This window comes from Alligator mississippiensis, chromosome 4 (genome assembly GCF_030867095.1).
Source record: "Alligator mississippiensis isolate rAllMis1 chromosome 4, rAllMis1, whole genome shotgun sequence".
Lineage (NCBI taxonomy): Eukaryota > Metazoa > Chordata > Crocodylia > Alligatoridae > Alligator > Alligator mississippiensis.
The window spans coordinates 1,932,532-2,052,730 of NC_081827.1; the positions used below are offsets into that span (position 1 = coordinate 1,932,532).

Genomic DNA, 120,199 nt, shown 5'->3' on the forward strand with positions numbered 1-120,199 from the left:
GAACTGCAGGGAGGTGACAGCGTCTTTCACTGGCGGCGTGTCTCCATGCACCTGATGTCAGAGAGGCGATCACTATTTTGTCACGCTGGGGTGGCCTCACCTGTCCGGAGGGGCGCTGGGAGCAGGTGACAGCATCGGTGGACTTGCATTGCTCAGTCCCGTGGCGATGTGGTCTGCACGGATGCTGGGGCACAGAAGGCATCCGGGTCCATTGCCTCGGTGAGATGGCTAGTCAGGTGGCCTGTTCGAGGGTGAGGGGCTGTCTGCAAGGTCAGGACTGTGAGAGAGTCATCCTTCTCCATGCATGACATGTCGAAGGTGTCCGAGCCGGGGGCTGTAGGCGACGGCCAGAGGGATTCAGGTGTCCGTGTCCCAGGGTTGGTACTGGAGCAGGTCCGAGTCTGGCTCTGTTGATTCGAGTCGAGAGGCTACCCTTGGAGGACTGAATTGCAATGGCAGCAATCCCAGCTCCAGGCCCAGAAGCAGAGTCGTGGGGTGGAGACGACCCGTTCTCCTGGACCTCATCCTGCCAGACTCCCGGGGCTCAGCGGGGGTGGTGGTACAGCATTGCCCGTCCCTCTTCCCATTAGGTGTTTTGCCTCCGATGCCCCCGTTCAACATGGCCATCCCTCCTGCAACTCAGGGATTCACACGGTTCTTCCATCCCGTTTCCTGGTAGCCTGGACCTCTCTCGCTGCGCAGCTTTGTTCTCCTGGCACTAATGCAGCTGAAGAAGCCTTTGCTATTTGTCTTCACTTGCTATTTGACTTGTTTTACTAAGCTGTTGGTTTTTGCTATTTCTCTAAGGTCCAACGCTGCTTGGCTCGGGCAGTTTTCACCCTATCCCTCCACTTTCTGCCCTTCACAAAGCAGCTTCCTTTGCTGGCGACTTCCACGTAGGCTTCCCCAAAGCTCCTTCGGGACGTGGTCATTGCTCTGGGCTAGGTCTAAGTCCCGGCTCGTTCGCGGGCCTTTCACTCCAAGTGATGTCCAGCCTCCCCTGCGCCCGAGCCCCCGAGGTTCGAATGCCTTTGCTTTATCGGTGTTTGCCCTTGTTGGAATTGATAGGCTGCCTGGCAGGCCCCGTTTGTTTGTCCCTCTGCTTAAACGGTGTCAACACACGATTGCTCCGGCCAAGGTGCTGCTCCGTGACCCGGTTTTCTGAGAATAACCTCGCTGCTTACTCTGAAATCACCTCTCCCCTTGCAGGTTCAGTGCCTGCTCAGTGAAGAAATCGGTCAGCTCTGATATGCAGAAATAAGGGCGGCTGCCCCGGGGACTCTGGTGACGCACGTCTGCGGAGACAGTCCCCTTGCTGTCGCAGGGTCCCAGGGCCACAGCATCCCAAAGGACCCGTCCTTGTACCATCGGCAGTGGGTTGTTGGTTTCTGAATGAGTTAGTCTATAAGGTGCTACCCACCCTGCCTGCTCCGTTATCTTGTCCGCTGTTACTCTCCCTCTCTTGGGAGCAGATATGCTGAAGACCACGCAACCCTCCTCTTTGAGCATCTTCTGCAGCTCGGCACTGCTGCCTGTGTCCGGACCCCGACAGCTCTATCAATGCCACCCCCAACCTGCAGCGTAGCGTGGCTTATTTATATTGTCCTGGGGGGGTTTGCCTTCCTCTGCAACGGGGGCACGGCCTCTGCCTAGGGTCTCTGGAGCGTCTATTAACACCCTGGCGCCAGGTATCCGGGTTGCAGCTGTATTGCTCTAGAGGCAAAAGCAATCAGGACTCGTGGTAGAGGTGATCTCTTTTAGATCTCTGCAAAAAAAAAAAGGATTTTTGTTTGCAAAAATCGAGCTGGTCTAATAAAAGACATCCCTTCTGCCATGCGTCCTGATTCCTATTAACAACCTTGCAGCAGCAGGACGCTGGTGACCGCGGCCCCGCTGCTTTCCCAGGGGCAGGTTCGGGTGTGATGTGCTGCGTCAGGTAGTTTAGAGGATGGGTTTGTATCGGGTGGTTTGAACAAGGCTGATCCTGCCTCGGGACTAGGGGTGACCTGCAGGTCCCTGCCAGCCCCACGGCTCTGGGCTCCCACGCTGTGTGTCTGGCAGACAGCCGGGCACTGCTCCAAGCTTGGGGCTGGTCGCCCCGAGCTCCAGTTTTGGCTCCAAGTGACGCACGGCCTGCCCGAACACACCTGCCCGCCTCTCCCTGTAGCCGAGCCGGTTCCCTACCGGGGCCTGGGGGGTGAGGCTCTGTCGCAGGGTGCACGAGGCAGTGCCGTGATGCACTGGGATGGCAAATTATTCAGTTGTGACTGCATTAACGAGGGAGAGCCAACGAACTTGCCAGAAGAGGGCACTGAGACCTCGGGGAAAGCCGTGCGGCAGGGAGCAACCAGAGACGTGCAGGGCCATCCTCCTCTGAAATCATTGCGGGGAAAGGAGACCGAGGCCTGTGGTCTTGCCGTCGTGGCGCAGGGAATTGGGCACTCCTGCCCTCTGGTTTGGGGCAAAGCCCAGCTGAGCCATTGGCTCAGGGAAGCTCCTCGGGGGGCGGCGAAATGTAGCTGGGGACTATAGGCAGGGCACGGAGGGAGATGCACTCTCCCGCGGCAGGCAGCAAGCGCTCAGATGCGACTGTCAAGGAAGATGGGGCGGCCGTGTTGGCATCGGGTTGGGCAGGGGGTTGCAGAAAGTTTGGCACAGCCTCTTTGTAGGTGCCCAGGCAAGGCTGTTTGATTGCTCTGTTGCAAACCGCCCCCCCAGTGCCACCAGTCTGAGCAGGGGGGAAATCCCTTCCTGCCCCAGTGCTGCATTGGGTTGACCCTGAGCGCAGGGGCAAGACCCTCCAGCCAGGACCCTGCGGGGTTGGTGCCAGCAGCAGCATCGTATCAGCACAGAGGGTCAGGCAGGGTGGCACCTTGGAGACTAACTTGCTCGGAGATGCAGGAGCCCCACTGCTGCTGCAGCTCCAAACCCGCCGTCCGGACGGAAGTTGCATACCGTCCGGAGGGCTCTGCGGCCGTGCCGCTGCCACGGGGCTCAAAGCCACGCCAGCCCTGGCTGCATCGCTCTGTCTTTAAACGTGCATGCCTCGTCCTCCGAGCAAACGCGCAACCTGATGCAAAAGCAACACGGGGCTTGTGGGAAAAGCCGATGCGACCCCGCGAGCGTGTGTTATGGGTACCCCGGAGGAAACGAGCGGCTCCAGCCCCCAGCACCGGAGGCCTGACTCGAGCTCGGACTGTACCGGCGCATGGTTTTCTTTGCTCTGAGGGTCCCAAGTTCAGTTTTCGGTGTGCTGGTGAAGGGGGAGGTCACGGTCCGGCTGTTTGCAGGGAACAGCTAGATGAACGCAGTGCTTCAGCGATTGCCCCTACACAGACACGGGCGCCGAAACCCGTGCACGTGCAGGGGGCTGGACGAGGCACCCCTTGGGTCCCTTCTGTGAGCTTAATACCATACACAGCTGCTCAGGGGCGACCAGCCCGTGGCACAAGCAGCCTCTGCGTGCAGCAGCAGAAAGCAGAGCAGCAAATTGGGCAGGGGGTGCGGGGCAGGGAGCAGAAAGCAGAGCAGCAGTTGGGGCGCTCTGCCAGACCCCCAGGCACCCCGGCAGGGACTCGCCGGTGCGTACCCCAGCTGCTCTGTGCCAGGCCCGCCAAGGGGGCGATGACTCGGAGCCCTGGGTTGTTTTCTTCCAGCCAAATGTTTGCAAATGCTTTTCTCACCTGTCCACTCAGCTCTATCCTAGGACTTTATTGCCTCCCAGGCATTTCTGTAAGCAATGAGCACAAACACTGAAGGCAGATTAGATTAGCAAGAGCCCTCCCCGAGGGCCGGGGGAGCCAGCGGGGCACCGCAACGGTCAGGGCCGGGGAGATGCATGGCTCTCACTGCTAGCATGGGGGCTTTCCACCCAGAAATCACCCCTTCAGCCTGGCCTAATCCCCAAATACTCATCGGGACCAGGAACAAGGAGCTCTGCGCTGCTTTGTGCCAGCCCCGGGACCTGCCCCGCGACCACGGCTAAATTTAGTGACCGCCCAGCCGGGCTCCTGCCCCGTCCAGCCATGCGGTTTAGTTTGGTTTTCTTGTCTTCTCCCCCTGGAAACTCCCAGCTCTGGATCAGAGCGGGAGGCTGCTAATTAGGCCTTGCCTACTGATGAGCATCCATCTGGCACTGGACAGGTGTCCCAAGGGCGACAAAGCTACCAAGCCGGGAAGGCTGCGGTTTCCGTCTCCTCGTCCTGGCCCAGGTCTGGCACGCGCCAAGCGCGGGAGCGGTTCTGCTCTCTGCCTTGCACCGACATCTCCGTCCCGTGCACGGGAAAAGAAAGGCCGTGGTCATGACCTTGGCCCTTCCTGACGGGCAGCGGCTTGCGTCGAGTCACAAGCTGTCGAGGAAGAAGGAAGATTTGCTTCCTTGACTTTTACGATGTAAAAGTCCCTGGTGCGAACTGTGTTCCCCAGCCGGAAATGGCAGCCGTTCACGAGGCCGAGCGTGCCCCGGGGCCGAGCAGGGCTGGGCGCTCTGCACTGTGGAAACCCCAGCACAATTCCCGGCCCATTATCTAAATGAGCATCGCCTATCACGGTTTATGACCCTCGGCAGGAGCGCACGCAGCATGCAGACCGGCTCCGCTCCGGCCTCCGCAGCCAGCGCTGGCTGATAACGGCCCAGAGCCGCGGCCAGGAATGCAAGTTGTGAAATCCTGCAAACGCCCTGGCCCAGGACCGCCATTTCGGAAGCCAGATAATCAGGCTGGACGATGCACGGGGCCCCCAGGTAACTCCTAGCAGAGTCTGGCCCTGTGCTTTCCTACCGCAGCGTGGGCACCCGCTCCCCTCGGGTCGCCGTCGAAGGGCTGGGGGCAGCGGGCGACGTGCACCGATGCCCGACGGCGGTGGGACACCAGATGGGACCGACACGCATCCTAGGACCACCCGGATGCAGGATGCCCATCTGAGGATGGGAGAGCGCAAGTCCTTACCGAGCTGCAGGTCAGCTGGGTAAAGGTCCCCGCACGTGGCAGGGAGAAACCCTCCTGCAGACGTGCCTGGGAAACACTAACCAACGCTCCCGGGATTTTAGTTTAAAAAAAAAATTGTTCTGAAAACCCCGCTGAAAGCCACGGGTGGATCTAGACCTTTGCAAAACGGGGTGCAGACAGTGAGTGGCCTCATCCCATATACCGCAGCGTATGTTTTTCTCCAGTTAAAAATACACGGGCAGTTTTACAGATATGCCAAGGGCCTAGAGCTGGGCGATTCGGGGTAGGACGGAAGCAAAAATAAATACAGCTGCATGAGAATGAGTTAAAAGCAAACTGCCAGGCTGTGACAGAGGAGATTCGTGAGCAGGAGAAGCCAACAAGCTGGCACAACCGAGGCCAGCTGGACTGGTGGGACATCAAGATCATTGGAAAGGAGAGAGAGGTGTTAACGCCTGTGGAGTGAAGAGTTTAGCAGGAATCGGTTAGATGACAATGAGCCGCGAAGTCCAGGGGCTCCCTCAGATGTGGCTGCCACGACCAAGCCACTGGTGGTAAACTTTGGGTGAAGTTAGGAGGCTGGAGTGCAGGACTGGTGAGGAGAGGAGGAGGGAAATGGGCTGATTGAGTCTGCAGAAGAGAAGACCGAGGGGGATTGAATAGCAGCCTTCGCCTCCCTGCCGGGGGGCTGCAAAGAGGATGGAGCTGGGCTGATCTCAGTGGGGGCAGATGGCAGAAGGAGCAATGGGCTCAAGCTGCAGCAAGGGAGTTTAGGTTGGATATTAGGAAAAACTTTCTCACAAGGATGGTAGTGAAGCACTGGAACAGGCTCCCCAGAGCGGTGGTGCAGTCTCCATCCTTGGAGGTTTAAGACCTGGCTAGACAAAGTCTTGGCTGGGATGATGCAGTTGGGGCTGGTCCTGCTCTGAGCAGGGGTCAGACTAGACGTGCCCCCCTGAGCTCCCTTCAACCCTCGTTGTCTGTGAGTCTGTGCAGCAGGAATCCACGGGGGTACACGTGCCCCAGCGCACCCCCGCCCGGGCCCATCCCCCATCTCGAACCAGCCCAGCGGAGTTTCCCTTGTCTGTTAGCAAACGACAAGCTGCAAGTTTCCAACATCTCATTTCAGTAAAAAGAAGAACAGTTCTTGAAAATCCAGAGCGGGGCTTTTTAACCAGAACTGACCGCTCTGTCCTCAACTCGCTTCCCCTCCTCTTTTGTTTAAAAAAAAAAAAAAAAAAGCAACCTTTTGATCCAAAAGCTGACTTTCTGGCCTGGCTCCGACGCTGCCTTCCAGCAAAATTGAGTTAGGTCCAGAAAGCGTCTGCGAGCTCGAGCTGCTGCTGCCGATAACGGCGCGGGGGCCTGGGGATGTCCCAGCGCCTGGACGAGGGGGTTTCAGCGCTAGACCTCTGCATCGCAGCATCTTGGACTCGTGCCACCGCAGTTGTCTCTCTGCGCTCGCCCGCGTGCCGTGATCGAGGAGGACTGAACTAGTTTCTGCACGACTGGCTGGCTGGGAACTATTCTGCTGAAGGAGAAGCCGTCGGGGACCGAGAGATTTTCTTCTAGTTCTTTGGATGCTTTGCCCCTAGGCAAACAAATGCTGGGTGACTGGAAAGATATAAAAATACCGACGTGGACAGCGCGGTGGTAATGCCTGTCCCCCTTCCAGGCAGATCATGATATTGCTTCTGACTTTGCAAAACCCGGTGACTCTTAGCATGAAGGTTGCCTGACATGTCTCCTGACAAGCCCCTGTTCTCTGAACGCTGCCAAACCGGGAACCATCCGGGCCAAAATTTTCCATGCAAAGCATCTGCCTTCAGCTGAGATTTTCTGGAAAATTACAGCCAAGACAGTTCAGCTGCTCCTGCCCATGAGATCGGGGCAGGGAAGGGACGTGAGCTCCCCGGGAAAACAAGCCTCCGGCCGCGTGCGGAGGAGGCCAGGCCCCTCCGTGCTTTGAACCGTAAGGAGGGGGCACCAGACTCCGCAGGACATACCTGCCCCCTCTCCCTGTGCATATCTGCCCAAATTTGGTCAAGTTATAAGGCTCCGAAAACTCTCCCTCTTCACGCGCTCAGTAGAGACTTGTCAGGATGGGTTCATCAGCTCCCGCGGGCGACTTGGACCGCGCATCCCGGGTCCCCGCATCGTGTCCGAGCACCCTCCAGGTGCTTCCCCGTGTCTGAGTGCTTGGCTTCCCATCCCAGGTGTTCTGCTGGGGTCTCTCCTCTGATGACGTTTATAGTCTGAACCGTGGCTGAGATGATGGAGCTGGGGCTGGTCCTGCTTGGAGCAGGGGCTTGGACTGGACGTGACCCGAGCCCGCATTGTCTGCGATTTTCTGAGTGTTTCTGCCTCCAAAGCACCCCGTGCAATGGGGCTGTAGGGGTAATGGGAAGGCCTGGTCTGGAGCTACGGCTTGGAGGCCAGATCCTGGCTCTGCCGTCGGCTCCTCCGCGGCCTTGGGTCCGTCCCTTATTGTCACTGGGCCACAGGTCTCCGGCAGGGTGGAGCCGCTGCTCTCTCCTGCATGGTAGACTTTAAACTCCAGGCTCGTACTTGCCCTGCTCGGCCTCCTCCTGCCCCCGCGCCGGGGAAAGTGCCGGTCGGGGAGTCCGGGGAGCTCGTCCGGCACAGTCCGAGCAGCACGGGAGAGCTGGCTGCCCCTGCGCGGCCAGCTGCCCCCATGTCCGAGCAGTGGCTCGGCACCCCCAGCACCCCCGGGGCCTGGCTCGGGGTGGCTTCGTGGGTGTTGGCGAGGCTGGCGGGGAGGGATGGAGAGCGGCACAAGAGCCCTCCGCAGCTTTCATCTCCAAAGCCCTCAGCAAACATTAATCCCTGGAGACGACTTGGAAAACCCAGCGTGGAAAAAACGCCTGATTAATCAAAGCAGCCAGGAGATTCGGAGGAGGGAGACGGCAGCCAGAGGCCGATCCCCCCGCCCCCGTCCCATCTCATTTCCAAGAAGTTTGAAGCTTTGCAGAGAGCGCGGTGGTTTCTAGGCACTGCAAGCACGAGGCCTTTGATGTCGGGGCATCTTTGCTCTGGAGAGGGCGGACGGGCCCCCGTCTCCCCCGGCCTGGCCTCGACCTGCCAGCTTGTCTGCTGCCAGATTAAGAGTGGGATCTGGCGGCCGAAGGGTGGGGGGACGCCCGCGTGCGTCTGCGCAGGGCGCGCTGGGGGAGCAACAGAAGCACCTGGGGGGCCGCGAGGGCCCCGGCATCGGGGCTGCACAGACAAGACAGCTCGGCCCCGGTGGCTCCTTTCTCTTCCCCCCGGGTTGGGAAAGGACCTGCTGGGCGTAGGGTGGGATGCTTCCCCCACCTGCACCCAGCACTAGCATTTGGGCTGCTGTGGTCCTCGCTGGCCCTGTACAGCTCCGTGCACTCGTGCGGCTCCAGAGGGTGTGATGATTGTAGCTCCCCACCTCCCAGCTGTGCTTGCACCCCGCGAGGCGGGGGTGGGATACAGCCCCCTGCATGCACCAGCTGGATCCCGCCGTCACCCCTCCCTTGGTGCCATCCCCGTGTCTGCAGCTCCCTCTGCCCCGAGCCCCGAGCCCCGGGCCCCGGGCCCGAAGCGGGTCGGTGCAGGCGGGGAGCTGCCGACCGCTACGTGGAAACAGGCTCGTCCCGCGCTTACCTCGTTCTCCCCGCCGCGCCTGCGTCTCTTCCACCTGCCGCGTCTCGTCCTTGTCCCGGTGCCGAGCTGTTCATGCAGGATCGCCCTCCGCCTCCCGGGATGGGGCCGAGGCCAGAGGGGGTCCCGATACAGACAGCGAGAGCGAGCCGCCCCTCGGACAGCCGGGCTCAGACACGTGCCACCTTCCAGACGTGGGGCCAGATTCCCAGCTGGCGGCAACCGGCGGGCATCAAGTTACCCCAGCTGCAGCCCTGGCCCGTTTCCCCTCCCGACGTCTATCCAAGCCCCGACTTTGCCGTGCCTGATGCAAAAAAAGAGCACCTGCCAAGTTTGTCTGGCGCCCTCGGGATTATGCAGGTGGTGCCGTGGCCCCTTCCCGGGGCATCGGCAGCAAGCACACGGCCCGTGCAGGGTTCATGGAAATCCCAGAGCAGCGAGGCCGGGAGGTCCCGAGGCGGGATCAGCCCTGTCCAAGCCACCCCAGACAGACCCCTGAGCAACACGATGCAGTCACCCCTAACCCCGATACAACCCCGGGCATCGCCCCTCGCCCTTGCCCCTGCCCCAGGGAAAGCAGGGGGGCCGCGGCCACCAACCCCCTGCTGCCCCCAAAGCAAAACATGAACTTCCCCATGCTCGTCTGTGTGGGGCTGGCATTGGCGTGTGTGCACGTGGGATTTCGGCCGTGGGCACGGCGGTGGTTTGCTTGGCTGGAAGAGGGCAGCAGCGCGGGCAGCGTCACGCTCACCCCTGCCCTGGATTTATTTCCCCGGCTCCTTATCTTCTGCTCCTGGACGCACGTCTCCCTGCACTGCTGGCTGCTTCCCCGGGGAGGGGCTCAGGCTTATCCGGCGCTAATGACTGCTCCTGATGAAAAGGGAAGGCTGGGTTTTTCCAGGACTTTTCAACCTTGCTGGCCGGGGCTTGGCGCAGAGCTCCTTCCACAGGGTGTATTCGGGACCTCTTCTCCCCTCATCTGGGGGGTCAGGGGTGTTTCCAGCTGGCTTCGCCCCGACCCCTGGGTTAGGCCGTTGATCGCTGCGTCCGCGGATGGGCCGAGATGAGATCCAGCTGCAACGCGCCCCAGGGGACAAGCTGCCCCTCACCCCCTTTTGCGGGGTGGCTGCTGCCGCTTCCCTGCCCTGCTTTGCAACCCGGCCACGTCTGAGCTCCGCTCCGTCCATCCTGCCTGGCCGAGAAGGGACCAGCGGGCCTGGAATGGGCAGCCCCAGCTGGACCACCCTGTCCCAGCCCCCAGGGGAGAGACCCACCCGGTCTCACCCACCAGCCCCTTGCTGGGACCACGAGGCGCCTTGGCCCCGTCCCGGCAGAGCTGGCCCAGCCCTGCGCGGCGTTCCCACCCGCCGGACCAGCACAGCACTGTCACAAGCTCACGGTTAATTCAAGTGCAATTAAGAGAGATTGTAAACAGCTTGGCGTTCCCACCCCGAACCCCTCCCCTCCCACTAACCTCTGCCCTCCTCATGCCCTGGCCTTCCCCTGGGAGCCTGGACCACTCCACAGACCTCCGGGGAGGCATCAGAGACCTGCCAGGAAGGTCAAGGCTAAAACCCTCCAGGCTTCAGCACCCCCAAAAACACAGAGCCGGGGCACATGCCCCATTTCCCCCCCATTCCCCTGTGCACGGCTGCCCTGCAGAGATGGGCTAACCGGTCCTCACACCTTCCCACTAGCCTAGGGAGGCAGGCACCAGGAGCTCTGTGATGTGGGGAAACTGAGGCACGGAGAGGGCAGGTCAAAGGAAGCAGTGGGTGGTCTCTGCAAAGGGAGAGGAGGTAGGGGAGGAGCCCAGAGAGCAGGCCCAAAGGCTTTGGGAGCTGGTAACTGTGTTGGAAGGAGCCTGGAGGGTGGGGAGGGGTCTCCTGTATCTCTGGGGGGCTCTGCTCCCCCCGGCCCCGGTGGGGGAAGAGGCCGAGAGCTGTGCTGTTGTGTCCTGTTGCGCTACGTTTTGCAATGCTGATTGCACAAGGCAGCACAACACTTTGGGGTTGGAGGCATGGGAACTGTAATGGGCACGGGGGGTGGATTCCCCCGGAGCCACATGTCGGGGGCTGCATGTCCCCAGCGGCTCTCCGGGGCTGGGGTGGGTGCTGGCCCCTTAGCCCAAAGCTCAGGAGCAGCACCCCACGGCTCAGGGTGCAGCAGCTGGCAAGGAGGGGGGACGGTCCTGTGCCAAGTAAGCGGTGGAGCGAGCAGATCGGCCCAGAGCTGTTCCCGAGACATTCAACAATCAGAGACCGGGCAGGTTGCACCCGAGCTGGGGGCCGAGTGCTGCAGCCCTTCCCCACTCTTGGCGCTAGCATCGAGGACCCACCAGCCGCCTCTGCCCCCAGGAAAGTGGGAGCAGCTCACAGTGGATGCCCACCAGTCTCCGGTCTGCAAGCACGAAGCACCCCAGAAACCCGGCTCGGAGGGCCGCGGGCAGGCGCAAGCAGGGACAGGAGATCACCGGTGCAGGGGGGTCCCTGGCTCTCCAGGAGGGCACAGCCCTGCAGGGAGGAGCCGGTCTCCGGGCTCGCAGAGAAGCAGAGGCCAGTGGTTCAGGTGCTGGCTGCCACCCAGGCCGGGCAAGCTGCCATGCCCAGCGGGCACACGCGTCACGTGGGCCACACGGGCCACGAGCCAAGCATGAGTCATCCGTGCAACGCGCCGGTGCAGGAACCGGCTTGCAGGGCGTCGCGGCTCGGGCAGGCTCCTGGCACTCAGGGCTGTGCCAGGTTGGGCTCGGGCACGTCACCCCAGCTCCGGGGGTGCCTGGCAGGAGGGGGGCTCCCTGTGTGGGGGTGGGCCCTGCACCCCTTTGACTTCCTGCTCCACCCAGAGCTCGACACCCCTCGACTTTGCAGCTCACTGTCACCTAACCGATTCCTGCTAACCCCTTCACCCCACAGGCGTTAACGCCCCTCTCTCCTTTTCAATGGTCTTGATGTCCCACCAGTCCAGCTGGCCTCGGTCCTGCCAGCCTGCGGCTGCTCCTGGTGACAACGCTCCTGTGTCGCAGCCCGGCAGGTTGTGTTTCACTCATTCCAGTGAAGCGGTTACCTGTTTCTACTTCCATCTTACACCAAATCAAGCAGCCACAGGCCCCTGGCGTGTTAGTAAAGCTTCTAGTTTATTTTTAAACGGGAGAAAAACATGTGTTGTGCTATATGCACCAATGCCCCTCGCCCTCTGCAGCCCCCTTTTCAAAATCCTACATCTGCCCCTGTCGGCGAGCCGTCTGGCCAGCTCCAGATGCATTCAGCACAGCGCGTCGTGCCTCCCAGGCAGGGAATACGGCGAGGGTCCTGGTGCGACGTGCGTCTCCAGTCCATCCCCAGACGCTCCCAGGCAGCAGGATCTCTCCCAAGGACGGGTGCCACAGCAAGGCAGGGCTGGGCACAGGGCGGCCCCGAGGCAGCCGGAGCCAGTGGAGGTGGGCAGGGAGCAGCTCTGCAGGAGCCTGTGAATAGCGTTGAGTCCGAGCCGAGCCAGGATGGAGGGGGCCAGGGGCTGACGCAGCAGACCCGGCATCCTGTCCTGTCCTGTCCTGTGTCCCGGGGAAAGCCGAGGAGCGCCCAGCTCAGCTGGCAGCCCCTTCACCAGCGCGGTGTGGTTGTATCAAGCCGTGCGGGGGGCAAAGAGGGGGTCATGGGGCATTGGGCCCCGCTCCCGCCACGAATCCCGGCAGCGCCGTGCCAGGGCAGGGAAGCTGCTGACTCAGAGGCCGCAGCAGCCAGGGGCCAGCCCCATCCCGGCCGGCGCTATCTGCTCGGCTAAGCACTTGCACAAGCGCCGGCTGCTGCTGCTGCAGTCAGCAGGATGCAGCGCGGCCCTGGGCGCCCCTTGGACCCGGGGTCAGTGTCCTGCGGGCGGCAAGACCAGGCCCCCTCCCGCCTCCAGTTGCATGACGGACGCTCGCGTCCTGGCAAGGGGGTGGGATGGCCCCGCCGCTGCAGCCCCCAGCCGAAATGCAGCCACCGCAGGTGAGGGGCAGAGCAGGGGAGTCGTGACCTGGAGCTCAGGACAAGCCCAGGGACCACTCCCCTGTGCAGCCAGGCCCTTGGCTTTACCCCTCTCCCCCAGGGCTTGAGCCAGCCACGATCCGCCTTCCCCCCATCCCAACCTTCCTCCTCCTCCTCCTCCTCCTCCTCCTCCTCCTCATCTGCAGCCGCCCCTCCGGCAGCCTACGGGGCTCCTCTGCAGGGTCCCCCAGGCTGGGGACGTGCCCATGGGCCCAGAAGACACAGCAAGCAGAAACCGGGGCTCGTGTGTCTGGAAGCTCTTTAGTGAAGGATCCTACACAAGGGGTAGGAGACGCGATGGCGGCCCGGGGCAGTCCGCTGGTCTGAGGCGGCGCCGGGACAGCCTCACCCGTAGCTGTGCGGGCTGTTGGGGTTCATGGGGGATGAGTCCTGGCGCCCCGACTGGCCCATGAGCTGCCAGAGGCGGTGGCTGAGGTTCTGCACCTGGCAGGTGCCCAGCACGCAGCCCACACGCATGAGCTGGCCGTGGTGGAAGCGGGCGGCGTGACGCTTCCCGCGCCGCCCGCCAGTCCGGGACTCGTGGCCGAGCTGCGGGGCAATGGGGGGCAGCGCTGGGGGCTCCTTCCAGCCCCCTACACCCCTCGCCGCATCAGCCGGGGACAGCTCCAGCGTCGGCTCTTCCCGGTGCCGGGTACCCACGGGGACGAGGGGTCTCCGGTCGGGGGGTTCCCTGCAAAAGGAGAGAGCAGACATCAGGCTGGGCAAGAGAGGGGCTTGCTTGACCCCAATCCTAGTGAAAGGACCCCGATCCGGGTCTGACCAGCCACCCACGCCTTGGGCACTGCTGCGAGGAAGCTCGCAGCACCAGCCCCACCAGGACCTGATTCCATCCCACCCCCCCATGCGGCTGCTGAGAGCCGGGGTGTGGGAGCAGAGTGCAGGCAGGCAGGCAGGCCCCCCCCCGCCCTGGGCCTGGGAACGCCGGCGGCAGGGCCAGCACAATGGGGCTCGTTGTGGCCGCAGCGGTCCCCGAGGGAGGCTCCGCGAGGGCAGGGAACAGCCGGAGCCTTGGGCATCTCCCCCTCACCCCCCCAGCACGTCGGCGCAGCCTTTCTCAGGCAGGGAGAGACTCTGGCGCGGCTCCAGCCGGCCTCTCACTCCCTGCGGGGGCTGGGAGGAGGCAGCTTTGGGGGTGCCCCTCCGCGAAGCCCGGCCCAGCCCAGCTCTCTCAGCCCCACACGGGGCCGGGGGCATCGAGCAGCCGAGCAAGCGCCGGCACAGGCACGGCGTATCCCAGGAGGCTTTGGTGCAAGAGCCGGGACCGAGCATGGAACCGGGAGCCAGGAGCACCTTGCTAAGCTCTACAGGTATCCTGAGGAGCGGGGCTGCCCGAACCCCATGCCCAGCTGTGCAGAGAGGTGCTCCAGCCTCCCCCTAGCCCAGCCCTTGCCGGCACCATCCCCACGCAGGACACAGCCCCCGCCCGGGGAAAAAGCCTGTACGCCGTGGCCGGGCCAGCGCGCCCCTGGCCTGCACTTTCCCAGGGAAAGACGGGTCTGGGCTGCAGGGCCGGGAGGGAGAGACCCGGGTAGCCCAGGAAAGGGAATGGGATTATAGAAAGCAAGGGAGTTGTGGGCACTGCTGCGAGGAAGCTCACAGCGCTGGGGGCAGCGGCAGAGCACCACTGCGAGGAAGCTCACAGCACTGGAGGCAGCAGCAGGGCACCACTGCGAGGAAGCTCACTGCCCGGAGGCCCGGGCGGGTGAGGATCTGGCGCCCTGCCAGGACGGCGCCAGGGTGGAGAGGACCCGAGGAGCCGGCAGCAGAGGGCGGGAGGCCAAGGGCAGCCGCAGCAGCTACCTGCCTCGGCACACGTACATCCTCCGCGGCCCAGAGGGGAGGGAGGTGGCAGAGGCCCTGCCCCAGCTCCTGCCACGTCCTGCCCGGCTGGGGCACGTCGCCAGGGGCCAACACGGCTCCTTGGCTCTGCACCTGGAGGCTCCCCCCTGAGCATGCCTTGCTGGGACGGACCCCTGCTCCCAGAGCCCTCCTCTGCCACCCCCCAATGCCTCCAGCTCCCCACCTGCAAGCCACAACCCCATGCGCCACAGGGAGGCGGCACGTACTACAGGGGGGGCTTCCTCACCAGTGCCCAGCCCCCCAGGCACAACTGTACTGGGAGAGCCCACCCCACATAGCTAGGCCCCAAGGCCAATGCCAGAAGCCTGCAAATACCCCATGCCCTGCTCCCACCCCCCGGGGTTAACCAAGGGGGTTGCACCCAGCTGGCCCCGGCTTTGCAAGCAGGCATGGGCACGGGATCCCCCAGCACGGCCACGACCCTGCATGACCCCCCGGACACGGGAACCCTGTGGTCTCGGGGCTCTACTGACAGCCACCCTAACGCCCCACATCTGCAGGGCAGGGCCCAGCCGCGGCTCCGTGAACCCTCGTTACGCCCGGGCAGCGACCTGCCACCTCCTGCCCCCTCCGCGCTCCACTGCACGCACACTTGGGGTCACTGCTCTCGAGGCATCTCCCAGTGCACCAGTTTGGGGGGCGTTCACAGCTCCACCCTGCCCCACATGGCAGCCCTGCCTCCGCCGTGCCCATCTCCACCTCCCTCAGTGCCCAGGCTGGGTGCACACACCCATGTACTCATGCCTGTGCATCCTCTCCCCGCACCCATCCCCCACGCACCCCATAGTGCATCCACACTTGCACGCAACCTGCAAGAGCACACCCCCATGCATTCACACTTGCATGCACACGCGTGCCTGCCTATCCATATGTGCAGCTGGGCACCTGTCTCCCATCTATCTACACCTTCACACGCATGTGCGCAGGCACACGGATGGATGCCTGCGTGTACACCCCTCCGACAGGAATGGCAGCACACACCTGCCTACACGTGCATGTGAAAACACGCATCTCCGCCTGCACACACAGCAAAATGCGCAGCCGCCCACAGGGGCTAGCACATACGAGCCCGGTGCCCACGTGCCGGCTGGGCTCACGTATGCACCTCTACACGCCCGCTGAGTGCACGTACACACCTTGCCTCCGGCTGCAGCCCACCCCTGCCCTGTGCTGCCTTCAGCACCGGGTGCCTCCTGCCAGACTCAGGGCCCCGGGGCTGGGTGCTGCCTCCCTCCCTCTCCATCCAAGAGATGTTGGGGGGACGAGGGCACCCAGGAAACCCTGCTTCGCCGTGTCCCCCTGGGAGATGCTGCCCCATCCCAGGAGAGCGCGGCCAGCCTGGGGATGGGAAGGAATTCCCTCAGTCCTGCCTGGGGACAGACAGACGGACGTACGGATGAACGGACAGATAGATGGATGGACAGCTTGGCCCCAGCCAGCCCCCCACACTTGTCCCGGCCTCTCCCCGGCGCCTGGGAAGTGACAGCTGGCAGCACAGATGCTCCCTGGAGGGTCAAGACCTGGAGGTGAGGGAACACCATGCCCTGCCCACTGGCTTGGGGCCTGAAGAGCCCCTCTGCCGGGGTTCCCCGTCCCTCCCCTGCCCACGGCTCGTCCCCCGGGAGCCGTGACACCCGGGCCAGGGAGAAAGCCGGGCACTTGCCCGTGACTGAGCACGTCGCACGGAGCCCTGCAGCCCTGCGCGCTGGGACCCGGAGCCCCCCGACCCAGAACAGGATCCGACCCCGCATCCAGAGCCCGGCCACCAGCCCTCTTCCGAGAGCCCCGGGCATCCCAGCCTCTCCCTAGCTTCACGGCGGGGCTCTGCCGGACTCTGCCTGGCCACGGGGCTGCGGCTCCCCCGTCCCCGGAGACACCCAGCCGGCTCCTGCCCGGGCGCGAGCACACCCTTGCACGCGGGGCAGGGGCTCGCGCCTTGCTCCGGCGGCACTCACCTGCGGCGGGGCAGGGACAGCGGCAGGGGCAGCGGCAGCGCGGGCAGCAGCAGGCAGAGCAGCAGGCTGACGCGGGGCAGCGCGGGCGGCGGCGGGCACCGCATGGCTGCGCGGGATGGATGGACGGGCGGACGGACGGGCGGGCGGGCGGGCGCTCCGCGTTAAGTAGCGGCCGCGGGAGGAGCCCTGGGCCGGGCCGCGCCGCCGCTCCGCCCCGGGCACCTGCCGCCCGTCCGTGTGTCCGCCCCGCTGCACCGCGGCCCGGCGCCAGGCGAGGGCGGCTCCGCTCCGCTCCGCTCCGCTCGGCCCGCGGGCCGGACGGCCCCCCGGAGCGCGCAGGTCGAGGCTCGCCGCGGGGCAGACCCCCGGGACACGCGTCGGCCGCTTCGGGGGTCCCCGCGGGTCCTGGTCCGCGAGGCCCCCCGCTCCCATGCAGAGGGGCCAGGCCCCGCGTGCTCCGCATCACTCATATTCCTCCCCCCAAGGCTCCAGTCGCCCGCCTTGCCCCACGCGGGGGGATTTGCTGCGCACCTGCGGGGGGACCCCAGCGTTGTTGTCATCGCTCAGCTCCGAAGCAGCGCCGCGGGCTCGGTCCCCCGGCTCCGCGGTCACTCTCGTCCCCCCCGGCTGGGATTCCTGTGGGCTGCGGGAACCTCCCGGCACTTTGTGGCCGCATTATCCCAGGAAATGGGGCTGGGAAAACAGCTGCTATGAACCGGGGATGGGAGATGGCTGGAGAACGGGCCCGGAGTCATGATCTTGGCAGCACGGGCAGCAATGACCTGGGAGCGATCCCTGTCCCACGCTGTCGGGCAGGTGGGGAGCAGGGGCTGGGGATCCCATGTGACGGAGGGGTCTCCAGGAGCTCTTCCCCCTGCTCCAGGCTCTGCTCTAACCACTAAACCACCCTGTCCCCCTTCCAGGCCTCTGGGAGCACCTGCCCCCATCGCTGCCACCGGCACTCAGCCCTGTGATGCTGGTACATCCTGCTTTCCATGGGGCAAGAGGGTTTGGCGGCCTCCCTGGCTCCCCGGGCCCGGCGTCCCACAGGGCCACAGGGGTGGAAAGTTCCTGGGCAGTGTGCCGGGAACATGGTGGAAGTTTCCAGAGGCCGGGGAAACCTGGGGGCAAATTCTCCAGGCCGGAAAGTCTGCTGTCAGCACCCCCTCCGGCCGAGCCGGAAACGCTGAGCTGAGCCCCGAGTCACTCGCCGCGCGGTGGAAGCTCTGATTCCCCTGTTGAGTCGGCCGAGGTTTTCCAGCCAGCCTCACGTCCCTGGCATTGCTCACGGCCCCCTCCCACCTGCCCCTCGTCTCCCTCCTGACCCCCAGGACCGTCTCTCCCTGCCTCCGGCCTCTCTCTCCTGAAATATCTGATCCAGGCCAGCGCTCAGCTTGCTGGTCTCCACCCTGGGCTCATCTCACTGTTACAGCTGGAAAGGCTCCAGGGTCTTTGAAACCTTGGCTCGGAGACCACGGAGCCTAGGCCGTATCCCACGGGGCAACCCGGCCATAGCCCCTGAGTCTCCTGCCAGCACCCGCAGCCTCACCTTTCAGCAGGAAAGGACTCGAAGGTGCCAGCGCTCAGAGACCCCTCTTACTGCTCGGCTCTGCCCAGAGAGAGCATCCCTGGAAGAGGTAGGTGGCTGCAACCCGAGAGCAGGGGGCTCACCAGCCTCGCGGGACAGGGAAGAACGTGGTCCAGGGCCCGGGAGTGAAGCCCGACAAGCCCCAAGGTAAAACAGAGCAGCGATGCAGGATCCCAGTGTTACCTAGGGGGATTTTCCACCACCGGTAATTTTAACCCCTGGCCCAAACAGGGATGCTCAAGTGCCTCCAGACAGCTCCGCAGCCGGCGGGAGGGTTGCAGCCACTCCTCTCAGCCTTATAATCCATGATGTGAGATTCATTCCCTAACAACCCCGTGTGGCCCCGTGCCCCGTCTCCGACAGAAGCTCGAACCCGCGGCCTCAGAGCGGAGTGGTCCTGGCTGATGGATGTTTTCCCTTGCGCTGGGTGGGTGAGGGCACACCGGGCTGCTCCTGGATGCGGAGACTGCTCCATGCCACGTGCCGCTTCGCCACCCACCCAGGGCCCCTCTGCACCAAGGTCCAGCTCCTTTGTGAACCGGCCAGGTCTGTCTTTCCTCTCCCCCTTCCCTGGATTATTCCCAAGCCCCGAGAGGTTCTTGTCACTTGTCCCGAACCCCTCCAACCTTTGCAAAAGGAGGTGGCCAGACCTGGCAGCCACCCTACTGGGGTACTGCCCATCACGAGAGCACCAGCTTGATGGTCCGGCTTGATGGGGGCAGCTGAGCCTCCGGCGTGATGAAAGCTGGGATGCTGGGTGCCTTCGGAGGCCATGCCTGCTCACAAGGGGTCCCGCTGACCTGGGGCCAGGCAGGATTGTCCCTCCAGACCAGGCCAACCCTGACCATGGGGGCTTTGTGCCTCTACAGCAGGGGGCACGGGCCCCTCTGGGCTGAGCTGACCCCACCACACCCCACCCACGGCAGGGGGGAGGTACCGGTGCTGCCCTGAGGAGAGAGCAGGCACGACTGCAAGGAGCGTTGCTTTATGCAGGACATCACATCTCCCACTGCCGGTGTCCGCGCCATGATGCCGGCTCCTACACTGGGGGCTCCGCCGTGGAGCAGGGTCCTGGGGAGATGGTGTCACCTCTCTCCCCAGCCTGGTCTAGGTGGGACACAGGGTGCCGCCTGGCTCAGAGGTTTTGCCCCCACTTCTGCCCTTGCCAGCAATGCAGCTTTCCCTTGTCTCAGGAGTTTTTAACCCTCCCCCAGGGATGCTGGTGCTGCTGCAGCCCAGGCTGGGGCTGGGGCTGGGCTGTGCCGATGCTCCTGCTGCACCCACCCCGCAGGGTCCTGGCTGGAGGGTCTTGCCCCTGCGCTCAGGCTCAGCCCCACGCTGCACTGGGGCAGGAAGGGATTTCCCCCTTGCTCAGACTGGTTGCACTGGGGGGGGGTTGCCTTCCTCTGCAGTGGGGGCACAGCCTGGGCCTGGGCTCAGTGTAGTGTCCATGACCCCCTGGCAGCAGCAGGATGTTAGCGGCCGCGGCCCCCCTGTACCCCCGGGGTGGGGGCGGGGGCGATGCCTGGGGCTGTGTCAGTGACTCCGAGTTCGGACATGGGGCTGATCCTGCCTTGGGCTGGATGGGACCCCACAGCTCCCTGCCAGCCCCCCGGCTCCAGGGGTCTATGACTCTAGGACCCCTCTTCAGGATGCTCCTCGCCCCCGACGGCCGGCCTGTGCGGTCCAAGCTCTCCACGTTGCTCCCTGCCAAGGCTCCGCCTGCTCTTTCCACCCTGGCCCGAGGAGGGATGACTGCATCGCACGTCTCTCGCGTCCAGCTCCGCCAGGTTTTCCCCTTGGTCTGTGTCCTGGAACCGCACCCCTCCCCTCACGCCCCACACGTCCTCCCCACGGGCTCGGTCAGACCTCAGCTCCCACCTGCGGCTGAGTCACCCCAGGCAGGCAGGCAGGGTCACTACTGCCCAGGCACAAGGACGATTGCAGCAGCTTCTCCAAACCCGGTGTGAGCGCCGTCCAGGTTGTCCCAGTCCTGCTGGCCCCTGGGAGCTGCCAACTCGGACGCCAGACCTGTAGCTCTCGACCAGGTGCCGCAGCCCCCCTGGGGCCCTGTGGGACCCTCGTAAGGGTGTGGTGGGTGTGTGGGATGAGCACTGCCAAGTGTGCAAATGCCTGCATGTGATTCAGTAGGTAAACCCAGAAAGAGGACTCTGGGGTGCTATAAACTCCCTGCCTTGCTGTGGCCTCGCTGAACTCGGTGTCCCCGGGAATGGATCTAGTAGTTTTACATCATTAAGAAATGAGTGACCTCGGCGGGAGGGCGCGTTTGGATGGGGCCTGAAGTCTAACGAGGGGGGAGGGAGTCTAACAAGGCTGAGAGAGTGGCAGCATCCTCTGTGCTAGCTGCCCCCACTCCTTTCTGCTCCATGTGTCGGGGGGTTGAATCCTCCCCCCGAGGCGCTGGTGCTGGGTGCAGCCCATGCTGGGGATGGCCCCCCCACCCCGCCCTGCAACGTGGGGTTGCAGCGGCTTCTCCTCTGTGGATTAGCTGGATTTTTCCAAGCTGAGACTCGCGCTGCGATTTCCTGTTCACGTTCCTAATTCTTTGGTTCCCGGCCGGCGTCGGGGGACCTGCACAGCTCTTTGCTGACTCACGCTCGCAGCCAGGCCAGGCCTCCGGCTCCCGTTCTGGGAGCGCAAGAGGCGGCTGGAAGAGACGCTAGAGCGGTGATTCTCAACCAGGGGATGCTGCATTAGCCCTTTGAGGTGTGCAGACGCGATTCACGGGATGATCCCAGAGATTTCCAGCATCCAGTGTTGAAAGCATCCCTACTGCTTGAGGAGTTTTTTGTAACGTAAGATTTATTCTAGCATTTCAGCTAAGATACAAACCTACCTTGGTGCTTGTGGGAAGACCGAGGGTAACCCCTAGCAAGGAGAGCGGGGGTTTTGTATGTGTGAGAGACAGAGAAAGAGATAGGGAGGAGCAGTGCAAGGACCGCTCCAGCCGCCACCGCGCATCCCCCATCTGGACAGGTGCCTGCAGCTCCTCCTATACGAGGCCTTGTCCACGCTGTCGTTCTTAGCTCGGGTCCATCTGTGCCATCTGCAACCCCTGCCATGCTGCACAGGTGGGCACGGACAGGCAGGGATGATACTGGGCTGAGCTGTGAGGGGCGCAGGGGACTCTCTCGCGTCTGCACTTCTGTCTTGGGGTGAGTGGAAGATGAATCTCTCCCTTCTCCCGGCAAGGAGCAGCCCTGGCTGAGCTCCCACGTGTCACGACACTAGCCGCATGGCGCACTCGCTGCGGAAGAGCTGCATTGCAGCCCCCACCCCGCTACCTGGGGATAGCTGTTTGTCTGTCCACACCTTTGCACTGGGGTCAGTGTGGGCACACGAGGGGTCACAGCATGGAAAGAGTAGGTTTCAGTTTATAACAAACCCCAAGCCGCTCTTTTCCCCCCACGTGGCATTGAAGTGGGGGCTTGTGGCCACCAGCTGCGATGGGAGCTGAGAGGCCAGCCAGATCCATGCAGGGTCTGGGCGTGGGCTTGGAGGAAAGGGGCACGAGGAGCTCTGGAGCGAGGGGCACGGCGTCTGCATCAGACCGGCCTGGACATTAAAGGCTGCAAAGGAGAGAGGAGCAGGGAAAACCCTGCTCGGGCCCCGTCATCTCCTAACCACCCTCCGCTCTCTGCCCCGTGACACCGGAGACTGGGCACAACGGACCTGGGCCTGACCCGCTCCACAGCTCTGATGTTCTTATGTAAGGAAAGGGCCTGGGCATCCTCTGTGAATTTCCTTTATGCTGCCAGCTCTGTATGGATAACAACTCACCGCTGTTATCACCATCATCATCCCCCGGGACGTGCACAGCAGGGCTGGCAGAGCCCCACGGGCGTCACCTCCAGTCCAGCCCCCTGCTCCGGGCAGCATCACCCTCATCCAAACCCTGCCGGACACGTCCTGGTCTGATCCCACGCCCCAGCCCCGTGCACAGCAACAAGGCCCATTGCTCCACACATCAAAAGCCCCCAGTTCTGACCCCGGGAAAGCGGGGGGCTGCAGCCAACAACGTCCTGCTGCTGCCAGGGGGGTCATGGGCACTGCAGAGAGCCCCGGCCCAGGCCGTGCCCCCGCCGCAGAGGAAGGCAAAACCACCCAGTGCGACCAGTCTGAGCAGGGGGGAAATCCCCCCCTGCCCCCAGTGCAGTGTCAGGCTGAGCATGGGGGCATGTAGCCAGGACCCCAGCACACAACAAGAAGATGGTCCCCAACCTAAAGAGCTTCCAACCCCTGATGAGAGGTGACGGGCAGAGGCAGATGGACAGAGGAGCATGAGATGGATGGTAAGCAGCCAAGTGGAGCAACCCCCAGCCCGACCCCCTGCCCAGTCCCCTGCTCATGTCTCCATGCTCCTCGGGATGTTTGCAGACCCCTCCTTCCCCCACCATGTTGCATGACATAGGGGGGTCCATGCTAACCACAGGATCCTGGCGTGAGTCAGCCAGCCCGGGGGATGCTTTCCCAGGCAGCGCTTTACAGCCAGCTCAGATGATGGCCGGGGGCAGCTGGAAGGACCATGGAGTTTGCTCTTTGATCTCACAAAAATCCAGGGACCGGAGGGGCCAGGTGGCCGGCTCCCTGCTACCTGGTCAGCACAGCCCTGTTGTAAGGAGCCCTCGTCCACTGGGCTTCAGCAAGGATTGCAAAGCCCGGCAGGTGCCCACCCATCCAGGAGTACACCTTGCAGACCAAGCTCCAGGAGGCACTGGTGGAGGCAGCGATGGAGCTGCCCGAGCTAATTGCCCTGAGCCCTCTAGTCTCTGCCTCCCAGGAAGCTGCAGGGCGAGTCACTGCCGGGTTTCCCCTCCGGGCTGGAGGCTGAGGCTGCAAAGAGGCAGCCTCCATCCTGCTCCATTGCTGAATTGGGTGAGCAGGGCCAGGGGCCTTCCTCCTATGGGGGAACAGTAGGTTCAGCCCTGGGAGAGTCGTCGACCGGCAGTCCAGACAGCAGCTGCCATCCAGCTGCTGAAAGCACAGCTCCCGAAACCTCCAGCGCTCATCTTTCTCTGGGAGACGCTCTGGAGCCGACTCTGCCGCACGTCCTCGACACATAAAGCCGTGCATCTTCAGCACTCTCACATATTGCTCGTGTTGTTATTTCTTTATGCAAATGCACATTTGCCACATTTGAAACCTTGGCTTTCTGTGCTTCTCACTGGACAGGTGGTCACTGCCGTCTCTGTGCTGCTTTGCTAACTTTTCCGTTCACGTTCGTCTCCATTTCTGTTTGCGTGGATTCAGTTCTGGTGGGACTGGCTCGTCAAACCTTTCCAGGTCCCCACAGTGCCCTGAGGGTCAACACCATGGATGGCCCCTGGCTCCAGACCCTGACTTTGGACACCTTCCAGGTTTCTGCTTCTAGCCGAGGCCCTGACCAGTGGAACTGACCGCCCACATCCCGGAGACGGGCAGCTGGGGTCCTACTGCAAAGTCCTGCACTTCGGAGGGAGCAATCCCCTGCACCGGTGCAGGCTGGGGGTGACGGGCTGGGCAGCAGCTCTGCAGAAAAGGGCCTGTGGGTGACGGTGGACGAGAAGCTGAACAGGAGCCAGCAACGTGCCCTTGCTGCAGAGAAGGGTAATGGCATCCCGGGTGCATTGGTAAATAGCGATGCCAGCAGATTGAGGGCAGTGATCCTTCTCCTCTATTCAGCACTGGAGAGGCCACATCTGGAGTCCTGTGTCCAGCTGTGGGCCCCCCACTACAGAAATGATGTGAACACATTGGAGAGAGTCCAGTGGAGGGCAACAAAAATGGTTGCCGGGCTGGGGGACAGGACTGGTGAGAAGAGGATGAGGGAAATGGGCTGATTCAGTGTGCAGAAGAGAAGACCGAGGGGATTGAATAGCAGCCTTCACCTCCCTGCAGGGGGGCTGCAAAGAGGATGGAACTGGACTGGTCTCAGTGGGGGCAGATGGCAGAACAAGGAGCAATGGGCTCAGGTTGCAGCAAGGGAAGTGGAGGTTGGATATTAAGAAAACAATTCTCACAAGGAGGGTAGTAAAGCACTGGAACAGGCTCCCCAGAGAGGAGAGGGAATCTCCATCCTTGGAGGTGTTGAAGCCCCGGGTAGACAAAGCCTTGGCTGGGATGATGGAGTTGGGGCTGGTCCTGTTTGGAGCAGGGGTTGGACTAGATGTGACCTCCTGAGGTCCCTTCCACCCTCATTGTCTGAGAGTCTGCGATTCTGTGCTTCTACTCCCTCCACTTGATGTGACAATTGAGGGGTGCCTGTGCCCATGGAGATGGAAAAGCCTCTACTTCTCCACCCCCCTGGTACAGGGAGCCAGACCCAGCATCCATGCATGTGTCAGGGGGAGTTTAACTGCAGGCCAAGGGGGTGCAGGGGAGAGGAGCAACGCATGTGCAGCAGGCTGAGGGCAGGCGGGTTCTGCCTATGCGCTGTCAGGGAGGATGGTGCCTCCAGCATCACGGTGATGGGCTGCTCCCTGCCCATGCCTATGAGGAAGAGGGGGAGATTTTCCACCAAGACCTGCTGGGCTGCCTCAACTTGAGCCCTGCAACAGGGCAGGGTGCCATGGGGCAGGAGGTGTGGGGCTGGTCCAGGCTTTTCCAGTGCTCCCATGGCCTACAGATAAGATGCAGAGGAACTAGATGAAGCATTGATGCAGACAGAAGGACTAGAGGACCCCCAACATTTATTCAAACCTTTCACAACCTCCCAGAAAGCTGATTCCACCTGCCAAACACGGCACACGGAGCAGCAAAGGCAACAGGGTGCAGTTGTTGCTAGACGGCGACTCGAACTGTCCATGCCCCGGTGCAGCCCAGTGCCGGACATCTGCAGCTTGTTCTCCACCTCCCAGTCTGAGCACCCCTCCCTGTGCTGCATGCATGGGTGCAAGGTGCATGGGTAGCATGAAGGGGCATCTGCTTGCTCCAGCTCCGGGCTGTGCTAACAGGGTCCCCAGCCCCAGGGGTATCCGGGGGCTGTGCTGAAGGCGAGGGGAGAGCCTGTGGGCTTTGGCAATGGCACTGGGGGTCACCAGGGAATTGCAGCCCCATCCCAAGCCTGCCGTCCCGGTCGTGTCAGAGCAGCAGGTGCACGCTTTCCGTCTGCTCCTTCTCCTCTTTGTGGCTCTCACAAACATTGGTGCCCTGACTTCCTGGGCTTGAGGGACAGAGGAAACAGCCAAATTGGAGAGCTGGGCACCGAGAGATGCGCGGCCTGTGAATGCCACGGCAGGTGGGGAAGCCACCAAGTGAACAAGGGAGCCGACAGCAGGTACATGCTCAGCTCAGTGCAGGTGGGGCAAATAAAACCATTTGCATTTATATAGACCCAGAAGGACGAGATCAGTGTGCAGAAAGGGGTCATTTCCCACCACCCATGAGAGGGAAGAGAGACTGAACAATAGATGCTCAAGCCCACGAGCTTCAAGCAGCTTTGGAAAGAGCCCGAGATGTGGGATGAAAGGCAGGAAAGCAAAAGGTGAGTTCCTTGTAATGCAAATAGCATCCCTGGGAGAGACATATCGTGAGCCGGCAAGGAGTACAGGTGGGCACCGCAGGACAGAGGCCTTCACCCAGCTACCAAGGGGGAAGACGCAGAGTCCTCAGGTGGAGAAGGGGGCAGGAGAATCTGCGCCCCCACCCAGGTGCCTGAGCGCACTCCCATGCAAAGCTCCCTGATGGACAGGCTACAAAGCCTGCAGGGGTTAAGTAAAGTACGGTGGCAGTGAGCATAAAACCAGTTGTCCATGGGCAGCCCCGAGGAAGGTGCTGGCACTGTCCCTGTGCCATGACACGAGCATGACTCGAGACCGTGACTTACCGTTTGCAGGTGCTGATAACAAATTTATGTAAACCAACCCCAGGAAAGGAGTTGGTCCTGGTCCTGGCCATAAAAAGTTTTATGGCTTTATTATGGGAGGGCAGCATAAACAGTAAGTGACTGTAAACTGCTTTCCATCAGGGCTGGACAAACACCTCCTCCTGAGCATGCTGTCTTCCTGGATGATTTGATTTCAGTTGCAAAGGTGAGACAAGCAAACTGAAGCCAAACCTGGCAGAAATGGGGTAGTGGCGACCCCCTCGTTAGCGTGTTTGAGTGAAGTTCGTTAGAGCAAAGTCAAGAGCTATTTCTTGTACATATCAAGGTGATATAAAAAAACGCATCTATTTTCAGCTGAAATATGGACAGTGATTGCCAGAGCTATGCCTCGGGATGAGACCCTGCAGAAAGGGACTGAGGCTGTTTGCTCAGGGGGGCCAACAATCCCCATCACCTCTTCAAGGGGGGGCTCTCATTGCCAGGTGTGATCCTGTCTAAAGGCACCAGAATAGTGACAGATCCATGAAACAGAAAAAATATGTGGAAAAGACAAACGAGGGTCCCGTGGGGACTGATAATCTGAGAGGAGGGACAAAGACATTTTATACTGGCTGCAAATGAACAGCGATATGGAGGGAGCTTTCAGGGCAGGCTGCATCGATCAAAAGATACAGGCCAAGGTCAAGGACGAGGGAAGCTGTCCCTGGGAGCAAAGCAGGCATGGATTTATTGATGTTGGCTGAGAAAACCCGTGTTGTACCTGTCCTAGCCTATTATTCTCACTTCCTTCAGATGGAAGATACTACGGCTACGCAAGTGGCAGTGCCGATAAAATCTGCCTTGGCTAGACAGGAGATACGGTCCCTGGAGCAGGAATGTAATCGGACCCAGCGATCTTGCAGCAGGGCACAGTTTAGCACACAGGTGTTTTACTGTTTCCTGCACTCTGATGCACAATCTCATGTCCCTGGGACCCCGAGGCCACGAGCTGGTGGCAAACAGATGCTTTTGTATCTTTGAGACCCTTGAGGAAAAGTGGCAGAGTTGGGCTCTGACCCGCGCCTAGCTCCAGCAAGTTGCAGAACAGCACGGAGGGAGAGCGGCCGGTCGCCGGCTGACCGAGAAGCAGGACGCCTGGGTCCTGGCTAGCGGAGACTCGCAGGGACGTGCGCAGGTCTTGAGGGCTCGCCGGAGGAACAGGAGGCTGCGTGTGTCTGCGATGGGGAACGATGGCTACAAGCAGCGAAGGTGCCACAAGCGGTAAGTCGTAGAGTCGTAGATAATGAGGGCTGGAAGGGAGCTCAGGAGGTCACATCCAGTCCAACCCCCTGCTCTAAGCAGGACCAGCCCCAACTGCATCATCCCACACAGGGCTTTGTCAAGCTGGGTCTTCAAAACTGCCGAGGATGGAGACTGCACCACCTTTCCCGTGGCAGCGTGGTCTCAGGGGATCCCCACGGCACAGGGACCTGCTAGATGAACCACGCGCCGCTCGTTAGCTCCGAGGTATCAGAAAGCTTGTGCACTCATGTATATTAAGTGTTATGTCGGTGGTGCTATGACTGCTGAGTGCCATCGCTAGCTGAGGAAGGACCGAGTGGGGAACTGGCTGCGGAGGGGATGCTGAGGGGTCTAGGGAGCCAGGGTGGCTGTCACGAGCCAGATGAAGTAAGCACACGTGACGGTGGGCCCAGGCACGACTCCAGCCCCCACCAACACCATGCCTAGAGCTGCGACCAAGCCGTCATAGAGGATCCTAGAGCCGGGGGGCTGGCAGGGAGCTCCAGGAGTTGCATCTAATCCGAGCCCTGCCTGAGGCAGGATCAGCCCCATATAAATCCTCCCAGACAAACCCATCATCTAACCTCTTAGACAAACCACACACTCAGCCCTGACCCAATGCAAGACATTACACCTGAGCCTGCCACACAGAAAGCAAAGGGGACCAGGTCCTGCTTCTGTAAAAGGGCCTTAATATACCCTCAGAAGAGAGCCCAGGCCAAAGTCATGCCCCCACTGCAGAAAAAGGCAACCCCCCACCCAGTGCAACCAGGCTGAGCAGGGGGAAATCCCTTCCTGCCCCAGTGCAGCGTGGGGCTGAGCCTGAGCGCAGGGGGGCAAGACCCTCCCGCCAGGACCCCACAGGGTTGGTGCCAGCAGGATCCTGGGCTGCAGCAGCACCCAACGTGTCTGAGGGAGGCTTAAAACCCTCTGACATATGGAGCAGAAAGGGAGGTGGGGGACAGCAGAGGCAGGATGTCCCACGGCAGAGGCATGACCTGTTCCAGCCTCACCTCAAAGCCGCCCACAAAGGCAGAGAAAAGCCGTTGCAACGCCCAGCTGGTTGCAGCACACTCCCTTGGTGCAAGGGCGGGGAGGGCCTGGCTGCCTGGTCAGCACGGCCTGGATGTAGTGACCCTGCCGGCCCTGCCCAGATGAGCTCCCAGCTGCTCCTTAGAGCTGCACCCTCCCGGGACCAGGGCTCAGTCACACACGGTTACACACGGCCTGCGGCTGCCGAGAGCTCTGCTCGCTCCCATGGTGCCTTCTCCTGCAGGCACTTGCCTTGCACACGGCAGGTACGTGCCAGCCTGGCTGCTCCATGCCCGGACCCAGATCTGCCCATGGCGTGTGAAGCGTGGTGCTGCGTGCCCCGCTTGCCTGGGAGCTGCACCTCCCTGGCTATTCCCACACAGGGCAATGCAGCGCTGGTGGCCGGACCCAGAGGTGCCCTGGGACAGTTAATGAGGTTTTGCCCCTACTAATTACACATCCTGCTAAGCAGCTGTGGGGTGCGGTACCACTGCCCTACTTGCTCCCTCCCAGAGGTGGCTGCATGCCAGGGGCAGCTGCCAGTCGTGCTTTCAGGGCCAAGGAGATTTCAAGTTTGAAGAGGTGTTAAACCAGGTGGAAAGTGGGATTGATTTGCACCTTACAGACTAACCAAAGCAGACGGATATCTAGAGCAAGAGGTTTTGTGAGCTGAAGTTCACTCCATCAGTGGCTGTTTTCTGCCTGTGAAGCCCTTGGAGGGCTGCAGCGATGAGGCAGCAGGGGAGCGGGCGTGGGAAGGAAGGTAAAGGCTTCTTTGCTATCCGGACCACGCGGCATCGTGATCAGCAGCTTTGAGCCGAGCACTTAGCACCCCAGCTTGGAGGCACCTGCCTGCTTCAGCCTCATTCCCTTAGCAAAGGGCGCTTGGAAACCACAGCTGAAGGCGCCAGGCTATGGCAGCCGGGTCCATGCAACCGGCAGCCCCCTCACCTTCCCGGAGAGCAGCTTTCACCGGGGGGTCTGGACTTCAGAGCTGCTGTGACCCCAGACCTGTGACCGTGACCAGGCAGAGAGTCCCAGGCAGTGGGCGATGCCCTGAGCGTCACTCAGGGATTGCCTCTCCTCTTCCTCATACCAAAATGCAATGGCCTAACCAGTGCTGCAGGAACCCACGCCCGCCCAGTCCACCGCCCCAGCCCAGCCCTGCCTGAGCTCCCGGGGCAGCCCACTGCAAGGGCGTCCGACTGCCGCCGTGGCCTGGACCTGGCATGGCCTGTATGGGGGATAAACCCTGGCAGAAGACGTCTCTGGGGCTGCGCCCGGTGATCAGACCCTCGCCTCGCTGATGCTACGCTCTCGGGAGCAGGAGCTGCGGCAGCTGCTGCCTGCTCCAAGCGCCCGGTGCCCTCCTCCTCCCGCTCTCCCAGCGGTCAGGAGCCCGGGCTGCACGGGGCATGGGGCCACACTATCACAGCTCTGGGGTCGCAGAGATCCTGTCCTGAGCACCGCTGGCTTCTGCTGGGCATAGCCGCTGTGCTGCCCTGCTGCGGGGGGGCACCAGGTAGCACCCCCCAGCAAGCTCCCCAGCATGGAGGCACAGGGGCCATCGACAGCAGTGGAAATCACAACGGGAGGCTGGAATAGCGACTGCCGTAGAGCTTGGAGGTGCTGCCCAGGGCGCAGCGAGACCTAGCCCCAAGGCCGCCTGCCCAAGACCGCTCCCAGGGCAACGAGACACCCAGCAGGCAGCCTAGAGATGCCCGCCCCCGCCCCTGCCCCTGCCCCCGGGGTACAGGGGGCTGCGGCCGCCAACGTCCTGCCGCTGCCAGCGAGCGAGCCCCAGCTGCAGCCTGTGCCGCGGGCCGCGTCCCTGCCTCGCCTGGGCCGGCCGCTCCCTCCTGCCGGGCAGCGATCGCAGGCCCGCAGGAAACGCGGGGAAAGGCCTGAGGTTTTGGAGGATGAAGCACAGCCCTTTCCTTTTCCCTTGAGGTTTCCGCGGCAGAGGATTCCCGTCCCCTTGCCCTGCCCTGCCCCGGCGCGGCTGCGCCGCGCCCCAGAGACAGCTGCATTTCCCTGGGGAAGCCGGGCCTCGCAGTGCTGGCCCCCGCCGCTCCCCTGGGGTCTCTCCCCCGCCCCCACCCCCGTTTATTTGGGGCCAGGGGGCTGAGGCCACATTGGGCCAGGGCTATACGGACCTGGGGCTATATGGGACCAGGTCTATATGTGACCGGGGCTGTATGAGTCTGGGGCCATATGGGACTAGGGCTACATGGGCCTGGGGTCATATTAGGCCAGGGTTATATGGGCTGGGGGCTACATGGGGTCTAGGTGCTATACGGGGCTGGGCCTATATGAACCGGGGGCTAGGGGTTATATGGGGCCAGGTCTATATGAGGGTGGGGCCACAGCGACAGGGGCTATAGGGGGCCCGGTCTATACGGGGCTGGGGCTCTACTGACCAGGGTTAGACGGGCCTGGGGCCATGGGGGCGGGGCCATACAGGTCCCGCCGTATAAGGCCCGTGCCCGGCTTGGCCCCGCCCACCCCGGCGTCCTCGCGGCCCCGCCCCCTCCCCGGCGGCAGCCAATGGCGCGGGCGCCGCCGAAGCCCCGCCCCCTTCCGCCGTGCGGCGCAGGCGCAGTGCCACAGCCGGGAGGTCGGGCGGAGGCAAGATGGCGGCGGGCGGCGGCCGCGGGCGGGCGGCGGAGCGGGGCGGCGGGGCCTGAGCGGGCCGCCTCCCCCCCCCCGGCCCGGCCCGGCCCGGCCATGGCCCGCCTCGCCGACTACTTCGTGCTGGTGGGCTACGAGATGGACAAGCGCGGTGAGTGCGGCCGGGGGGGGCGGTGAGGGCAGCGGTGAATGGTCCAGCCCCCCTCTTCCCCCCCCCCCCCGGTGCAGGCCCCGCCGCCGCTGCCTCAGCCGGGTTTGCACGCGCAGCGCGACGAGGCGGAGGGGCCTGCCACGCTTCCACGAGCACGCCCGGGAGTCGGGCTGGTGCGAGGGGCGTGCACGGGGCAGGGGCTTGCACGGACGAGGGAGCGAGTGAGCGGGGTTGGCAGCTGTCTGTGGGGGGTGTGCGCCGTGCTGCGCGCCGTGCAGCGGAGCAGGGGCCGGCCGCGCAGCCGGACCGCCGGCGTTACACGACCCGTGGGACTTCCTGTCGTGAGCGAGCGCCTCTCGACCGGCGGCTGGCACCGGCCGATCTGTCCGAGCAGCGTCGTGCCGGCTTATCCCGCTGGCCGGCACCCCTTACGCCTCGCCCGCTCGACGGGCACCTGCAGACTGTGACCGAGTCACCCCTGCCCTGCCCGTGCTGCTCGGGGGTGCGTGGAGCAGCTGCACGCGCGTGTGCAAGGCCCTCGGGCAGCCCCTGACGATGCTGGACCGTGAGCGGAGAGCGGCTGCTCCCCGTTAGAGGGGGTTCGGTGCCGCCTTCGTCCCTGTGGAGCTGGGGCCGCCCGCCGTGACCTGTCTGGGTCTCTTCTCTCGGGCCCCGAGGCCGCCACCCCCGCTGGAGCTGAGAGAAGAGGGCCCTTGTTTCGTGGGTTTCGGGCTGTGCACTAATGTCCCTGCAGCAGGAGGTAGAAGAAGTAGGTCAGTAAGTTCCTCAGGAGACAGAGGAGGAGGAGCGCGAGGGGCTGGCACCCGCTCAGGCTGAGCCTTGCTGTAGCTGGGTGTCTTCTGGCATGCAGAAGATGCCGGTTGTCCCTGACGAGCGGTCCAGGGCTTTCCCGAGCTGCGTGCGGGATACGCTGGGGCGCTAAGGGGCTGCAGCCCTGCTTTTTGTAGGCGGAAACCCCCGGGGGCCCAACCACTAACACTGATTTCCCAGGAGCCGGTGGGTGATTTTTGTGGTCCCTGCAGCAGCGCTGCCTGTTCCCCATCTCGCGCTTCCTGCTGTCGTGCTCCTGCGGCCGCGGAGGAGCTTGGGTGGTGTCTGAGTCTGGAGAATGCTTCTTGCGTCAGCCACAGTGACTCACCGTCTTACTGGTTGGGTTGGTCCTGACAGCCAGAACTGGCGTGCCCGGCCATGGAGGGCCTGGCCTGCTCTTTGCCAAGATGAAACGAAGCAGGTTTGTCCTGCAGCCCACTGTAGGTACACGCAGCCCTTCGGGGGTCTGACCTCCTGGCAGGCCGGGCCTCCGGCTTGCCGGGGTGGGCTAATGAAGTCAAGCTTCCCAAATCCTTCTGCAGCAAGGTTTGGCAGAGCCTGCACATGGCGCGCCGGTCCGACTCTGGCAGGGTGCTGTGCTTACTGCCAAGTGATCGGGGGCCGGGGCTCCTCGGGGCGGAGGATGGAGGGAGGCAGCAGTCTGGCGCCTCAAGCTAGTCTTTCTCCCTGACTTTGTACAGAGCCAAAAGTCAGAGAAACCTTTTTTGTGGTACTTGAGATAGGCAGGAAGTGGGATTTGACTGTGGGGGCTGTGCCGGGGGTGGACCTGTCATGCTTACAAGACTGTTTAGGTTGGTCTGTCTTTCCCTGGCAAGAAACATCTTCTGTGCCAGGAAGCCTGGCCTGGCCCTTTCAGGGAGGACCTGCCAGTGCAGAGTCATGCTGGCCTCTGAAAGCACCATTCCCTGCAGCCAGCCCTGCCCTCGCCCTTCGACAGGGGCTAAAGCAAACGCTGCCTCTAGCCGGGGGCTCTCTCACTGAGGGATCCTACCATGGCAGGGCTGGATGCCAGCGCACCTGGCGTGTTTGTAACTCTGGCCTGCAAGCAAAGGCTCAATGGCTTTTCCTCCAGCTCAGCACAGTCCCTAACGGTGCACCCTGCGCTGCAGCGTGCTCAGCCCCTCTGTCCAATTGGGGCATGCGTTACAGCTGGCCGAAGCCTTGCAAGCAGCCCAAGTCCCTCTGCATCGGCGCGGTGCCCGGCTGTGGATGTTTGTGCCAGGAGAGAGGGCTGCGTGTGTGTCAGAGCCTCCGAAGAACAGTATTTTTGAGATCCAATAGGCCCCAGCTGAAGGAAGCGTCTGGTCACGTGGGAGTGTGTGTGTCATACTGTGTCATCGTTTGTCCCACGCTCTGCGAGAGGATGTTTTCAAGCCTCTTGTGCTCTTGGCTCCCAGCTCTTCCACCAATGGCAGGCAGCTCTGCTTGCCAAGTCAGGGCTGCTTCCCGGGTGTGGAAGACCAGGAGCTGAAAGGTGTCGTGTGCCTCTGCGACAGGCTGAGAGGGGCCCTGGGAGAGGTGCGCCTGGACTTCCACAGCTAGCTTGGCACTAGCCAAGGACAAGCAACCCAGACATGGGCCCAAGCAAAGATGCCTTTCAGGAGTCCTGCCCCACGTCTGCCTCTCCCCTTCCAGACCTCCTGTCCTTGCTGACCCCATCGCTGTCCTGCCGCTGAGAGGTCAGCGAGATCCGCAGCCATCGCAGCAGGAATATGGGATCCTGAATGTGGGGCTTGGGAAATGAGGGAGGATCTCTGCTTCCTCCTCCCCCCCACCAAGAAGGATTGATTCTGTAATTTAACTTTGGGCCTGTCTGTTCTCACTCACTCACTCACCGTAACCACACTCCTCAGCCTTTACACTAGCTTTGCAGGGTGGCTCTGGGGATATCTGGGCTCGTATCCTTTTTATGCTCGTGTGTGAGATGCTGGTTCCCATCCATAGAAACTGCCAGGCAATCGGCAGCACTGGCAGTCTCTGTAGAGGGAAGATCAAGGCGAAGAGGAGCTTGCAGGTGGGCCTGAGGGCCGGGGTGTGAATGATTCACTGGTAGCAGAAGGTGGGGGGAGGCCGGGAAGGACTGGCAGTACCGTGGGAGGGAAGTGCTCGCATTGCAGGCCCAGCCCATGCTCCCTGCCCCCACAGCAAACTCTGAGCTGCACCCAGGGCTGTGGTGACTCCTTGCAGTGCAGTGACAGGGCGAGCTGCCAGGCAACAGTGTCCTGAACCAGCCAGCCTTGGGGGACCAGGCCCACAGCCGCCTGTGTATGGATGCCTTGTTTTCTGCAGTGGGGAACCAGCCCCTACCAGCCTCTGAGAAGAGTCTGTCACCCAAGGAGCTTGATGGCTTGGGCGCACAGCACCTCTTGCTAGCGGAGAGGCCCTGCCTGGTAGCCAGCAGCCTGCAGATCAGCTGCCGCGGCTCTTTGCAGCTTCTCTTGTTGCACTGACCCGCGGGACTTCGAATCCCTCCTCTCCGTCCAGGCACTGTGCATCATGCCTTCAGCCTGGGTGCTGCTGCCCAAACGCTCTGCTGGCTTGGGCAAGCTCTCTGCTTGTTCAGCTGGTTTGTGGCCCAGGGGTCTCGCCAGGCTCCTCATTGCCACTGATTGTGAAAAACTTGTGTGTGGAGCTGAGCCGTGGGAGGTCGGCGTGGGCTAGGGGAGCGGGAAGGGGCTGGCAGGCTTGACTTGGAGGCTCGGTTATTGCTGTTCAGGTCTGGGTTGAAGTCACTTGGTGCAGACAGCAGCGGCCTGTCTTGTTCCTCGTGCTCTACTCCCTGCCGTGGAGCCCAGCTCCACGGCTCTGATGGTCAGTTCTTCCATGGGACTGCTGGAGAAATTACTCTTCCTGTCACTGAGCTGCGTTCCCCTGTAACAACCGAGCCCTTGGTGTGTGGACGAAGCCCCGGGTCCTCCCTTGGCACCCTGGCCCTGCACTCCCATCCCTGGCTTATCAGGAGCTGTCCCATGGATTCAGTTCCTGGTAGACCTAGGTTCTCATACATAACAAATAGGTCTTAATGCAGGAAACTGGACTGTCCCAGTCATGAGCCTAGGCTGGAGACGGCGAGTTTTGCCTTGCCCCAAACACAGTCCCGCAGTTGAGCAGGCGCCCTCCCACCCACGCTTATGCTGACGAGGGCAGGGGAGGACATGGGTCGGTGCTCTGGGGTGAAGTGATGGCGTGCTGTGGAGGTCCACAGGGAGATAGAGATGGTGCAGTCCCCAACCTTGGAAGTCTTCAAGAGGAGACTGGACAGACACCTTGCTGGGATCATTTAACCTCAGCAGTAGTCCTGCCCAGAGCAGGTGGGTTGCACTCGACGATCTTTCGAGGTCCCTTCCAGCCCTTAATTTCTGTGATGACTATGGTTGCAGGTTCTTGCCTGCCCTGTTAACGTTTTGCGTGCCCATTGCCCCACTGCTCAAAGCACCAATACACGGAGCTCTGCATCGGGATGCCCTGCCCTGCTGAAACCCAGTGTGTGCCCGCTCCATACAGCACGCCAGCCACGTGGTCAGACTGGGGGCACAGTTCTGCCCATCTCGGTGCTTGCTTAGGAGTGCCCGGGCCTTCACCCAGGAGCTCCTCGGGCCAGACTCAGAGCCACTGCAGTAGCGACTCAGCGTAGCGTGGTCGGAGCTCCATTGGGTTTGCATTAGGGTAGCTCCTTTTCCCACCAGGGTGATGGCACGGGGCCTTGTAGGCTTGTTTCCTACCAGCCGTTTTACAGGACGGCAGAGCTGGGTTTAATGAGGGGACAGGTTTGAGCTACTGATCCCCTGGCCATTGCCTCCAGCTGACCGCAGTTGGCATGACCGAGCTAGTGGCACATTAGTGCAGGTGTGCATGTCCTGGGCTGTCTGGACAGAGCGACAGCCATGAGCACTGCTTATGGCACTGTCCTTGCCATGATTCCCCTGCCTGGCACTGGCTTTGTGGGAAGGACTGTCAGGTCATCAGTGGGGGCCTTACCCTGCCAGCTGGTCTGGTAGGCAATGACAAGGCTGGTGCTGGTGGGAGTAGCCCCCCTGGCCACAGGGCTGTCTCCCTATCCGGCCTTCCCCTTGCTGCCTCTGACCTGTGCTACTTTGGGCAGCTGTTCTCCATCAGCGTGGGCGCTCGTCTGTCACCCCGCTTGCTGTGGTACCTGCAGCCCCTGACGGAGCGGTGGGGATGAGTCAGTGCCAAGGGGATTTCCACCCTCTCTGGGTGGGGGGACAGCCTCCCCTAAGACCTGGACAGTGTTGGAGTCCCAGCAGGGTGGAAAGACCACAAGTCTTTCCATTGCTGCATGTTAGAAATCCCCGGGGTGGTTCAGTGACGTGCCAGCAAGCCCTGTCGTCTTCCTCTTCCTCCTCCCCTGCCCTTGTAGGCCCCCCAGCTACCTCACCTTAGCAGAGGAGCACCGCAGTAGCACTGTTGTGACCCTGGGGCTGTGCTATCCCACCCTCCCGCACAGGAGTCAGCACCTGCTCTGGTGGGGATCTCCACGCTTTCTGTCCAGGGACTCTGCACGACTTCACTGCAGGAAAGCACAGAAATGGAAATAGGAGGTGGGGACCCTGGTGATCTGTTTCCCGGGGCAGGGCGTGTGGACCATTGCTCTCCTCCTGATTTTTTGGATGGGGAAACAGGCACAGGGGACTGCCCAGAAGCAGCACAGGCTCTGTTGGGGGTTCAACCCACTAATCCCTGCCTGTCCTGACGAGGTGGGGGACAGGGGCTGTCGGGGAGGTGGGAAGCCCAGGGAGTGAGGGCTCCTGCCTGGGAGAGCTGTGGGGGGGCAGTAACACAGAGGAAGAGAGGAGTCCTGGGAGGGGAAGGAAGAGGATCCCGGCCTGCCAGGAGTCACATCAGCTTTCTATTTACATGGAGCCCGAATGCAGCCACGTGTCCATTTGTGGGGAGCAGCCTGCATATTTGGCAGCTGCTCGCAGCCCCGCTCTGGCCGGGTTTTCCTCCTCCGTTCCTGGGCGGGGAGGGCACGGGGCAGGGCCGCAGCTCATGGAGGACTGCAGGGAGCAGTACAGGGCCCCATCAGGCTGCCTGGCCTCTGCTGTCTCTGCATCTGTGCCTTGAAGTGAGCTGTTGCCTAGGGCTGGGTGGGCTGGCAGAGCCCTTGCCAGAAAGGAGCTGCTCGCACAGGGCATTGGACAGATCACTGCTCCTATAGCACTGCTGCTCATCCTGGCTCAGGCTCTGGAGGCTTCCAATTTGAGGGATTCGCAGCGAGGACGTGCCAGGCCGGTTCCCAGCCCAGGCCTCCGTGCAGGGGGTGGCTTTCTCTAAATCAGGAATGGAGCTGGCTTATCCTCTTCTCCCCAGCTGGCCCGGGCTGCAGGGAGCAGAGGCAGCCCTGCCTGCTCTGGCTCTGTGCTCACTGCAGTTCTGTACCCCACGTAGCAGGGAGAGAGGCCTGCCTCCATGGATCCTGACAGCAGGTCAGCACCTCTGGATCTCCAAGCTAAGCATGTGACTGTATGTAAATAATAAAGGTAGTAACTGCCAGCTGGGGCATCCTAGGTGTTAACCACCTCTCCAGGCAGCTTCCTTGGAGAAGCCTGCTCTAAGCCAGGCTAGAGCACAGTGACGAACCCTGGGGCCCGCAGCCCTGCTCTGCACTCGCGCACAGGCAGCAGCAGTGGAGCCAAGCCCCAGGAGCAGTAAAGCCTAAATTTGGCATCATCTGCCTTCCAGGGTGTGCAGGTGACACCCCACCAGAAACTCATCCCCATGGTGCTCAACCTGTCAGCTCCTGGTCTGGCCAAAGCTGGTGCCTGCTGCAGCCCGCTGCCCTGATGTGAGCAGGGCTTGCAGCGGCACGCATGCGCCCACACTGCGGTTTGCTTTGGCACGACGGTGGCTGCAAAGGCTGATGTGTTTCTGCAGTGTCGACCAGGCCGTGCCACTCGAGCGTGCTGAGATCAGGCATGCGTGTGCTGGCAGCATGGCTGTCTGTGTCTGTGGTAAATAAAGCTTGACAGCATGGTTATCTCGCGCCCGGCTGAGCTGTTCCGTCTCATCCACCGCAGCACTTCAGCACCCAGGAAGGGCCCTCCCTAGGCCAAGCGGCTGCAAGGTGGAAAGCAGGGCTCTTGGGGGGCACCCTCTGCCTCTGTGTGCCCATGGGGCAGCCTCCCCATGCCCTGCAGCCCTTTTGGGCTCTGGGCTTGTGCAGCTGCATGCCTGCACCACTGGGGTGGGAGCCAAGTGCAAGGGCACAGTCTTCCCCCTCCCCTGGCACACAACGGCTCCATTCAGCCCTGCCTAGGAGCAGGGCAGGGAGGACAGTTGCCCGCTTCAGGCTCCGTGCTGGCTCCAGAGCGGTGGCAGGAGCAGCAGCAGGGAAGCAATGCCGTCACCGGCTTTATTTAGAAACAAGTCCTGGTGATTTTCATGGGTTCTCAGATCACTGCTTGGTGGAGCCATGTGCAGGGCCCTTATGGGGTGGGAAGGACATGGCAGTCGTGCAGGCTGAAGGGGGCTCTTGGCGTTGCCTGCCAGCAAGATCTGAGCACCATGCAGGGCTGGGGGTGCGGTGATGGAAATGGGTCGTGTGCTCAGACTTCTATGGGCTGCAAGCCCGAGACAGGACGGTAGATGAGAAGGCACTCGCAGTGGTGTGCAATGCAGCAGGGAAGTAAGTGGAGAGCTCCTCGTTCCCTCTGTCCGTGCTGGGAAGAGGGGAGCTTTTCCCCATTCACAGAGAAAAGGAAGGCATGTTTCCTACAGCAGGCAGTTATCTGTGGGCGGGAATCCCACATGTTATCAGCCAGATAAAGAGCTCAGGTGCTGTGTTCATTAGCGCCTTAGACTTTCCCTCTGCAGAAATGTCTGCCACAGGAGGAGTTTTCACAACAGCCAGCCTGGGCATGAGTCAGCCCCGACAGACAGACAGACTCAGTTCCTTCCTGCCTCTGTGCAGGTGACTGCACCTCCCCGCCTCCCCCTGCCTCAGTCGCTGTCACAGACCAGGCACTTACCCAGCATAGTGACGCCAGGCTCTTGCAGGCCTCTGAGGGAGGATTAGGAGATCTCCAAGGACCTTGCGCAGAAGGAATCCCAGGCAGCGTGAAGCTCAGGGGTCATAAAGAACCTCTCGTCCTGAACTTGGCCCATGGTAGCCATCCTAAGTGGGCGGACGGAAGCTGGGGGCATGGGATGTTTAGATCAGTGATTCTCAACCAGGGTGCTTGGCACCCCTGAGATCCTTCTGTGGGTGCTACAGACACTGGTACGTGACTCGCAAGATAAACCCTGAGATGTGAAATAGGAATCCAGCATGTCACAAGCATCCTGCCCTGGTGTCGGCTTGCTGAGTTCTTTGCAGAATTGCTCTAGGATTTTTCTGCACTCGAGCTGCGAGTGACAGCAAAGAGCTGGCACTTTCTGAGGGGGGCCTGGAGTCTAAAAACATTGAGCTGCTGGTTTAGATCTTGGCAAAGGGCTTTGCTGTCACAATCACGGGTGGAGAAATGGCACTGCCAGGCTTGGATGTGATGCTGATATCAATTGAAGGCCTGTATGCAGTGGGTCCCGATGAGCCATGAGTGCTAGGGGAGCTGTCTGCTAGGGTAGGCAGAGATCTGCGTTAGAGAGTGTCTAATTATAGACTTCATCAATGAGCTGGAAGGGAATGTAAACAGCACTAATACAATTTGCAGTTGACGCTCAGTGAAGAGGGAAAAGCTGCAACTATCAGCCAGCACCAAAATAACACAGAGGCCTAGAGAATGGTTGACCTGGGCCAAACACCATGGCTGAGGCTTCCTATGGGGAAATGCCCCCAGTTTGCTGGAAAAATGGAGCAAAACCCTGTTCAGCAGGGAGGGAGGGAGAAAGCGGCAATGCTGGAGGGAGGTATGGGGGGAACACACAGCAGCTTAGACATGGGTTTCCTTACGTTGCAAGCAAGAGAGATTTGTGCGGCCCTGGGTCGTGTCTGCAAGCTGCGTGAGCCAGGAGGCCGCCCCTTCTCTTGCTGTGACGTGGCTGCATGTGGATTACTGCATTCCTCTCCAGACCTCTTGCTTCCCAGCAAGCTCTTGAGAGAGGAGCAGCAGCAATTATCAGACAGCTGGAGGGCTTGATTCTCAGGGAAAGACTAGAAGAGCCAAATGTCTTTCCCTTGCAGGAAAAGGACGTGGGTCTGCAAATACCTGCACGGTGCAGGCACGGAGGGAGCTGAGTTTAGTGTGGGTGGGGGAGCTTCACCAGGGGTCTGGCTGGGGGGCAGAAACAGGAGCCTGTACAGTGGGTGGACCCAGCAGGGATGTGACCGGAGCCACAGAGACACTGCAGGTCCCATCACTGCAATGTGCTGTGGGTAAGAGGCCTGTTGTGGCCTAGGAGAGGTGAGCAGATGAGCTTTTGCCTCTCTTGCATCTGTCTTACCACTGCCTTGGCATCATGCATGTGCGGTTCCTGCTGGGCCACCAGGCTGGAGCCATTGGCTTGGATGAGGGACTGGAGTGGGTCAGCAGTGGGCACTTGTAGCCAAGTTGAGGAGAGTTGAGTGCCTCCTCTTTGCCATACACCTGTTCCTTGAGTGGTCCTTGTTTGCCAGGAGGCAGCCTGAATCCCCGTCCTCTTCCAGGCCTCCGGCATTAGCCATTACCTCTCTGCTGGCTTTGCCCTGCCAGCTTGTGCCTAGGCCCTGCACAGCAGAAAGACTGTCCTAGCCCCGATGTGTGTGCTGCTCTCGGCGCTGCCCGGGAATCCTCAGTGCAGTTTGCTGCCTGCTGCTACTGATTTGTGAAATGAGTTGATAATGTTTAACTCAAATGAGATATTTAGGGCCATTGAGTAACTTGGGGGTAATCTGCCTCCGTGCGTGTTGGCCGAGGTGCCAAGTCTATATGTCAGCCCAGGTTATGTCTGTACCTGGGGGTGGGGAGGCAAACAGCGGGCAGAAAGGGGACACTAGGAGCCTGGGAGCTGCTATAATACTGGGTGAAGTTGCAGTCGCAGCGCGGTGCTCTGGAGCCAGCCTTCCCCAGTGCCCGATCCCTGAGTCTTGCCAAGGGCTTGGTGAGTGCCACCTCAAACTCAAGAGCAGCTCAGTGCCGGGGCGGGAGGAGGGTCCCACATAACTTGCTGAGCTTCAATTCCTCCCCTCCAGATGGTTTGGGCCTCCTTCCTGGTCTGTCCAGGTCTCTCGTAGAAGAGCTCAGATGCGGCAGTGGCACTGCATAAGTTGAAGGGTTGCTTTTGCCTGTCATAGTGACAGACCAGACTTTGCCTGCGAGGCTTGAAGAGCTCTGTCGGGCGGGTATTTCTTCATTGCCCATCTAATCTCAGTTGCATCGTGCATCTTAATTCCCCGGTTTCCCTGGCACTTCTGTCTCTGGCAGTGTCCCATCATTTACAGCTTGCAAAGCACGCATCCAGGGAGGCCGAGAAGAGCCTTGTGTAACGAAGACCCAGGCAAATGAATCCTAGCACTCAGTCCCCTTCATCGCTTCCTCCTTCCCCTGTGATCTGGCAAACCCACCCCTTGGTTTGTGGGCATTGTGCGCTCAGCAGAAGCCTTGCTTGCTCTCCTGGCTGTGGCTGTTTGCTCTTCCTGTTTCCACCGAACTGTCCCGACGTGCAGGCTGAACATTTACCTACTGCACGGTGCTAGCTTTCAGTTCCCCAAGAGCCAGGGACTTGGTCAGCTCATGTAAACCCCATGACCATGGTGCTCATTCGTACCTGGTCGTTTCTATTGGACTTGGTGCCTTTGTGACTCTGATCCTGGCGGTTTAATAACTTGCATGGGGGGGGAGGAAGGACATGAGTTTCCTGCCTTTGACTTCACAGCCCTTTTGATGAGCTTCCTCCTCTCGCAGGTTCTCCTTCAAGCGTGCGGCAGTTTTGTGCACTTACCGTCTGTCTCATCTGGACGTGGGGGTCCTTGTGCTGCCAAAGTGTCTTGTGCATTTCTTAGGACTAGGACAGTGGGGTCTCGTGCTTTGGGACCAGATGTCCCCAGAGCTGCTCTGCCAGCAGTTGGGAGCTGTTGCGTCGCGGTGCTTGGCCGGGCCACTGTGGCAGTCCCCATCGGGACTAGCTCCCCTCGCATTTCTCGGTGCCATGTGCTTTCACTTTTCCTGGTACAGCAGCCGGTGGCAGCACCCTGCTGGCGTGCTGCATCCTGTGACTCATGCTCTGCAGTCACAGAGTCTATTTAGGATGCTCTCGCTCAGATTTCCATCTCGGGCGATTTTGCAGCTATAATACTTTGGACTGAAGCAGCCTGTCTGACATGTTTCACTGTGTGTTGTGGGTCTTTTGGGCTCTGGTCTTTGTATTTGGGTGTTATCCACGTGTCTGCTGCTGTCAGGGTTGTGGGAACCTGCAGCCCCATCTGGTTTAGGCAGAAGGACCGCATGTGGGAGGAGAAACGAGGCTGGACTTGAAGCCTCCCATCCAGCAGTTACTCTGGGCAGGCTCAGGCCCTGCAGGTCTTGTGGTCATTCCTCCCTCCCCTCCTAATGGATTTCAGTAGCTAACAAGCAACTCCTAGAAGCTGCTGTCGGTGCTCTTAGAGATCCTTCAGCCCAACCACTGCCTTGTCAGCCTGCAGGACTGTCACTGCCTGCATGTGGTTCCTCCATTGTTATCACATCCCTGAGGGACTTCTCTCTCCTGCTGTAGAACCATAGAAAATCAGGGTTGGAAGGGACCTCAGGAGACCATATTGTCTCAAGGCCTAGCGTTGAAGCCACCATCTTCCAGGCCAGGCCCTTCTGCAAGCAAGACTTGCATGGGCTTATGAGTAGTACGTGCCACTTCAGCGAAGGGATGGTTGCAGAACAGGTCAGGTGGCCAGGACCTGTGCTGAGACCTGGCCCCAGTTGCCCCAGCTGGGAGCTGCTGGGGGACCACAGTGCTTGGCTACCTCACCCTCCTGTGTGCTGGTGGGTACGTGTCCCTGGGCCACCTTGGCTCAGGACAGACTGGTTGCTTTTTCTGGTGCAGAGGACCGCAGACCTACCTTGGGTATGTCAGCCTGTTTGCAGCAGTATCGGCCCCATCAGCCACTGGCAGTGGTGGGTGGCCCAGCCCCACGCTGTTTCTGCCCCCCAGGGGCACATGCCTCCCTGCTAATGGGAAGGGGCCTGCATGGAGGAGGGGGGTCCTTGGAGGGGAGGGCAAGGGAGAGTAGTAGCCTCTTGAAACATTTTTGGAGCAATCTCTGGCTCAGGTTTGCTGCCCGGGTCTGAAGCAAGCTGCTGAAGACAAGCTCTCCAAGGGGAAGTGCATGATAATGCAGTGCTGTTTCCCCTGATAATCTGTCTGGTGGTTTTGCTGGGTTCCTCCAGTCACCCTCAGAAGGAGCAGACTATTTGCATGCACTGCGTGTCTGCATGATTCCTCCTCCTCCTTCTCACAGGAGAAAGGCCAGGTCACCTCATTAGAGAGCATTTAAAACAACTCAGCATCCCAGGAGGACAGGCTCAGTTTGGTCTTGCCTAAAAGAGTCTTCTGAAACCATGCCCTGGTATTCACAGCTGTCCTAGACAGGCGAGACCCCTCACTGTGCATGCTGGAAGTGTGACAAGCGGACATACGGCTGAGAGGTGCCTCGGTGTGCGTAATGACTGCGTCATTTGGGGTCACTCTTAGCATTAAATGTGGTTAATTTCTCTGGCGGTCAGACGTGGCATGTCTAACTGTGGGGACTTTCCTTGCAAGGATGGGCCTTCGTGCTAAGAGGGCTCCTGTGAGACGGCCAGGTGCCAGGCGGGCAGTCTCAGCCCTTCCGCTGGGCAGCAGAAGGTCTCAGGTCAGCACCAGGCCAACAAAAATAAACCAGCACATGCGATCTGTCATTCAACCCCTAAGTGCAGCTTTCCAGATCAGTGGTGTGAGTGTGAGTTCTGTCTGCCTAAAACTCACGGGGCTTCTCTCTGGAAAGAGAAGGAGAGGGAGATTTCCATCAGTTGCATGAAGATGCGTGGGCTCTGGGCCCAGGGCTCAGACAAGGGGGTTCCCAGCTATCTGAACGCCAAACCTTGGGAAACGTCCTGGAGTGCCGAGGCTATTCAGTTACCGGACAAGTCACCTTACAGTAGTGCCACCTGCCAGGTGCTGAGCAAGGAAGGGGGATCATGTGGCAAGTGGAAGTGGGCATTGGAGCAGTAGCTAAAACAAATGCAGAGCCATCGACAGCCCTTCCAGCCCCAGCGGGTGCCAGGCTCGCACGCTTTCAGAAACAACTCATGGAGTTCTTTGCAGGTTGCTCTAGGCGTTTTCTGTAGTCGGCAAAACAAGTGAAAGCAAAGAGCTGGCATTTCCCAAGGGGCCTGAACAGGTGGAAACCCACTGTCCTAAGGTCTCGGAAAGGTATGCACCTGTCGGAAATATGTTCAGCGCGCGAAGGTGGGACTCTGTTTATGAGCAGGGCTGTGATGCGGCTGCCCAAGATGACAGGGATTGGACTCGACCCAGGAGGTCCGTTCCAGTCCTTTGTTCCTAACTGCGGTACTGATAGCTGGGATCAAATGAGGCCATTGGATGGTGGCCAGGAAGGACATCCAGTTGAGCTGTGCAGGCATTTCGGGGATAGCGTCCCATTCCCTGTCTTGGCAGCCCATGCAAAGGCTGCAAATCATTTACTCTCTGGTTCAGAGTGGAACATTTATGCTCTCACCCTGCGTCTGGCCTCCAGAGAGGCCTGGAGGCATCCATGCTTTGGAAGGAGGCTGTTGGCAGAGTATTTCCACGCTGCTGCCACTGCAAGCTCGTGGCAGGCATATCTCGACTTTAACTTTGATTGTCACTTTATCTGGCGTGTGGTCCCGGAGCTGTCCCGAGGATCAGGATCCTGGCTTCAGGGTTCTGCGTGGAGAAGAAGCTGGAATAAAGACTGAAGCATTTCTTCAGGAGTATCTTGGATTCAGGACAGATGGACACGTGATGTCAGGGAAGTGGGTCATGGGTCTGGGCTGAGGCTGAGTACTGTCAGTTTAGCTTAGTCTCAGCAGAATGCTAATGGACGATGAATATGCCATAATGGAAACCAAATGGTGCGACAGAAACCCAAATCCATTTCTCTTTCGAGTCTATCATGAATTCTGACCGCGTACACAGGCAAGCTTCAGCGATCCAATGTGTGTACTGTACCTTTCCACTGTACTAGCCATTTGGGTTGGTCTAATAAAAGATGTCAAATTCACCCAAGGAACCTTGTCTGCCTGTACCTTTCCAGAAATTTAGGGCACCTCGTCACGCTGCTTGGCAGAGATGGTGATCCATTGGTACGTTCTCCACGCCTACAACTGGGGGATGTGGCAAAATCAGATTTCCTCGACAAGATCTCCCACGGCATCTACCAGCTGGAGCACGATGATTCACCGAGGTCGTGGTACACAGCTGCTTCCATGCATAATAAATCTGTTCTGGTTGCAACCTGCAGCATCAGATAGCATTTTCCTAATTAGCGGGAAGAACGCAATGCTCTGTACCCCATGGAGTTGTCCCATGGTGAGCACAGCAGAGTTTCTCGTCTCCGTGCGTAGCTCGCCCAAGAGAAGAGGTACACCAAATTTAGGACAGGAAGGAAACTAGCAGCATTGCCTACAGCTGGAAATGTCTTTTGCTTGCTAATGAAGCGGGCTGATGGGAGCCACCTCTGCATGGGGACAGGTCAGTGACACACCTTTCAATGTCTCCATCAGGACCTGTAGGACAAGGGGGTGGATGACTTCCCTCCGTGCGGGGAAGGCTGCTGCTATGCCTTCCCCAGGCTCCCCCGAGCGGTACAAACCCTAACGAGAGTACCGCAGCGATTAATGCCTTGCCTTCTGCAGCCAAGGAGGCCCTTGCACTCAAGCCTGATTAAACAAGCATTTGGGCTTGGCGTGCCTCGGTCTCCACAGAGATCTCCTCTTGCATCAGACCCGTCCTCCATCCAGGAGAAGTCAAGTTCAAAGCTTTTCCTTGGATGAAGCAATTGTTGATCTCACAGACCGCAAAGCTGTCAGCAAAGATCTTATTGGTCTGCAAAACCCATAGATTAATTACCCTCTTCAAGTAAAGCAATCTTTGAGTTCCCCCCAGGGAGGCTTTTTTGTGGGGGTGCAACTGTCTTGGAAAAATGGTTGGGTTTCTCCAGCATCTTCAAGGCGGTAAGCTTTCTGCAAACCCCAGCATTAAAGGCTTTCTCAGGGCACTGACCTTAGCCCAGCCTGGCAAGGTTACAGAGCACGGTCCTGGAACCGTGCCGCTCCTCCCAGCGCAATCCTCATTAAATCCTCCAGTGATAACGTCCTACTTGCTGCCTTAGTCGTCAGGGGCCTACTCAGGGTCCAGCCTTCGTCCTGGAGCTGAGAGCTGTATAAAGAAAAGTCAGGAGTGGATGTGGACTTGAATGCTGGAGAGTGACAAGAAACCCTTCTCCTTTTGGGGGAGCATTTAGCCCAGTCCCACCCTACGTCAGCGCAGCGAGGTCAGGTCCCCTGCATCAGGGTCTGCCAGGAGTTCACCAATTTCTGCCTGTTGATCACCCACTCAAGGCCGTATCACTGCCTGCCTTTTCCCAGACACCTACTCAAGTCCACGCTATTCCTTCCTTCCCTTCAAACACGGGGGAAGACGGTGTCTTATATACGTACCTTGAATTTTGGTGTCTTGTTTAGGGGGGATCCTGGAGAGAGACTGCTATGAAAATCCCATTGTAACGGACCTGTGGCCAGAGGCATGAAGAGCCAAAAAATATACCAGGGTTCACCCATCTTTTGAGCAATCAAGACCATAAACATAAGACATAAAGCTGCATCAGAGCTCCTTCTTCTGACTATAAGGGGTGATTTTGAAAGGAGTTAGGCTCCTAATTCCATTATGTCCTTTCTGCTGCTTTCAGCTTCTAAATACTTTTGTTTGGAGCCTTGGCCTGACGTCCAGTCTGTCAGGTAACTAGCTGCAATTAATATTTCCTTTGTTTAATCGTTTTTTTTCAAGGCAAAACCTGTTTAGATGAACATTGTCATGTAGCCAATACCGTATGGTAGTTCTAGTTGACTAATAAATGAGATGCTGTTCTGGTACATTTTAATTGGATTCCACTTCACATTCCAGCGCAGCTTGACTTGTATCCTAAGTAGAAATTATCTAATAAATAAAAAGAGTCATTGTCATTTCCTAGTGCAATAAAAGTAAAAATTAAGCCACACAGATGTATGGTATGTATGTATGGTATTTAGTCTGCAGAAGACAAGACTGAGGGGGGATTTAATAGCAACCTTCAGCTTCCTGCAAGGGGGTTGCAAAGAGGATGGAGCTGGACTGGTCTCAGTGGGGGCAGATGACAGGACAAGGAGCAATGGGCTCAAGCTGCAGCAAGGGAAGTTGAGGTTGGATATTAGGATAAATTCTCTCACTAGGAGGGTAGTAAAGCACAGGAACAGGCTCCCCAGAGAGGTGGTGGACTCTCCATTCTTGGAGGTTTTTAAGACCCGGGTAGGCAAAGCTTTGGCTGGGATGATGTAGTTGGGACTGGTCCTGCTTGGAGCAGGGGGTTGGACTAGATGTGACCTCCTGAGCTCCCTTCAACCCTTATTTTCTATGATTCTGTGTTTAAATGTGATTAAATGCAATGATTCCCCTGTTTAGTGCAGTGTACAAGCATACTGCAGCATTGATAGTTGGTTGCAAGTAAGTGCATTTTAATGGTTGTACCAAGCACAGGGCACGCTCCACTTAAGGGAAGTAATCGGAGAAAGCAAATATAGAACAAGGCTGCAGCTAATGACTTCAATCAAGGCTTAAATCCAGTTTAAACTTGGCGTTTTAAATTACACAGGTATAAACCAGCCCAGCCGGCTCTAGGCCTTTGTCCACCGGAGCCGATTGCCTTACAGGCAGCAATTCCTGCTGTGTCTGTTCAGGGAGTGAGACCCAGGGCCTGGGGATGGCCAGTGAACTGTTGGCTTTGGCCTCATGAGCTGGAAGGCCGGAGGCTGCAGGAGCAGGGCACTCGGGGGGTGGGGGGCAAGGGCAGGAAATCGGCTCTGGATTTCGTTCCCCAAAGCGCTGGCTACCTGTTGTTCCACCCCAGTACCGTGCGAGGGGTGGGGAGCTTGTGGCATCCTGGTGGCACCCACAGAGCATCTGCTTTTCATGGGGATCAGCAAGGTGGTAGTGCACTCGGTAGCACAGCAGTGAAACTGAAACCCTGACTCGCCACTTTGCTTTCCCGCGCGGTGGGCTTGCCCTCGCCTCCAGTGTGGTGGGGTCAGTCTCGGTGCAGTAGAATCAGTTCTATCCACGGGCACTATCTGGTCCCCAAACCTGTGCTGTTGGCCCTGCATAGGCACTGGCAGGCCTTCTCAAACCAAGGGGGCAGAGTTAATGGGTTTTCGGTGCCGGGCTGTCCCACCATGGCAGGGATAGGGGAGAGGCATCCTCGGCTCCATCCATGCTGCCTCTCATGGCTGCACTTGTGTCATTCCTCTCCGCTGCACATGTCTGTGCGCTGAGCTGGCAAACGTGGTGGTCCCTGGCTGACCGCCCCGTGCCCACTGCAGGAAGGGAATTGCATAGGGCAGAGCTGGTCAGTCGGCATTTCCAGGTCTCATTGCACTGGCAGGGGCCTCCCGGGGTTAAACATATACCCCAGCAGTACAGCGCTACTTAGGGCTGACGGAGATATGATGCACCATGTGTTCGTAGCACAGGATGTGTGGGAGGGACCGCAGAGATGCTCTGAGCTGCTGCCATGTGCTGGAAATTACCCACTGCACAACAGCCCATGGAAGAAAGTGGGCCCCAAAGCCCGTGCAGTGTGGATACAGCGGGGCCTAGCATTCACCCTGCTCTGGACTAGAAACTCCCCATCAGGGCTGTTGGAAATGGGCATCCTACAGGACCCAGGGCCTCTGTTTTGTTTAGCAGCCATGAGCTAATGGGACCTGTTCCTGGAGCCGGGCTGGCTTTGCCCACGTGGGCACCTGGGGTAGAGCCCTCAGCCTTGTGTTCTGCAGGGACACCTGTGGGGAGGAGCGGGCTGCTGGCTTCACCCAGGGCTACCGGCCCTGGGGGCTTTGTGAAGGATCTTTGCCCCTGGGGTTGCCCCAGAAATTGTCCTGCCAGGCACGGGATGAGCCACATTCTCTCGCACCAAGTAATGGGAACCGGTCACAGGCGTGTGTCCAGGATGGGAGCAAGCTGGGCAGAAGGAGGCTGTGCCACAGGCATGCTGGCTCTGCCAGCCCCAGGCTGCCTGTGCCCACGCTTTCTGCCACGTTGGCCCTGGCTTTCCGGTGCAGCCGTTCCCATTTGGTCGCTGCCCCCTGCTTGGGCAAGGGAACCTCATCCCTGCCGCCGTCCCCCCCAGATATCGCATCTGCTCGGTGTCCTGAACAAGACCTGGGAGGGCTGTCCCAGGGGATGTTGCCTCAGGGTGCCCGCATGCTGGTTGCACCACACGTCGCCTTCACTGCAGGACCGATCTTTTTCTGGGGCACGGGAGGCTTAGAGAGGCATCTGCCTCCCTCTCATGGCAGCCACTATTGCCTTTTAGGAATACGGGGCAGCCTGCGCTCCCTGCTAAGACCGGAGGCCCTGCCTGGCCTCGGACTCTTGCGGCTTAACCGCCTCTTTGCTCGGACCCTTTTTGTTTTCACATTGGTGGCGTAGTGTCCTTGCAGCCTGACGGCACTCTTGCTTGCATTGTTGCACCGAAAGGCCCTGTTGTGGGGAGGAGGAGGAGGCTTAGCAGGAAGCTGAGGTTTCTGAGCTGTGCTCGCCTGTCAGCCATCTTTCCCTTATATAGGCACAGCCTCTGCCTACCTGACTGGGCGGCGTGGTGTGCCTGGCTCACAGGGGACACGTGTGCAGCCTGGCGAGAGGGCTGGGAGACCTCTCGGCCGCAGGTGGTAATTCTGCCAACATCCATTTACCTCGTCCAAAGCCGCGCGTGGTGGGAACCGTTCAAAGGATCAGTGCCTGGGCATTAATAATCGCCCTTAGCTTGGCTCCCGTGCCTGTGAGCTTGGGTCCTTGCAGTGCATTGCCGATGTGAAGACCCCCCCCTCCCCCCAGCCAGAGCATCACCTGCTTCTCGGGTAGGGAAGGGGCTCACCCACAGCCCGCCAAGTGTCGTTCCCAGAGTGGTGCATGTGAATGCAGAGGGGCTGCAACTCAGCTCGGAGACCTCAAACCGGCACTTGAGTGACTTTCCTGCGAGGAAGGGTGCGTGCGGCCGTGCCGGGAGAAATTAAGATGTACTCGAGAGAACAATCCTGTGTTATGCGACTGGTGGCTTAGAGTGGGAGTGGGCAAGCTATGGCCTGCAGGCCTGATTTGGCCTGGGGCATCTGAGAGGGCTGGTTGCAATGAGCAGCCTGCTGTCTGTTGAGGTTGCTGACCATGCACTAGATGGAAGATGCACAAGAGCTCCCCTCCTTTCCAGCTTTCCCACCTCCACTGCACGGATGGGATTGCTTGTAGGAGTACCACTGGCCATGCCCTTTCCTGCAGGGGCTGTCCCTGACCTTGTCTCCTCCCAGCCGTGGGGTCCCTGGGCATGAAGGCCTGGCTATGGCATCTCTTAATCCTTAGCAGCGGGTGCGGCATTCGGAAGGGTCTTCCCAGTCTCTGTCTGGCAGCGAGTGAGTGCTCTGTATGGAACGGTCTCAGCCCTCCGTTGGACCCCCGACCCGCTGGGTAGAGGGTGCTATGTGAGCCACCCAAGGAGAGGAGCAACCCCTGCTGTGACCATCCGGGGAGCACCAGGTCCAGGCATTGAGGAGCTGCAGCCAGGCACTTGGGGCAGGGTCTTCCCCACAGGTGGGAGAGGACAGTGCTTGGGGAGGAAGTGGGCTGTATTAGGCGGGAGGGAGGGAGCTGCACCCGCAGCAGGGCCTGTTGTGCATCAGGACGGGTATTTCCCCCACTTGCACAGATGCGTGTCCCTTCCTGACCCCTCACCCCCCACCCCACCCCCCAGTCGCCCCATACCCACTTCCCCTTTCTCAGCAGGCAGGAGTTTCCTCTCCTGCCCTGTGACAGCGGGGCAGCAGGGCGTAGAGCAGCCCTGCACCATGCAGGCGCCTGCTGCTTGCACCTGCGGCTGCCCAAAGCAGGGGAGCGAAGCCACTAGCATCTCCGCCCCCATCAAAGCTGCAGTGCTGGTGTCCTGGGGCCGGGGTGCTCACTCTCATCTCCTGGGCTTGGCTCTCTGCACGGGAGTAGCCATCAGATCCTCGGCCTCCCTGGACCTTGCAGCTGGAGCTTTGTCATGTTCCCAGAGACACGTGGGTTGATGGGGCATCTCCAGCCTGGGGGAAAGCTGCAAGGGAAGCAGCAGCAGGACTGTTGGCAGCGATGGGGGCAATAAGAGGAGTAGTGGTGGTCAGGAGTAAGTTCCTCTGGGATAGGTGTACATGTGCATGCTAGCTCTCATGCCACCCACCTGTGGTCCTCAAACCACAGCAAATCAAGGGTGCAAAGGTGATCTGACAGCTGAGAACACTGCCTGCTGTGGCCTGCCTGCCTCAGCCAGGGACCGGGGCAAAGGGGACCTGCACAGCACAGCAGCTGCAGTCACATCTTGATGAGAACCTGTGCTCTGAGCCACTTTCCACCGCCCCTACCTCCAGGGCAATTATGAGCCTGTTGTTGGCTGTGTTCGTTGTGCTCGGTGGCTCCCGCTTTCTCCCCTGGGATGCATCATCCTTGTCCTTGTACCTGGCTTCCTGCTGCTCACCCCATTGAGGGGCAGTCTTCCCTGGCTCTGTGGACCTCTACTTACCCTGCAAGGAGGAAAGCACATGCGACTGACTGCAGGCATCACTAGAGGAGCAGCCAGGCCCCCTCGATCCAGCTGCACCTGACTGGTTCTTCATCGCCTGTGGCATGGCCTTCGCTGACCAGATCAGCTCTCCATCCAGTGCTCCGTCACCAGCAGGCAGCCACCCAAGCTCCCTTCCCGTGCCACAGCCTTCCCAGTTGGTATCGTAGCAAGGCCTGAGGTCCAGTGCCCTTATGTCCCGAGGGAAAGACCTGGTGCTGCCCAGAGCAGGTGGCAGTGAGCAGCCTGGTCTGTGGGAGGCCCAGGCAGACTGGTGCTACCGGACTTCAGTCCCTGCGGCCCAGCTGCCCCTGGGGAAGGGAGCTCTTGGGCCAGGACAGAAATCTGCATTGCCACCTCTCATGGCTGCAGGAGCTATCCAGCTTGGGGGTGCCTGGCCTGCCACCCCCGCCTTCCCTCTGGGACCTGGGCACCACTGACAGGTCCCGCTGGCTGTCAGGTAGGGCACAGGCTGCTTGGTGTCCCCTTTTGGAGCCCTTTTTTTTCACATTTTGACTCTTTAACCCCCATGTCACGCCTATCCTGCTTTTTCTTTAGTTGTTTCTCTCCTCTACCCCCCCCCCCCAAAAAAAAAGTTGCATCTTTCACTCCTTGGCCCCACCTGTGGGCCTATTAGATGGGTGGGCCTTAAGGCCCACGTTAACTGGAAGATGCAAATAGACAGGTAGGGCACAGGGGAGTTTCCTCCACCCACAACCCCAAGAGCAGGGCTCCCAGCCCATCCCCTTCCCTTCACCCACGTCAAGCTCCTGACCTTGGCAGCATGCCCTGGCTCTGGCGACGGGAGGGAGAGTGAGAAGATTGTTAACATGCCTTGGATCGTATCCCAGAAATGCTTGTTGGAAGCCATGGACTCCTCTCCTTGCCCGGGGTCCGGGGGCACATGGCAATGAATGGGACGGAGCGAGTTGATATTCTGCACCGTGGGTCTGTCCTGTAGCGGCCGGATTGGCCTGGCACTGCCAGGCCGCATTTGGCTGCCGCTAGCCTGTGTGCTGACGTGATTGCAATGTGGGAGCAGCCAGGCATGCCTGGGCTAGCAGGCCGGCTAGGGACGCCACAGCCCTTGCTCCCAGATGCTTAGTCTAAGCAGATGAAAGCCGGGAGGGGGAAGACAAGCAAAGCAAACCCTGTTCCAGCGTGAGTAAAGACCTGCTCCCCAGCAGAGTCAGCCGGCTTAGTTTGGCACGATGTGAGGTGGCATGAACTAGAGCCCACAGTTGCTAGCACAGTCCTGGGACCCCGATGCCAGAGGCTGGCTTTTGTGCTCTGTAGATCTGGGGGGAAGGCGGGTTAGATTTTAGCTGGCTCCGTGGTTGCTCAGTAGCACGTGGTACCTTTGCTAGCAGACATTTGCTCGCTGGCTTTCAGTGGAGCTGGTGCAGCGGGCTCCTAGAAGCACCTGGCAAGCGGGGGCACACCGGCCTTTTCAGACTTGGCCGTGCAGGGTGTCCGTCTTTCCAAGGCAGCGCATGGCAGTGGGTCCCGCTCCCTACTTCCTAGGGGCTGAGCTGGTTCCTGGGGTCAGCTGCCTTCGTTGGAGTTGCAGCAGATAGGAGCTGTCTCGGTTCGTGGCTCGGCTGCTGCTGTTGGTGTTTCTCCCCTGCCCCTTTGCGGTGTTCGCCTGCACAGCAACACCCCCAGGACCCCTTCCGCTGCCCCTTGCAGGTGGGCGGCCTCAGTCGCCTGGTTTGAGAGAAAAAAGGGCCAAGATTTCCGTACCATGGAAGCCCTGCTGCAGTGGGCAAGCGACCAGCCGGGCTCTGGGTACTTCTGTGCTGTGGGCCCTGCCACATCGGGATTATATACGGCATGGACCGAGCCAAGTGCCTGCCTCTGCTCTCTCACCCTTGCCAGCTACTCTGAAGTTCGTTCCCCCCACCGGTGAGAAACTATAGGGCAGTGCTGCACCGGCTTTAGACCGGTTCCTTCCCAGCAGCAATGATTTGCTGCTTGTGTTGTCTCTCGGAGTAGAAAACATGGTCTGTTCAGTCTTGAAAGTGAATGTGGGCTGGCTCTTGGGTTAGCTCCAAAGGTAGGCAGCAGGAAGCTTGAACGTTAGAGTCCCAGAGCCGTGGGGCTGACAGGGAGCTGCAGGGGTCACATCCAGTCCAACCCCTGCTCAGCCCTGTCCGAACCACCCTATAAAAATCCATCATCTAATTCTTAGTAAAACTACCATCAGCCCTGACGCAGCACTAGAGATCACACCCCAGCCACAGAGAAAGCAGGGGGACCACAGCGGCCATCCTGCTTTTATAAAAGGGTGTTACTATACTCGAAAGAGTCCAGGCTGAGGCTGTGCCCCCACTGCAGAGGAAGGCAAACCACTCCCTCCCCCCAGTCTGGACCAGTCTGAGCAGGGGGGAAATCCCTTCCTGCCCCAGTGCAACATTGGGCTGGGCCTGAGCGTGGGAGCAAGACCCTCCAGCCAGGACCCTGTGGGGTTGGTGCCAGCAGGAGCATTGGCACAGCCCAGTCCCATCCCTAGCTGGGGCTGCAGCAGTACCCAGCACCCCTGGGGGAGGATTAATGCAGCCCTGTGTGCTTCTCTAGGGCCCGTGAGCGGGCAGCAGGTTTCTGTGTGGATTGATTTGAACGGTTTGAAGACTGTGGCTTTGGAAGCTGTTCTGCCGAAGGCCCAGCACTTGGCCTAGTTGTACAAGATGGGCAGTGGAAAGTCAGTGCTCGCTCCTGGATGGAGAAGCCATGCCCCGGACTCGGGAGCCCTCTCTTAGCTGAGCAAGGAGGGCTTAGGGCTGTTTCTGCAGAGCTCCTGTGCTGCAGCAGTGCTTAGTGCGGGGCGGGAAGTAAAGACGGGCATGGAAACCCCAGCATTCACCTGAGGAAACTGGACTGGGATGCCCTGTCCTCACCCCAGCCTTGGGGAAAGTGCTGTGAGGTTGTAACGATGTTGGTAATCAGGCCCTTTCTCTCCCTTCTCCCCTGCGGGGCAAGGTGGCAGGTCCCAGAGCAGTGCGGTTATCATCTATAGAGACTGGATACCTTCCTCTTTGCAAGGCTCTGGGAACACCAAAATAGCACCAACCTCCCCCCCAGCCCAAACCACTAACTAGTGGTTAATGTAATTGGTCAGACTAGTGTCTGATGTCCTGTGGTGTCAACGTCCTTGGTGCTGATCCAGATGCGGGGTAAAGCCACTTCCTGTCCTGAAGAGGTCACATACTAAGAATTCCTGCCTTGAGGCCGGGGGCCCTGGGAAGTCCCCGAGGAGAAGTCGCTCTCGCTTTCGGTCATGTTCTGTGGGCGTGCTGGGGAGGCCGAGCTTTCAGGAGGGACATGAAATGAGGGAGGAATGGGGTTTGGGGCGAGAGCCCATTCGTTCCGTGGCAGGGTGGCATGGAAAAGCATACGGGCAGGTGTCTGGAGGACGGAGGTAGCAAGACCTCGAGACTGGCTGGTGGGTGAGCACTAGCGACTGGCAGGGGATAGGCTGGAGGGGAGGAGGCCGCAGTGGTGAGGGCATTTGCACAGTGCAAATGATCAGCAAACCATCTGTGCCCCACGGTGCCCCTGGCATGCCAGCACCCCCTGCCCAGCACTCCTTCTGGAGCTGGAGACCGCGCCAGCACCCCCTGCCCAGCTCTTTTGGAGCTGGGAACATCTCAATACCCAGGCTCTGGGCAAGAGCTGCTATCACTGGCAGTCCTCTCAAGATGCAGGCTGTCATTGTCACCGTGTTGTGCCACTCCAAGCACCACACTCATCTTGGACCCACTCTCGCGCCACACTCATCTTGGCTGCTTTGTGATGCAAAATCTAACTGATGCTGGGCAGGGGTCTGGGCTTTGTGCATCTTCAGCTGCTGGGGAGCTGCGTACCCCTTGCCCATGGCAAGCAGCATGGCACTGGGGTTGCTGCTTGTGCCATGGCACAGGTCTGGCTGGATCCCTGGGCCGGGGCGGCAGTCTGCCTCCAGCCTGAGGAAGGTTTTGGAGCCAGCTCTGCTGCCAGGATGACTTTAAGTGGCTTTTCCTGTTTAGCTTCAGAGTAGTTGTTGGTGCTGTTCCAAGGCTGAAGTCGGAGGTGGGGGATTGTTCTTCCACTTCACTTCTGAGCAGAGGTTGTGAGTGTTTCAGGCCATTCACCAAGCCCCTGCTCTTGCCAAGTATTGGCCATTGCCCCTCTCCAAGCAGCAATTCTAGTCTCGAGGGGTGCCTGTGAGAGCCAGCAGCACCCTCCCGAAACTGGAGGTCATCCCCAGCCATTCCACCCTGGGCTGCAGTAATTCGGGCCTGCACTGGGCCTGCCCCCTCCAGCGGGAACCTGCAGCAGAGCTAAGCTGAGCCCCTGCCGCTTCTTCCTTGGAGCCCTCCCCTGCCCAGGGACTACGAGCCGGCCGCTTGCATCATCCTCGCAGCACCGCGCACGGCAGCAGCTCTGCAGCCGAGAGCTTGAAAGCAAGTGCCCAGACCACTGCTCCCCCAGCCGCTCCTCAGCCGCTTGCTGGGGTTTCTCTTGGAGAAAACCAGGTCACCCTGCTGTAGCCTTTGTCGCAGTCTGGCGAGAGACCCCAGGGAGGATCTGGCCCCAGTGCCATCCAGAATGATCTGTCGGGTTTTTGCTGCTTTCTGCAGTGACCCTGCCCCACTCTCACCAGTAGGCTTTGCTGCCCTACCCTCTGTGCAATGATTTGGGCCTGAAATCGGGTCCCGTCAGCCTCGGCAGGCAGCAGTTCTCCTGCTTGGAGCCTTTGCTGGCAGCACGTCCCTGCCCAGAGCTGTCTTGCAGCAGTGCAGCCCTGCCCATCGCTGCCCAGTGTTCCTGTACCCCATCCCTCCGTGCTGCCCCGGAAGGACCCTCCCACGATGGAGGAGGGAGTTGGGGCACGGTTTCCCCACACCTGAGTCTGTCAAGAAGGAAGCTGCTGGTGATGGAGGCTTAGCAAGGAGCCAGACCTTCCCTCCCGTACTCGCAGTACCAGCCGACAGGCATTCAGCGACTTGTGGAAGAGACGGCTGGTGTCCATCACTCGAGAGCTAAGAGGCTGTGTCTCCGTGCAGATGCCCGAGTCCCTCTGTCCCACGTGCAAGGGGCACGAGTACAGTGCTGAGCTGAAGACATTGGGAAGCTGCACTTGGTGTGGATAAAGGTCCAGCCTGATGCTGGGAGCGGTCCAAGTGCTGAGCCTCCACAACAGAGCGTGGGCCTCGCGTCTTCCCCACCAGAAGAAAAGCCTCCTGCTCCCAAATCCCTCCAGCCGTGCATCTGTCACACGCACCTATAACCTGGGTCTTAGGAGGTGCCTGGCCCACCCCCACCTCCGAGCTGGTGGCGTCCGTGACCGGACAGCAGCTGACGCGGCTGGAGACGCTATAATCCCCTAATCTCCCCGGCACGGCTCTGCCCGGCTGGTGCACTGAGATCTGTGCGTGGGGCGGCGCTTATCAGGGTTGGCTGCTAATGATGAAAGGATTAGCAGTGGGGAGCTGCCGGCTGCTGCCCTGGCCTGGCGCTGCTGACTTCCAGCGCGGGTGGGAAGCAGAGGAGTGTCTGTAGCCCCCCTGCCCTGGCACCTGATGCTGGGACATGGCCAAGCCCAGCCCCCTGAGTGGGTGCATAGCAGGGTCTCCCTGCCGGTGTCTGTGGGGTGAGTGCTGGCCTGCCTCATCTGTGCCTTCCCCACGCCCTGTACAGCCGCTCCCCTCTCTCCTGGGAAGGAGGCCAGCATCATCCCTGCTTTGCTGGGGAAACCGAGGCACCGAGTTAAGTGACTTGTCCCAGGCTGTTCGCAGTGGGAATAAAGCCCATTAATGGGGTTGGTTCTTCCTGGTCTTTGTGCTTGAATTCTACTTGTCTGGGGCCCTTACGTGTCCCCTCCGGATGCACTGCATCACGTGCACAACACCTTTGCCTGGGGTTGCTGTCATGTTTAGGGGCAGGCACCGGCCATCTTCGAGAAGAGATTGGATAAGTATTGGCTGGGGGGGGGGATTCACTTCTGCTGTGCGAGGGGTATTTCCCAGGCTTCTGGACTTTACTGGTTGCCACATTGGGCTGGGAAGGAGTTTTTTCTTTTTGCTTCATGTTTCAAGGGTTTTTTTTCTGCTTTCCCCAGAGGCGCTGGTGCTGCTGTAGCCCAGGCTGGGGCTGGGCTGGGCTGTGCCAATGCTCCCGCCAGCACCAACCCCATGGGGTCCTGGCTGGAGGGTCTTGCCCCTGCACTCAGGCTCAGCCCCACGCTTCACTGGGGCATGAAGGGATTTCGCCTCTGCTCAAACTGGTGTGCGGGGGGGCAGGGGGGTGATGAATTCCTCTGCAGGGGAGAGGGGTTGGTCCTCCTGGTTCTCTCAAACTTGTTTTACCAACCTTTGCAACAGCGCCACATGAGCCACCATGGTTGCCCTGCCTTCCCTGGGGCAGATCAGGGTGCTGTGCTTGGTGGGTGTCTGGGGTGACTAGTTTTAGGAGTAAAATCAGACAAGGACTCAGATGGGAATGTTTGTATGGGGAGGACCCTGCCTCAGGCAGGGGGTTGAGCTAGATGTGACCTCCAGAGACAGATCCCTTCCAGCCCTGCTTTTCTCCAGTTCCTTGATGCCATGGGCTGGCCCTTGAATGACAAGACACTTTAAGAGTCGCCACGGTCCTCTTGCCTGAACTGGCGGCTGCGGTCAGCCCTGACCCTTGCTACAGAAACTTTTGCCCCACTCTCGTTCCTGGAGAAGAGCTTCTGCTGCCTCCAGCACCCACCGGTTTCAAAGGTCTGGGCAGGAGCATGACCACGCTGGGCTCTGTCAGCCACTGCTGGAATCATGCATGGTCCTGGGGTATCGGCTCCCTGCAATATCCATTCAGAGGCTGCGGCCCCTGGACAGCTGTATGGAGATGCCCGGACAGCTCAGACCTTGGTAGAGCCTGTCCCCGTAGGAGGAAAGCCCTGCAAGGGGAGCTTCCCGAGCACCAGGTGCAGGGGGCTGGGTGCTGCCTTCTTCTGCAAACCACTTGTACTTGGCTTCAGTTTGCAAAAACCCTTTCACCTGCTGACAGCTGCTTCCGCTTTCCCTGGCTTGCAGGGGCTCGAGGACTGCTGCCTCAGAGAGGCACGGGCTAGCGGCTCTGGCGAGGTGCTGGAATCTGTCCTTGGAAATGAAGCGTGGGTTACACAGACAGGGCTGCTCCTGCCCCCGTGGAAAGCAGATGGCTCGAATGGATGTGACCTCCTGAAGCCCTGCCAGCCCTGTCACTTCTCCTTGTGCACCCCCAGGAGAGGGCAGGGTCACTCTGCCTGCTGTTTGCTTTACACCTCCTGCTTCCCATTGGCCCCAGGCCTGGGGAAGTGCTGCAAGACAAGCGGTTGCTGCTGCCTGGGCTGTGAGCTGTTGTGGCGTTTCCCTGCTCCCCCCTGCAGCGAAGGTAGTTTGGGATTTTCTAGTGGGGTTCCCCAGCTTCCTGCTGCCTGTATCCCCATGGCTGAGCAAGGGCTCAGCTGTGTGAGAGACATGAAGGGGGGTGTCTGTTAACTATTGCACACAAGAGGAGAGACTTAAATGATAGGCCAGGACAGTCTGGAGAGCACTGGAAGGAAACTATATGGGCAGCTGGGGGTCCTGTCTGGAGTTGGGGATGCCGTAAGGAAAACGGAGCATTCCTGGGTTCAGGACCCCCGGAGGCTAAGCACGCTGCCTCGCAGCAGCGCTCAGTGTGCTGGACAGGTGCAGCCAGATGTTGGCATGCTGCACCTCTTGCGGCCTGGCATACCGAGCATACAGGCAGCAGCAGAAACCCCGTGGCAGCGAGCCCTGGGCTGAGGCCCAGTGCTCCGAGGTGTTAACGTGTCCTCCAGCCTTGGAGCGGCTGGGGATTCCCAGCCAGGTCCCCCCGCTCGTCGGCAGCATCATGCAGCTGCAAACAAGAAGCAAGCGCTGATGCTGCGCTGGCTTTGCCGGCCGGTTGCGCTGTGCAGAGGGATTGTCCGGCATGGCTGATGCAGAGAGGTGCGGTAAGCACAGGAACAGCGGTGCTTTCCAGGGGGTCAGTGCGACCACACCTGGGATGAGCTTCCTTCCTGGTAAAGCATCACAGTGTCCTCCAGCTCGCCAGCCCTGCCCGGGCACAGCTTGTTGCAGGGCCCTAGCTAGCTCCCAGTGTCCCAGCGGCTCTCAGCCCCTCCCGGGTGACTTGGGGCAGGGGAAGCAGGCAGGGGCAGATGCAGGGTTTCCCAAAGGGGGGTGCAGGAGCAGCCACCCATGCTGGAGGGTTGGCTGCGTGCCTGGCTCCCAGTTTCCTCGACCCTCAGGAGCCTACAGGTGCAAGTGTAAGTGCCCCTTCTCCTTCCCTTTCCCTTCCCTGTCCCCGCCTGCCACTTGCTTTGTTCTGGGGTGGGAGGAAGCAGCAGAGCTGAGCTGAGGCTGGGGACAGCAGCAGGAGCAGGGAAGAGAGTAGTTCCCCCCCTTCCTGCCCTATCTGCCAGGAACAGGCTGGGGAAAGGGATCCCCTGCCCACCCCCACTGTCAGCAAGAGCAGCTCTGATGCTTCCCCTACCCCAGCACAGTGGGGAAAGCCACTGCGGCAGGTCTCGGAAGAGGAACGGAGGGGGATTTTCACCTCCTTAAAGAAATCCCCAGAGGCTCACCTGGTGCACTGCAGTCCAAAAGCAGGCTGCAGCTGTGCCCCTGCACCCCCTCTGCATCCACCCCTGGGAGCAGGGTCTCCTCTTCCTTGCAGGTCAGCACGGAGTTGCTTCTCTGTCCCGATCTGTGTGTGGGGAGCTCCCTGGCGAGGGGACGGCCTGGGCTGACATGAGCCATGATACCCCACCTCGGTCCCCCCTGCACTGAGCCCTGGCCTGCATTAGGTTTAGCAGGGATTTAACACGGTGTTTGCTGTTCGCTGACCTTTTGAGGCCCACCCCGGTGTTGGTCAGGGGCAGGATTGTCTGCTTCGAGCATGAGAGAGCTGCCAGCTCTAACTCCGGGACATCTCTTTCCCGTACCTCAGTTTCCTTCTCCATAAAAGAAGATGAAGTAAGGCAGCTGGTTGGTGCTGTGCCCTGGGCTCCCGGCTGATGAGAAGTGCTGCAAAGTACTTTCCTCCTTGCTCTTGTTGCTTCCAGTTTCCCATCTGCTGCATTCCCCCGGCAGCCTTGCCCAGGCAGCTTCCCCTCCGAGCAGGGGTTGCAGCTGGGCTCCCTGCATACCACCATTGCACTCGGGACAGCTTGTAAACAGGGCTGTGATCTCCCCCAGCTTGGGCTCTCCTGCCTTTGTCTGTGCTCTGACCTCTCGGCCTGCCTCATCCCTTTCCCTCTGCCTCGGCGCTGCGTTCCCTGGAGCAGGCTGCCTGCGGCCCACCTACTGACGCTTGAACTCGAGCTAGGATTTTCCATGTGTTCGTACTTATTTATCCTACTGCAAAGCTGCCGTGACCGACCATGGGCCTTCTGACAAACTCCTTTGCTTTCCAAGGTGAAAAAGCAGCTGAAGAGTTTGTTGAGGCCCCAGGAGCTTAGCAAGCTCTGCAGCTTCTCGGTATTTGTGCAGAAGCAGCCTCTGGTTTCACTTCAACGGCGAGAAATTTATTCTGCTGTTAGTGGGAAGCGAGGAGGAACGTCCCGGTTCTCCATGCGCCTCGTGAGACCCCACAAGGAAGCTGTTGGCCTGTGCAGAAGCCCAGAGGGGGAAGAAAGGCTAGAGAGGCAGGCGGTGTTGGAAAGGGAAGCGATCCGTGGTGGCCTCGGTTGTCATCGCGATCGGCTCGGGGGGGTTGGAGCGTACGCCCTTTGGGGCCTGCTTTCCTGGAATCCCGAAACTCCGGGCACGTGGCAGCATGTCGGCGGCTCTTTCTAGATTGGTTTTGGCTTAGCAGCATGGAAAGTGCCAGGCGGAGGCCGCTCGTTCTGTCTTGTAAATGTGGTCCCCAGATGCAGGCACCGGCTAGTGGTATAGACACCAGGGAAGGGGGGGACTCTTCAGCGCTGGAGGGGTTCAAGGAGAGGGTGGGTGGGCACTGGGCAGATGATCTAGGCATAGCAATGCCTATGGGGATCTCCTAGGCTTCTGGGCTCTACTAGTTGCTCCCCCCCACCCTTTTTTGCTCCATGTGTCAAGGGGTTTTCACCTCCGGAGGCCCTGGTGCTGCTGCAGCCCAGGTTGGGGATGGGGCTGGGCTGTGCCAATGCTCCTGCTGGCACCAACCCCGCAGGGTCCTGGCTGGAGGGTCTTGCCCCTGCGCTCAGGCTCAGCCCCACGCTGCATTGGGGCAGAAAGGGATTTCCCCCCTGCTCAGACTGGTGCACACTGTGGGGGGGTTGCCTTCCTTTGCAGCGGGGGCACGGCCTCAGCCTGGGCTCTCTGCAGTGCCCGTGACATCCCCTGGCAGCAGCTGGACATTGGCGGGCCTGTTAAGTCCAGCATTCACCTGTCTGCCACAGGAGCTGCAGTGCCTTGTGGCACCTGGCATTCAGGTGTTGTGCCTGTCTCTGGTCTCCCCCTGGTTTTCTTGGATCCCTGGCCAGGGCGCACACCCCAGCATGTACAGAGCAGAGACGGCTGTGCTTGATGGGAGGTCTGACTAGCCGTGGAAGGGATGCCGCGGAGGACAAGGCCCCGGAGGCATCACAGCCCTTGGCAAAGGTGGCCGAATGCCTGGCCCCAGAAGGAGAGCTCATGTGGGAGCTTCTCTGGGGAGACTTTAGCAGAAGCTACGTCCTCTGCCCCAAGCCCACCCGGCTCCACCCCTCGGCCTGCAGCATCCGTCTTCCCTGCGGAGCCAAGAGCACCAAGGTGTCCGGCTGAAATGCAGGAGTCAGCGTCACCTCCCAGCCGCTGGCCCTCTCTCCCGGGCTGTCCTGGCGAGCCCTGCTCTTCTCAGGCCGTGATGGGAGCTAGGCCCTCCACTCCTTTGGCCTCTGGCTGCCCATGCGCCGCACAGCCAGGAGGCACCTACAGGGCACAGGTGCCATTTTTAGCCGGCGGGGGCGGCCCTGTAATTACCTCGGAGCTGGCGCGCTCCCCCGGGCAGACAGCTGGAACGCGGCAGCAGGTAAAAATAGAGCTGGTTCCTCCCCAGGCGCGTGTGGCAGCTCCCCCGCATGCCCAGCCCCGTGTCTGTTGGGTCAAATGATGCACCTTTTACCCTGGCACGGTGGGCTGCGATTCCCATGGTGCTGCCGAGGAGGCCGACTGGATGGGCGCCCTGTCCTGCCTCCCGCGTGGAGCTGATGGGAGGCCTTGGCGGCTGCCGGGCACCTGCTCCTAGCTGCTGGCCCCAGCCCCTAGCTGAAGGGCACGGCACTGGGGACTCGTGCTGGGCGCTGGGGAGAGGGCTGGTCAGCCGCAGCCTTTCAAGGACTCCCAAACCTGCAGGTCGGAGGCTTCTGTGCTCTTGGGTTTCCAGCTGCATGGAGCTAGGAAAGGATCAGCCGAAGCTTGGGGAAGGCAGGACCGATTCCACCTGGGGCAGCACTGAGCAGGTCTGGTTCCTGGGAGCCCTTGTGAGAAATAGGATCATTCCCCACCTCAACTTTTGTGGACTTCAGACACCCCCCCAGTCGCATTTCAGCAGCTGATCTGTGTATTGCCTCCTTACAGAGGGGTCCGGCAGTGGGAAAGGGGGATGGTCCAGGCAGGGACAAGCCTGAGCCTGCCCTTACCTGCTTAGGTTAGCTGCTTATCTCCGCACACCTCCCGGCACCACAGTAACTGGGCTGAGTGACTGCTCCAGTTGTTCGGTGGTGGACCAGGTCCCCAGGGTGTGGGGGGTGAGTGGAAACTGAGTCCACAGAGTGGCTCGGGGTGGGGGACGGGCTGGGGCACAGCCTGCGGGGACAGTCGGTTATCTGAACGCAGCGCAGCTGTGCTTGGAGCAAGGTCCCAAAGGGCTGGAGCCGTGCAGTGTAACACGGAGGGGGGAGCAGATCTGGAGACCCCACATCCTGACCATTAGTACCGCTTCCAGGAGAGGGTCTTGGATGTGGCATGTGGGGTCTGGTGCAGGGCTACTTGCTCCATGCTGCCTCTGGAGGAGGTTTCCTTCGCTATCTTTGAATGTGCCGCCCCTTGTTGTAGCTGCTTGGAGCCACCAGACATCTTCTGCGCCCCCCCTCAGCCCTTGCAAACCAGAGGGAAAGTCGTCCTGTGCACTTGGCCTGCCTGGACCTTTGCCGGTGCTTGCAGGTGGCACGGTTCAAGGCAGGTGTCAGGCCTGCCTGAAGCCAGCGAAAGTTGCCTGGAGGTATTTAGTGGCCTCCCAGACTGCTGGGTCCCGCCAGACTCAAGCCTCGGGAGCAGGGAAGGGCAGAACCCAGCATGGGCAGAGCGGGGAGCCCTTGGTGCATGGGAGCCAGGCGCCCACACACTGCCCACATGCTAATGACTGCACCTTGCTAATGCAGAACTGCAGCCATTGTGGGAGCTGCATTGAATGGGAGTCGCCTGCTCAGACAGACCCTGGCCTACCCTGCGGAGACAGCCCTGCCGCTGCCTCCGACCCCCTGGCAGGGATCCCTCTAGCCCAGCGGCTTTCTTTACCCATTCCAGTGCCATTGTTGCACCCCTACTTCCCGCCTTGCCACTGAATCCCTTCCTCCTGCAGCCCAGGCTGGGGATGGGGCCGGGCTGTGCCGGTGCTCCTGCTGGGACTCAACCCCTCAGGGTCCTGGCTAGAGGGTCTGGCCCCTCTGCTCAGGGTCTGACTGATGCTGCCTTGGGGGCCAGAAGGGATTTTTCCCCCTCATCAAACTGGTATGGATTGGGGGAAGGATTTCCTCCTTATGCAGCAGGGGCACAGCCTCTGCCTGGGATCTCTTGAGCATATTTGAACCTTTGCAACAGCAGGATGTTGGCAGCCACAGGCCCCCCTGCTTTCCTTGTGGCAGGGTTGGGTGTGATGTCTGGTGTGTTGAGGTCCCTGTCTAGTTTTGCTCAAGGTCAGACACTGGGTTTGTCTGGGTTGTTCTTGCCTCAGGCTGGACTAGATGTGACCTCCGCAGCTCCCTTCCAGCTCCACTTCTCTCTGGCTCTATGAGCCATGTGCACCCCACAGGGAAAGGAGGAGGCAGAGGCCTGCAGAGCACCCCCAGATCTCATCACTGTGGCCACTCTGCAAGCTTCTCCGCCAAATCCTCTCCATTCGGAGCAGCCACACCAAGCCCAGCAAGTGCAGTCGGAGCAGGAGCTGCAGCTGTTTCCGGCTCCCTCCAGCTCTGGGGTATGTACTGGCACTTGCCCTCTCCTCCCCACATTTCAGAGGTCTGCACTGTGCTGGACTGGGGGCCATGGAGTCGGGCCAGGCGTCACCTACAGTTTGGAAACAGAAAGGAGGGTTGGGCTTGTAGGAGGCCAGTGCTCCTGCTGGTGCCCGTGACGTCACACGGGTGAGCAGAGGAGGCCCTGCTGCACCTGAAAGGCAAATGCTTGTCCCCCCCCACCCCCCATGCCTGAGAGGCCTCTCTCTTGCACCTCATCATGGGCTGGGGTGATGGTGAGCATTCACATTACAGTGTTTGTAGGGTGGAATCGCCAGCTGCAGCATGATGAAGTCTGGTCTGCTCCCGAATCGCCAGGGTTTATTTCGTGTGTATGGTTGCAGCAGTACAGGCTCGTGTCCCAGCCCTGCTCCCCCACCCCATTCCCCAACTCTGCACCAGACGGGATGGATGTCCTGAGACATGCCAGTGGCCATGCCGGAGACCCTCCACCTCCAGCACACTCGCGTCCGATTCAGAGACAGGATTGCCGTCTCCTCACTGCCCCTTATCTTCCCTCCCACTTCTTGGTGCTGCACTCCCCAGCTGGGAAGGTGCCAGCCTGTGCCGCTGCCGTGCCAGCATCTGGGTAGGCCACGTGCCAGGCCTTATCTTTTGGAGACCTGTCCCGGGTGGAGTTACTGGCGCAAAGCGGCCAGGTGCGATTCCCAAGAGCACATGAAAGAAACCAGGGCCCCTTCGCCAGGTGCGATAACAGCCAGCCAACAGCTCAGCCTCAGGTTTCTGCTCCCGGCGCGGTGCATCGCAGCGCAGCACCTCCCCGCTGGGCAGCAGAGCCCTTTGTCAGGAGCAGATCTTTTATCTTCGTGCTGTCACCGAGGCTCCTGCTGCCGCTCCTCTCCAAGGCGCCCATGGGAAGCAGGTGCTTGGAGACCAGACCCCAGACCGGGCTTGCCCCCGTTCCAGCACGTGCTCTCAGGACTGGGGCCAGTGCCCCCAGGTTTGTTGCTCTCCTGCTGCACCCAGCCGAGCTCAGGGCTACCCACTTACTGAGGCTGCTGGAGAAGAGTTGGTCGGACTCTCTCCCTCTTCTCTCCCAAGGAGAGAAGGGCTGAAGTTGACCTGGGGAGACGAGTTTTATATCTAGCCCAAGCTGGGTGGTGCGTGGACCTGACCGGGAGCCCCTGCAGAGAGACGACACAACCCCAGCACCTGCCTGCACCCCCCAACACAGCCAGGATGCAACGAGAGACTCCTGTGCTGCGGCCTGGCCCTGCCCTGATGCTTCAGCATCTGCTCAGGCTGTTTTGGAGGTGCGTTTAAGTGATGGTGGAGTTGATCCCCAGGTGTCAATGGGGGGTTTCCATTCCCGGAGCACTTCCTGGCATGAAAAGTGGCTAGCAGGTGGCACGCCGTCCTGGCATCCCTCTTGCTTCTCTCCCACTGCCAATAGCTCCCTGGGTCTGAGCACATCGGCCGTGAAACACCACCCCTCCTCCAGGACAGGCTCTTCCTAAAACAGATTCAGCTGGAGCTTGCTGGGTGCCCATAGCCATGGGCTCCCTGGCTTGGCCCAAGGTTTTGGCTTGCAGGGGCCTTCTTTCTTTACCGGCAGTAGCTCCTGACCCGTTTCCTGGGGGGTGGGTGGAAAGGTGCAGGGCAGCAGGTATCACCCACCTCTCTCTGCAGGGGCCCAGTGCCCTGCCAGGCTAGGATGAGCTCAGGTGTCTCGCTGACACATCCAGGCTTTAATTTGAGAGCACCTAAGAGTGGGTTTGAGCAGCTAATGACAGCCTTGGGGAGAGAGGGCATGGGGTGAAAATAGACTGCGAGGGGAACGAGACCGCCCTGTTCCTTGGAGACGCTCTTTAATTTTAGCTCTGCTATAAAAACCGTATCTCCCGTCAGCTCCTGAATCCTGCGTTCATCACCCTGCACCGCCTTTTCCGGGGAGCGCAGCCTGCCAGCGGAGTTGCCTTGGGGCAAGGCAGCGCAGGAGCTGTGTCCGGTGCCATTCGGGGCTAAGAACGACTGTCCCCTCCCATGCGGTGTGGAGGGGACCGCTTGTCTGGACCAGCCGGTCTCAGCCTTTTTAGACTTAAGGCCCCTGTGTCAGACTGGAGGCACCTTCCATAGCTTTGTAAATGGAGCCGTGCCGTTTTACAAGCTAATTTGATTTATTTGTTGGTTGCCTGCTCTCCCTCCATCCTGCTCCATGTGTCAGGGGGTTTCGAGCCTCCTCCAGAGGCACTGGGCGATGGGGATGGGGCTGAGTTGTGCCAGTCTTCCTGCTGGCACTAATCTTGTAGGGTCCTGGCTGGAGGGTCTTACCCCTGCGCTCAGGCTCAGCCCCACGCTGCACTGGGGCAGGAAGGGATTTTCCCCCTTGCTCACACTGGTGCATACTGCGGGGTTTTGCCTTCCTCTGCAGCAGGGGCACAGCCTTGACCTGGGCTCTCTGCAGTGCCCACGACCCCCCCCTGGGAGCAGCAGGACGTTGGTGGCTGCGGCCCCCCTGTATCCCGGGGTCAGGGACGGGGGCAATGCCTGGGGCTGTGTCGGGGGTGACTGTCGTGTGGCTCCAAGGTTGGATACAGGGTTTGTATGCACTGGATCGGACGGAGCTGATCCTGCCCTGGGGGTTGGACTGGATACGAACCACAGCTCCCTGCCAGCTCCCATGGCTTTTTTACTCTGGTTTACCCGTGTGTCTCTTCCTCTACATCCTCCTTTGCAAGGAGTGCAGGCGGGCTGTCATCACCGGGCTCAGCTCTGCACCTTCCTCTGCGCGCATGAGGGGAGGGGGCCGTACGCGTCCCTCGGCAGCATGCAGCAGCCTGGATCTTCCCAGGGTGCCGCCCCAGCAGGGTGGGCGCTAGGTCCAGCGCGTGGCCAGGAAAACTTTAATCACCAGCGGGCTGTGCCAGGTGCCCAGCTTTGAAGCCCACGTCTCCTGCTTTGAAGCAGGCGATGGGCCCAGTGTTCCCAGTGCCTCCAGCCAGGGCAGGCAGCAGCTGGGCCGGTCCCAGCCCTCCGCGGCGCTGCACACACAGCCCTTTTGTTTGCGTCCCATAGAAAAGCCATTCTTGCTCTCCTCATCCATATGTAGCGAGGGAACAGGGCCCTCATTGTCCCCCGGCAGACACTTGTTGTGCTGTGCGGGTGCGGCCCCAGGCGTCCGGGCAGCTGCTGGGCAGGGCCACGGTGGGTTCGCCCTGCCCGCCAGGCGGTCGTGCAGAGCAGCGCTCGGCTGTCCCACGGGGCAGGGGCCAAGAGGCTGGAGGCCTGTAAAGGACATGCGCAGCCAGGTTTCTGGGCACTTATCTCCTGACCTGTGGTCTCGGAGCTCCTCTGACACCTGCGGGGACACCTCATTGATAGCTGCAGCCTGGCACCATCTCTGCAGCCAGTACTTTTCGCTTTGCTCCTGTTTCTAGGTAGCAGCAGCCCCAAGGCCCTCCATCTCCCCTAGACCCTGCTTCTCCTAACCCAGAGGCTGCCAAATGCTTGCAGACCCCTTGCTGATGCCTGTGGCTGCAGCTGCGGTAGCCAGGTGCGGGCAGCAATCACGGGCTAGGTTGCTTTCCTCTGGAAGTTGGCACCAATGCCGGTGGCTGTGCCAGACCTGGCTGACCTGAGGGAGTTTATCCCATCACTCATAACCCAATGGGCACCACGTCAGCAGGAGATTGGTTTCACTCCGTGAAACCTGCGGGTCCTGTGGGGTTGTGCGGCACTGCTGGAAGCACTGCTAGCATCTCCCCTGGGGTTGGCGTAAACCGTGGCTGCAATTCCAGCTTGGCTGAAGGCAGCTGGAGGGGAGGCTGTTCGATCAGCTCCCGGGGCAGGCGGCTGGGGAGCCTGTCGCCAGCCTCCTGTTGGCCTGGGAGGATTGCACTGATGCTGATCCTCTCTTCTCCCCCATCAGAGCACTGCCCCACTGGAAGTTCCTCGTGTCCTGACCTTCCCGCCAGGATGGCCAAGGGACTGCGCTGGAGGGGCTCGGGCAGCCAAGCTCCCTCCCGTGTCAGGCAGGAGAGGCGAAGACGATAAGGGATTCCTGCAGCAGCTGGTCACCAGGCACATCTGCGACTGCTGCATGCCAGGGAGGAAAGGCGGCTTGAAGGAGCTGGGGGAGGTGGGGTAAGAAGCTGGGCATGGGCTGGGACCACCAAACCCGTGACGGTCATGCAGTTTGCTGACACTTGGCACAGCTGGTGAACATGATGCATTGGCGCCCTGCAAGACAGAGCGGGGGACTGACTTCTTGGAGTTCCCCTCTGCCCCGCCATCACTCCACCTGTCCCCAGACCTCCCTGGCATACCCTAAGGCAGGGCCACCCCCTCTCCACCTGCCTCCAGCCCTTCTTGGCAGAGCTCCTGGGATTTGGAGTCTGGCTTCGTACTGTGGCTGCATCTCCTGTGCCCAGCACCGGGCTCCCTGGGATGGGGGGGCTGGGCTCGATTCGGACCCGCAGTCTAGCACTGTTCGGGGGTCAACAGGGTCTGGCCCTTGAGCATTGCCGGCAGTGGCCCTGCTGGTCCTGCCTGCCAGGACCTAGAAGGAGCATGGTGGGGGCACATAGGCAGCCCTTGGCTGGATGTATGGGCATATCACAGGGTGCCTTGGGTCTGAGCAGCGCGTAGTCTGGAGCTGCACTTCCCACGCCCTTGGCCAATGCTTTGGGTCGCATTGCAGGCAGGAACCGACAGGGATGGGGGGAGCTTCCTGCCTCCACTCGCTTGCTTTGGTCATGTGAGCCCCAAGCCAGGTGTCGAAGCGAATCCTGGCTTCGGCCCAGCCTTAATGAGCTGCAGCCAGAGCGTGTTTCCTGCAACCCTGGAAAGCTGCAGAGTGCAGCGTGGGGCCAGCCAGCTGCCTGCTGGGCCTCACTGTGCGCTTTGCTGTGCTCCCAGTCTCGTGGCAGGTGACCACAGCGGTGTGACAGAGCCGGAGTGCTCCTTCCAGCCCTTCTGGATAGCCAGGGGCTGCCTTGGGCACGCGAGGTGAAGTCCCTGCTTTCTGGAGGGCACCGTGGAGCTGACGTGCTTCCACCAGGGAGGGACCTGGCCAGCTTCCCCCATCTCAGCACCTTGGGTGCGATAGCATGCATGCTGCCCCCTGTCTCAGACGGCCGGAGCCGACTTGAGGAGGATTGCTGATTACTCGGCCGTCAGGCGGGCTGGTGGATGGAGAGGCGAGACACAGCGTATTGGTTGCAAAATAACTTTAACTTTACTTATGCCGCTGGTGGCCGCGACGCAGGTGGTAAGGTTGCTTACGTAGTTACAGGTAACGAGTTGCTTGCGTAGTTACAGGTAACTGGCAACAAAACGAGCCGGCGAGTTTGTAGACAGAAACGAGCATGCAGGATGAAGGATACATCAGGAACAGACAGTGACGGGGAGATGTTGGAGGATGGCCAGTCCGCCAGCTTCTCTCTGCCACGTGGCAAAGTTCTCCGTACTCTACCACGTGCTCAGAGCTTGGGCAGAAGCTGCACGGATTTTTATACATTTAGAGTAGCCAAAACCAGACTGCCAGGTGGGAATAGCTAATGAGGCAGAACGTACCGAATTTGAAAGTAACTGCGGTTATTCAGGGCAGTTCTGGTGTGACAGGGGCACTCAACTCATTTGGTTATGACATGCCCCCTTGACCATGTCACAATAGACAAGGGAATTAGGTTACAAGTAATTTTCGTCTAGGAACTCGTCGTCTTTACAAGGTTCAGGTGGTAAACGGGTATGTACATAAGCAGATAACGAAACAAGTTCGTTCTTAATAAATTGGATTAAATAACAACCAACACAAATACACATAATTAGACTAATTACGAAAAGTTCAACTATAAGGGCTTCGGTAGGGGTCGTAGTGACATCGCGCGTCTTCGGGCTTCTGTGTCTCCGGTGATGTGTTCTCTCTCCTCTCTCTGTCTCTCAGGGTCTGTTGCCGTCACGTATCCCGGGTGTCGGACCTGTGAAGAGAAAATATCTCGAGCAGTAAATTTGCTTATGTTACAGTGTCTGTCCGGTGCCATTTTCGAGCGTTTGGCTCAGAGCCCCCCGCCGCCTGCTCCAGTGACTCCTTGCCCACTGTGTGCAACTGAGCCTCTAGGTTTGCGTTCTCCTGTAGTAGACCCGCTACCGAACGGAATAACACATTTATTATTTTTCCTTTATTCCACTTTGTCAACCCCCATCTTGCCGCGTGGCGGCCCTCGGTCTCTAGGCCTTCCCAGAGCTGGCCGAGGAGCTCGTGACCACGCAATCCAGGCACTAAATCCGGACAGTTAAACCAGTCCGGCGGGGTGGGCTCCCCTCCTTCCCTCAGGTACCGGGTGCACTGGGCACACTCTTGAGCGGGGGTCAGATTTTCCGCCTTCTTCGCCTTCACCCCCGCTAGGGATAGGGTCGGTGTTTCATCCGGGGGCCAATAGCAAACCCGATCACTGCCCATTACACACCCGAACGCCCCGGAAAACAGCTTTGCTCTCCACTCCTTCATGACTGCTCCTTCCCCTTTCACCGAGAAGTAGCCATCAATGTTCCTTCCATCCCGTCCTACCGCCTGGTGGGAGGCGATGTGTGCCCAGAGTTTGTCTGTGTTTTCCACGCGGCGGGCCCCGGTGCGCCAGGGGCAGCACTCAATTAAATTCAGCTCCACCACCGTGCCCTTAGATCCTGTCCGTGACGCCGTGTCTCAGACGGCCGGAGGCGACTTGAGGAGGATTGCTGATTACTCGGCCGTCAGGCGGGCTGGTGGATGGAGAGGCGGGACACAGCGTATAGGTTGCAAAATAACTTTTACTTTAACTTTACTTATGCTACTGATGGCCGCGACGCAGGTGGTAAGGTTGCTTACGTAGTTACAGGTAACGAGTTGCTTGCGTAGTTACAGGTAACTGGCAACAAAACGAGCCGGCGAGTTTGTAGACAGAACGAGCATGCAGCATGAAGGATACGTCGGGAACAGTGACGGGGAGATGTTGGAGGATGGCCAGTCCTTCAGCTTTTCTCTGCCACGTGGCAAAGTCCTCCGTACTCTACCACGTGCTCAGAGCTTGGGCGGAAGCTGCACAGATTTTTATACATTTAGAGTAGCCAATACCAGACTGCCAGGTGGGAATAGCTAATGAGGCAGAACGTACCGAATTTGAAAGAAACTGCGGTTATTCAGGGCAGTTCTGTTGTGACAGGGGCACTCAACTCATTTGGTTATGACACCCCCATCCCTGCTTCCCTGTGAAAGAGGCTTGTCCAGGCTCTGCCCCCTCCGAGGGCAGCCTTGGAGGCCTTGTCAGCAGCCTGGCTGCATCATATGGAGCAGGCTCTGCGCCTCATTTCTGCAGCCGGTACAGCTGCCCAAGCATGCCTCACACCCACAGGCCCCATTGCAGACAAGCCTCTGGCCGTCCTGGGCTTGCAGGTTACCTGGTGGGGGCATCCTGGGGCAGGTCCAGGGGGCTGTGCTGTGGCACTTGCACCCCCTGCCCTGGGACTCCTGTGAAGTCTGGCACCACCGGCCTGGCCGTGGCAACTGCATTTCTAATCGGGCAGTGCTTGACATCAGGGCTCTGTCACCGCCCCCTAATTCCTGCTAAACTATTCACTCCGCAAGCGTTAACACCACTCTCTGCTTTGTAACAACTTGATGTGCCACCAGTCGAGCTGGCCTTCCTTGTGCCATTCTGCTGTCTGCTCCTGGTACCCCTATGTCACAGCCCTGCAGATAGTTTTCAGCTCATCCCTGTGAAAAGAGATTTGTTTTTTGCTTCCATCTTACACTGAAGCATCCAGCCCCAGGCCCCTGGCATCTCAGTAAAGCTTCGAGTTTATATTTAACTGCAGAAAAAGGTGCGTTGTGTTATGGGGGATGATGCCCTTTGCCCTCTGCACCCCACTTTTCCAAGTCCTACATCCATCCACGTAGTGAATCGCAGCAGGCAGGGTTTCGCCTTCCTCGTCCGGAAGGTGCTTTATGAAGCTCCAGGCTCTTCCTGTGGCCGCAGGTCCGAGCTGTCAGGCAATGCTTGGGATCCCGCATCTTGCTTTCTGGTGCGTCTCTGTGAGCTCTCCGTTTTGCCCCAGCGGGTCTTGTGGGAGGGGGGTCCTGCACCCCGGCCCTCCCAGGCCGAGCAGGGAAGGCACATCCTGTTAGTTCTGCCCAGGTTTCATTTTCATGGGTGTTTCATGCAACACCCAGGGGTGGATGCGCTCGGCAATAGGAGCGGAGCCACGTCACGGCTGTGGAGAGGCTGACTCACGGCCCTGCCTCAGCACAACATGCGGCTGCAGCGTTCAGGTGCCTCGGGGAAACGAAGGTCCTGTTGCGTGGAAGGGGGCAGTTCCCTTCTCCTCCTCCACACACCATCCTGTGCCTTTCCCAGCACTGCAGCAGCATCCTTCCCAGGGCAGATTGGGTCTTCCCCTGCCTGGAAAAGCAAAGCAGAGGGCCTGTATTCCTTTGGTCCAGGATGTGCCGTCTCTGTGAAGCACTTGCACCCAGGCTTTTTGCTTCCCAGGGGCTGGGGTGTGGTCAAGGGCTGCATGAGGTTGCTACGAAGATCTCTGTTGATGGACAAGCAGTGCAAGGGAATCAGGGATTAAATGGAGCAGTCAAGTTCTGGTGGCAAACCAGAGCAGCCAGTTGCAGCAATGCAGTGTGGGATGCCTGGAGGACTGGCCAGACCTATGTCACAGATTGCTTGAAGTCCTCACGTAACAGCAAACTGGTTCATAATACCACCTGATTTTCCAGGGGCATTTTAGAGCCATTCCAAGTCGATTTTAAATCGATTTAGTAGGCTTGCAGGTCTGTCCGCCTCGAGTTTAAACTGCGTTAGAAGTGTTACGTGTGTCTGTGTGACCGTGTCCTTGCGAGCCAGTGGCCACAGAAGGCTTGGGACGGGGGAAGCAGCATTTGGCAGCCCCGTGGCTGTGAACTAACAGTGGAGGCAGATGAATTGTTGGATGTAGTTGTGTTGGTCTAAGGCAGGGGTGGGCAAAATGCAGCCCGCAGGCCAGATGCGGCCCACCAGGCCATTCTGTCTGGCCCAGAGGGCCCCTAAAAAAAATTTAAAAAAATTAATATTCATCTGCCTCTGGCTGCCTGTCATGTGGCCCTCGATGGCTTGCCAAACCTCAATAAATGGCCCTCCGCCCGAAATAATTGCCCACCCCTCATCTAAGGACAGGTAGACAAGGATCTTTAGGGAAATGCGATATCTTTTATTAGACCAACTAAACGGTTGGAAAAATTGTGCTTTGCAAGTGTGGACAGATCACACTCGTGTGAAGAGGTGGAAGGAGGCTTGAGAAGGGGGCAGGTGGGGAGTGGAGATCTGGAGTTGTGCCCTCTGCCATCGCAGGCACCCAAATCCACGTCCCCCCCTGTCATGAGTGCCCCGAGGTCCGAGCCGCCGCAGGGAAGCTGCCCCAGACCCTCCTCGCTCCGGCGACAGGGAGGCTTCTTTCTGCCTGAAGTTTTGGTAGTGGGGGACGGCGCCGTAGCCGTGGTGGTCCAGGAAACACGCGAGTGCCAAGGACTTTCATCCGACGGACTGCCTGGTTGGGGGTCCTTGCAGAAGCTGGTTTACAGCTCTCACCCTCCCAGCCTACGCCGAGTTGCAGGCTGTTCACACCCGACTTGGACGACTCGTCTCCCTTCCCAGCCTGTCTGTAGGCAGCAGCAGTGTCCATTCAGACTTTGTGCCAGGTGTTAGGGTCTCCTCTCCAAAGGTTGACTCCCAACCCCGGTCTGAGTTCAGCTTTCCTGGTGCAAGGTGATGCAGTGCCCCAGACAAGCCCCTCCACCGCTCGGGGCAATGATGCTAATCCTGCCCCATCTCTGTGGGAAACGCTTGGCCTGGTGCATCGTAGGGCCCTGCTTGCCCTTTCCAAGCTGAGTGATGTCAGGAGCCTGGTCACCCTCCTCGGGTCTTCCTTACGCGTTTTGTACGTGCTGTATAGGCATACCTGAAGCTAGGAGGGCCCTTGAAGATGGAAGTGGCTCCAAACACATGCAACCACTTCTGCTGTCGTGGAGGCCAAGCCCACATTAGCACGAACTCAAGTCATGCTGAGCAGGGACCTGGAATCACCTTGCACTTCCTCGCCTGTGCAGCTTGGCAAGAGCAGCTTTCTGGATGCACATGCCATGGTCACGTGTGTCCCTGCCAACGCAGGAGAGAGCTCTGAGGGTCAGTGCATTGACACAGCAGGGGACGGGGTCCTTTAAATGTCGGGTTTGTTACGTGACGGCGTGATCCGTAGATGGGACAGAGGGGAGAGCAACTTGGGATGGGGCATGGCTGGTTCCTTCTCCCCAACCCCCCTTTTTTCCCCAGGGGCAGCTTGTCCTTCCTGTCGAGCTTTGTCTTGGCCCTTCAGCCCGTCATTGGGGGCCAACAGATGCTGCACCTGCCTCTGGTTGATAGCAAGCCAGGTCCCCTCTCTTCTGAGACGGGTCAAGCCCTGGAAGGAAACAAGTCCAGCCGCGGATGGGTTGCAAGCAGACCCCTCTCACAACCCAGCCTGCACTGCTCCTAGAGCCATGCCTGCTGCTACGGGCAGGTGATGCTTTGCACAGGGGAACAGCAGGTTTCCAGCCCCCGGTTTCAAAGTCTCCCATGGGTAGCCCAGCCATATTGCCCATGCATATGTGCAGAAAGTCCAGCCCCTTGCAGCAGCTGCTGGAGCCACCCCATGCAGTCCAGCCCTCGCACGCCAAGAGGTGGTCTCTAGAGTGACAAGCCCCTTGCTCACATCCACCTGGGCAGGGCAGCAGGGAGGCAGTGGAACGGATACCGAGGGAAGCTTCAGGCTCTCCATCACTGCTGGGTTCAGGCAGGGGTTGCACAAGCATGGGGCAGGGAAGATCTAGGTGTGCAACAATACCTGTGCTCTGCCGTGGGGATCTCCCACGCTTCTGGGCTGCTCTGGTTGTTGCTTGGGGCTGGAAGGGAATTTTTTTTTGCCCCTCCCTTTGTGCTCCATGTGTCAAGGGGTTATAAGCCTCCCCCAGATGCGCTGGATGCTGCTGCAGCCCAGGCTGGGGATGGGGCTGGGCTGTGCCGATGCTCCTGCTGGCACCAACCCCGCAGGGTCCTGGCTGGAGGGTTTTGCCCCTGCGCTTAGGCTCAGCCCGACACTGCCCTGGGGCAGGAAGGGATTTCCCCCCTGCTCAGACTGGTGGCACTGGGGAAGTTTGCCTTCCTCTGCAGCGGGGGCACGGCTTGGCCCTAGTCTCTCTGCAGCGCCCATGACCCCCTGGCAGCAGCAAGACATTGGCAGCTGAGGGCAGGGGCGGGAGCGATGCCTGGGGCAGTGACTGTCGAGTGGCTCCGAGGTCAGACACGGGGTTTATCTGCGCTGGTTTGGACTGGGCTGATCCTGCCTCAGGCAGGGCTTGGACTAGATGTGATTTCCAGAGCAGAGGTCCCTTCCGACCCCACTGCTGTAGGATTCAGTGATCAGCTCAGAGGTGCAGGGTTGTTTGGCTGGTTGCTGTCAGTAGTTATCAGGGATGGCCGGTAGGAATGGGCCCCTCCCCACAACTTCCCCTCTCCCCATGTGGGGAGGCTTTGTGCCAGGAGCCTGTTCCCCAGTTGTTGGTGGCCAGACAAGCTGATGCACATCTGCAGGGCAGAGGCTCTAGATCCAACGCCTGCAGCGGGTGTGGAAGCCGCCGGGGGCAGCCGAGCCTCGTGGCGGGCAGGTGGGTAGGGGACACTGGCGCATGCACTTCCATCCTTGACCTCTGCATCCTCTTGGCTGAGCTGTGGGAAGGCCCCCAGCAGTGCCCGGACATAGCACCCTGCTGGGACCATGCCAGGGGAAGCACATGCGATGCGCGGGTGCCTGCAGCGGGAGGCAAGTGCCCACGAGAAGCCAGGCGCTATTTTCTTCCTTGCTCAGCCATGACCTTTCCTTTTTGGTCCTGGAGGGCTATAAATGGATTCTCTCTGCTTTTCTGAGCTCCTAAATTCAGCTGTGGGCGGCCGGTGGTCAGTGGCGTGGTAGGAACAGGTCTGGACGCCCAGAATAGGCCTGCCGCGGTGCACGTCATGGGGCAGGGTTCCTCCCGCCACCCGGCCCCCCAGCCAGACCAAAGTCAGCCAGCCCCAGGCCGGTAGAGATGGGGGGAGCCCAACCAGCTTTCTTTGTGTTTGCAAAGGCGAGGGCTGCCAGCACCAGACTGTTTTGACGGGACGCCGTGTGCCTGGGGTGCTGGAGGGGGGGAGGCTTTGTGAGCTGAAGGCTGAGCAAGGGGCACATTCCTCCGTGCAGAGCCAGGAGGCGTTAGCCAGCCGGACCCTGGCGCATCCTCGGGAGGGAGCTTGGGCTGCTGAAAGCATCCAGGTCACATAAGGGGTGTGTATCCTGCTCCCCTTCGGGTTAGGGGTGGCAGAGCTTCTTTGTGGCTGGAGGTGCCGGGCCTGCAGTAGGGCTTCCTCGAGCCCCTGCAGTCACAGGCAGCTGTGCAAAATCCCTCATGTAAACTTATCTAGCTCCTGCTTGCCTCCAGTTAAAGCCCTTCTGATTCCTCCCTGCAGCTGTGCATCACTGACTGAACCCCGCAGGGTCCTAGCTGGAGGGTCTTGCCCCCGTGCTCAGACTGCACTGGGGCAGGAAGGGATTTCCCCCCTGCTCAGACTGGTCACACTGGGGGTTTTGCCTTGCTCTGCTGCGGGGGCATGGCCTGGCCTGGGCTCTGCAGCGCCCATGACCCCCCTGGCAGCAGCAGGACGTTGGCAGCCGTCGCCCCCCTGTATCCCAGGGGCAGGGGCAATGCACCGGCTGTCAGGGGCGACTGTATTGTGCGGCTCTGAGGTCAAACGCTGGGTTTGTTTGAAGTGGTTTGGACGGGGCTGATCCTGCCTCAGGCATGGGTTGGATTAGAGGTGGCTTCCGCAGCCCCACAGCTCGAGGACTCTGACATTTCCAAAGCCTGTGCCCTAAGAAAGGGCTGCACCAGCCCTCACATCTGTGGCTTCCCCCGAAAGAGAGGGCAGTATTCCTCCATTTCACAGATGGGGCAGATGGGCGCAGGGGCTGGGACTCTTGCTCATGGTAAGACTGCACCTGGGGCAGAGCTGAGATCTATCGTGGCAGCTGTGATACTCGCCGCTGGGCCTCGTACGCTAGAACCCAGGTGCTTTTTTTGATCCATGATTTGGCTATTGCTCGGGGGGCAATGGAAGTGTGATGAGCCCCCACAGAGCAAAGCACGGACGTCCTTCATACGTTCTCTCGTGCAGTTTCCAGCCTGAATGCAAGAGTCACGCGGTAGTTCGGGAGAGCCAGGCACGGCAGGGCGTGCACGTTCCTTGGTCAGACACAGCCCACGGGCACGGCACAAACCGTAGACACTGCAAAGGGCCCAACTGCAAAGCACCGCATGGTAGCAACAGTAGCAGGGAAGATGGGGATCCATAGCCCAGGGCATACATGGCGCAGAGCAGACTGACCCCTAGCTGCATGGTGCACACGTGTGGGTCTGTGCATGTGCATTACAACCCCCCACCCCAAGGCCGACACTGGGCGTAAGTGCACCGGGTTGTCCACCTGCTCCATGTCTGTGCACAGCTCTGGGATTCCTCGTAGTCGCTGGCGGCCTTGGCAGCAGGCTGCGCTGACAGCTGGATGGGGTACTGGCTGCCTGCCTTCTAACGCTCCTTCCTCTCTTCCCGCAGGGAGCGGGGATGGCCAGGGACAGATTCTGCAGCGCTTCCCGGAAAAGGACTGGGAAGATAACCCCTTCCCACAGGGCATCGAGCTGGTGAGTGCACCATCGGGCAGGGCTGGGACACCGTGGGCACATGAGCAGAGCCGGTCACAGGTCTCTGCGTGCGGAGCTGCACGGACCTGTCCCCATTCCTAGCATGTCAGCGGGACCTTTGGCTCAGAGCCCGTGGGCCAGCCTCACCGGGGCTAAAGCAAGGCAAACAGCAGCCTCTCTCCTCCCGCAGGGATGGGCTCTGGGAACGTGAGTGGTGCAGCGTGTTCTGGCCCTCGCAGCCAGCACGGGCTACACCCAGCGCTGAGCGCAGGGTGGCTGCTTTCCACGGCTTTTGCTGCCAGCCTGGCCCGGCCTGCCACATGCCTGTATAAATAGCCCTGACTGGCTGCAGTCTTCTGGGGCCTTCCATTGTCAAAGCCTTTTGCAGCGCTCGGTCCCTCTGGGGAGCTGGGCTGGCGGTGCCGGCTCTTCCCTTAGTGTTTGTACTCGCTGCCGTGGGAGTTGGGGGGTCCCTGCCCCACCCCCTGGGCACGTGGGCCTGCGCTAGGCAGTTCCCTGTGGCTGTGAAATCACCAGGCTGCACCCATCAAACAGCACGCCCCGGCTAGAGGGTCTTGTCCCACATCCTACTTAGGCTCAGACTGATGCTGCACTGGGGCAGGAAGGGATTTCCCCCCTGCTCAGACTGGTGCAGACTGGGGGGATTGGCCTTCTTCTGCAGCGGGGGCACGGACTCTGCCTGGGCTCTCTGGAGTGCATGTTTAACACCCCTTGCAGTGGCAAGACTCTGCCAGCCCTGAGAGCGTGAGGAGGGTGTGCCATGCCTGCCCCTCGGCACAGCCGTGGCGTGTAGTGCTGCTGCATGCTCGGTCCCTTTCCTCCAGGGCCGCAGCGCTGCCTCTCCCGCAGCGACACCTGCTGCCCGAGCGTGGTTGGCCTGTCGTAGCCGCTCTGAGGAAGGGACTGGATTCCCCGCTGCCCCAGCCTTGCGTCTGCAGGAGTTAAGCAGCTTGCTCAGCCCGGAGATTCCCAACCAGCTCGCTGTCCGGCCAGCCCCTTCCCCAAAGCCAGCTGTTGCTTCCCTTGCCTGTGACCTCAGGAGCTGGTTTCTCAGCTCCCCTGGTGCAGCGGTTCAGGGCTTAGGCTGAGGGACCAGGGACTCGGTGCCCATGCTGTGCATGCTCGGTGTTTTCAGGGAGGCTTTTCTCCAGGGAGGAGGTGAAGGCTGGCAGGTGCTTTGGGGAAGCAGCCACAATCTTCCCCCTTCCTTGGGAACCTCAGAGCCAGGCTTTGCCATCACTTGGTCCCTCGGGGGAGCAAAGGTAGCTCCATCCCTGGGAGACCACCCTAGCAAGTGGTGTCAGGCTGTGGTCAGTCCTGCGAGGGCGGGTGCGGGGAAGCAGACATCGGCCGAACCGCTCAGGCTCCCCATGCCCTGGCAGCCTTTGCCCCGCTGTGCTCTGAGTGCATGGACCATGCTCATCGGGCTCAGGCCCAGCCCTGGGGGCTATCCCTCTGTTGCCCTGCCCGCTGTGGGTAGGCAGAGGAATTGTTTGGGTGCTGAAGGAACTCTCTGGCTGACACTTGTGTCTCCTCCTTATCACGGGGGGTGCTGAGGACTCATGCCAAGCCCCGTGACACTGCGCTGTTCCCCGGCCAAAAATCCATGGAATTTAACCCCATTCCAACCCTGTCGGGAGCTGGGGACGGCTGCGGCTTCCCGGGCATCTCCGGCCCCAGCACACACCATGGGGAAGCAGCAGCAGGGGGCTGGGAAGCAGAGAAACCCATTCCAAGGCTTCGTGCGGTGCCTCAGGTCATCCCGCCTGGTCATGTGCAGGAGTGGCTCTTCCCAGGCCACACAAGACAGCAGCACCAGGGACCACAGCACCACTCTGTGCTGGCTCGTGTGGAGCTGCCTATTTGGGAACCAGTGCCTTCCCCCAGTCAAACTGCTGGTGCAGGTCCAGTGCCTCAGCACCCAAATCCTGCCAACCCGGGCCCCAGCCGTGCCTCAAGCCTGCGCTTCTGCAGCAGGAACCCAACTGTACAACCAGGCTGCGGCTGGCCCTGGCTTCAGCATGACTCGAACCCCGTGTGGTGCAGATTTGTGTACACGGCTCCTCGTTGCCCTATTGTTTAACGAAGTTTGCACATGGCAGGCCATTGTCTGTAGCATGGCTTGCCTCTGGGAGAGGCCAGAGACTGCTTGGCACAGAGGCAGAGAGCACAGAGCTCAGCCTGTGGGGCAGCAGGTGGATGGGTACGTCCTCCTGAGTTTCCCACAGTTCAGGGCACCCCCGGGAGGGAACAGCTGGTCTCAGACTGAGTCCCTGAGGTCACCGTGCTCTGCTCTGGGTGCCAGGGCTGGCCACAGGGGGAAGGGAGCAGCACACACCTCGCTCTCTGCCTTGGCATGGAGCTGGGGAGGGACTCGGGGCCTAGCACCACTCTTCAGGACCCAGGGACCCTGAGGTGGGAGGTAGCGCTTGTACCTGGTCTGGATGATATACAGATGATGTCTGGCTAGTTGGACTGACCGTGCCCACAACATAGACATGGGGCCCAGGAGAAGTTTGTGCCACACCGTAAACTGTGTCCTGATTGCAGAGCTGAGCACAGTGAGGAACGGGAGCTCTGCCCCAGGCTGGATAACTGCTTGCACCTCCCCGCAGGCAGCTAAGCAAGAGCTGGCTCGAACTGTGGGTACAGGGTGGGGGGAAGGATTGCCCTCCTACCCCTGGTACATGGCTCAGCAGGGTTGTCCCCGCAGCTCATCACCCCGGGACCTGGTGCTCAGCAGGAGAGTGGGGCCCCGCTGCAGTCAGCAATGGGCACCTTGCAAGTACGGAGGGGCAGAGAGGCAGGGCCATGGCCTGCAGGGAGCTTCAGATGGGATCTCTGCAACAGTCTGGCAGCTTCAGGGAGCCGGCATGTCGCCCTGGATCTTCAGGCTCTGGTTGAGTCAGCTTCTCTCAGCTTCTGCCATCCCCCAGCCTCCGTCTCGGGGGCAGTCATGGCTTTGGGGCGAGTCAAGCACAGAGCCCGGGGCTGCCAGAGTATTGATCGGGCGCCGCAGCGGTAGCTCAGGACAGGGCTCAGCAGATTGGAACGGAGAGCAGGAAAGCCCTCGGCCATCGCTCCTCCTCCCACAGACTGGCTCAGCTCCAGCCCAGCCTCGGGGCCGGCGGCAACAGCTCCATCTCCTGGCTATAAGGCTGCTGCTGCCAGGGCTCTGAGCTCGCAGGGCCGTGTGCTGTGCCCACCCTGGGACCCGCAGCTCCCTGAGAGAGAGCCTCGGCCTGTCCCTGGCATCCTCCTGAGAGCCGTGCTGCTCCGGGCCCCTGAGCTCTGTCTCTCTGAGGTGATGCTTGTGCACTGGATGTTTTCTGTGTAGCAGGGTACGTCAGTCGTGGCTTCTGTCTGCCCGGCCTGGTCGCAGGGCTGGGCACTGCTGTACCCACCGCTGAGCTGGGCACTTCCCTTGCTGGCTCCTGCTGCATGAGGGACTGGTCCCTGGGAGGGCTGGGTAACAAGGGAGGGGGTGGCTCAGCCTGCAACTGCTTCGGCTCCCCCCGCCAGCCCCCTCTGACCCCAGCTCTCCCCTCCTGCCCACAGTTTTGCCAGCCAAGCGGCTGGCAGCTCTTCACCGAGCGGAACCCACCCAACTTCTTCGTGGCTGTGCTGACCGACATCAACTCAGAGAGGCACTACTGCGCCTGCTTCACCTTCTGGGAGACTGTCGAGAGCGTCCAGGTAACAAGGGGTGAGCAGGACCCGTCGGACTAGGTCCGGCGCCGTCCGGGTGCCTAGCACAGCCAGGGGAACCAGCGCGTGACCCACGTGTCTCCCCAGCCTCAGAGCCACACGCGGAACGGCGAGGAAGAGGAGGAGGAAGTGGACTCGTCGTTGCCTGTCCAGCCCGTGCAGCTTTTTGCTCCAAAGAGCTTGGTGCTGGTGTCGCGACTGGACCACACCGAAGTCTTCCGGGTAAGGGGCAGGGCAGGGCAGGGCCTGGCGTCTCCAGGGAGCGGCAGCTGTCCCTGGCATGCTCTCTCCAACATGCTCCTAGCTTCTGCCTACAAGGCCGCACGGGGCCAGAGCAGAGCTGTCAGGCAGGGACCACGCGGGGCTGGGCACCTGTGGCCATGACCTGCCTCTCAGCACAGCCTGTTCCTGGAGCCTTTATCTCATCCATCTTTATATGCTCCCCACCTGTCTCATTACACAGCTGTAAAAAGATCAGCTCCTGGCAGGCTTGCAGAACCCTGCGTGGGGCAGCAGCTTGTCAGCAGCTCTGCAGGCTGGGGCAGACCTTGGAGCCAGCCTGGTCCCTGCAGCCCGGTTGGCTGTCAGCCGCCAGTGGTGTCTGGCACAGATATGGGGCTCCCTGTCACCCATCAGGCAATGTAGCCCCCATGCAGAAACCCCCTTGCCCACTTGAAGCACACCAGTGCTAGTGCTGGGGTCCCTGTGCCCATCTTGGTTGGGGTCAGGCCTTGCATTTGCCGCATGGAGAGTCCTAGCTGCCAGCGGTGCAATGTGTCCCGTGTGCTCCCCTACAGCAGCAGAGTTCCCCCCTTTATGCCCCCTTGTCCAGCCCCGACTGCCCGGCAGCGACCTGGAGCAGGCACCTGCTGGGCTCGGCCCACGGCTGACCTGTGCAGATAGACATACGTGGCTGTGAGCCCCCCAGGGTGTCATGGCGTCACTGGGAGCCCGGCCCTCTCCAGGGCTTTGCGTCAGTCCCACTGCCGGTGTTGGAGGCCCACCCGCATCCTGGAGTGGGCAGCACATACAGCTTGTTGCTGGCGCCACGGACCGTTTTCAGCAGAGAGGCTCTGATCCCCAAGTGCCCACGGGGGGCCGGTGCTGGGGGTTGCAGGTGCTGAGCAGGACGCACCAGACCTCTTGACTTCCCCCTCCCTGGTTCTCTGCTCCAACCCAGCGGCTGCCTCTGCCACGCTTGAGTGGTGTCTCAGCTCCCTGCCTTGACACACTCCTGTGCTCTGCTTTGCTTCTCCAGAACAGCCTAGGCCTCATCTACACCATCTATGTGGACGGGCTGAACGTGTCGCTGGAGAATGTCATCGGGAACCTCTTGACGTGCACCATCCCCATCACTGGGGGGGCGCAGGTGGGTGCCTGCTCACTCCTTCCCCTTGCTGCCTCTCATCAGCTCACGGGCACAGCCGCAGGGGGGGTTTCGCACTGCCCCCGTTCCCTTGGGTCAGCTGCACTGCAGGGGTGCAGGTGTCAGGCCCTCCATGCTGCAGGCAGCCTGGGTTGCTCGGTCCAGTGGAGCCTGGCAGCCCCGCTTCCCATTGCAGGGAGTGCAGCTTGTCATCGTGGCCTGGCCGTCAGCAGAGCCAGCCTCATGCGCAGACAGACCCGCTGTGCAAACAGCTGCCTGGGTGGCTGGGCAGGCCTGTGGCCAACGGGCCTCCCCCACGGCCGCGTCTGTCATGCACGGAGCTGTGCTAGAGCCAGGCAGTCACGGGCTGTCTATAAGAGCAGCCACAGGGGGCCAAGGCTTGCATTGGGAAGAGCTAGGTGCCCCCTCCTCAGCCTGGTCTAAGGGGCACCTGCAGCCAGCTCCCCGTGTCCTTGGCTGGGATGTGAAGATCAGCCGCCTCGCTGGGCATCAGTCGCCTTGCTGGGCCTCGTGAGCGTGAGCATACAGACCTCCTCACTGCACTCTGCTCTCTGCAGACCCCCGCCCTGTGCCTGCAGGGCTGCCGAGAGCAGGCTAAAGGCTTCCCAGAGGCAGGGAGAGTTGGGAGAGCGCAGCTGTGTTGCTGGAGCTGGTGACTAGGCCTGGGACTTCACTCCAGTGGGGCCTAGTCCAGCCTGTGACCTTGCTTGTCTCAGCACCACATGGCTGCCTCTTTCCTGAGGCTCTCCTAGGCTGGCCCTGGACCTAGAGCACACATAGCCTAGCCCTCCAGTACTGGGGGTGGCTTTTACTGGCTTTCCCCAGGCCCCACTGATTCTCCTGGAGCCTTTTCTTTGCTTCCAGGCCTTTTGAGCTGGGGGTGCTCAGTGCCCTGGAAGCAGCAGACTCCATCCCCACCCTGGGCTCTGGCACTGTCAGGCTGCCCATGAGACCCTTGCCCCCCTGCAGGTGTCTCAAGAACAAGGTTGTACATGGCGGGGGCGCCTCCAGACCAAGCTTGGGGCTTCCTCCAGCCACCAAGAAACATGTGCGGGGTGGGGGCAGTGGCCACGGAGGTGGCTGGTTCCAATCTTGCAGGAAAGGAGGAAGGCTGCTTGCGAGGTGGGCATGCAGGCCACTGCGAGTGCCAGCTTCCTTCTCGGTCCCCAGCGTGTCCTCCCATGAGCCATGGGAGGAGTTCAGACAGGAGCGGTTCCCCCGTCCCGCAGGCTCGGGCATCGCGCCCTGGAGCAAGCTCAACAGCGCCATTGCCTATCCCCTACTCTGTGCTTGCCCCTTCTCCCCCTGCAGCTGGCAGGACTCTTTCTTCGTGTGCTGTGTCCGTCCGTCCGTCCCTCTCTCCTCTCCTCTCCTCTCCTCTCCTCTCCTCTCCTCTCCTCTCCTCTCCTCTCCTCTCCTCTCACGAGGGCTCAGGCCCCTGTCCGTGCTGCTGTGTGTCTTTCTGTCTGTCCATGTCTCTCTCTTCCTGCTGCTTGGCTGCGCTGCCACGCTGTGCGTTTCTAACTGACTGTGCTATCTCTGTCTGTCTCCATCTCAGCCTGACGTGGAGGACGAAGGAGCGGTATGCACCTCTTTTCTTTCACCGGGTCTGGCCCGTCTCCAGCAGCTCCTCCCGGGGGGCCAGGTGGCTCAGGGCTTCCAGGGCTGCCTGCAGCCGATCACTCACCCCTCCCAGTGCATCCCTAAGGAGCAAGGGGGAGAGGTCTGGCACCATGGCCTCTGGCTGGGCCCGCTGCAGAGCCTAAGTGAAGCATGTGGCCACACATTGGCTGTGGTTGGAGGGAGGTCTCGTTGGCATGGCTCTGGGCAGCCCTCTGAAGGCGCACCGGCTGTCCCCTGGCCTCTCGCGGGCCAGGCCAGGGTGCTCCCTCTGCTCCAGGCTCCAGAGGAGCTGTGAGGGACATCCAACGTGGGGCAGCGGCCAGGCCGGACCGTTTGGGGTTGTAGATGTACGGCGATGACCTGTGAGGGGAGGGCAAGGGAGTTCCACCGAGGAGCCGGCCGAGTCCGTGCGGGTTCAGGCCTCCAGACTTGGAAAGCGAGGTCCCCCTCTTCCTCAGTGAGACCCTGCTCTAGGGAAAGCCCCGCCAGCTGCCCCCAGCTCTGAGGAGCTGCCTGTGCATCTGGGTCTCACCAGGGCACCCCAAGGACCTGGCCCCCAAGCACTGCATACAAATGCCTCTGGGCCCATGTCCAAGCCCAGCCCTGTCCTGGCCCTGGGACCTCCCCCAGGCCCAGCAAGCCCGTCTCCTGCACTGTCGATTGTCTCCCATCAGTAGCCACCAAGTTGACCCAAACGCAGCCGCCTTCTCCCTTCCCTGCTGTCTGGCAGCCTGCAGTGGGGACTATGGTGGGGGCACACTGACCTGGTCCTGCCCGTCATGGGGCAGGGGGAGCCCAGCTGCTTGTGGGCTGGGGTGGGAAGACATGCCTTGCAGGGGGGAAAGGAGATGCCCGCACACGGCCCCATTGCTCAGACAGCTCCTAACAGCCGGTGCCCCTGTTGTTTGTCTCTTGCAGAGGACCATCTCCCTTGGCGCGGGCGACAGACAGGTCATCCAGACGCCCATCAACGACTCGCTTCCCGTCAGCAGCTGCAGCGTGGCCCTGCTCTTCCGGCAGCTCGGTGAGACATAGCCCCAGCCTCTCCTCCCTTGGGGCGTAGGCTCCACGTTGCCCCAGGTGGTGCCCTTGGCTAAGAGCTTCAGCTCCCTGCCCCAGCCTCTCCACGGGTATGTCCACCCATCTGCTATCCCTGTGCCTTCCTCCTCTCAGCAAGAAGAGCCAGCAGCCCTGCCTCTGCCCCGGGTCCATCCTTGCTGGCCCCGGTGAGCTCCTGGGGCCTGTCTGGCAGCTCTTGGCTTGGCAGCTGGTACTGGGTGATAGCAGGGACGCAGGCCAGTCCAGAGAGGGGTTTTCCAGGCTCCTGCCAGAGGATAGGGCAGAGATTGGAGTAGGAAAGGTCCCATGCCCCCTTCCTGGCCCTAGGAGAAGGCACAGGGCTGTGGCAGAGACATGGGCGAGAGCAGGAGCATGGCAGCTCCCCAGCCAGCCGGCCAGGCCTATGTGGAGCCCCCCGCGAGCGCTGCTGCTCTGCCCTCCCTCCCCCCCAGGGATCACCAATGTGCTGTACCTCTTCTGCGCTGCGCTCACCGAGCACAAGATCCTGTTCCTCTCCAGCAGCTACCAGCGCCTCACCGACGCCTGCCGTGCCCTGCTCGCCATCATGTTCCCCCTCAAGTACAGGTGAGCCTGGTGCCTCCCGTTCTCCTGCAGCCCAGCCGGCCTCTCCCGTCGAGCCCACGGACTGGGGATCTGGCACGTGCTATGGGAAGGGAGTGGCTCAGGTAGCCAGCGGCCAGTCCGCAGGGTGCTGTGTGTCCTGAGCAAGGGCAGCTCTAGGCCATCAGACTGCAGCACTCGGAGGGTCAGGCATGTCAGGGTCCCCCCAGCACTGCCGGGCCCCAAGCACCGTTTTGAGCTCCGGGGCTTCCCTGTCTGGCCTCAGCCATGAGCTGCCTTAGTCCCATCCCAGCCTCAGGCCTGGCACCCAGCAGAATAGGGGGAAGGGGACCTAATTCCAGAAACCACCAAGGTTGTGGAAAAGGTGCTGAAGAGCGGACATGAGAGTAGTCTTCAGATACCGGAAGGGATGCCATAAAGAGGAAAGAAAGCGCCTGTTCTCTCTCGCTGCAGAACGGAGGACATGGAGCAATGGCTGGAAGTTGCAGCCAAAAGAAGTTAAGGTTGGGTATTTGCTGTCAGAGCAGGGAGGCCATGGGAGAGACCAGGGAAGGGGGGACTCTCCGTCACTGGAGGTGTCAGAGAGGGTGGATGAGGGCTGGGCAGGGAGGATCTGGGCGCAGCGATGCCCATGCTCTGCTGTGGAGATCTCCCAGGCTTCCTGCTCCATGTGTCAGGGGGTTTTAAGTCTCCCCTGAAGGCGCTGGGTGCTGCAGCCCAGGCTGGGGATGGGATGGAGCCGATCCTGCCTCAGCCAGGGCTTGGACTGGATGTGACCCCACAGCTCCCTGCCAGCCCCATGGCTCTGGGATTTCTCTCCTGCTTCTCCCATGATCCTCCCCAAGAAGGGCATCCTACAAGGCTTTGGGCACCAGGGAAAGGCCTTGGGACAGCTGGTGCCCTGTTCACCCTGCCTGGGCGGGAGCCGTGGCCAAGGCCGAATGCTGCCCCCCACCCACGTCCTGGCTCAGACAGGCAGGGGTCCAGCGCGCCAGGGTCCCTGCCAGCTCTGTGCACAAGCTGCTGCACCTCTCCCAACCCAGGCACCGTCAACGTGCCCTCATGGTTGTGAGCTGCCTGCCCCAGCCGCAGGCTGCCAGTCCTGCCCATTCACTGTCCCAGCGCCACGCCAATGGGCTGCAGTGACCATCTCCTTTTGCTTGCAGCTTCACGTACGTGCCCATCTTGCCTGCACAGCTCCTGGAGGTGCTCAGCACGCCCACGCCCTTCATCATCGGTGTCAGCTCCATCTTCCACGCAGAGACCCAGGAGCTGGTGAGGCGCTGGGTGCCCCTGTCACCAGTACTCCCCCAAAGCCACCACCGCAGGGGTGAGGGAGGGGCTGGGGGGGTCCTGGGCCTTTTTCATGGGCACGGGGAATCGGGGAGCAGGCAGGGTTAGCCTGGGGCTGTCTGGGGGACATAGGTCTCATCTATGCAAGCACGGTCCCCACTGGCTGAGGATTCGGTTTTTAAAGAGACTTAAAAGGCCGTGTGAGCACGTGGTATGACACAGGCAGCTGAGCTGCTGCTTCGCAAGCTTCTGCATCTCTGAGCTCGTTAGCCTGTGATCTTCAGCTCTACCTGGCCTGGCTGTGGTTGGGCCTAGTTGGTGTCCGATCAGGATACATATAACCTGGATTAGACTGAGACATGTTTATCCACACGGCCTTTCCCCCAGCTCAGAATCCCCTCCAGGGACTGAGCAGGGCAGCGGCTCGTGCAGCAGGACAGCACCTGTCTAGCAGCTGGTGCCGGGGGTGCTGCCCTCTCCGTACCCAGCCTGGCAAAGCACCACCTTTCACGCAGGATGTGGAGCTGCTTCTCACCCCTCCTGGTCACTGCCAGCCCCCGCGCACTGCGCTGAAGAGTGGGGAGGCAAACCCCATTGCTGGGGTACTGCATCACCTGGCTGGGCAGCGTGAATGTGGGCTGGCACCACCCCAGAGGGGGAAGGGAGCCCCATGTGCTTTAGCAGGCGCTAGAATATAGTAGCAGCAGGCACCAGACATGGGCCTACCGAGGCTGCCAGGTGTCCTGGGCTCTTCGGGAGGGGAGAGAGCCTGTCCATACCCTGGTGCCTGGCTTAGACGGGGCTGTGGTGTGGTTCTGTGCTTCCAGCTGGACGTCGTCATCGCCGACCTGGACGGGGGCACGGTGACCATCCCTGAGTGCGTGCACATCTCCCTGCTGCCTGAGCCCCTGCTCCAGCAGACCCGAGAGGCCCTCTCCATGGTAAGCACCATTCCTTGAGCAAGGGGTACCTCTAGCCAGTCAGGCCTCCTGTCTCTGGGAGCATGTGAGATGTGCCTCAGGCACTCGCGCCTCCTGCTGCCCCCTGTCACTTGCTCCAGCCTAGGACCAGCTGCAGCCCTGGTCCTCCTCCTCCTGCCAGCATGGACAGGTCCCCAGATAGATTGCGTGTCCAGAATAGCACGGATAAGCAAGCTTGCTGGGCCCTGAAGAGCCCATGTTGCCTCCTCTCGGCATGTGCAGACACAGGGCAGTGAAGCTGGTGAGGAAAGCAAGGCAAAGCGGTCCAGCAGGGCTTCCCAGAGCTCCTGGCCCCTCTCTGCAGCCGAGGGCACAGTGGGGAGGGTCTCCTGCAGGGGCCCTGGCAGTGCTGCCTTAGTTGCAGGGGACTGTCATCGTTGCTCTGACCTGGCGCATGTTACACAGGCCACAGAGTTCTCCCTGCACCCTGCCTGGCTCCCCTCTCCGGGCCATGCTGAAGGCCGGGGGTAGTTTCTGGAGAATGCCCCTCGCCCTGGAGCCAGCCCTGAGGCCACCCGCATTGTGGGCCTGGGCTGTTTGCACCTTGGGGGTGGGAAGCTGGGTGGGCCGGGGCTGCAATGCCCAATCCTTCCCCCAAGCGTGCTCTGTCCTTTGTCCACACAGGTCCTGGACCCTGAGCTGGAGGTGGCAGACGTGGCCTTCCCCCCATCCACCATCTCTGCCTCCTCTCTCAAAATGCAGGTGAGTGTGGAGCACGTGCACATGTGCGTGTTTGTGCACACGTGTACATCTAGGTGGAGTTCTTGGGCAAGGATCTGAGTCCATCCCCAGGGCAGGCAGGGGTTGGGGCTCCCATCGAGGTGAGGCAAGGATTTGCTTAGGATGATCTTGCCTCGTGCAGGGCTTGTCCTAACAGTGACCCGCAGGGTGGGTCCATGCAGGGCCCCACCAGCCTGCCCTACGGTTCTGAGAGGTGCTGGCAAAGGAGCTGGCCGTGACATGTCAGGGGGGCTTGCAGGGCTGAGCTGGGGGCTTTCCCCTTGGCCTCCATGCGCATGGAGACCAGCAGCTCCTTGCAGCTAGACAGTGCCCCTGCCCCGGGTCAGCTGCTTCTGGAGCTGAGCTCTGGAGAGCCCCGTGGAAAGGCCTCCCTGCAGCCAGCCTGGGCACGTCCTGCCGGGCCAGGTGGCTTGGAGCCCGGCACGGTGTCCCCACCACTCGGGCGGCTCCTCTGCTCCCCTCTCGCAGCTGACCGGCCTGTCCTCCCCCCGCGCAGGACAAGGAGATCCGGGCCGTCTTCCTCCGCCTGTTTGCACAGCTGCTGCAGGGCTATCGCTGGTGTCTGCACATCATCCGCATCCACCCAGAGCCCGTCATCCGCTTCCACAAGGTACGGATTGCGGCAGGGCCACGTGGGTGGCAGACGGTCTCCTGGCACTACCGCAGGGAAAGCCCAGGCTGAGCAAACCAAGGGTGGGTTCGTATGTGGATGGGGCAGCATCATGGGGAGCTCATTTAGGCGGATTTGTCCGTCCAAGGGCTTGTCTGTGCGGACTGGATGTGTGGGGGGGCCTTTCCAGATTAAAACACCACGTGTCCACACAAGCCGGAATCTGCCGCCCCAACCCCTTAGCCTGGGAAATCTGCTGCTTCCCGGGAGCCAGAACCCGAGACATGGCAGAGAAGATCCCTAAACTCCTCCAGCCTACTGACCACTACCCCATGCTCCTCATCCACGTGGGCACCAGTGACACGGCTCTGAGCGCTCCCAGCCAGGTCATGAGGCGCTACAGGGATTTGGGTGCAGGGCTTAAGGGTCTGGGGGCACAGGTGTTTTCTTCGATCCTCCCAGTCTCGGACTATGGGCTGAGGAGGGAGAGGAGGACCCAGGTAGTCAACTGAAAACTGCAACGCTGGTGTCATCGGGAAGGCTTTGGCTTCCATGACCACAGCCCGCTCTTTGGTGAGAGAGGCAGCGAGCTGCTGGGAAGGGACAGCCTCCACCTCTCTCCGCTGGGGAGGAGGCTCTTCTCAGCCAGACTGGCTGACCTGCTCCACCAGGCTTTAAACTAAGCCCGCCGGGGGGCGGGGGGACTAATGCCACTGCTGGTCCACTGAGTAACCCTTGCAAAGCCAGCAGGCCAAACCACTTAAGGGAGCCCACCCCTGCCTCAGCCCTGGAGCGAGCTGCAGGCAAGGCAAGGGCCCCCAAGGGGACACTTACCTGCCTGTACACCAGTGCCAGGAGCTTGGGGAATAAGCAGGAGGAACGTGTTGTCCTGCTAAATGCAAATAATTATGACATCATAGGGATCACGGAGACCTGGTGGGACTCCACCCATGACTGGACCACGGGGATAGATGGCTATACCCTGTACAGGAGGGATCGAGTGGACAAAAGGGGCGGGGGCGTAGCTCTCTATGTCAAGGAGAGCTATGTGTCCCTGCAAGCCGATATTGGCGCCCAGGGTGGACGGCTTAAGACCCTCTGGGTTAAAATCCGTGGGGAACACGGCACGGGACACAATGGTGGGAGTCTATTACAGACCCCCTACCCAGGGTCAAGACCTTGACCAGGAGTGCACCAGGGAATTGGCTGAGGCCGCATGCTCCTGGTCCATGGTTGTCATGGGTGACTTCAACTACCCAGACATCTCATGGGAGGAGCGCTTGGCCAAATCAGAGCAGTCGCAAAGCTCTCTCTCGTGCGTGGATGGCCTCTATCTGACGCAGGAAGTCTACAGGCTGACAAGAGGTAAAGCGCTGCTCAACCTGGTACTGGCAACCGGGTATGACCTAATCAGTGACCTAACGATTGAAGGGAAGCTAGGTGACAGAGACCACGAGCTGATCACCTTCACCATCCGCTGTAAAGCTGGCAAGTCAGTAATACAGAAGACCTTGACTTCAGGAAAGCTGACTTTGACAAGCTCAGGAGGCGTGTCGGTGAGGCCCTAAAGGGCCACAGCCCTAAGGGGAGGGGAGTTCAGGACGAGTGGTGGCTCCTCAAGGGAGCGATCCTGGATGCACAAGCAAAGTCCATCCTGTTTCGGAGGAAAAGCAGCAAAAGGGCACAGCAGCCCCCCTGACTCTCCAGGGAACTGGCAGACCTCCTGTGTCTAAAAAGAAAGACCTACGAAGGATGGAGGACAGGCTCCACCTCCAAGGAGGAGTACTCTGCACTGGTCCGGACCTGCAGGGAGCAAACCAGGAAAGCCAAGGCTGCGACTGAACTCCAGCTAGCTTCGAGTATCAAGGACAATCAAAAGTCCTTTTTTAGATATGTGGGGAGGAAAAGCAAGGGCAACATTGGACCCCTGCTGAACCACATGGGGCAACCGACAACCAATGCGCAGGAAAAAGCCAACTTGCTAAATGGGTACTTTGCGTCAGTTTTTCACCGGTCCCTTGGGACGCCCCTGCCCACTGTGGGTCAGGAAGCCGCGGGTGAGAGAGATCCCCTGCCCTCCATCGAAGCTGACCTGAAGGAACACCTTGACAGGCTGGACACCTTCAAGTCAGCCGGCCCTGATGGTCTACACCCCAGGGTACTCAAGGAGCTGGCGAGCATCATAGCCCAGCCTCTGACATGGATCTTCAAGAGCTCCTGGTACTCTGGTGAAGCGCCCAAAGACTGGAAGATGGCCAATGTGGTGTCTATCTTCAAGAAAGGGAGGAAAGTGGATCCGGCAAATTACAGGCCCGTCAGCCTGACCTGTCCTGGGGAAGGTCTTGGAAAAGATTTTCAAAGAGGCCATACTTAACAGACTAGCTGAAGGTAACACCCTGAGGGATACCCAGCACCGGTTTGTTGTGGGTAGGTCTTGCTTGACCAATCTCATTCCCTTCTATGACCAGGTGACCTATCACCTGGACAAGGGGGGAGAGATTGACGTTGTATATCTTTAGTTTAAAAAAGCCTTCGATGTGGTGTCCCATGATGGCCTCTTGGCTAAACTGGCTAACTGCAGCCTCGATCACGATCCGCTGGCTGGGGAATTGGCTCCGCGGCAGGACCCAGAGGGTGGTGGTTGACTGAAGTCAGTCGTCGTGGTGCCCTGTGACCAGTGGGGTCCCCCAAGGCTCTGTCCTAGGGCCTGTACTATTTATTTAACACCTTCATCAATGATGTGGACATTGGTGTCAGCAGCGGGTTGGCCAATTTTGCCGACGACACCAAACTGTGGGGTAAAGCATCCACACCAGAAGACAGGCGGGCAATCCAGGCTGACCTGGACAGGCTCAGGAAATGGGCGGATGAGAACCTGATGGTGTTCAACACCGAAAAATGCAAGGTTCTCCACCTTGGGAGGAAAAACCTGCAGCATCTTTATAGGCTCGGCAGTGCTCCGCTGGTTAGCACTATGGACGAAAGGGACTTGGGAGTCATGATTCACCACAAGATGAACATGAGCCTGCAATGTGATGCTGTGGCTAGTAAAGTGACCAAAACACTGGCTTGCATCCATAGATGCTTCTCAAGCAAATCCCAGGACGTCATTCTCCCCTTGTGCTCGGCCTTGGTGAGGCCGCAGCTGGAGTACCGCGTCCAGTTTTGGGCCCCACAATTCAAAAAGGATGTGGAGAAGCTTGAGAGAGTGCAGAGGAGAGCCATGCACATGATAGAGTCAGGAAAATGGACCTTACGATGACAGGCTGAGAGCCATGGGACTCTTCAGCCGGGAGAAGCGCAGGCTCAGGGTGATCTGGTGGCCACCTATAAGTTCATCAGGGGTGCTCACCAGGATCTGGGGGGATGTCTGTTCGCCAGAGCGCCCCAAGGGATGACTAGGTTGAACTGTCACAAACTCCACCATGACCGATTCAGGCTGGACATAAGGAAGAACTTCTTTACTGTCCGAGCCCCCAAGGTCTGGAACAGACTGCCGCTGGAGGTGGTTCAAGCACCCACTTTGAACACCTTCAAGACACATTTGGATGTTTATCTTGCTGGGATCCCATGATCCCTGCTGACGTCCTGCCCCTGGGGCAGGGGGCTGGACTCTGATCCTCCGGGGTCTCTTCCAGCCCAAATGTCTGTGGAATCAAGCCAGCTTCCTATTGTTTCCTGACCATGGGACGATGCACCTGGGCTGGGCCTGTTCAGGTGAGGTCAGTCCAGAGGAAGGTGGGCCTGGAGATGCCTCTACTTCGGAGGAGGCGTCTGCCCCAGTGGCCTCACCCGATCAACCTGACCACTTGCCCGTAGCCTGGCTGGGTGGATGTCACCATCGGTCTGGCAAGCCCTGCCTGCTGCCAGGAAATACCGCAGAAAAACTAACCTGGCCCCTTGCCCTGGGCAGTGCTCCCAGAACCTGCACCTTGTCCAGACAGGAGAGGAGTTAAAAAGGCTGAGGAGTGGAGCTGAGCCGAGAGGACAGGCCAGCACCGGCAAAGGAAGGATGTGCTGGCACAATTGTTGGAGGAGACGGGGAAGCCACCAGCCGTGATAGAGAGCATGTGAGCACAGCGTCCATTCAGCACCTGAGCCCAGCTCAGATCAGGGATCCTCCGCCGCGGTGCCATGAGATTCTTTCAAGGGCACCCCAGGTGCCAGGATTAGCAGTACGAGATGAACAGATACGATTCACAAGCTTGTTGATACCTTTGGCCACATCTGCGCTGTCACATGCCATGAAACCTGCCCGGTGCCATATCCCCAGGTCAGCACGGGAGCTGTTTGCTCACCGCGGGCTTTACTGCTTGTCATGGGTTCAGTCATCTCGTAAACCTGTGTGTGTGCCAGAGACACCGTGGCACAGCCTTTCGTCAAACTATAACCCATGTGCACGACAAGCTTCTGCTCGTAAACCCCTTGTGCAGATGCTCTTATATAAGCCGCGCCAAACTTGCCTTCTGAAGTCAGGCTGGGCTGGCAGGGCCTCCGGAGGTCACGTCCAGTCCAACCCAACCCTCTGCCCAGGGCAGGATGCACCCTGTCCCAGACAAGTGTTTGTCTAACTTCGTCTTAAAGACTTTGTGTAAAACCCTCTTGCATAACAGCTGGGCACCGTGCCTGAAAGATCAGGAGTGCCCAGACTTGCCCCAGGTGCAGCTGACAGACAAGGCCCCTGCCAGTGTCCTGCTGCTTTGGGGGCAGGAGGGAGTGAGGGGGTCGCGGCTGCCAACGTCCTGCTGCTCCCAGGGGGGTCGTGGGCACTGCAGAGAGCCCAGGCCCAGGCCGTGTCCCCCCTGCAGAGGAAGGCAACCCCCCAGTGCACATCAGTCAGAGCAGGGGGGAAATCCCTTCCTGCCCCACCGCAGCATTGAGCTGAGACTGAGTGCAGGGGCAAGACTCTCCAGCCAGGACCCTGTGGGGTTGGTGCCAGCAGGAGCATTGGCACAGCCCAGCCCCAGCCCGACTGGGCTGCACCCAGCACGTCTAAGGGAAGGGAAAAATCCCTGACACCTGTAGCAACAGGAGGGGGAAAAATTCCTTCTTGGCCCCTTGTAGCAACAGCAAACTCCAGAAACTGGAAAACCGGGCAGCCTTCCCTCTGCTCTGCATCCTGGGGACAGCAAGCAGAAGCCACGTGTCCCAGCTCTCTTGGACAGAGCTCAAACACCCTCTGTGCCATCCTTTCTCTCCATAAGCTTATCCCAGTTGCTTTAATTTTTTATACGCAGGCCAGTTGTGGAGCTCTGCTTCACTCCTTTGCTGCTTCATTCCCCAACATCCATCTACTCCGGGCTGCAGATGTCTCCTGATCTCCCAGCGAGGCGATCTCCTGGGCTTCCAGCTGTTGCTCCTCCAATCTCCAGTCCAGGTCATCCCTAAGCAATGCTTCACCCTCTTCTCGAACACCTCCAGCGATGGAGAGTGCACACCTTCCCTAGGTGTCTGTTCCCCCACCTCGCTGCTCTGACAGCGAAGACGTTTTCCCCCAATTATTCAATCCAGACCCTTTCTTGCTGCAATTTCAGGCCATTCTTACAAGTCCTGCTCTCTGCAGAGATGAAAAAGAGGTGGTTTCCTTCCTCTTCATGGCAGCCCTTCTGGTATTTGAGAGCTGCTCTCCTGTCCCCTGTTTAAAGCACCTTTTTCACAAGCTGAACGTGCCCAGCTCCTTCTGCCTCTCCTCGTAGGACTTGCTTTACGTGCCCTTTATCATCTTGGTTGTCACCTCTCTGACTTTTCTCCACGTCACTTCTAAACGGGGGAGCCGAAAACGGCGCACGCTGCGCTGGACGAGCCCAAAACAGCGCGTGCTGCGCTGGATGAGGCCCAGCCAGTGCTGAGCAAAGTCACTGTCACTTCTTGCGTGTCTTGCACCTCATGCTTCTATTGATGGCTCCCAAAGCTACGTTCACCTTTGTGCGTCACTGCTCACGGCAGGAGCACCGTGGAGAAGGACCTCCGGGCAGGGCACCACGCGACACTGGGCACCTGGCTCTCCTGGTTGGAGACAGCTCCGTGCCGCGGGACAGGAGGAAGCTGGCTGTGTGCACACGGTTATTTTGGATTTGCATACATGTTCTGCACACACGCATCCTGTGTAGATGAGCCTCAAACCTGAGCTTCAGCACAGCCCTGCGCCCCTCTGCTTCCAGCTTGCAGCGGGGTGGATCTCTGACGTGTCCCCCAGACCGGAGCAGGGGTTGGGCAGCTGGCAAAGCTCTCGGGTCCCGTAGTTCAGCCCTGTCGAGGCCTGTGAAGGCAAGGCAGGCCCAACCCAAGAGGCTCCTTTCCCACGAGTGAGCTGGGGACGCAGGGCTTGGGCAAACGTCCCAGTTGTGCTCCCTGTGGGGGCTGAAGTCCAGAGGGGACTGTGGGGCTGGACTCCCCCCAGTGTTTTCCCCCATGCCTCAGCGTGCCGTTCGTCCTTGCAGGCAGCCTTCCTCGGGCAGCGGGGGCTGGTGGAAGACGACTTCCTCACCAAGGTGCTGGAGGGCATGGCATTTGCCGGCTTTGTAACAGAGCGGGGAGCCCCGTACCGGCCCATCGACCTGTTTGATGAGGTAAGAGGATGCCCACATCTCCCTGGCTCACTGATACGGGCCATGGAGTATGCCCCTGCTGAGACCTGCCAGCCATGCCGAAAGCCGCTGGCGATGGGGCCCGCTGTGTCCCTGCCAGTCCCGGTGCATGGGTACCACGGGTCCCTGCAGCCCCCCTCATGCCTGCCCACTTCCTTCAGCTGGTCGCCTACGAGGTCAAGCGCATGCACGCGGACAAGGGGAACAAGCAGAAGATCCTGCGGCACATCAAGGAGCTGGCGGAGAAGCTGTACAAGAATGTGAGTGCTGCGGGGAGGGGCTCAGGGCACTGGGGGTAAGGGGAGCCCACGCTAAATGCTCCTTTCCCTTCCCAGTGTCGTCTGCCAGGTGCAGGGCTTGGGGTGGGTTCCTGCCTGCTGGCTTTCAGCCCCCACCCTGCCTACAGCCCCTGGTTGGAGCTGGGGGGAGGGAGTTGGCACTGGGTCTTGGCCCCGGGTGGTAACGTCCCTCCCTTGTCACATGGGGCAGCTCATGCCCACAGCCCCGCTGGTCTCCTGACCTGGGCTGGACTTGCTGAGGGAGTTGAAGCACGACACCTCCATCCTACGTGGCCTTCAGGCCACGCTCCTGCTGGGCTACTGGGGCGTAGCTGCCCCTGGGGCGTTCAGGGAGCCTGGGGTCTGTGGGGGTGGCTGTGGGCAGCATTCCCGCGCCTTGGGGAACCACAGCACGTGGGGTCCATAGTGGAGGGTGACTACCCACGCTCGCCGGCGCAGGAGAACCCGTACCCCGCGGTGACGATGCACAAGGTGCAGAAGCCCGCAGAGGGCTGCCACCTCCGCCTGCACCAGAAGCCCTTCCCCCGCCTGGACGAGGGCACGGTCCAGTGGATCATCGACCAGGCCACTGCCAAAATGCAGACTGCCCCGCCAGCCGTCAAGGCAGAGAAGAAGTGCATGGTGCCATCGGGGACCCCCATAGGTGCGTGCGGGTCGCCTGGGAGCAGGCTGGGGTGGCTGCTGCTAGGAATCGGGACTCCCGGGTTCCTCCCCGGCCTGAGCCATCGGCTCGCTTCACTTCGGCTACCCCAACTTGCTACAGAGTCACTGCCTCCAGTCGGGTGGCAGCGGGGTCCCTTCATCTCCTTTGCCAGGCCATAAGGCACAGTTGTCCCCGGTGCTCTTAGCCGGGCAAGGCATAGTCTCGGTCACAGCCTGCTGAGAGGGGATGGGGGTTCCCAGAGCCGGGAGGCAAGGCAGTGGGCCGGCCACAGCCCCGAGTGGGTTGAGCAGGCCAGAGCCCAGCTCCCGGCCACGCGGTGACGGCACCTCTGCCCCCAGCCGCCATCCTGGAGCGCAATGGGAACGCCCTGGCCAACAGCGCGCGGCGCCTGGAGGTCGTGCGGAACTGCATCTCCTACGTCTTCGAGAACAAGATGCTAGAGGCCAAAAAGGTGGGAGCTGGGGGAGAGAGGAGGAGGGAGGGGAGGGGAGGGGGCTGCCCCAGCTTTGGCCCTGGTCGTTCCGGCCCCTCACCCGTGGACCCCTCTTGCTTCGTTCGGCCCGTGTGAGCCGGCCAAGCCACGGCACAGCAGCTTGCATCGTGGTCTGCGGTGAGGGGGTGGGAAGCAGGGAGCCTTGTTCAGGGGCCAGTGCACTTGAACTTTGGGGGGTGGGTGGAGGTGAGTCCGGGGGCTCGAGGTACACTTTTGCCCACCACCAGGCATGGAGCGCTCCCCTGCATGTTTCCAAGGTAGGGGAGGCTTGGCATCATCTCTGCCGCTGTCAGCTGCCCTCCAGCAGGCTGTTCCTGATGCCATCCCCCTTGCTCTCCCCCTACAGCTGCTCCCTGCTGTGCTGAGAGCCATGAAGGGCCGGGCGGCCCGGCACTGCCTGACCCAGGAGCTGAACCTGCACGTGCAGCAGAACCGGGCCGTGCTGGACCACCAACAGTTCGACTTCGTCGTCCGCATGATGAACTGCTGCCTGCAGGTGCGGGCACTGGGGGCAGGGAGGAGGTAGGCTTCGCTGAGGCCTTGTGCAAAGGGCCCTTCCCTGGGGCTGCCGTAACCTCCCCTTTCGTCTCTTTCTGCGGCAGGACTGCACAGCCATGGACGAGCACGGGGTCGCAGCAGCGCTGTTGCCACTCGTCACTGCTTTCTGCCGTGTAGGTACCCGCAGCACGGCCAGGGTTGGCAGGGCCCTGAGCCAGCAGGCAGGGGGGAGGGCTGCAGCTCCATGTCATAGAGTGCCTGGATAAGGGGGTGTCCATGGGGCTCGGGCACTGTGCCCCGTCCTGGGCAGAGGGGTCGGCACGCAGGAGAGCTCCTCATTGCACCCCTCTCCCTCCTGATTCCCCAGAAACTGAGCCCGGGCATCACGCAGTTTGCCTACAGCTGCGTGCAGGAGCACGTGGTTTGGACCAACATCCAGTTCTGGGAGGCCATGTTCTACTGCGACGTGCAGAACCACATCCGCGCCCTGTACCTGGAGACCACCGAGGAGAACCACGCCGGCGAGGTGAGCTCAGGGTCCCGCGGACTGGTGCCTGGCGTGGGTTCCCCCGCTCTAGCAGAGAGGTGACCCATGCCCCCCTCCCACATACCTGTAGGAGGACCAGCGAGAGGAGAAGGCGGCCCTGGAGATCGCGTCGGAGCAGCTGCGGCTCTGGCCCACCATGAGCCGGGAGAAGCAGCAGGAGCTGATCCAGAAGGAGGAGAGCACCGTGTTCAGCCAAGCCATCCACTACGCCAACCGCATGAGCTACCTGCTGCTGCCCCTCGACACCAGCAAGAGCCGCCTGCTGCGCAGCTCCGGCCTGGGCGACGTCGAGAGCGTCAGCAACAGCTTCGTCACCAACAGGTGCCACATGCTGGGCCGGGGCTGAGGGCTGGAGCCAGCAGGGGCTGAGCTGTGGCCAGTGCCCGGGGGCAGGCCAGGCTCACACTCCCATGCTTCCCCGCATCAGTATTGCCGGGAGCGTGGCCGAGAGCTACGACACGGAGAGCGGCTTTGAGGACGCCGAGAGCTCGGACGTGGCCAACTACGTGGTGCGCTTCATCAACCGCTTCGTGGATAAGGTCTGCACCGAAAGCGGCGTCACCAACGAGCACCTCAAGGGGCTGCACATCATGATTCCCGGTGAGCGGGGCACCGGGGGGGTTGGTCGCAGGCGCCTGGCTGCTCCTCTGACCTTGTCGCAGGTCCTCTCCGGAGCAGGGGAGGGCTGGGGGCAGGCAGTGCCTGCCACGGGCCAGGAGCTGGAGACGGGCAGCAGTGTTGTAGCAGGGCCACTCCCAGGGACCCCCGTGCTCACTCCGGGTCTCGCTGCTCCACAGACATCGTGCAGATGCATATTGAGATGCTGGATGCCGTGCACAGGGAGAGCAAGAGGCTCCCCCCCATCCAGAAGGTACGTGGCTGCTGCCTGCCTGCGCAGGGGCTGCCCCCAGCCCCCTTCTCCGTGCCAAGGGGTCACCCTGCGTGCTCTGGCCCATCCACACTGCCTGGCACCTGACCCCTCTGCCTGGGGCCCTGCTCCCTGTTTGGGGGGTGCCCCTCTCCCCTGTCACTGGGGGCAGGACAGGGGGGTGCCCCGCTGCCAACACCCCCTTCCACGTGTCCCCACAGCCGAAGCTGCTGCGCCCCAGCCTGCTGGTGGGCGAGGAGTGCGTGATGGAGGGGCTGCGTGTGTACCTCATGCCTGACGGACGGGAGGAAGCCGCCGGCGGGAACATCGGGGGGCCGCCACTGCTCCCCGCGGAGGGGGCCATCTTCCTCACCACCTACCGCATCATCTTCAAGGGCACACCCACGGACCCGCTAGGTAGGGCCCCCCACCACTTCCCTCTGCCTCGGCCTGGAGGGCTTAGGAGTGTCTGTCCCAGGGGGTGAGGTGCACCCTGTCACGGGGGCCGTTGACTCTGCTCCAGGCTGCTTCTTTCATGCTGCCACCCCTGGGCACTGCTTGGCGCTTCCTGGAGCCCCAGGGGAGCCAGCGTGGGGCTACAAACGACGCACTCGTAGCTTGGGACAAGGCAGAGGAGGAAGACGTCCTTCTTTTGCACCCCAGGCTTCCGCGGGGGGGCACAAGGCACCCATCTGAGGAGTGCTCGCAGTGGCTACAGGGCCTCCGGGCTGCTCCTTCCATCTGCAGCACCTGCAGACCTCTCCCCTGCAGCAGGCCTGGGAGATGCCAGGGGTTTGCTTGGCAGCCCAGTGCTCCTGGAGAGCCCCAGGGCTGTGGCCAGGAGGTGCTCCCGTCTTTCCGGACGTGCCGCTGACACGTCCTGTCTCTCCCTCCTTCCCTCCCGCCCAGTGGGGGAGCAGGTGGTGATCCGGTCCTTCCCCATTGCCTCGCTGACCAAAGAGAAGAAGATCAGCATCCAGGCCCAGATGGATCAGTTCGTCCAGGAGGGGCTGCAGCTGCGCTCATGCACATTCCAGGTGAAACGCGGACCCGGCGGGAGGAGAGCGACTCCGTGGCTCAACCCGGGGGGGTCACCACAAGCCTGGCAAGGCCACGTCTAGCCCCCAGCCCGGGTGACCCCAGGGCTGTGGGTGCTGCACAGGCTGCTAGGAGCTAGGGCTCCACTGGAAACCTGGTGGGGCTTGCAATCAAGTCCTGCAGCTGCCCCCATCCAGCTACAAGGGTGCTGGGGAAGGGGAGGCATGGACGGGGTGGCGCTGGAGCTTCCACCTCGGGATGCCCGTCAAGTGCCATCCAGCACCTTTGGGCTGCAGCCGAGGCGGGGCGGGGACAGGGAATCCCATGCCTGGTGGGGAGGTGGTGACCCCGCCGTGCCCCAGCTCACCCTGTGCTCACCCGCCCGCAGTTGTTGCGGATCGCCTTCGACGAGGAGGTGGCTTCAGAGAGTGCCGAGGTCTTCCGGAAGCACCTGCACAAGCTGCGCTACCCACAGCACGTCCGCAGCACCTTTGCCTTCACCGTGGGCCAGTCGCCCAAGCAGGCCATGCAACCCAAGGCCAAGGAGAAGAACCCCTCGCTCAGGTACCCACGGCAGCTTCCAGGCAGAGGCCACACTTTGGGGTCTCTGCTTCGCACCCCTTGCTAAACGAACTCAGCCAGCTCCCTGCCACTTGCCTCTGCCTCCCTACTCCCCGGGGTCTCGTCTCGTGGTCTCCCAACCTTTCCCTGTCTGTGGAGCAAGATCCAAGGGGCAGTCCACAGCCAGGAGAGTCTGGTCTGGCCCCGGCTCTGAAGGAACGGGGTAGCTTGGGGTGCAGGGACCCCACTCCCAGCCCGTGAGCAAACAGTGCTAGCTTCTGTGGGGCAGGGGCAGGCCCTGGAGGAGCTTCTCTGCAAGGGAAGGCCTCAGCTTTGCAGCTCGGGGTTCACAGCGGCTTCCAGGGGTGAGACAGCTCCTGTGTGGCAGGGCCCCAAAGCCATCCGCGGCCCGTGGCTGGCTGGTTTGTGGGCGCTGGGCCGAGTCTTAGCTTGTCTCCTGTGTGTTTGTGACCCAGCTCCCACCAAGTGACCGATATGTTCCAGGGCCTGACCGTGGGGGTCCTGTCCCTCGGGCACCTCAGCCACTCAACCACGTAAGACGCCTTGACCGGGTGGGGGCTTGCGAGGTGGCACTGGCTCGAGGCTGCAGCCTTCACCGCGCTCAGGGCTCCCCTGTGCACCCGCGCTGCATGCTCCGGGGCTTGGGCGGGTGTAACCCTGTCCTCACGCTGTGGTGCAGGCTGGATGCAGAGCAGATCTCGTGGCGCCGCTCCATGCTTGTCACGGAGGTGCCGGGGCCCCCTGGGTCCTCGCGTGCTGTCCCTTGCGGTCACAGGACGGCCCCATCCAGAACCTCGTTGCTCCCCATCTTCTGCCTCCTGGTCTCTTGCCTCCCTGCAGCTTCTGGACGGGTGGCTCTAGAGCCGTCTCCAAGTCCCCTTGTCTGCCAGCCCATTTCTCTTGTCCTGCTCCTCACATTCTCCTCCTGCCACCATCCATCACAGACACGTGTATCCACAGCTGCTCTGCCCCCCTCTCCCTGTCTCAGGATGACAACAACCCCGTCCCCCCATTGCTCTGGGTGCCCTTCTCTGCAACCTTCTTGAATGCGTCTCCTTGACCGCGAGTGACTGGGACAGTGCTGTGGCCTCACGTGGGCCTTGCATGTGGCCCTTCCTCCACCAGGCTGCAGCTAAGGGTCACGTCCATTCTTCTCACGGCCATGCACTGGTCTCCCACCGTCAGTCTCAGGATGGCGGCGGGTTCTGGGCATGCAAGCAGGTTACATAGATTTCATAGACATTAGGGCTGGAAGGGACCTTGCGAGATCATTGGGTCCAGCCCCTTGCCCAAGGGGCAGGAAGTCAGCGGGGGTCAGATCACCCCAGCAAGATGAGCATCCAAACCTTTCTTAAAGGTATCCAGAGTAGGTGCTTGCACCACTTCTGGGGGGAGTCTATTCCAGACTCTGGAGGCTCGGACTGTAAAGAAGTTTTTCCTTATGTCCAGTCTAAAACGGTCTTGCAGGAGTTTGTGACTGGTGGACCTTGTCTTCCCTCGGGGTGCTCTGGTGAACAGACGTTCCCCCAGATCCTGATGCACACCCCTTACGTACTTATAGGCAGCCACCAGATCACCCCTGAGCCTGCGCTTCTCCAGGCTGAAGAGTCCCATGGCTTGCAGCCTCTCCTCATCAGGCCTGTTCCCTTGCCCTCTGATCATGCGCGTGGCTCTCCTCTGCACTCTTCCCAGCTTCTCCACATCCTTTCTGAAATGTGGAGCCCAGAACAGGATGCGGTACTCCAGCTGCGGCCTCACCAAGGCTGAGTAAAGCAGGCAGATGATTTATTGGGTCTTGCTTGAGATGCATGGGTAGATGCAAGCCAGAGTTTTATTTGCTTTGTTGGCTGTGGAATTGCATTGGTGTCTCGTGTTCATCTTGTGGTTAATCATGACCCCCAAGTCTCTTTCGGTCGTGGTGTTAGCCAGCGTAGCACTGCCGAGCCTGTAAGTGTGATGTGGGTTTTTTCTCCCAAGGTGGAGCACCTTGCATTTCTCCATGTTGAATGGCCTCAGGTTTTGATCTGCCCACCTTCTGAGCCTGTCCAGGCCGTCCTGAATTGCTATCCTGTTGTCTAGCATGACCACACTTCCCCATAATTTGGTGTCATCCACGAATTTAGCCAGTCCGCTTCTGACACCTGAATCCAGATCGTTAATGAAGACATTAAAGAGTACTGGTGCGAGTACTGAGCCCTGGGGGACACGGCTGGTCACCGCACGCCATATTGACTTGGGTCCATCGATTGTCACTCCCTGGGTTCGACCACAGAGCCAGTTCCCCAGCCATCGGACCGGAAGATTGTCGAGGCTGTGGTTCCCCAGTTTTACCCTGAGGACATTGTGGGAGACCAAGTCAAAGGCTTTTTTGAAATCCAAGTAGATGATACCAACTTCTTGTCGTTTGCCCAGGAGATGCATCACCTGGTCATAGAAGGAAGTGAGGTTGGTCAGGCAAGACCTACCTGCAACAAAGCCATGAACATTGCCTTCCATTAGTCTGTTGATGGTTTCTTCGATGATTTTTCCCAAGATCTTTCCAGGGATTGAGGTCAAACTGATTGACCTGTAGTTCCCTAAATCTTCCTTCCTTCCATGCTTGGAGATAGGCACCGCACTGTCCCTCTTCCAGTCTTCAGGAACCTCACTTGAGCTCCACGAGTTGGCAAACATCCTCGCCATTGGTCATGCTGTGGTGTCAGCCAACTCTCTTAGCACTCTTGGGTGCATCCATCCAGGCCAGCTGACTTGTGGATGTCCAGCCTCTCAAGCTGTGCCCTCCTCACAAGATCTTCACCAGTTATAGGCGTACGATCGCCCTTACCCTGGTAATCCTGTGCCCTGTCAGGCAGGGCGATCCCCTGGGGCTGGTGGAAAACCAATGCGAAGTAATCGTTGAGATTAGCTTTTTCCTGGGTGTCGGTTGTCAGCTGCCCCATCTGGTTCAGCAAGGGCCCGATGTTGCCCTTGGTTTTTTTTTCCAACTTCTCACATATCTGAAGAAGGACTTCTTGTTTCCTTGATTCCCGTAGCCAGTTCGAATTCGGTTTCAGCCTCGGCTTTTCTGGTCCGCTCCCTGCAGGTAACCCTCCCTAGTGGTGGTTCCCGACTCCCATCCCTTATACACTTCTCTTTTCAGACTCGGGAGGTCCATGAGTTCCCTGTGGAGCCAAGGGGTCTCCCAGTCCTTTGCTGTCTTTCCTGTGGGCCAGAAGGGACTTCCCTTGTGCTTTTAGGATCATGTCCTTAAGGAGCAACCACTCATTGTGGACTTCCCTCCCTTTCATAGGTGGCTTGGTGGCATTACTCACCTTAACCATCACCCTTTGCTCTGCTGTCGGTCAGGCGTGTCCGCAGGCACCCTCGTGGTGTGAGGGCTTTCTGGTCCCCAGGCCCACGACCGCTTGTCCTTGCAGTCCCAAAGGTCTCCTGGTGTCACCATAAAGGATCAAATTGCCCCTTTTTGAGGGGAGGGGAAACTCTTCCTCGAGACCTCCCAAGTAGCAGCTTTATCTGGTCTCCTGGGGCAGCCGTCCCTGGAGTAGCCCCTGTAACCCTCCACGTGATGCCCTCCCAGACGCCCGTTGTCTCCGTGTCTCCGACACCCGTGCCCAAGCTCAAGCTGCCGGGCCGGCAGGTCCCTGGCTGCGGGTCCCACGTTGTTTTCCCCTCTCTGCGGCGACGGCATCGGCCCGGTTGGTAAATCCACGGGGGACTTGCTTCGCAGACAGCCCTGTTGTCAGTGCTCGGAGCTCATGGGCGTACTCCAGCATCCCGCTTTCCCTGTCGGGCCTGCGGACACGGGGCTGCTGTTTGGACTGCAGGCAGCCGGCCGCCGGATCAGTGCCCTCCGTGGCCCCTGCACTGCCTCACAGCCCCGTGCCACCTGCCTGACAGGGAGAGCGGGATGCTGGAGTACGCCCACGAGCTCCAAGCACTGACAACGGGGCTGTCTGCTCGGCAAGTTCCCCAATCCCCTCTGCGCCCCCCTTCCCGGTGGGGGCTCAGACATTGCCCTGACGGGGGCTGTATCTGAGGCCCCTGGTCTGTCTTCTCCTTGGAGAGCTGCTAGCAGGCATCTCCCCTTGTGAGGCCAGGTCAGGAGCCATGGTTCATCCTGCTCCAGCTCTCCCAGCCCCTCCACATGCCTCATAGTTTCAACATTTATGCAGGGCTGGGAGAACGTGCCCCTCCTGGGACCAGGCCGGTATCTGCGCTCCCAGCCGCCCCCGAGCGGTGGGGAAGGAGCAGGGACCGCGTGACCCCCTGCCTGCGGGCAGCACCAGGCCTCTGCCTCCTGCCTCTGCTTTGCTCTGGGTGTGACCGAGTGTTGGTGTTTCTCCTTCTAACCCTCCGGGGCCGGGACGGACGCTGCAGCTCCCTCCGGGGGCAGGCTCCGTGGCTGCGCACGGCGTGGGGTCTTGGGCCTGGGTCCGCTCGCCCTCACTCCCCTTCCCCTCTGCCTCCGCAGGACCCTCTCCAGGAACCTGGTGAAGAACGCCAAGAAGACGATCGGGCGCCAGTACGTGACGCGCAAGAAGTACACGCCGCCCACCTGGGAGCAGCGCGGCACCCAGCAATTCCCCGAGGACAACGAGGACGAGATCTCAGGTGCCCGGGTGGGCAGGGGAAGAGGAGAGGCGCGGAGATCCCGGCTCCTGGGGCGACGGGAGTGGGAGCTTGCGTGGGGAAGTGGTGGTAGGTCCAAGTGCACTGCGGGGCCAGAGGCAGGCAGGACGGGACCCCCTGAGGCCCCTGCTCGGGTCCCCATCACGGCCTTGTCCCTTTAGGGAGGGTTTCCCAGAGCCCTGCACCCCCCTACCTGTGCAGATCAAATGGCGCTCGTCCTGCCCCAATTCATCCCCTTCCGCACTACGACTGCCTGCGTGGAAACCTGCCCCCTCCCGTCCTCTCTTTCTTAAGCTGCTCCTGAAACCTCCCCTCGTCGGCGGTGATAAACCTCCTCCTGTTTTTTTGCTGCTGTTCAGACCCGCCACCCCAACCCCAGCTGTTCCCCACATCATTATTTCACAGTCGTGGCACAGCCGGGCTGGCGGGGCCTTCACCGGCTCACGTAGAGTCCAGCGCCCTGCTGCAGGCAAGGTCAGCCCTGACTAAACCAGCCCAGCTACGGGCCTGTCCAGCCACGTCTTGGAAACTTCCAAGGATGGAGATCCTGCTGCTCCTCTAGCATCAACCCCCGGAGCGAGCATAGGGGCCTGGGGGTTACTTTTGATGACCCCTGTTCCCGTGCAAAGCAAGTCGACACCAGCTGTCTTCCCCCCTAGAGCCGGGGGCTGGACCCGATGATCTGCAAGGTCCCTTCCAGCCCCTAACATCTATGAATGTAACCCAGAGTCTTGAAGGAGCTGGCAGATATCAGTGCACCCCCTTTGGCAGAGATGTTTGGAAAATTTGTGGCACTCGGGCGAGGTCCCGGAAGACTGCAAAAGAGCCAACGTCTTGAAGAGTCCCTATCTTCAAGAAAGGGAGGAGGGACGACCCGGGGAATTATAGACCAATCAGTCTGACATCCGTCCCTGGCAAAATCCTGGAGAAAATTGTCAAGGGATCCATCAACACCAGGCTAACAGAGGGCAAGCTTCTGAAGACCAGCCCACGCGGCTTCGTGACTGGCAGGTCCTGCCTGACCAACCTCATCTCCTTCAGTGACCAGGTGACACAAGCCCTGGACAAGGGAGGCGACGTGGACGTCACGTATCTGGATTTCCAGAAAGCCTTTGACCTAGTTCCCCATGATGTCCTCATGGCTAAGCTGGGGAACTGTGGCCTTGATCATCTTATGGTCCGATGGCTAGGGAACTGGCTACGGGGTCGGACCCAAAGAGTAGTTGTCGCAGGGAGCAATGCAGTGTGGCACAGGGTGAGCGGGGCAGTCCCTCAGGGCTCAGTACTTGGGCCGGTACCCTTTAACATCTTCATCAGTGGTCTGCGTTCGGGAGTCAGATGCAAACTGGCAAAGTTCATGGATGACATCAAATTATGAGGGATGTCCGTCACACTGCAGGATGGGCTGGAGATACAGGCCGACTTGGACACGCTGTCAAGGTGGGCTGACCAAAACCAGATGGTCTTCAGTGCAGAGAAGTGTAAGGTGCTGCACCTTGGTAGGAGGAACCCCCAACATACAGGCTCAGCAATGCTATGCTCGCTAGCACCGTGACCGACAGGGTCTGGGGGGGGTCCTCATTGACCACAAGATGAATAGGAGCCACCAATGTGATGCTGTGGCTGGCAAAGCTAACCAAACTCTTGTGTGCATCCACCGATGCATCTCAAGCAAAACCAGGGAAGTCATCCTCCTGCTGTACTTGGCCCTGGTGAGACCGCAGCTGGAGTACTGCGTCCAGTTTTGGGCCCGCACTTCAGGAGGGATGTGGAAAAGCTTGAGAGTCCAGAGGAGAACCGCTCATATGATCCAAGGCGTGGAGGGAAGGCCATACGAGGAGAGGCTGATGGATTTGGGACTTCAGTCTGGAGAAGAGAAGGCTCAGGGGGATTTGGTGGCAGCCTGCAATTGTGTAAGAGGGGTGCATCAGTTCGCCAGAGCTCCCCAAGGCATAACAAGGTCTAATGGCCATGAACTCCAGGAAGGCCAATTTAGATTAGACATAAGAAAACATTTCTTCACGGCCGAGTGTCCAGGGTCTGGAACAGACGCCCCCAGATGTGGTGCAAGCGCTACTCTGGACTCTTTCACAAAACATCTGGATATTTTTCTGGCTGGGATCACTTGATCCCAGCTGACTTCCTGCCTATGCTGGGGGGTCTGGACCCAGTGATCTCATGATCCAGCCCCTAATGTCTATGAAATCTATGAATCAAATCTCCCTATAGTCTTCTCTCCTCCACATTGAGTCCCCCCAGTTCTTCCAGCCTTTCCCCATCGGTCTGGTCTCCCAGGCCCCTGACCCTTTTTATCACCCTGCGCTGGACTCTTCCCAACCTGCCCACCTCCTCCTCGAGGCGTGGGGCCCAGAGATGGACGCGGGACTCCAGGGGAGGCCTCTCCGGTGCTGAACAGAGCGGAGGAATCGCTGCCTGGGTTTGCAGGGACGCTGTGGCTGGTCCTGTCTGCAGTTCTGCACTCCGGGTCTGTCCCTGCGCTCCCGGCTGGGGCCGCTCACTGGGGTGAAAGCCACGCCGCTGGGTCACTGGTGCGCATGGACAGGGCCAGGTACTCGGGGCTTCCTCGACAAGGGCAGCAGGGCCGGTACTTTTAGGTGCACGAGGTCCCCCAGTCGTGGGGCCTTCCCGCCCGGAGCATAGAGTGGCCTCCTTTGGGCCCCCAGCACAGCCACAGTGACAAGGTCTGAGTGATATCCCATGGGCACAGGGCATCGGCTGGGGCCCGTGCCTGAAATCACCCCCTTCCCCCCTGCACGGGCCTGACCCTCTCCCCCCACTGTCTCCGCAGTGTCCGAGGAGATGGACAGGAGCACGCTGACGCCCTCCACCACCATCAAGCCATCAGACAAGATGACCATGAGCCACTTGGTGGAGCGGGCCTGCTGCCGGGACTACCAGCGCCTGGGGCTAGGCACCCTCAGCAACAGCCTCACCCGCTCCAAGAGCGAGCCCTTCCGCATCTCCACCGTCAACCGCATGTACGCCATCTGCCGCAGGTGCGTCCTGGGGGCGGCCGTGGGGCGAGGGCGCGTGGGGGGCCTCTGTCGGAGATTGTACCTGGCACGGGGGGCATTCCCAGCAAGGGGGGCAGAGGTCACCTGCCTCTCCAGGGACGCCTGCATGGGCAGGGGTGATATCCCGCGGGGATAATGGCAGCCGTGCACCCACCTCCGAGCTGTGTCTCTTTCTAAGCTTCTGCCACACATCTCCCCTCGCGGCACCAGGCCGGAGGGCTTGCTCTGGTCCAGCTCCCCCGACCTCACCTGGCTCCACCTTGCAGACAGGGTGTGGGGCCCTCTACCGGACACGGCGAGCCTGCGTGGGGGGTGGCAAGGGGTCTGCGGCACCGGGTATGCCCTACGCTGTCCGCCCTGGCCGGCCCCTGACAGCCTGCGCTCTCTGCCCCGCAGCTACCCCGGGCTGCTGATCGTGCCGCAGAACATCCAGGACAACACGATCCAGCGGATCTCGCGCTGTTACCGCCAGAATCGCTTCCCCGTCGTCTGCTGGCGCAACGCCCGCACCAAGGCCGTGCTGCTGCGCTCGGGCGGGCTCCACGGCAAAGGCGTCGCTGGCCTCTTCAAGGCCCCAAACGCCCCCACCTCAGGTGCTTGCCCTCCCCTGGCCTCGGCCCCCTGACCTGGTGCGGAGGGGGCTGGCATGCTCCTGCCGCTCCCCAGCCTCACGCAGCCGCTCCGGGGGCGCTGGGAAACGTCCACGGCCGGTGACGCCCCCGTGTCCTCCAGCAGGCCCCTCGCAGACAGACTCGACCAGCCTGGAGCAGGAGAAGTACCTGCAGGCCGTGATCAACTCCATGCCGCACTATGCTGACGCCGGGGGCCGCAACACGCTCAGCGGCTTCACTTCCGCGTACATGGGCAGCTCAGGTGAGGGGGAAGCCCAGGCAGGCCAGAGCTGGTCGCAGGGGCGCCCAGGCAGCGCTGCCTGGCTCCAGCTCCTGCCCCAGGCCACGCTCGGTGCCCGGCACGGCTGGGGACGTGTCCGGGCAGCTGCCAGGGCCCATGATGGAGCGGCCAGGTAAGTCCTTGCCCCCTGCGCCGCCCTCTTGCCCTGCTCTCCAGCCCCCAGCAAGCAGGCCAGGGTCGCCCCGGCACCCCGCCCTCCATCCCATGCTCCATCTTCATCCATCGTCTGTCTGCACCATCCCATGCCCGGCGCGGCCCGTGGTGGCGGAGGGGATGCGGCAGGTGGCAGGAGGGGAGAGTGGAGGCCACTGGCTGGGCTCCCCTAGGCCTGGGAGAGCCTTTAGGGGCCTCCTATAGCAGCGAGCTCCTTGCAGCCCCTGCTCCCAGCCCCCTTCCTGGTTTTGGAGGGGCAGAGGGGGTCTAGGACAGCGCTGGGGGGCTCTCCAGCTCCAGCAGCAGGCCGGGGGGTGGGCTGCGTCCCTTCCCAGTACACCAGGCCCCGAGCTGCTGGGTGCTGCTGGCGCCGGGCTCCAGCCAGGCCCCAAGCCCGTGTTTTGTTGGTGCTACAGATTCCTGCGACAAGCGTCAGCCCAAGCTGGGATCACTCATGAAGCAGGTGCTGGGAGGGAAGGACGATGGGCCCGGCAGTGTTAGCCGCGGAGGTGAGGACAGGCGGACGCGGGGCCCTCGCAGGCAGGCCGCTGCCAGCCATAGTGTAGACGCTGCACCCGGGGCCGGGCACAGGGACCATGGGGCGGGGGGGCCGCTTGGAAGCACAGCCCACCAGCGCCGCGCCGTCCCCTCCATCCATGGCACCACTCGCTCCGTGGCCGCGCGGAGCTGCCTCTCCATCCTGTGCTCTTCCGGCGCTAGGTCACAGAGCTAGGGTCGTCACCCTCTCCATCCCCAAGGGCCCGCCGGCGAGGGGCCGCGACTCTCCCCGAGGTACAGTACCGCCCCCCGCCCCGCGGCCGAGCTCACGCCCCGCACGCGCCACAGCCCTGCTCACACGACTAACCCGCCCCGTAACCCGGCCCCCCCGCGGTTACACGGGTGAGCTAACGAGGCGCCCCCTTAATGACCGCCTCTGACCGCACAACTGCTCGCGGGTCCCAACCCAGCAGGTAAGTGCCCAGCTTGGCTTGGCTTCGCCCTCCGCACCGGCCGGCCTGCACCTACGGGGTGCACGGAGACCCCCGCGGCGCAGCACGGAGCCGCAGTCTGGCCTCCCGGGCGCTGAGGTGGGCAGAGGGCTCCGGGGAAAGTGGCACGTCTGACAGCTGCAGCGCCCTGCATCCGTGTGCTTCTGTGTGCACGCGTGTTTGTGTGTGCGCACGGGTGGGTGGGAGCAAATGCACACCTGACCTCAGCACGGGGTGCTGGTCATGACCCTCTTCCCCCCCCCCCCCCTCCAGCAGGCAAGTGGGGCAGCATCCGGGCCAGTGGGCGAGCGAGCAGCTACGCCCTGAACGTGGACGTGGGGTCGCGCCTGGCCGGCAAGGACCTGCTAAGTGCCCAGCACAACGGGGCGCCGGCCGAGGCCAGCTTCCTGCGCCAGCACCACGCCTCCCTCTACATCATCGGGGACAAGTCCCAGCTCAAGGTACCGCCCGTGGTCGAGCCAGGCTGGGAGCTGGGGTCGGCTCTGGGCACGTGGCAGCTCCGCGGGGTGGCAGGAGGAGCTCTCCGTGTCCCCCTGAAGCCTGAGCCCCGTGGAGCTGATGGTCCGTCCCCTCGGCAGGGCGTGAAGCCGGACCCGCTGCAGCACTGGGAGGCGGTGCCCATCGAGGTCTTCGACGTGCGGCAGGTCAAGGCCAGCTTCAAGAAGCTGCTGAAGGCCTGCGTGCCCACCTGCGTGGTCACCGACCCCAGCCTCGCCTACCTGCGCTCCCTCGAGGACTCCGAGTGGCTGTCCCAGGTCAGCGCCGCCGGGAGTCCCGGGGCTGGACCCTGCGGCCTCACACAGGGTTTGCTTGGGGGGACGAGGCTTGTCCCGGCCGGGAGCCAGGGACGGGGCACTGGGCTGGTGCCTGCAGTCGTAGGGGCCTGGATGGGGACCCACAATACAGCTGGCAGAGGCCACACGAGCTGCCAGGCCCCTGCTACAAGCCAGCCACGGGGGCTGCCTTCCTCTAGCCCCGTGGCCGTGGCTTGAAGCAGGCAGGCCAAGGACTTTCAGCGTCTGCAGCAAACGGGCCTTTTCTCCTTGCACGGGGCTGAGATCAGGACCAGGTTGGAGCAGGACATGCCGGGGCTGGGGTGGCATGGATGGGGCTGCAGGTGACCAGGATCCCACGAGTTGTGGGTTTTGGGGCCTGGCTCCCAGAGGTCTTGCACAGGTTGCCCTGAGAGCCCCGGGGAGCAGGCAGGCAGCAGGCGGCTCAAGGGGGGCAGAGGAGAGGACAGGAGCTGGGGCGGAGGGGGTCAGATGGACGCTGAGGTCCCGGTTCGTGGTAGCCGGAGCAAGCGGCCGCTGCAGTGCACCCAGGGAGAGAGGAGAGGGTGGGGGCTGTCCCGGGGCTCCAGCCGCTTTGGGGAAGGGAGAAGAGGAGCTGACGGCTGCCTGCCAGGCAGGGCCTGCGGGGCTGACGCTCCCCTTGCACGGAGCTGCCGAGGCCCTGCCGGTTCTCAGAGCTGCCCCGGACCGGGTCAGACCCAGGCCCGTCGTGCCCAGTCTCCAGCGTCACACGGGCGGAGAGCGGAGCTGGACGGGAGGTGACGGGGTCCGAGCAGGGTCTTCCCTGCTCCTCTCTCCCTTGCAGCTCTTAAGGTCCAGGCAGGTCTGATGCAGAGAGCGCCCCGTGCCCCTGTCCTCCAAGCCCGTGTCCAGGCCCTGCGTGCATCTGGCCGAGCTCTCAGTTCCCACCGCAGCTGGTGGCCACGAACCCCCACTTTAATGCCATGTGGGGGGAAAGAGTGACCTGGTGTTTGTGTTCAACTGACACCTGCTCGGTCCGTGCTGTGACCCCTCCTTGTCTGGGGAGAGATGGGCAATGATCCATCCCCAGGGACTCTCTCCTAGTCATTTCGTGTGCTGTGACCCCTTCTCCTGCCCCCTCCAGCATCCCTGCCCTCCCAGGCCTGGCCTCGTGAGCCTCTCCTAGGGAAGCCCCTCCGCAGCGCTCCTCATCCTCGCTGCCCGTCTCTGCGCCTGCTCCAGCTCTTCTCTCTCCTGCTGGGGGTGCGGGGACAGAGCTGGGCACAGCCTTCGAGGTGTGGCTGCCCCATGGGTGTATAAAGGGGCTTCGTGATCCTTTCGTTGCAGTAGTTTTGGGGGTGCTGGGCGTGCAGGGGCTGCTACCGGCGGGTGCAGGTGATCCACGCCCCATCTCAGCCCCAGCCCGGGGCAGGCTCCAGGCCCCGTCCTTGGCAGTCTCTGGAGGGATCAGGGCAGAGCGATGCCCAGCCAGTGCCTTCTCCCCACTAACCGTCCCCCAAACCACCCGACAGATCCACAAGATCCTGCAGATCTCGGTGCTGGTGGTGGAGCTGCTGGACACCGGCTCCTCGGTGCTGGTCAGCCTGGAGGACGGCTGGGACATCACCACCCAGGTAGACGCCGGGCCTCCCTCTCCCCTTGCTGCGGCCTCAGGCCTCGGCCCCCTGCGGACGGTGACACGGCTCCGTCCGTCCCCGGCAGGTCGTGTCGCTGGTGCAGCTGCTCTCGGACCCCTACTACCGCACCATGGAGGGCTTCCGGCTGCTGGTGGAGAAGGAGTGGCTGTCCTTCGGCCACCGCTTCAGCCACCGCGGCGCCCAGACCCTGACCAGCCAGAGCAGCGGCTTCACCCCCGTCTTCCTCCAGTTCCTCGACTGCGTGCACCAGGTGAGCGCCCCGGGCACCTCCCCGGGCTGGACCGGGCCTGGGGGTGCGATCGCAGCCGGCCCTGACGCGCTCGCCCCCGCAGATCCACCTGCAGTTCCCCATGGAGTTCGAGTTCAGCCAGTACTACCTGAAGTTCCTCAGCTACCACCACGTCTCCAATCGCTTCCGCACCTTCCTGCTGGACTCCGACTACGAGCGCATCGAGCTGGGTAAGGCCCCGGCCCGCGGCGCCCGCGGGGGCCGCCCCCCGCCCGCCACGCGCTTCACGGGGCCTTTGTCGCTTCCCCTTCCCCCAGGCCTGCTGTACGAGGAGAAGGGCGAGCGCAAGTGCCAGCAGGCCTACAAATCCGTCTGGGATTACATCGACCGGCTCAACAAGAAGACGCCCGTCTTCTTTAACTACATGTATGCGCCCGAGGACGGCGAGGTGAGCGAGGTGCCGCCTGCCCCGGTCCGGCCTCCTGCTCCTCTCTCCCTGATCCTGATCCCAGCCTGCGCTGCTGCAGACCGGACGCCGTGCCCAGCTCCCCGCACGGCGGTTTCCTTCCGGGTTTAGGGCCGTGCTTTCATGCTGGGAATCTGCTAGTGGGTCCCCTCGTTGCCTCCGTGTCCCCAGACCGGGCCTGCCTGGATGCTCAGGGCTTCGCCGCACCCAGTGCCAGCAGTGCGCATCTGCGTCCTGACTGGGAGGGACGGGGCCATCCTGGCGCTGGCTGCCGGGGTGGGGGCCTGTGTCGTGCCACGTGGCAGAGCCAGACCTGGACTCTGCCGGGGACCCCACGGGCCGCTTGCAGGGACAATGGGAGACGCCAGAGACGGTCATGGTCCGCATCCTTCCCGGGGCTGCTGCTGGGCTCCCGCCTCCGGGGCCAAGGGCTGTGTTTGCCGACGCCGGACTCTCAGGGCAACTCCCCCGGGAGGCAGGGCACCAGGCCGGCTGCACCTGGGAGCCCGGTGGGGCAACCAGCCAGGCCTGGCCTCCCGTACCGGTGTGAGGCTCCCTGTGCGGTCCCTTCTCCGTGGCCGGCAGCCGGCTCGAGAGAAGTCACCGGAGGCGTCTCCTGGGGTCGCTGGACTCCGGCGCCAGGGGCAGGCCGGCCTGGGGGCAACCCGGGGCTTGGGCTCGGGCTCTGGAGTGGGGAGACCATGCTCAGCTGTGGGACGGGCGGTCCTTGGCATGGCCCCGGCTTGCTCCCACGGGCGCCGTTGGATGCAGGCTGCCGGCATCCTGCGTCCGTGCCCGGGTGGCAGCACAGGGCTGGGAGCAGGGTCGTTGGGCGTCCGTCCCCGGCCCACCCTGACCCCGGGCTGCTCCGCAGGTGCTGAGGCCCTACAGCAACATCTCCAACCTGAAGGTGTGGGATTACTACACGGCGGAGACGCTGGCCGAGGGCCCGTCCTACGACTGGGAGCTGGCGCAGGGCCCGGCCGAGCCGGCCGACGAGGCCGAGCGGCAGGAGACCGGCGCCCCCCAGAGCAAGCGCCGCATCATCTGGCCCTGCTACGACAACCGCGGCCGCGTGGAGCCCGACGCCATCTCCAAGCTGCTGGAGGTCAGCGGGGCCCCCTTCCGCCTGCCCGCCCATCTCTCCCCTGGGCTCCAGGGGGGTGGCCGAGAGCAAGCAGAGCCTGGGGTGGGGGTTCCTTCCCTGCCCCAAAATAACTCGGTTATCCCCCATCCCTTGCACCCCCAGGAGCTGCACAACCTGGAGATGGAGCTGGGCCACATGCCGGAGCGCTGGAAGGACACGTGGGACAAGGTCAAGGCCTCCCAGCGGACGGAGGCCCGGCAGGAGGGCAGCAGGGTAGGTCCCCGGGCAGCTGCACGGCAGGAGAGGGGGCCCCAGGGCTGGAGCTGCAGCCTCCTTGGGGCTCTGGGCTCGGCCCCTGGGGGATGGGGCGAGGTCGGGGAGACCCCCAGCGTGCAGCCGAGGCTCCAGCCTGTGCTCCAGGGCCTGGGTGGGGGTGGGCGAGACGGGGAAGCAAAGCCCCCTGCCGCGAAGTGAAAACCAAGTGGTGGAGGAGCTGCAGGAGGATCTGGCACGATGGAGCGAGTGGGCAGCTCGGCGAGTACGGTTCAGTGGAGATTGGGGTGAAATGAAGCGTACGGGCAACGATCCCTGAACTGGCCCACGCCGCGCCGGGCTCTGCTTGAGCCAGGACCACGCGGGACGGAGACCTGGGAGTCCTCGTGGACAGGTCGCTAAAAACCCCAGCCCCACGCTCAGCAGCCGGCAGGCAGGCAGGAAACAGCACGGCACGGGCGATTGGGGGGGAACCGAACAAGATGGGAAGGATCACGATGCCCCTTTTATCCATCCCTGGTGCGGCCACACCGTGAATGCTGCACCCGGGTCTGGTCCCCGCACCCCTGGCAGAGGAGAGAAGAGCTGGAGCAGGCGCAGAGACGGGCAGCGAGGATGAGGAGCGCTGCGGAGGGGCTTCCCTCGATGAGACTCATTAGGCCAGGCCGGGGCAGGGCAGAGACGCTGGAGGGGCGGGAGACGGGGTCACAACACACGAAATGGCCAAGAGAAAGTCTCTGGGGATCGATCGTTGCTCCTCTCTCCCCAGACAAGGACGAGGGGTCACAGCATGCAACTAGAAGGTAGCAAGCTTAAAATTAAGACAAGGTCATTTTCTCAGACAGCGTGGCATTAAAGTGGAGGCTCGTGGCCACCGGCTGTGGTGGGAGCTGAGAGCTCGGCCAGATCCACCGCGGGCTGGACACGGGCTTGGAGGAAAGTGGCACGGGGCGCTCTGGAGCAGGGAGCGAGAGACACGGCCTCTGCATCAGACCGGCCTGGACCTTAAAGGCTGCCAGGGAGAGAGGAGCAGAGAAATCCCTGCTTAGACCTAATCACTCTCTGGACACCGGATCCTGGGCAGGACGGACCCGGGATTGACCCGGTCCACGGCAGTTCTCCCATTCTCACGCTCTCCCCCCACAGATGGCCTCCAGCTCACTCCTGATGTCGTCCAGCCTGTCGCACCAGCGGCGGTCGCTGGGCGTCTACCTGCAGGAGCCCGGCGCGGGCTCCACCCTCAACCTCAGCCTGGACAGCGACACCAGCAGCACCTCCACCCCATCCAGCGGGAAGCAGGGCGGGCGCCGCAGCACCAGCACCCTCTACAACCAGTTCCAGATGTCGGAGAGCGAGAACAGGCAAGCGGGGGGCCGGGGAGGGGCGGGCGGGGGCCGCGGCCCGCAGCAGAGACCCTGACCCGCCGCCCGTCCTCACCCGCAGGTCCTACGAGGGCTCGCTCTACAAGAAAGGTGCCTTCATGAAGCCTTGGAAGCCCCGCTGGTTCGTGCTGGATAAAACCAAGCATCAGGTATGGGCTGCCTGGAGCCGGGCTCGTGCTCCGCGTTCGGAGCATCTGACGACTCGGGGTGTTTGTTCACGGGGAACGGTCTTCCTCGCCAGTCGCTGTCGCGTTGGGAGCGGGGTCCCCGAGGGCTGGAGAGAGGAGGTGGGAAGGGGGTTCCCATCCAGCGGGAGGGAAGGCGCGTGCCCATGCCCAGCGGTCTCGCTCCGTCCTGTTGGACAGAAGCCAGGCAGGCCTGACACGTGCCGTCCGCCCCGCAGCTGCGGTACTACGACAACCGGTCGGACACGGAGTGCAAAGGCGTCATCGACCTGGCCGAGGTGGAGTCCATCACGCCGGGCACCCCCACCATGGGGGCCCCCAAGACGGTGGAGGAGAAGGCTTTCTTCGACGTGAGTGTCGGCCCACGCCGGGCCTGGGGTGCGGGGCCAGGGCTGGGGTGGGCACGGGCAGCTCCTGGCCTCACCCGCCGCCTCCCTCCGTCCCCGCAGCTGAAGACGACGAAACGTGTTTACAACTTCTGCGCCCAGGACGCGCCGCTGGCCCAGCAGTGGATCGACCGCATCCAGAGCTGCCTCTCGGACGCGTGAACCTGGCACTGCCGCAGCCCCCGGGCCCTGCTGTGTGCCCAGGCCGGGGCCGTGACGGACTGGAGAGGAGGAGGAGGAGGAGGAGGCAGCACTGGCGGCCTTCCTCCCCTGCGGCAAAGGCACCTCGTACTGGAAAGCCTTGGGCCCCTGGCACGGCCGCGGATGGCAGCAGGGGCCCGGCAGCATCAGTCTGTTACACTGCGCTAGGACCTGGCTCGCGGAGGAGGCGCTGGCCGCGCCGGGCTGGGCCCCGTCTGTGTCCAGCGTGGCGTCCCGCGGCCGGGCACCCCTCCCCGGCTGGGAGCGCACAGGGTAGGCTGAGCCCCCCAACCCCACTCCCACCCCCACTCCCACTCCCATCACCTTCCCCTTCCCGGCCGCGAGAGAAGAGCAGGAGCTGGCAGAGATTCTCCTGGAGGGGGGGGGGGCACCAAGCCTGCTCCCTCCGCACCCACGGGTGCCCTGGGACCATCCCGCCTGCTCCGGCTAGGACCCCCACGGCCCCCCAGTGCTGGGGGAAGCCAGGTAGCACAACTTAGGCATGGGCCTTTGTCCCCGGCAGGGGCGGGTGGCTGAAGGCCACAGGGGCCAGGGCTTGATGCCCTCCCCGACAGCCTAGGCTCCCCGGGGTCCGTGCCCGGAAGGGGGGGCAGCCGGGGCAGGGCAGGACCTGGCTTGGGCTCTTGAGCCATGTGTGGGGGCACGACGTCGAGCTGCTTGGCCTCTTCCCCCAGGGGCAAGGGGAGCTCCCGGCTGCTGTGCCCCTGGCTCCTGCCCCGCAGCCCCCGCCCTGCCCTGCTTTTTGCTGTAACTTATTGCAAAGGGGACAGGCTCCAGGTACAGACACGAGCTACGGCACTCCCCCCCCGCCCGCCCGCAGCCCCAGCCGGGCTCCCTCGGGGTGCTGGGGCGGGCACGGGCGGCGCGGCGCGGCCCCCTGGGGCTGGGACGGACCCGGCCCCATGGCCGCCTCCTTCCTGCTGTTGCCTGCTGAGCCTGGGACAGGACCCCCACCCAGGACCCCCGCCCTCTGTACAGTCTTAACCCCAGGACCCCCGCGCCCCCCACCCCGTGTCTGAACCTACCCGCCTGGCGTCGCGGGTCGCGGGGTCTTTTTTGTAACTCCCCGGAGCAGTTGTAGATGATCGGAGTTTCTGTACAGTGTGTGCGAGCCGCAGCGGCCGTGTCGTGTCGTACCCACGGGGGAGGGCGTCTGTCCGCACAGAGACTGACGGGGTTTAATAAAAAATTAATATGACGCACGGGCTGCCGCCGTCTCCCGCCAGTGGCGCCCAGGGGCCGATTGCAGCTGTGGGCGCGGGCAGGGCTAGGCACCCTTGCTCGCTGGCTCCGGCCCACGTTCTTCCTGGGATCTTGGTGCTCGTCCCCTGGCCCGCAGGGAAACCCTGAGCCGAGAAGAGCAGCGGGGGGACGGGCTCTGCCCCCCAAGCACCCTCCTCGTCCTCGGTCAAGCGAGACAGCAGAGAGCTGGGCATGGCTCCGCTCTGGGGCTGGATTAGGTCACGGCCGGGGCAGAGGTTGACGTGAAGCCCTGTGTGGTGGGCCCAGCAGCGGGATGGGTGCGTGCTCCTGACCGTGTTGCACGACGGGACAAGCAGCCTTGCAGCCGTGGTGGGCTCTGGGCAAAGTCAGGGCCACTGGAGCCACCCCGTGTCCAGTCACGGGAGCCACGTGATCCTGGAGCGCCGGCACAGGTGAGT

At 61.1% G+C, this 120,199-nt stretch overlaps 2 protein-coding genes across 10 annotated transcripts; one reads left to right on the forward strand and one right to left on the reverse strand.

The window, feature by feature from the left end:
* Positions 1-11,711: 11,711 nt before the first annotated feature.
* ADM2 (adrenomedullin 2) lies at positions 11,712-16,582 on the reverse strand. The gene is made up of 2 exons (XM_019493183.2): positions 16,459-16,582; positions 11,712-13,313 (listed from the first exon to the last, which is right to left on the reverse strand). The coding sequence occupies exons 1-2, from the start codon at positions 16,560-16,562 to the stop codon at positions 12,968-12,970; spliced, it is 450 nt and encodes a 149-aa protein (XP_019348728.2). The 5' UTR covers positions 16,563-16,582; the 3' UTR covers positions 11,712-12,967.
* Positions 16,583-30,853: 14,271 nt separating this feature from the next.
* On the forward strand, positions 30,854-119,736 carry SBF1 (SET binding factor 1). 9 transcript variants are annotated; one of them, XM_059725604.1, is made up of 43 exons: positions 30,854-30,966; positions 78,491-78,576; positions 82,156-82,293; positions 82,393-82,527; positions 83,564-83,674; positions 86,234-86,339; positions 86,827-86,959; positions 88,123-88,231; positions 89,077-89,190; positions 89,854-89,931; positions 90,467-90,580; positions 97,021-97,149; positions 97,329-97,427; positions 97,905-98,109; positions 98,469-98,581; positions 98,970-99,119; positions 99,226-99,294; positions 99,489-99,647; positions 99,739-99,989; positions 100,096-100,268; positions 100,466-100,539; positions 100,758-100,953; positions 101,446-101,573; positions 101,963-102,138; positions 102,612-102,689; positions 106,628-106,767; positions 109,595-109,802; positions 110,217-110,413; positions 110,553-110,693; positions 111,302-111,394; positions 111,606-111,677; positions 112,148-112,335; positions 112,474-112,650; positions 114,183-114,284; positions 114,373-114,558; positions 114,641-114,767; positions 114,855-114,985; positions 115,878-116,111; positions 116,253-116,363; positions 117,510-117,724; positions 117,807-117,894; positions 118,149-118,280; positions 118,380-119,736. In XM_059725604.1, exons 1-43 carry the CDS (start codon positions 30,912-30,914, stop codon positions 118,476-118,478), a joined length of 5,820 nt encoding a protein of 1,939 aa, XP_059581587.1. In that variant the 5' UTR covers positions 30,854-30,911; the 3' UTR covers positions 118,479-119,736. The 9 variants fall into 9 exon arrangements, with proteins under 9 accessions (XP_059581587.1, XP_059581589.1, XP_059581588.1 ...); XM_059725606.1 differs by having other exon boundaries at positions 112,151-112,335; XM_059725605.1 differs by having other exon boundaries at positions 110,556-110,693.
* The last annotated feature ends 463 nt before the right edge of the window (positions 119,737-120,199 follow it).

What these genes read in the sequence shown, in the direction of transcription:
- ADM2 (XM_019493183.2), bottom strand. Translation starts at nt 16,562, where the DNA reads ATGCGGTGCCCGCCGCCGCCCGCGCTGCCCCGCGTCAGCCTGCTGCTC. An exon ending in CTGTCCCTGCCCCGCCGCAG is followed by an intron (nt 13,314 to 16,458) that starts GTGAGTGCCGCC and finishes CTCCTTTTGCAG; the next exon opens with GGAACCCCCCGACCGGAGAC.
- SBF1 (XM_059725604.1), top strand. Translation starts at nt 30,912, where the DNA reads ATGGCCCGCCTCGCCGACTACTTCGTGCTGGTGGGCTACGAGATGGAC. An exon ending in AGATGCTAGAGGCCAAAAAG is followed by an intron (nt 98,582 to 98,969) that starts GTGGGAGCTGGG and finishes CTCCCCCTACAG; the next exon opens with CTGCTCCCTGCTGTGCTGAG. An exon ending in CTACGAGCGCATCGAGCTGG is followed by an intron (nt 114,768 to 114,854) that starts GTAAGGCCCCGG and finishes CCCTTCCCCCAG; the next exon opens with GCCTGCTGTACGAGGAGAAG.